This window comes from Oncorhynchus tshawytscha, unplaced genomic scaffold, assembly GCF_018296145.1.
Source record: "Oncorhynchus tshawytscha isolate Ot180627B unplaced genomic scaffold, Otsh_v2.0 Un_contig_37_pilon_pilon, whole genome shotgun sequence".
NCBI classification, from domain to species: Eukaryota; Metazoa; Chordata; class Actinopteri; order Salmoniformes; family Salmonidae; genus Oncorhynchus; species Oncorhynchus tshawytscha.
Genome location: NW_024609825.1, coordinates 321,600 through 430,322, shown reverse-complemented (window position 1 = coordinate 430,322; position 108,723 = coordinate 321,600). Strand labels below are relative to the sequence as shown.

At 44.7% G+C, this 108,723-nt stretch overlaps 2 protein-coding genes across 3 annotated transcripts; both read left to right on the top strand.

The window, feature by feature from the left end:
* The first annotated feature begins 15,088 nt into the window (after positions 1-15,088).
* On the top strand, positions 15,089-78,216 carry LOC112263850 (leucine-rich repeat-containing protein 49). 2 transcript variants are annotated; one of them, XM_042319091.1, is made up of 19 exons: positions 15,089-15,357; positions 15,644-15,709; positions 15,877-15,952; positions 16,023-16,253; positions 16,437-16,545; positions 17,295-17,498; positions 18,649-18,715; positions 25,938-26,081; positions 42,301-42,362; positions 47,434-47,581; positions 49,096-49,179; positions 59,639-59,716; positions 59,913-60,091; positions 60,208-60,303; positions 66,547-66,781; positions 66,981-67,166; positions 67,346-67,455; positions 76,198-76,360; positions 76,808-78,216. In XM_042319091.1, the coding sequence occupies exons 1-19, from the start codon at positions 15,292-15,294 to the stop codon at positions 77,027-77,029; spliced, it is 2,526 nt and encodes an 841-aa protein (XP_042175025.1). In that variant the 5' UTR covers positions 15,089-15,291; the 3' UTR covers positions 77,030-78,216. The 2 variants fall into 2 exon arrangements, with proteins under 2 accessions (XP_042175025.1, XP_024296256.2); XM_024440488.2 differs by lacking the exon at positions 15,644-15,709.
* Positions 78,217-95,518: 17,302 nt separating this feature from the next.
* Positions 95,519-104,034, top strand: LOC112264231 (thrombospondin type-1 domain-containing protein 4-like). The gene is made up of 9 exons (XM_042319081.1): positions 95,519-95,954; positions 97,014-97,070; positions 97,286-97,355; positions 99,554-99,915; positions 100,445-100,823; positions 101,523-101,672; positions 101,953-102,055; positions 103,074-103,210; positions 104,008-104,034. Exons 2-9 carry the CDS (start codon positions 97,042-97,044, stop codon positions 104,032-104,034), a joined length of 1,257 nt encoding a protein of 418 aa, XP_042175015.1. The 5' UTR covers positions 95,519-95,954; positions 97,014-97,041.
* The last annotated feature ends 4,689 nt before the right edge of the window (positions 104,035-108,723 follow it).

Genomic DNA, 108,723 nt, shown 5'->3' with positions numbered 1-108,723 from the left:
TTTACATTAATTCTTCAAAATGTAGAATTTCAATAGCTCCTTGATCATGTGACCTAGTGACTTCAAACAAGGTTCAGAATGTCCACTCAGTGGACCTACACATTGCACACCCTTTAGTTTGTCCATTTTCATCTCACATGGTTTTACATGAATTTTTCAACATTTAGAATTTCAATAGCTCCTTGGTCATGTGACCTAATGTCCGCTGACTACCCTTCTATATTGCACACTCTTGTTTGTGTACTGTAAAATCACTCGGCGTAACATACATTTTTCATAGTTTCACATTTGCAATAGCTCCTTGTTCATGTCAATTACACACCTAAGAAGCATACAGTGGATATACACCCATATTGCATAACCTCTAGTCATGTATCTTCTATATTGTTGTACATTATATTAGTTTGACAATTAGGGAGTTCAGTCCAGTGTTGTGTTCTAGTACCCATTTCTTTAATATTTATCTACAATAATTGGTAGTTCTAAGTACTTATTTCCCCTGTTTTTTTCTTCTTTCCCCACAGTATTTAACAGTGGTACACAATAGGAGAGAGACAGATAATATCTCCTTTCTTCGTTAATATCAACCATAAAGGAAAAGGGCAAAGTATGAGAGTCATGTTATTAATTGTCCAAAGCAGGGATGGAGAGTGAGCTAGTGAGGTAGGCTGCAGTGGGTTTGCTGGTCAATACATATACTGAACAGGGATGGAGAGTGAGCTAGTGAGGTAGGCTGCAGTGGGTTTGCTGGTCAATACATATACTGAACAGGGATGGAGAGTGAGCTAGTGAGGTAGGCTGCAGTGGGTTTGCTGGTCAATACATATACTGAACAGGGATGGAGAGTGAGCTAGTGAGGTAGGCTGCAGTGGGCCTGCTGGTCAATACATATACTGAACAGGGATGGAGAGTGAGCTAGTGAGGTAGGCTGCAGTGGGTTTGCTGGTCAATACATATACTGAACAGGGATGGAGAGTGAGCTAGTGAGGTAGGCTGCAGTGGGCCTGCTGGTCAATACATATACTGAACAGGGATGGAGAGTGAGCTAGTGAGGTAGGCTGCAGTGGGCCTGCTGGTCAATACATATACTGAACAGGGATGGAGAGTGAGCTAGTGAGGTAGGCTGCAGTGGGTTTGCTGGTCAATACATATACTGAACAGGGATGGAGAGTGAGCTAGTGAGGTAGGCTGCAGTGGGTTTGCTGGTCAATACATATACTGAACAGGGATGGAGAGTGAGCTAGTGAGGTAGGCTGCAGTGGGTTTGCTGGTCAATACATATACTGAACAGGGATGGAGAGTGAGCTAGTGAGGTAGGCTGCAGTGGGCCTGCTGGTCAATACATATACTGAACAGGGATGGAGAGTGAGCTAGTGAGGTAGGCTGCAGTGGGCTTGCTGGTCAATACATATACTGAACATGTAATCACAGTATTGTTGGCCAGTAAATCAATTAATACAAATATAATATTGACAAATTAAACAAATTGTAGACCTTTAATCTTTTCCAACATGCCAACAGACACTTAACTTCAATTAAGTATGAAACATTTCACCGTGTTAACTTTCTCTGTATCCCTGGTTGATGTACATGTCAGAGCCTCTTCAGTGTGGATGGGGTATAGCATACATTTTCAACAACAAAGACTGCACTTCCAGTTTGTGTTCTTTACTCTGTTGAACTCTTTTGTCTTCATTCCTAGTTTCAGCACATGGAACCTCAGTTGGCATGCAAAACATTCAATCAAAACAAAACAAAGTGTAACATGTTATAAATAATATCAATGCAGTATGACAAATTAGCCATCCATTGTGTTATATTATAAATTGTCTTACATGCCGTCACCCCTTGTCAAAATATTATAAACATGTTAAATAAAGTTACTAACCCAGTCAGTCTTTGGGCCACATCTAGGATCTTTATCAGTGGCACACATGAAGCAGTTATTGGCTTTGTTGAACTCTGAAATCATATGCATGAACTGAACATATGGCTGTCCCACACAACTACACAAAAATAAAGAATTTACATTTACTTTGAATTAAATGTCATTACCAGACATGTTTAGTATATCCTCAGTCATTTCTTTTCTCAGTTGCTCCATGTGTTTTTGAAGGTTCCATATAAATTTGGGAGGGGATGTTGTGGAAGTTGTTCTGTGCAACTTCCTTAGCCATCTACACCAAAAAAATAAAATAGAGTTTTTTTAACCTAATTGTCACATAACAGCTAACCATTCATTATTGAAAATAACTATCAAACCTGCTTTATAAAGACCCCACAGCTGAAGGTGTCCTGCTGCATGGTGTGAGTTATTTCCCCTCCTTTACACTTTATTTTACACCCAGTCGTATTTTCCATGGCAGGATCTTCTGATTTTGAAGTATTCTCTTTTTTAATGTAAAAATAATAGAATTATGATTAGTTAGAGGCAAATGAATTCACAAGCCAAATTTGTATGCTGTTTTCCTTATCACTATAATCTATTAGTAATTTATGAGTAGATGTAATTTCCTTGATGCCCCATCCTACACACAGCCTAAATTATAGGCACTGAACCATTTACAGGACAATAAAAGTAGCATATAGGATCCAACCCTATCACAGAGTGAATAAATGTACAGTTGTGGCCAAAAGTTTTGAGAATGACACAAATATTAATTTTCACAAAGTCTGCTGCCTCAGTTTGTATGATGGCAATTTGCATATACTCCAGAATGTTATGAAGAGTGATCAGATGAATTGCAATTAATTGCAAAGTCCCTCTTTGCCATGTAAATAAACGGAATCCCCCAAAAACATTTCCACTGCATTTCAGCCTTGCCACAAAAGGACCAGCTGACATCATGTCTGTGATTCTCTCGTTAACACAGGTGTGAGTGTTGACGAGGACAAGGCTGGAGATCACTCTGTCATGCTGATTGAGTTCGAATAACAGACTGGAAGCTTCAAAAGGAGGGTGGTGCTTGGAATCATTGTTCTTCCTCTGTCAATCATGGTTACCTGAACGGAAACACGTGCCATCATCATTGCTTTGCACAAAAAGGGCTTCACAGGCAAGGATATTGCTGCCAGTAAGATTGCACCTAAATCAACCATTTATCAGATCATCAAGAACTTCAAGGAGAGCGGTTCAATTGTTGTGAAGAAGACTTCAGGGCATCCAAGAAAGTCCAGCAGCGTCAGGACTGTCTCCGAAAGTTGATTCAGCTGTGGGATCGGGGCACCACCAGTACAGAGCTTGCTCGGGAATGGCAGCAGGCAGGTGTGAGTGCATCTGGATGCACAGTGAGGCAAAAACTTTTGGAGGATGGCCTGGTGTCAAGAAGGGCAGCATAGAAGCCACTTCTCTCCAGGAAAAACATTCTGCAAAAGGTACAGGGACTGGACTGCTGAGGACCGGGCTACTGTCATTTTCTCTAAATGAATCCCCTTTCCGATTGTTTGGGTCATCCGGAAAAAAGCTTGTCCAGAGAAGACAAGGTGAGTGCTACCATCAGTCCTGTGTCATGTCAACAGTAAAGCATCCTGAGACCATTCATGTGTAGAGTTGCTTCTCAGCCAAGGGAGTGGGCTCACTCACAATTTTGCCTAAGACACAGCCATGAATAAAGAATGTAACCTACACGTCCTCCAAGAGCAACTTCTCCCAACCATCCAGGAACAGTTTGGTGATGAACAATATGTTTACCAGCATAATGGAGCACCTTGCCATAAGGCAAAAGTGATAACTAAGTGGCTCGGGAAACCAAACATCGATATTTTGGGTCCATGACCAGGAAACTCCCCAGACCTTAATCCCATTGAGAATTTGTGGTCAATCCTCAAGAGGCTGGCGGACAAACAAAAACCCACAAATTCTGACAAACTCCAAGCATTGATTATGCAAGAATGGGCTGCCATCAGTCAGGACGTGGCCCAGAAGTTAATTGACAGCATGCCAGGGCGGATTGCAGAGTTCTTGAAAAAGAAGGGTCAACACTGCAAATATTGACTCTTTGCATCAACTTCATGTAAGTGTCAATAAAAGCCTTTGACAGTTATGAAATGCTTGTAATTATACTTCAGTATTCCATAGTAACATCTGACAAAAATATCTAAAGACACTGAAGCAGCAAACTTTGTGGAAATTAATATTTGTGTCAATCTCAAAATGTTTGGCCACAACTTTTTGGCCACAATTCTAGATTTAATTTTGGATTGGAGATGTTTAATATGAGTCTGGAAGGAGAGTTTAGAGTCTAATCAGACACCTAGGTATTTGAGGTTGCCCACATATTATAAGTCAGAACCGTCCAGAGTAGTGATGCTATGCGGGTGGGCAGATACGGGCAGCGATCGGTTGAAGAGCATGCATTTAGTTTTACTTGCATTTAAGAGCAGTTGGAGGCCACGGAAGGAGAGTTTTATGGAATTAAAGCTCATTTGGAGGTTAGTTAACACAGTGTCCAAAGAAGGGCCAGAAGTATACAGAATGGTGTCGTTTGCATAGAGGTGGATCAGAGAATCACCAGCCGCAAGAGCTACATCATTGATGTATACAGAGAAGAGAGTCAGCCCGAGAATTGAACCCTGTGGCATCCCCATAGAGACTGCCAGAGGTCCGGACAACAGGTCCTCCCATTTGACACACTAAATTCTATCTGAGAAGTAGTTGGTGAACTAGGCGAGACAGTCATTTGAGAAACCAAGGCTGTTCAGTCTGCCGATAAGAATGCTGTGATTGACAGAGTCGAAAGCCTTGGCCAGATCGATGGATACGGCTGCACAGTATTGTCTTTTGTCGATGGTGATTATGATATTGTGTAAGACCTTGAGCGTGGCTGAGGTGCACGCATGACCAGCTTGGAAACCAGATTGCATAGCGGAGAAGGTACTGTGGAATTTGAAATGGTGATCTGTTTGTTAACTTGGCTTTCGAAGACCTTAGAAAGGCAGGGTAGGATAGATATAGGTCTGTAACAGTTTGGGTCTAGAGTGTCTCCCCCTTTGAAGAGGGGGATAACCGCGGCAGCTTTCCAATCTTTGGGGATCTCAGACGATACGAAAGAGAGGTTGAACAGGCTAGTAATAGGGGTTGCAACAATTGCGGCAGGTAATTTTAGAAAGAGAGGGTTCAGATTGCCTAGCCCAGCTGATTTGTAGGGGTCCAGATTTTGTAGCTCTTTCAGAACATCAGCTATCTGGATTTGGGTGAAGGAGAAATGGGGGAGGTTTGGGCAAGTTGCTTTGGGGGGTGCAGAGCTGTTGACCGGGGTAGGTGTAGCCAGGTGGAAACCAAGCCCAGCCTTAGAAAAATGCTTATTGAAATTCTCGATAATCATAGATTTATCGAAGGTGACAGTGTTTTCCTAGCCACAGTGCAGTGGGCAGCTGGGAGGCGGTGCTCTTATTCTCCATGGACTTTTTTTTTTGAGTTTGTGCTACAGGATGCAAATTTCTGTTTGAAAAAGCTAGCCTTGCTTTCTTAACTGCATGTATATATTGGTTCCCAACTTCCCTGAAAAGTTGCATATCACGGGGGCTATTCGATGCTAATGCAGTACACCACAGGATGTTTTTGTGCTGGTCAAGGGCAGTCAGGTCTGGAGTGAACCAAGGGCTATATCTGTTCCTGGTTCTACATTTTTTGAATGGGGCATGCTTATTTAAGATGGTGAGGAAAGCACTTTTAAAGAATAACCGGGCATCCTCTACTGACGGAATTAGGTCAATATCTTTCCAGGATACCCGGGTCAGGTCGATTAGAAAGGCCTGCTCGCTGAAGTGTACTTGAGCTTATGGCTGAATACTGCCCCCTTTGGAGGAAGTGCGTGCCCATAGTAAACTGAAAATATTTTTTTCCAAAATTGCTAATATATGCATATAATAATAATAATTGAATAGAAAACACTCTAAAGTTTCTAAAACCGTTTAAATTATGTCTGTATGTAAAGCAGAACTCTCAGGGCAGCCTTTCTCCCAAACTCTCTCTTGTCAAGAGAAAAGTTGGGTCAACTTTGACGTCATCGCCCCCACCCTTCCCAGGCAGCTACCGATCTGGGAACAGTATGTATTTGTTCAGCGCGATGTCTGCTTTCAATTGGCACGTTCATTGTTTGAATTTCGCGCTCCCTCATCCTTTGGCGGGCGAAAATGCCCGGGTCACTCTCACATACATGCACTCTATTGCGCGCGGCCGATTTGGGGAACGTTCTTTTCCAATAGACACCAGTTGAAGCCGGTTCGTTTGTTTGCGATTATCATTGTTTTACATGATAAAAACATCATTTTGCTCGATTCTGCACTTAGTTTGACCAGTTTAGTCGACATATAATATGTAATTTTGAAGTTTGATGCGCAAGAGTGCGGGACCAGAAGGAGCAGAAGTTATTTTGGGTGCATTTCAGCTGAAGCTGTTAGCATATGCTAATACAAAGACGCACAACTTGAAACCAAACGATGTATTGGGTAAGTATGACTCCTTCTACGTCTTCTGATCGAAGAACATCAAAGGTAAGGGAATATTTATGTGGTTATTTTGGGTTTCTGTGGACTCCAAACGTAGAGGAGACACTGCTAATATCTGAGCGCCGACTCATAGCATAGACTAGTGAACGAATTCTGTAACGTTAAAAATAAATGTAACACAGCGGTTGTATTAAGAAGTGTATCTTTGTAACTATATGTAGAACATGTATATTTAGTCATGTTTATTGCTTGTTATCTGACGTTATCTGTCGGAGCTATCATAATTTCTCTGGACATTTTGAGTAGCAAAATGTCATCATTGTAAACAGAGATTTATGGATATTAATGGCATATTATTGAAAAAAAAAAAAAATGTACTGTGTAACATGTAATATTACTGTCATCTGATGAAGATTTTCAAAAGGTTAGTGAATTATTTATTTTTTAATCCTACTTTTAAATTTTATATTTTCTGGAACAAAATGGCCGCCGCTTGCCTTTTGTTTCGGTGGTGGTCTAATATAAATGTGTGCTATGTTTTCGCCGTAAAACATTTTAGAAATCTGACTTGCTGGGTAGATGAACAAGGTGTTTATCTTTCATTTGAGCTATTGGACTTGTGTAGGTGTGGAGGTTAAATATTTCTAAGAATATTTTTTCGCATTTTGCGTTATGCTAATGAGCTTGAGCCGTAGTCACGATCCCGGATCCGGGATGGGTAGCATCAAGAGGTTTTAAGGGAGCGTTTGACTGTGATGAGGGGTGGTCGTTTGACAGCGGACCCATTACTGACGCAGGCAATGAGGCAGTGATCGCTGAGATCCTGGAGGAAGACAGCAGAGGTGTATTTAGAGGACAGGTTGGTCAGGATGAAATCTATGAGGGTGCCCGAGTTTACGGATTTGGGGTTGTACCTGATAGGTTCCATGATAATTTGGGTGAGATTGAGGGCATCTAGCTTAGATTGTAGGACGGCAGAGGTGTTAAGTATGTCCCAGTTTAGGTCACCTAACATTACAAACTCTGAAGATAAATGGGGGGCAATTAATTCATATATGGTGTCCAGGGTGCAGCTGGGGGCTGTGGGGGGTCTGTAACAAGCGGCAACAATGAGAGACTTATTTCTGGAAAGGTGGATTTCTAAAAGTAGAAGCTCAAACTGTTTGGGCACAGACCTGGATAGCATGACAGAACTCTGCAGGCTGTCTCTGCAGTAGATTGGGCACAGACCTGGATAGCATGACAGAACTCTGCAGGCTGTCTCTGCAGTAGATTGGGCACAGACCTGGATAGCATGACAGAACTCTGCAGGCTGTCTCTGCAGTAGATTGAGCACAGACCTGGATAGCATGACAGAACTCTGCAGGCTGTCTCTGCAGTAGATTGGGCACAGACCTGGATAGCATGACAGAACTCTGCAGGCTGTCTCTGCAGTAGATTGGGCACAGACCTGGATAGCATGACAGAACTCTCCAGGCTGTCTCTGCAGTAGATTGGGCACAGACCTGGATAGCATGACAGAACTCTGCAGGCTGTCTCTGCAGTAGATTGGGCACAGACCTGGATAGCATGACAGAACTCTCCAGGCTGTCTCTGCAGTAGATTGGGCACAGACCTGGATAGCATGACAGAACTCTGCAGGCTGTCTCTGCAGTAGATTGGGCACAGACCTGGATAGCATGACAGAACTCTGCAGGCTGTCTCTGCAGTAGATTGGGCACAGACCTGGATAGCATGACAGAACTCTCCAGGCTGTCTCTGCAGTAGATTGGGCACAGACCTGGATAGCATGACAGAACTCTGCAGGCTGTCTCTACAGTAGATTGCAACTCCACCCTCTTTGGCAGTTCTGTCTTGGTGGAAAATGTATACACATACATAAAGGCATTTTCCAGCTATGATTTTACCACTCAGAATCCAGAATGGATATGATAATGGGGCCAGCACAGGATGTAATACACCCTTACAACAATCAACTTTTTGTTCTTCTTGACTTGTTATCTGGTAAACTGCTACTTTGTGTCAAGAAAAGAGCCCCAATTAGGGGTTAGTGTACTCCAGTAAAAAAGGTCTGGTTTAGATTAAAAACTATTGCCCTGTGTCCCCGTTCATATGGGCATGAGAGACTAGTCAGTGGTAGAATTGAGTTGGCACTTTATTGGCCCAAACACCAATAGACCCACAAGGTCAGTAATTAGTAATACATTTTTTTTTTTGCATTGATGAATTTTGTCTTCTAACTGTCCAAGAATAAGATCCAAAGTGTTAGGAAATATTTGTTCCCATAAATACAAAGGAGGATGTCTCTCCTCATACCTCTGGCACTTTAGTCAGACTGCCAGACTGTGCAGCACAGAGCCAATTGAGAGAATACATACAGGTCAAAGGTGCCAATTGAGAGCCAAAGGGTGTGTCTGTGCCTTTTGGATTACTCTCTCTTTACAGAGAACCCCTGTGGTTCAAGTCTGCTCTGCACATGTCTGAAAGTGACAGCCAACAGCCAAGAGAGTTTTTCACAGTATGGAATAAAAAAGTATTACACTTATGAATGTATGTAAAATGCTAATATGTATTAGATCCAGTACAATGGAATAACTAAGACCTGAATTTGAATGCAGCGTGTTCCGATTCCTCCTTCTCTTTCTGTCCAGCAGGGACAACCAAAAGCACTTGGCCTGATGGTTCATGCAGATACTGGGGAAGCAATATAGAAATGTATTGATCCCTTAAATGATTTTACTATTAAATGACCCATATTACAACCCTCATACCTCTTCACAAAAATGTACCTAAATCAATTTTGGAAAAAGGATTTTACTCACAAAAGATGTATGAATTTATTTTCCCAGTTAGAAACAGTAGGCCGTGCATCAAGTAACTTTTCATCAGAAAAACGCAATATTGCATTTTGTAAGTTGTCTGCAGGTGGCTTGCTGTGAATGCACTCAAATATCAAGTCATTATCAGGTTATGTAAACTGCATTCTAATACTCAACATAGAAGGATTTGTCTTAATGTACAGTATATGAAAGTGATGCTGTAAAAAGGAATCTTTAACGTTTTCACTGACAAATCACAGCCTATTACTGTGATTAAAAAGAGCATATGAAACATAGTTTTTCATGAGGCCTGCCTGTGCACGTTCCTTTAAGCACCTCTGTTCAAACACCTCTCCTGTCCTTGATCCATTCCACATACAGCCATTTGCGGATCTTTTCAGTGTCCATGGGAAAGAGTTATTGCGAGGATGGAACAAGTTTTTTTTAAACACCCATGTAAAATGAAGGCCTGCAAAGCTTACAGGTTTAAGTCTAATAGCATGAGATGAAAGTACAAACATAGTGTGCAATGTGTAGACCTACTGAGTGGACATTCTGAACCTTGTTTGAAATCACCAGGTCACATGACCAAGGAGCTATTGAAACTTTACATTTGGAAAAATGTATGTAAAATCTTGTGAGATGACAATTGACAAACTAAAGGGTGTGCAATATAGAAGGGTAGTCAGTGGACATTCTGAACCTTGTTTGAAGTAAGTGTGTCACATGACCAAGGAGCTATTGAAATTTGAATGTAAAAAAGGTTTGTACTTTGTTGACGCTCTAACTAATTCAACTAGGAATACAAGAGCTGCTCACATATCTACATGTTTATTAGCTTTGGAAAGCAAATTAGTGTCTAAATCATGAAAATAAGACCTGTGCAATGTTGTGCGCAATTTTTCCAACATCATGACACTTATTTGGAGTCTGTGGCTCAAGTGGTTTGAAAGCGTGAATATCCGTCGAATATCGAACTTGAAACTGTCTTTACCTCGGTCTGAAATCTGTTTTTGGATTACTTCCTTACTTGTATCGCTCATGCAAATGAATAATGGAGGCTGTTAGGTGCGTGATAGCCTAACCTTGCCTGAAACCGGAGACCTATGGTTTAGCTCAGCAGGCTAACACATTCTTGTCAAATTGGTGGCGTGACCCAGATTTTTAATTTTAATTTTATAAACAACAAATCAATACATAAAGCACACGAGGGAACACAAGCATACATAGATAACAAACAATGGACAATTGAGCTAGGGGGTACAATATCACATTACAATTACACAAGGACCTTAAGGGACATACATATACTTACAATTCTAACAGCTTTTTTGTTAGTAGAACATTTAACCGTCTTAAAATACAGTTCAATTTCTTTTTGTAGGGTACAAAAATGTGGTTTTCTGTTTGTAAATTTACATTTGTGTATATGAAATTTGGCCAAAAGAATAATGAAATTAATTACATAAAAATGTTTCAGCTTATTTCTATTGTATGTAAAGAATCCAAACAGTACATCTCTCCACAATAGTGTAAAATCTTCATAAATGTGTTCAATTATAAACCTACTGATGTCTTGCCACAGTTTTTTTACATGCATACAATGCCAAAAAAGATGCAACACTGTTTCTGGGTGGTCATTACAAAAGGAGCAATTTGAGTTGATGTTTTCCTTAAACTTCTTCATATAGTGGTTGGCAGGATAATATTTATGAATAATTTTAAAGGAAACTTCCTTAAATTTATTAACAAGTAGGTATGTGTGTGGAAACATCCAAACTTTTTTCCTACAGATATTATCAATAAATCCATTCCAATAAGGCATGACATAAGGTATAGATACAACATCCTGCTGAAACAAGGTTTGTATCGCTCTGTTGTTGAAGGGACCAAAAGAGAAACAAATCTTTCCTACTGATGAGTCAACAGGGTCAATAGAAGGTAGGCTCTGAGGGTCAGGTCTTGACACGTTCCTGAATAACATAGCAACACCTGAGGGAATGGCATCTAAAACAATAGCAAAATACTTATGTGTTACAGGGAACTTGTAAAGTGATAAGAATTCCTTATAACTGTGTAAAAGACCCTCTGCATTTACCAGTTGGCTCACCAATAGGATATTATTTCGGAACCAATATTCTAAAAACAAAGAAGTATTTTTAAACAATATATCCCGATTATTCCATATATAATATCTGTGTGGAGAAAATTTGTGTTTATAAATTAAGAACCGTGACAAGAAAACCTGCCGATGAAAAGCAGAAAGTTTCACTGGAACTTTGTCAATATTATAATTGCAAAACAACATGAAGTTAAGGCCACCAAAAGTAGAGAAGACATGATGAGGAATAAAATTCCAGATAGGTTTTCTTAGGAATTGTTTTATCCAATTGATCTTAAAAGTATTATTTAAAGTAATAAAGTCCAGAAAATTCAGTCCACCAAGTGTTCATTACAACAGTTTTCCTAATGTAATGGGTACGGTTTCTCTAAAGAAAGTTGAAAAGCATCTGGTCTATCTCCTTGCTTATTTTACTGTCAAGATATAAAGATAGAGCGGCATATGTTAGTCTAGAGATACCTTCAGCCTGGGTTATTAGAACTCTACCTTTTAAAGATAAGTCCCTCTGTAGCCATTGATTTAGCTTCTTCTGGGGGTTTTTAATAAGAGGGTTAAAATTTAGTAAGCCTCTATACTTCTGATCCTTTGTAATGGTTATGCCTAAATATGTAAGTTCTTCTTTTACTGGAATACCATAATATGAAGGTGTCACACAATCTTTGACAGCTATGAGTTCACATTTATTAATGTTAAGATATAGACCAGACGCTTTGGAAAAGGATTGTATCACATTGATCGATATGGGAATTTGGTTAGCGTCTTTCAGAAAAAGTGTAGTGTCATCAGCCAGCTGGCTTATAATAATTTATTTACCAGCTATGGAAATACCTTGTACAGCACTATTATTTAAAGAATTTGCAAGAAGTTGGGTGATTAATAAAAACAGGTACGGAGAGATAGGACAACCTTGCCTAATTCCTCTCTTTAACTCAAATCTAGGTGAGGTGCCATATTTCAATTTGATAGAGCTGTTACCATTTGCATAGAGAGTCTTAATAGCCTTACAGAAAAAATCCACAAAGCCAAGTCTCTCAAGGGAGTGGAAGAGAAACTGATGCTCTACTGTGTCAAATGCTTTATAAAAATCTAAAAATAATATGAAGATATTCTCAGTTATTAGGTCTGAGTAGTCAAGTATGTCTAATCCATCAACACCTGATGATTTATTGTTCTTTAGATGTTTGATAGACTCTATAATCTCTTCAACTTTGATGGGTTCATCACACTGTTTAGTTTCTATATCACTGATAGAGTGAACATTATTCAGTTAGTTAAAAAACATATCTGTGGATTCCTGACAGTACGTAGAGCTATACAATTTTCTGTAAAAATTGCTACAGTATTTAGCAAATCATTTTTGGTCATCTGTAATAACATCAATGTTTAACTTATGGATAGTGCTATTTTTAGAGTGAAATTTCTCAAGTCTAAAGAAATAGGATGAATTCTGTTCTCCCTCCTCAATCCATTTTTTCCTAGATCTAATAAAGGCTCCTTCTGCTTTTAATTTATATATATTATCCAGTTTATTTTGTAACTCAATTAGTTCCATCTTCTCCTCCCCCGAGAGGTCGGCTGGGGACCTCTGAGAAAGGGAAGTTAACTTAATGATCACCTTTTCCTTCTCAGCTCTTCTGGTCTTAGCAAGATTACTACCATATTTTCTAAGGTATTTGGACACCTCAAATTTAAAGAGCTCCCAGTTGTTGCAATAAGATTTTTCTTCACAAGCCCTTTCCCAAAAGTGTGAGAGCAGATCTTTAACCTCAAATTTAACTATATCATTATTTAATAATGAGCTATTTAGCTTCCAGTAGGATTCTCTACCAAGGTTAGTATCAGGGGTAAATATTTTGATATCAATGTAAATAGCCATATGGTCTGTGAGGAGAGTAGTACAAATATTTCTAGTAACACACTCACTATGAATACATTTGGATATAAGCCAAAAATCTATTCTGGATTGTCTGGAACCTGTTTTGTTACTCCAAGTGAATGATCTGTTGGCCGGAAACCTCTCTCTCCATATATCAGTAAGATCAAACTTTTCCATAAAAAGTATTAAACCCAAATTCTGATTGGTTGGCCTACCTGGGGGCCATCTATCAGATGAATTATCTATAGTAATGTTAAAGTCCCCTCCTATCAATAATAACGAATTGGGAAATTTAGATAGCCAATGAAGTATATGTTTCTCTATAGATTCAAGCAACTCATCCTTCTCATGTTTGGTATTGTACCCGTAGAGGTTTACAGTAATGAGTGTAATGTCATTGTAACTGATCACAAGACAAATAAAGTGACCAAAGGGGTCACATTCCGAGTGTAGAATATTACCACCAAAAGGTATTTTTCATTGTAGTGACACCAACCGAGCATTCAGATCCATGGGAAAGCCAAATATCGTTGCCCCACTGTGACCTCCAGAAGTTGGCATCAGCTGAAATTGAGTGAGACCCTTGAAAAAAGCAAAAATCTGTTCTAAATTGTTTAGCAAATAAAAATAAGGCCTTGCGCTTCACACTGTTTCGTAACCCCCTGGCATTAAGAGATAATATAGACAAAGACAAAACAACAAAGATTATATAAAAGTATAAACTGAAGTGGGATGAGTCAAAGACGTAGGAGCAGTGAATGTAAACGATAAGGAACCGAGATCTGCACCATTTAAGTCAATTTAAAGTCAAAATAGCTTATTCCATAACCTTTGAGCTAGACGTTATCCGGCTTAACCAAGGGTTCTTGGAGTAAGAGAGACTAAAAACCCTCTTTAGTGTAATCAGGAACTATTCTGAGAAATAAAATAACAAATAATAATTTAAATAAAAGGGTACCTACTATTTAAGTGCATATGAAAACTGATCCTAAAATAATTTAATAAAAAATGTTTTACATATAAACGTTCTGTCACATTCTGACCTTAGTTATATTGTTTTGTCTTTGTTTTAGTATGGTCAGGGCGTGAGTTGGGTGGGTTGTCTATGTTCCTTTTTCTATGTGGTGTTTTTGTGTTTGGCCTGGTATGGTTCTCAATCAGAGGCAGGTGTCGTTAGTTGTCTCTGATTGAGAATCATACTTAGGTAGACTTTTCCCCATATGTGTGGTGTGGATGATTGTTGAGTGTCTGTACCATACGGGACTGTTTCGACATTCGTTTGTTCATTCACGTTGTTATTTTGTAGTGTTCAGTTTTATATATTAAAATGGACACTTACCACGCTGCACATTGGTCCTCCGATCCTTCCTACTACGACAATCGTTACACGTTCCTAAGACCTTTTTTTGTAAATAAGTATTAATAACTAAATAGAACAATAACCGTGTAAAGTCAGAGCAGACCTGTATACCCTTTAAAACAGTATTTTAGTTACTGTGACCCAGATTTGGTCAGTGATTCCTATAAACTGGGGTCATTGCGGAAAAGGTGATAACCTTGCCTAAGACTTGATAACAGGTAGTGTTAACCTAAGACCTAGGCTTTAGCTCCGGGGATAACAGTATAGTGGAATGCAGAGTAGAAGACATCTAAAAAGTCGATTAGGCAGAAGTTGGATTTTCAGTACTAAGCAAATTAACAATAATGATCTATTCCATTCTATTTCATTTCATATTATACCGGTTATTCTACAAGAGGAACCTTTAATTTATAGGGTTGTTGGCTGAATGTTTTATATTGAGACAGGATGTGGCGTAACCAAGTGGTGTCGTTTCCATAGAAACGATGGCCGTTGCCAGAGAAGTGAGTGCTGTGTCAGTGTCATGATGAGCCATTTTTACATTGTAGCATCAGCACAATACATTTTAAAAGATTAAACATTGACGTTAAACAACCAACAAAACTGTTTAGTTAGCCACATTATAGCAAGCTGACTGGCTAGCAACGTGGTAACACTAGCAAAAATGCGGCCACAAAGACAACAGATCAACAACAATACAGCCATTATAGGAAGGTGTCTTTCTCCCACGGTAAGAACGACGTGTCCACAATAAATAATCTTTACTTCCCCTCTGTCTTTATTAGGCAAGAGTTAGCAAGCTAGCTAGCTTATCCAGAAAGCTAATGCAACTCTGTAACAGTCACATAAATGAGCAAGATTGCTATCTATCTAGCTAACGTTACAGGGGCTGGGTTGCATGTTGTTGCTCCACAAATGAATGAATATTATCAAGTGGTCTTGGCTTTGTTCTTGTCACCCTATTGTTACAATTGCCAGTCTTAAGTTGCCTCATCCTTATCTGTCATTCCCCACAGGTCAACAGCTATAAACTGCACTTTACAGCAGTGAACTCTCAAATAGAGAGAAATGTTCAGAGACCAGTGAGTTTGCGTTTGTAGGGAGATGTATTTATACTCATGTCCCTATTCCCCAAATTATATTTTTAATGAGACAATGCATGACAATGGAAAGCATGACATTGTGTCTTGAGTGCCCTTTAATTATCAAAGTAATATATTGCTAATTCATTAAATGTTTTATTTGACAGCTGGACGTCCGATGGTCTAAAGACTTTACAAACGGGATAAACATGGACACCATGAAAATGAATCCACCAAGACAAGGTAGTACCACCTGACTAAGTTACAAGACACTGTGACCTGTCTCTGTCCTACCATTTACTTTTCTCTCCAGACAGCAGGCCTAATGCACACAGTGGCTGTGGCAGGCCCTGTTCCCCTGTGCCAGCATTTGTCAGTGAGTTTATGGGCCCTGAGCATCCCCTCCTACCCCCAGCTGCTGCTCTACCCAGTGGGCTGACTGGGGACCCGGGGCCACAGCCACACAGAGTGAGGCCTAGGAGAGCAACCCACAGTGCAGGGGCCATCTACTCCCACAGTACCTCACCCCTCACCCTGCCAACTGGTGAGTGGCCGCCCTCAGGATCCTCCCCCTCTCTTCAGCAGTGCCAGCCCCCCTGCTTTTTTTCATGGATCAAAGGCAGTCTAATGGAACATTCTGCTCTGTGCTCAAGTTAAACATTTCTGGACATGTAAATCCTGATTATTATGAAAAATGCTTTTCTGAACAAATGTGTCTTTGTAACAGGACCAGGTGATGCCATAACATTGAGTGAGAATTCTCCCTCTGGTTTTCCAATTGCCTTTCGTTCCTGTGATGATTGTGCTTTGAGTCCTGAGCGAATAGATTTGGACAGGTAGACTAAAACACTCATGGCTTTGTTTGTTCAGTGGTCTATGTTGAGTTTCTCAGTACACTGTCATGCAATAGAATGCTACATTTGCAATTGCTTGGATTAACCAGTAGGGTGCAGCAAAGTCCCTCATAAAGATTATCCTGCCCTCTGACAGGTGCATGTCAACATTGCAGGCATAAAAGAAACACCTGAAACTAGATCCTCTACATACTGGTCTTGATGAGAAGAAGAAAAACTGTCGGGGGGAAGTTCTCTTCTACACTATTCAAGCAATCCAGTAAATTTGGAGGAGTTAAGATGGAGTGTGGCTGGGCACGTTCAGCACGATTGAACGTTTTAGAACATTCAGATAGAAATAGGCTATGTAGATCAAACTTGCATCTCTGATATGTAGAATAAGGAATCACATCAGCTCTATTCACGGCATTTCTATCTGCAACGTTCGAGAAAGTTTGGCAACTGAACAAGTCCTGTCACAGGCTCTCTTTCCAATTCCCCTGAAAACCGGATCATCCGTTTGTTGGGGACTCGGCAGAGACTAGTCAACAATAAACCATATCCATAGCCTCATCCACTTAGAATAATGAGATCTCCTGAACCCTGCGCGCCAGTGGCAGACAGTGTGGTATCAAGTGGCATGTACCTTCTTTACTGTGAGCCCTCTCTCCTCTGCATCATAACAAGATAATACAGGGTCATCCTCTCACAGAGTGGTGTTGTTGACAATGCTTTTGTGTTTTGAGTGTCAGGCGTTGTCTGGAGGAGTGTCACCTGCTGGAGGGCATGGGTAGGCTGCGGCTGCTTAACTTTCAGCACAACCTCATCACGCACATCCACAATCTGTCTCATCTGCGGCACCTGGCCTTCCTAGACCTGTATGACAACCACATCTCCCAGATGTCTGGCATCTCAGCCCTGGCCTCTCTCAGAGTGCTTATGCTGGGCAAGAACAGGTTTGTGTTACGTCTCTCCAGCATACAAACAGAACAATAGGATAGGAGCTCCCACTCATTTCAGTGCTTTTACAGTGCATGGTTTGAAGGACAGATGAGAACTTTTTTTAAATTACTTTTACCCCTTTTTCTCCCCAAATTCTTGATATCCAATTGGTATTTACAGTCTTGTCCCATTGCTGCAACTCCCATACAGCGAAGGTCGAGAGCCATGCGTCCTCCGAAACACAACCCAACCAAGCTGCACTGCTTCTTGACACAATGCCTGCTTAACCCGGAAGCCAGCCACACCAATGTGTCGGAGGAAACACCTTACACCTGGTGACCGTGTCAGTGTGCATGCATGCGCCCGGCCCGCCACAGGAATCGCTAGAGCGAGGTGGGACAAGGACATCCCTGCCAGCCAAACCCTCTCCCTAACCCGGACGATGCTGGGCCAATTGTGCGCCGCCCCATGGGTCTCCCAGTCTCGGCCAGCTCAGATGAAAAACTTTTTATGCTGTCTTTTTTTGGTGGGATTTTTTGTTACATTTATAAAGGTGTTACCGTAGGGATATGCACATCCTGCTTTTTGGATTAAGTGATACTGTATGACCGCCACAGCACAGCTAACCTATATATCAACCTCCATTGAAAGGTACTTTCCTGCAGGTGCCCAATTTCAGTACAAAACCCTACCACTGCTCTCTTTGTGAATCTTACATCTAACATCACCTTACTTTAAAACTAAATGCCACCGGGATCCCATCGCTGAGGTCTGGTTTTGTTCCAGAATCTGTAAAACCTGACATTTGTCTTTTTAGAACCCACTTTCAGAACAGTCCGCGGTACCTTTCAAGCAAAGCATACCACAGATTTAGGTTACAGTCCCCTGGAAATTCTATCAGAAACCTAACTTCCCTAAGTTACGGTTTGGTCTGTATAGAAAATTCTGGACGACAGGACAGTGGAAAACAGTCAACTTCCCATCAGTAGGAAATCAATTCCTACCGCTCTTTGACAATCCCATTTCCTTGTGCCTGGTAACCATTCAGTTAGCAGATGGGATACCAGCTCTTTGTCATAGTAGCATTGTGTTATAGGAGAGCTATCTTGTATAGAATACCAGAGAGGGTGATGTTAATATTATTGTCTGTTTAATGTTTTGCAGAATCCAGAGGACATGCAGTCTGGATAACCTGACTAAACTAGATATTCTGGACTTGCATGGCAATCAGGTACCATGTTTCAAACGTTAGAAAATTATAACGTCACTTACATTCCTTTTTGTTCTCTAAATATACACCCACATGCATTTATTGTCTGTAATGTTGTTTGCAATACTGTGACCAGTGGGGGACTGATATCTAGCTGTGAGGTTTAGCAAGAGCAGAGAGGCACTACCACCTCCCCCATACTGCCGGTTGGTTACTACTTCACTGACTCTGGGCCCCTACAGTTAAGCTCAAGCAGGCTTGGCTGCAGGAAAGCAAAAGGCATTAGTTCCTGTTGTGAGGCTTTTGAGTACATTCTATATTCAGTTGTGTGAAGGCAGTGAGTTATATTTGTACTTTTAGTTGAAACTCAGTGCTCTCTCAGCCATTGTTACTTGAGTACTTTACCAAATTAAAACATATTTAGGAGCTTACTCCCACACATCCCAGTCTTGCTCTGGGTTACCTTACAGTTGTTCTTCAATTACTGTAATTTCTCTAACAGGCAAGGCTAATTCTGTTCCTTTTACAATGAAGGGAAACTTGATAAAGCTGTTCTACAACTCATGAATGGTAAGTTGAGCGAAGGCAGATTTGATGAGCTTTTCTCCTTAGATAGGCCTACAGTATGATCTGGCTGCTGTCACAACGTATTAAAAGCCTGTGAAGAGAGGGGATCACAGTAATGCTGGTGTCAAATCAGGATTTTGCCAGCACCTGTAAAAAGAGGATAGGATTGAAAAGTAATCTGTCCGCAGTGCTGGTTGTTTGAAAGGTGCTGCCAGTATATCGCCCACATTGTTCCAGTGAAAGTCAACCCAAAGTCCCTGTGAGACTCCTCTCTCTGACTCCGGCTGCTCTTTTTCATGTGTCTCATACTCTCATTCCCAATTAAACATTGGTTTCTGTTAATCTACCCAGCAGCCGTTGTTTTCCAGTGACTTCTGACCACGAAACATACTGTGTCTTCCTCTTTCCCTTACCACATTTGTACTTCCCAAAGCACAGCAGTGTTTAAGTCACCTATGTATGACCACAAATAAGGGATCATTTCTGCCCTTATTTCAAATTACCCCTGCCTGGCCTCTCGTTTTACCCAGAAGGGAGATGTGCTCTGGGGATAGGAAGTTGTCGTATTTCCAGTTTGTTGGAAATGTTCAAGAGGAATATCCTCTTTGGGAAGGAAGGACATTCAAGCCCATTGACCTGGTCCTGGAGTTAGAGGATGACATCGTATTGTTAAATAACCTGTCCTTCCATTGGTTGAGTGATGGATTGTGCTCACAATATGATCCTCTGTATCTAGTTGACACTAGCGATAACGGCTGCTATTCAAGGACAAGGCTACAACATTTTTTATCCCTTGAGAGTTTTTGAATGGCACTACATTTATTGTATCAGGAATACAAGGAGTACCAGTATATGATGTCTACAATTAATTACATTAGAAATTCAAAATCATTAATCAAACAGACAATATTTAACTTGATTATGAAACTATTTGAAACTTACAATGCACTTTGCCATTTTTATTTTAAGACGTATAAAGGACAGATGTGACCCTGCCTGCAGAGCAAATGTCCCTATAGGACATTAAGACTTCAACAGTGCCCTGACCTCTCATGTTCCTCCTCTGTAAAATGAGCGGGGAACCACTGTAACATATTTTGGATGCGTGATCCACCCCAACAGAAAGCAGTTCCACAGTTATCTGTAACACAACCCAGTTAAATATTTTCAGATGAGATGATCTAATCTGCCCTGACGAGAGATGTAAAATTACTGTTCAGTGAAAGATACAGCCAGTGTGGAGTGGACCCTCTGGCTTTTTTTTTTAGCTTTGCAGAGGATGATGTCCCAGTCCCAGCCAGGGCTGAGATGAGTTTAGCCATGTGCTGACTTGTGTTAAAGTGGACTTGAGACAGCGAGAATGCTTTTCATTGGAGCCATGGTGGAACTGTGAATCAAAGAGAACACCACTGGGAAGCCTCAGTTGGAGTGGAACATTACCTCACTCTGTTGTATTTGTCAGCAGTCATAACAAAAGTTGTTTCAATCTCAACGTCTCTTGCCTTTCTCTCTGGTCTCTGTCCAATAACAACAGTATTATGAGAGGTATTTGGGGGACTTAATACACCTGGGCCTATTGTCAGAACTCCATAACTGAGATACCACCTCTACTATTCACTACTGGCAGCTGGACAACATACTGTACAAATAGACAGCTATAATAAAATGTATTTATAATCAATCAAACGTATTTATAAATCCCTTCTTACATCAGCTGATGTCACAAAGTGCTGTACAGAAACCCAGCCTAAAACCCCAAACAGCAAGCAATGCAGGTGTAGAAGCACGGTGGCTAGGAAAAACTCCCTAGAAAGGCCAGAACATAGGAAGAAACCTAGAGAGGAACCAGGCTATGAGGGGTGGCCAGTCCTCTTCTGGCTGTGCCTTCCAAATAATATAAAAAATGGAAAATTAACAAATGTACAGAAAGATCGGTGCGAAAGCCAAATTACAGAGGAAGAACTTTTTGAGGCTATTAAATCCTTTCAGTCTGGAAAAACCCCAGGGCTTGATGGCATACTGGTAGAGGTATATCATGCATTTTTTGATATACTAAAAGCTCCATTGTTAGATTGTTTTAACTACTCCTGTAGAAATGGTAGTCTATCAGGTACTCAGCAGGAAGGTCTGATTTCTCTATTATTAAAAACAAGACCCAGATGGCAAATATAAAGATCCAGTCTATCTAAAAAAAAACTGGAGGCCCCTTACACTTCAATGTTGTGATCCAAAAATACTAGCAAAATGCATAGCACTCAGAATTAAATGGGTTTTACCAGGTATCGTTCATCCTGATCAGACAGGTGTTTTACATGGACGACACATTGGAGATAATATACGACAACTAATAGAAGTAATAGAATATCATGAAACATATAAGAAGCCAGGAATGGTATTTATAGCGGATTTTGAAAAGGCATTTGATAAAGTAAGACTGGATTTTATTTATAAAAATCTATTTCGGTAATTCTCTTATAAAATGGGTAAAAATAATGTATAGCAACCCCAGGTGTAAAATAGCAAATAACGGCTACTTCTCATAGAGTTTTGAAATGTCAAGAGGAGTTAAACAAGGGTGTCCACTGTCACCATATCTATTCGTTATGGCCATTGAAATGCTAGCTATTAAAATCAGATCCAAAAACAACATTAGAGGATTAGAAATCCAAGGCTTAAAAACAAAGGTGTCCATGTGTGCCGATGACTCAAGTTTTATATTAAGTCCGCAAGCTAGATCCCTGCAATGTCTCATTGAAGATCTAGATAACTTTTGTGTACTCTCTGGACTAAAACCTAATTATGATTAGTGTACAATATTACGTATTGGTTCTTTAAAAAATAGTTTACCTATAAAATGGGCTGATGGTGAAGTAGACATACTCGGTATTCATATCACAACAGCTATAAATAAGCTCTCCACAATGAATTTCAATAGAAAACTTGTAAAAATAGACAAGATCCTGCAACCATGGAGAGGAAAATACCTGTCTATTTATGGAAAAATTGCCTTGATTAACTCCTTAGTCATATCTCAGTTTACTCACTTACTTATGGCGCTGCCTACTCCTGATGATTCGTTTTTCAAATCATATGAGCAAAAAATATTTTGCTTTATCTGGGACGCTAAACCAGACAAAATAAAACGTGCCTATCTATATAATGAATATGAATTGGGTGGGTTGAGATTATTAAATATAAAAACACTAAACCTCTCTCTAAAAGCTTCACTAATTCAAAAGTTTTATTTGAACCCTAAATGGTTCTCAAGTAGATTACTAAGAAAAGCTCATCCATTGTTTAAAAATGGCCTTTTTGCCTTTGTGCAGATTGTCATGTCTCATTTTCGATTAATTGAAATTATACTTTTTTCAAAGTATCTCTCCTTTTCAATCAAGCATTGCAGAGCTGGCTATAATTTTAATTTAATCCCCTGGAAAAGACATGACAAATATTACAACAAATATTATGGCTGAACTCTAATGTGCTGGTTGATAAAATACCTGTATTTATGGGAAAGATGTTTGAAAAGGGTATTTTGTTCTTAAATGATATTGTAATGGTAGAGTTATGTCCTTCATGGAGTTGTATGGAAAGGTCTGCTCAATCCAAGAGTACAACCAATTGATTACAGCATTGCCCCAAAAATGGAGGAGGCGGGTGGCAGCAGGAGGAGGTAGGGAACTTGTCTGTCTGCCTAATATAAAGGATCAAACCTAGCGAAGGAATAAAAATAGCATAAATAGGAAAGTATACCAGTTTCATTTGAGGACCAGGATGTTGACAACTGTGCCAAACGGATTGCAAAATAGTTGGGAAGAGATTTTTGACGTACTGATTCCATGGTATGAGTTGATATATAAAACAATGCAAGATTCTAGACTTCGTGCTTTTCAGCTAAAATGATTATATAGAATTCTTGCCACCAACAAAATGTTGAATATTTGGGGCATAAAATCATCGAAGCTCTGCAGATTTTGTTGTGAGGATACAGAATCAATAGACCATTTATTTTGGTATTGCTCTCAGGTAGCCTGTTTCTGGTCTCAGGTTCAGGAATGGCTGAAAATGCATTGCATTGATCTAAAATGGACCCTAGAAATAGTACTAATAGTTAGGAGATCTGGAGAGACCGGGTCAGTCAATTACTAATATACTAATACTCTTAGTAAATGTATGTATCTTCAACTCGCAGGCTGTGGATTCTATTTGATTAGATAGATTGAAATGGTATGTTAAACATCACAGCATAGTTGAAAGATATGTGTTGCTTAGAAACCCATAGTGGGTGGCCAGCAGAGATAGATGGGATGGGCTGAGGGAAGCTGAGGGTTGGAATGTGGAATTGGAGACAACTGGGAGTGGAGTTGCTGTGTGAGAGATAGAATGATGGTCAAAGATAAAAGTTAAGTGGCGGTGTTTTTACAACTAATGCCGGTTTGCCTGAGGCTGATGCCGTGCAGGTGTTTGTACACATGCATATACACACACTCTCATTCAAATAAACACATAGAAGAACACACGCATACATGTAATAGTGCCAGACATGCACACAAACATACAGTTGGCATTGCTGTTATGATTGTAGTTGTCCTTGATGTCCTTTGTTTTAAATACTTTATTTTTTTTGCATTGTTTTTTGCTGTTTTCTTCTGTCTTCTCCATTTTTCTCTTTAGTTCATTCTCTTGGTTGTTGGTTCATTGGGGGGTTCTTGGGGGTGGGGATTGGAATTCATTTTATTTTTTATTTTTCTTCCTGGGGGGGACTGTGGGAGGGGTCTCGAATGGTTGAGGGACAGCTATTGGGGATCTTGGAGGGGTCGGATTCACGTTTTTTGGCCTGGTGGTAGATTGGTCAACATGCCCTTGAGCAGGGCATTGACCCTGGATGCTTCTGTGTGTCGCTCTGAATGGGAATTTGTTGGATGACTGGTATGATGGAGTTGTTGAGTGGCTTCACTGCAAGTATATTGTATATTTTGAATATTCAATAAATAAAATGTTTAAAAAAATGTTTTTAAATGGAGCACAATAGGAGAAAGCCCTGCCTCCAGCTGTTTGCTTAGAAATTCTAGGGACAGTAAGGAGGCCTGCGTCTTGTGACCGTAGCGTATGTGTAGGTATGTACGGCAGGACCAAATCAGAAAGATAGTTAGGAGCAAACCCATGTAATGCTTTGTTGGTTAGCAGTAAAACCTTGAAATCAGCCCTAGCCTTAACAGGAAGCCAGTATAGAAAGGCTAGCACTGGAGTAATATTATCAAATTTTGGGGTTCTAGTCAAGATTCTAGCAGCCATGTTTAGCACTAACTGAAGTTTATTTAGTGCTTTATCCAGGCTTTATCCGGGTAGCCAGAAAGGAGAGCATTGCAGTAGTCTAACCTGGAAGTGACAAAAGCATGGATGAATTCTTCTGCATCATTTTTGGATAGAAAGTTTAAGATTTTTACGTAGATGGAAAAACATAGCATAGCACTGTTACACTGGCCTTAGAGTGCTTTGGCTATGAAAGCACTGTCTGGTCAAGCTATGAATGAGGAGAGTCAGAGAGAAGAGTGTGCCTCAGTATCACTCATGAAAGGGCTTTAGATGTGGAGAGCAGGCTGTCACCCCCCTCCCTCCCCTAAATGGAAGGGAAAAGTAGAGGCCCTTTTAGCCAGAGCTCTATACAGCTTCTGTCCTTTAAATTATGTTCACTGTTCATTTAAAGATTCTCCCCTAAGCTAACAACCATACTCAGTCTGTCTTGATTCATGTCTACTTGCATCAAGCTCACTGCAGGAGCCTTTCAACCTTTGACCCTGGAGTAACATGCAGTGTATCATCATCAAGGGAAAGGGAACCCCCACAGCCGGCCCCTCAGTAGTAGTTAGTTCTGGCTTGTATCCCAAATGGCATCCTATTCCCTATGTAGTGCACTACTTTTGACAAGTGCCATATGAGACCTTGTCAAAGGTAGTGCATTACATAGGGAATAGGGTGCCATTTGGGAAGCATCCCTGACCTCTTCCTGAAATGGAGAGGACACAGGTCTGAGTGGCACACACCTCACAGCCCCACACTCAGACTGACAGACAGGCAGCAACCGGGGAATCCCCTGGGCCCTGAAGTAGTTTGTTTCATTTTGACAAGAGGCCCTACAGGTCCCCCTCAACCAGAATGAGGCCAGGGCCACATTTCACTACTACTGACCCTTTTGGATTTTGGATGCCTTTTGGACTCATGGTTCAAAGAGAATACCGACTTTGTTTTCACATCGAAATTGAGGGTTGAGGGTTGAATTGGATCGTAACATTGTATGTTAAAAATTCAAAGATCTCCAACTCATTTGAAGGTATACTTTATTTTGGGCTGTTTTTAGCAGAGAATATGGAATGGCCTTAGGCTAGTAAATCAGGGTACACAGGTGTCTGCTCTACTCCGCTGTACTCAAGTTTTATTTTGCACAACAAACAGAACTGGCATGTCTCATCATTTGATTTAGACAACACAGAGCATATTCTCAACACTGAAAATCACCCTTATGGCCCCTATCACCTTCCCAATATATTTACAACAGCACAGCCTCAAGACAAGCCCCTGAAGGTGTGAGTCTAGTCTTTCATTCATCATGACTTAAGAGAACATTTTACCAGTTTATCACAGTGATGTTTCTGTCTGTGTTTCCCTGTGCCTTCAGATCTCCCAGATAGGGAACCTCTCCCACCTGTCTGAGCTGCGTGTGTTGAACTTGGCAGGGAACTGCATCTCCAGGGTGGACAACCTGCAGGGCCTGGACTCACTGACCGAGCTCAACCTGAGACGCAACTGCATCTCCACTGTGGTGAGGGAGAGGAGAGGAGGGGATATTTTTTTATAAGGATCCCCATTAGCCGAGGCCAATGGTGACAGCTAGTCTTACTTGGAAAAATAAATGACAGACAAAATACTTTACAATTTACACTACTGTTCAAAAGTTTGGGGTCACTTAGAAATGTCCTTGTTTTCCATGAAAGCATGCATGAAATGAGTTGCAAAATTAATAGGAAATATAGTCAAGACATTGACAAGGTTATAAATAATGATTTTTAACTGAAATAATAATTGTGTCCTTCAAACTTTGCTTTCGTCAAAGAATCCTCCATTTGCAGCAATTACAGCCTTGCAGACCTTTGGCATTCTAGTTATCAATTTGTTGAGGTAATCTGAAGAGATTTCACCCCATGCTTGCGTGTACTATTTAATGAAGCTGCCAGTTGAGGACTTGTGAGGCATCTGTTTCTCAAACTAGACACTCTAAACTACTTGTCCTCTTGCTCAGTTGTGCACCGGGGCCTCCCACTTCTTTCTATTCTGGTTAGCGCCAGTTTGCGCTGTTCTGTGAAGGGAGTAGTACACAGCGTTGTACGAGATCTTCAGTTGCTTTGCAGATTCTCGCATGGAATAGCCTTCATTTCTCAGAACAAGACTGACGTGTTTCAGAAGAAAGTGCTTTGTTTCTGGCAATTTTGAGCCTGTAATCGGTCACACAAATGCTGATGCTCCAGTAGTCTAAGCTAGTCTTAAAGAAGGACCGTTTTATTGCTTCTTTAACCAGGACAACAGTTTTCAGCTGCACTAACATAATTGCAAAAGGGTTTTCTAATGATCAATTAGCCTTTTAAAATTATAAACTTGAATTAGCTAACACAACTTGCCATTGGAACTGTAACGACTGTAACGAAGTCGGTTCCTCTCCTTGTTCAGGCGGCGTTTGGCAGTCGACGTCACCGGTCTTCTAGCCATCGCCGATCCACCTTTCATTTTCCATTTGTTTTGTTTTGTTTTCCCGCATACTTGGTTTACATTCCCTCATTACTTGACGTGCATATAACCCTCTGTTCCCACCATGTCTGTGTGTGGAATTGTTTCTTGTAAAGTGTATGTGCACTTCAGACTGGTTTGCTACGGGATATTTCAACCCGTATTTTGTTGTTCTGAGTGCAGTTTGTTTTGCTCATTAAACTGCTCCGGTTGTTACCCAGTTCTGCTCTCCTGCGCCTGACTTCCCTGCTGCCAGTTACGCACCTCTTACAGAATTCCACACCCAAATATGGAGTCAGCAGGAGCAGATGCCCCTGGTATAGGGGTCGAGGAGCGCGTCTGGGGGAACACGGCAATGCTCCACCGTCTCGGCGCCGCCATGGACCGCGTCGTCCAAACCATGGACCGCTGGGAGAGACAGGGAGTTCCTCCACCCCACCAGCTCAACCGGGGTCTCCACTACTCGCCCCCCCCCCTGCACCCGGTCCCAGTGGGATTCGTCTCACCCTTCCTCGGGAGTACGATGGGATGGCTGCACTATACCTGGGACGGCTGCTGGATCTATACCTGGCAACCGTCCACCCGGCTCCTTCGGGCCATGAGAGCCGTGAGAGGGTGTCTGCCCTCGTCTCATGCCTCTCGGGGAAAGCCCTGGAGTGGGCCAACGCCGTGTGGGGAGGAGATGCGGCGCTGGATCATTTAGAGGATTTCACCCGCCGCTTCCGGGCAGTCTTCATTCAGTCTTCGGTGATCGTCTCTTCCATCTGAGGCAGGGGACGAGGAGTGCTCAGGAGTTCGCGATGGACTTTCGGAGCCTGGCTGCCGGCGCGGGATGGAACGACAGGGCCCTGTTCGACCACTATTTCTGCAGTTTTCATGAGGACGTCCGTCGGGAGTTGCCTGCAGGGACACCCCCCTCACCTTTGACCAGCTGGTGGACCTGTCCATTCGGCTGAATAACTTGCTGGCTACCCGCGGACATCCAGAGCAGGGTCTCTCGGTTCCATCCCCCAGCACCACCGCTCCGATGCCCATGGAGCTGGGAGGTGCTGCGCTCAGGGATACCGGAGGAGGTTCCGTCACGTGCACCATCTGTGGCCGCAGAGGTCACACTGCCGGTCGGTGCCGGGTTGGTTCCTCTGGGGGTCGAGGCAGCAGGCAGGGCACTCTGGCGTCACCCCAGGTGAGCCGGCACCATTCTCACCCAGAGCCCTCTGTTGCACACCTGTTTTTGTATGTTACTTTTCCTGAGTTTTCCCCGCATTCCCAGCATAAGGTGCTCGTCGATTCAGGTGCGGCTTGGAATTTCATAGACAGATCATTCGCCCATAGTTTAGGGATCCCCATTGTTCCAGTGGCTATGCCCTTCCCAGTTCACGCCTTAGACAGTCGACCATTAGGGTCAGAGTTGATTAGGGAAGCCACCGCTCCCCTGGGCATGGTGACGCAAGGGGATCACAAGGAGAGAATCAGTCTCTTCCTCATTGACTCTCCTGTGTTTCCTGTGGTGCTAGGTCCACACTGGTTAGCCTGTCATTACCCCCACTGTTTCATGGCAACGGAGGGCTCTCATGGGGTGGTCGCGAGAGTGCTCGGGAGGTGTTTAGGGGTTTCCATTGGTGCTACTACGGTGGAAAGTCCAGACCAGGTCTCCACCGTGCGCATTCCCCCCGAATATGCAGATTTGGCTCTCGCCTTCTCCAAAAGGAGACTCAATTACCAATCCAACGTCGGGGGTATTGTGCGATTAATCTCCTGGTAGATGCCGCACTTCCTAGGAGTCACGTGTATCCCCTGTCACAGGCGGAGACTCCGGCTATGGAAACATATGTCTCCGAATCCCTGCGTCAGGGTACATTCGGTCCTCTACTTCACCCGCTTCCTCAAGTTTCTTTTTTGTGAAGAAGAAGGACGGGGGTCTGCACCCATGTATTGACTATCGAGCTCTTAACCAGATCACTGTGAAGTATAGTTACCCGCTGCCTCTCATAGCTACAGCGATTGAGTCAATGCACGGGGCATGCTTCTTCACGAAACTAGATCTCAGGAGCGCTTACAACCTGGTGCGTATCCAGGAGGGAGACGAGTGGAAGACAGAGTTCAGTACCACTTCAGGGCATTATGAGTACCTCGTCATGCCATACGGGTTGATGAATGCTCCGTCAGTCTTCCAAGCCTTTGTGGACGAGATTTTCAGGGACCTGCACGGGCAGGCTGTAGTGGTGTATATCGATGACATTCTGATATACTCCGCTGCACACGCCGAGCATGTGTCCTTGGTGCGCAGGTTGCTTAGTCGACTGTTGGAGCATGACCTGTATGTCAAGGCTGAGAAATGCCTGTTCTTCCAGCAGTCTGTCTCCTTCCTAGGATTCAGCATTTCCACCTCAGGGGTGGAGATGGAGAGTGACCGCATTTCAGCAGTGCGCAATTGGCCAACTCCCACCACGGTAAGGGAGGTGCAGCGTTTTCTAGTTACCCGCCTATCCACCTTTCATTTTCCATTTGTTTTGTCTTGTTTTCCCGCACACCTGGTTTACATTCCCTCATTACTTGACATGCATATAACCCTCTGTTCCCCCCTATGTCTGTGTGTGGAATTGTTTGTTGTAAAGTATATGTGCACTTCAGACTGGTTTGCTACGGCTTATTTCAACCTGTATTTTGTTGTTCTGGGTGCAGTTTGTTTTGCTCATTAAACTGCTCCGGTTGTTACCCAGTTCTGCTCTCCTGCACCTGACTACCCTGCAGCCAGTTACGCACCTCTTACAGGGTGGGCCTCTGTACGCCTATGTAATGGGCCTCTTAATGGGCCTCTGTACGCCTATGTAGATGTTCCATTAAAAATCAGCCATTTCCAGCTACAATAGTCATTTACAACATTAACCATGTCTACACTGTATTTTTGATCAATTTAATGTTATTTTAATGGACAAAAAATTTGCTTTTCTTTCAAAAACATGTACCTTTCTAAGTGACTCAACTTTTGAACGGTAGTGTACATATATTTAAAAACATTAACGTGTGTGTGTGTGTGTGTACATCTATCAGTTACACATATATGTCAGTATATACACACAACATAGCATACATACTGAGAGCTGCTGGGTTTTGAGATCTGAGGGGCCACAGGCTGGGGTTGGTGGATGGACTGCAGGCATGACATACTGAAGGGGCTACTGACTGGCTGATGGTAGAGCAGAGCCCTGGCTGTTCTGAACTGAAGCAGCTGGATCGTGTCTTATCCTTTGGGCTCACACTAATGCACTGTGCAGATGTAATGGCTCAGGCCTATAGTGATTCAGATCAGTGCTAAGATCGCAAACAGCTTGGCCCTTCTATCATCACAGTAATGGTTGAAGATGGTTCCCCCCAGTCTGCAATATACTGTGCAAGAACAGTATGCTGCTGTGTTGCTAATGCTGCCAATTATAACAGATGCACACATCCAACTGTCGTGGTTTGATATATACACACTCATTGGCATACAGCTGATGGCTTAAGCTAGTCCTCAAGGTGTTGCCAGTGTCTGCCCCCCTACCTACTCATGCATTGAGATGTGTAGACAGATTCTAATTTTCTTCTTAGATGATAATGTTAGCTGCAGATTATTTTTTTATCTTGTTATCATCCTCCGCTGCTGGCACAAGCCTTTGCATGTTTTCCTTATTTTGATGTTTGTCTTGGTATCACATTTAGAAGAATTTCTGTTTCATGTCTCACCAAGAAAAAACACAAAGTGAAGTAGCATACTTTTCCTCCTGTCATTCATTTACGGTGGTTACCAAGGGGAAATAGCTAGCTCATTAACCCCTCCTCATGCTGACTCCAGTGGAAGTGAAATAGGATATTTTTGAAACAGAAATTCCCTCCCCCTAAGTTTCTATAGTATAGTATTTCTGATCAACAGAGGAGCACAAACAGGCTTAAACAGGTCCTTCATTTGTATACAAGTCTGACATCTCCAAACCCTTCCCTCACTTGGTATGTTGGAAAATTCAACAAGCTCTCAGTCTCACGTCAGAATTAGACGTTCATTCATGTTTCTCAAACATCAAATTTCAAAGTGTTTAAGGTTAAGTTTAGGCATTAACTCTGAATTTTTAAGGTTAGGGTTAAGTTTAGGCATTAACTCTGAAATCTTATGGTTAGGCATTAACTCTGAATGGTTAAGGCAGTGGCTCCCAAATTGTGAGGCACGGCCCCCGAGCACGGGGATCAGAAATATACATATGCACTACCGGTCCAACGTTTTAGAACACCTACTCATTAAAGAATTTTTATTTGTTTTTTCTATTTTCTACATTGTAGAATAATAGTGAAGACATCAAAACTAGGAAATAACAGATATGGAATCATGTAGGGGGGGCTGTTCCCCAATACTGGAGGGGGCCCCAAGTGAATTTTGGGGGGGGATTAAGGTTTATATCATTGGATTTAAACATTCAACCTACTTTTGTACCTGGGGCAGATGTTTACTCCCATCTCCCATCCCTGTCCATAACGCCTTAGCAAAACCGAAACCTTCTTGAAGGTAACAGCGCTCATGGTTGCCTCTAGTGGCCAGTTTCTATGTCATCTCCCGACATCATCAGACATGGATGGACATCTAATCCTGACTTGTATCACGTGACCAGGCTGGATTTTTTTTTTTTTTAAACAGAAATGTCACAACTTATCAACTACAGCTTCTGTTTACTCACTTAGAAGTTTTGCTGAAAGTACTTTTAATAATCGGATATAATGTTTTATTGGCCTCACTGGAAAAAATTCTGCCCTCCAGCATTTATCTCAAGGCTCTTTCATTATCCGGATTGCAGGTGCAAACTAAACACAGATACTTTCAGGTGTCTTAAAAGGTTTTCCTTTTCATTCTAGAGAGGAATAGAGTGGATATTTGGAAAGAACTTGAAGGGAAAGACAAATACATTGAAGTGCACTTTTCCAAACAGGTTTAAACCTACACTTAAACATTGGGCTCAGTTACATGGAAGGCCAGTATTTTAGACATTCTGTATGTATAACCCTTTGGGTACTGTGCTACACATGGTACATGTCTGAAAGGTTTGTTTACCCTAGAAAACCATCCTGAATGACACCTAAAATGGAACAGTTTGGAGATGATGGTAACAGAGTAACACTCTGTTTGTGATGAATGTGTGAGATACTGTTCTGTATGGTTTTAGTCTGTATATTGTATGCATTCTCTAAAAGACAAGTTAAGCAACCTCAGCCATTGAATGACCAGGTCACCAGTAGCACTTACTAAGGATCTCTCTCTCTCTCTCACACACACACGTTTGTTGGCGCTTCTCTTTGTAGTGTTGTTGCGTGCAGCAGAGACAGCGGTTATGAGAGGCTGTGTTGGCACAGTAATGGTTGTAGGGGAGCTCCTCAGTGTGTGAGAAAATCAAACACACGTCAGCTGTCAGCATAGCTTGAGTGGAGCTGAGCTGTAGAGGTGAAGCCCAGGACACGCAGGAGAGAGACGGACACCAGGTTCAGACACACCACCTCGTCTCTGGTCCCCTGCTGTTAGAAGATGAGATAGACCGTGGTGGACAGACAGTGGGCTTTTTTTATGCACCACATCAGCCCAGTGATGACATCACTCTGTCTGAGACTGTCTAAATATAGACTCAGCCACGGTCGGGGCTGGAAGTGCTGTTGCACTGACGGAGAAGCAGAGGTGAATATTCAGTCTGGGAAGCAGGTGTATGTGTGGTAGACTATGTGCTCATACTGTGGTATGAATTGCATTTTCAGCATGCAGAAATGTATGTTTTAAGGATTCAATGCAGCGTTCTCCTCAAAGCCTACTATGTGACACTGTGAGTGGGAGCGCACAGTCATCTAATGTCTTTATTTCAGGAGCAGAGCATTCCTATCACTATGGGGATGCAGCAGCAGACTACTGTTAATGTGTGTTCTCAAGTAGCAGTAGAGAAATGTTCCTATAAAAGCAGTGTTGCAAATGGCAGAGATTACAGCCTCCCTCGCACCTGTCTCTCTCATAATTTATGCAGTGATTGATTTTACAGCACCCCTGCAGAGGCAGCATCCCTGTAATACTGTTAGTGTTAGAGACAGTAAGCTATAAAAACAAAGAGAGTCACACACACCATATGTATAAACTCTTAGTCATTTATTGTGTAAAACACCAACGTTTCGGCGTCACTGTGCCTTCTTCAGGGTAATGTCATGAATGCTTGAACCAGGTTATGTAGACATACAGTGCAATTAGTGAAACAAATGACAATAGTGAGGGGTGTCATAATTATTAGGTTGATTATAAGGAATTGAGTGAAACTGCTAAAAGACAATAGTTTACAGCGTATTGAATATATTAGGGTATTGTTAGCATTATCATCATTATCATCATCAGCATTAACATATATTATTGTTTAATTTAATTTCACATATATATTTAATTGTTTCCAATTTCATAAAATGTTTTTACATGTAATCTTTTGGGTCAACCAAAATGCATAATAAGCATAATCAACAGGGAGAACATTTTGGGTGTACTCTGATAAACTGTAGAAGACAGCACATTAAAAGTGTTGTGTAATGGTGCCTGAACGGCATGAAGTGAATGCACTCCTCTTCTCCTTAGTTGTTTATACAGTAATTGTGTTAGAGCAGCCCACCATTAATGTCCCCCTAACTAAGTCACTGAGTGGTGTGGTGGGTTGACCATAATGTATGCATACAGTAGCCTTCTTTTGTTTATGCCTAAAGTAGGCTATGGCTTTATTTTGTAACCCATTGCACACTGCCACTGACATGCACATACAGTGCATTCGGAAAGTATTCAGACCCATTGACTTTTCCCCCAATTTGTTACGTTACAGGGATTAAATAAATATAAATCCTCATAATTTGTAGACAGTACTGTTAATGTGTGTTCTCAAGTAGCAGTAGAGAAATGTTCCTATAAAAGCAGTGTTGCAAATGGCAGAGAGTACAGCCTCCCTTGCACCTGTCTCTGCAGTCGTCTTCATCGACCTGGCAAAGGCTTTCGACTCTGTCAATCACCGTATTCTTATCGGCAGACTCAACAGCCTTGGTTTCTCAAATGACTGCCTTGCCTGGTTCACCAACTACATCTCAGACAGAGTTCAGTGTGTCAAATCGGAGGGCCTGTTGTCCGGACATCTGTCAGTCTCTATAGGGGTGCCACAGGGTTCAATTCTCAGGCTGACTCTTTTCTCTGTATATATCAATGATGTCGCTCTTGCTGCGGGTGATTCTTTAATCCACCTCTACGCAGACGACACCATTCTGTATACATCTGGTCCTTCTTTGGACACTATGTTAACAAACCTCCAAACGAGCTTCAATGCCATACAACACTCCTTCTGTGGCCTCCAACTGCTCTTAAACGCTAGTAAAACTAAATACATGATCTTCAACCGATTGCTGCCCGCACCCTCCTGCCCGCCTAGCATCACTACTCTGGACGGTTCTGACTTAGAGTATGTGGACAACTATAAATACCTAGGTGTTTGGCTAGACTGTAAACTCTCATTCCAGACTCCTATTAAGCATCTCCAATCCAAAATTAAATCTAGAATCAGCTTCCTATTTCCTTCACTCATGCTGTCAAACATACCCTCGTAAAACTGACTACCCTGCCGATCATTGACTTCGGCGATGTCATTTACAAAATAGCCTCCAACACTCCACTCAGCAAATTGGATGCAGTCTATCACAGGGCCATCTGTTTTGTCACCAAAGCCCCATATACTACCCACCATTGTGACCTGTATGCTCTCGTTGGCTGGTCCTCGCTACATATTCGTCGCAAAACCCACTGGCTCCAGGTCATCTATAAGTGTTTTGCTAGGTAAAGTTCTGCCTTATCTCAGCTCGCTGGTAACCATAGCAACACCCACCCGTAGCACGCGCTCCAGCAGGTATATTTCACTGGTCATCCCCAAAGCCAACACCTCTTTGGCCGCCTTTCCTTCCAGTTCTCTGCTGCCAATGACTGGAACGAATTGCAAAAATCACTGAAGTTGGAGACTTATATCTCCCTCACTAACTTCAAGCATCAGCTGTCAGAGCAGCTTACCGATCGCTGCAGCTGTACACAGCCAACCTATGAATAGCCCATCCAACCAACTACCTACCTCATCCCCTTATTGAAAAAAATCTATTTCTGCTCTTTTGCACACCAGTATTTCTACTTGCACATCCTCATCTGCACATCTATCACTCCAGTGTTAATTGCTAAATTGTAATTACTTTGCCACTATGGCCTATTTATTGCCTTACCTCCTTACTTAATTTGCACACACCGTATACAGACTTTCTATTGTGTTATTGACTGTATGTTTGTTTATCCCATGTGTAACTCTGTGTTGCTGTTTTTGTCGCACTGCTTTGCTTTATCTTGGCCAGGTCGCAGTTGTAAATGAGAACTTGTTCTCAACTGGCCTACCTGGTTAAATAAAAGTGAAATAAAATAAATACATACCAAATAATTCTACACACAATACCCCATAATGACAATGCCAAAACAGGTTTTTAGAAATGTTTGCAAATTTAGTAAAAATAAAAACAGAAATAGCTTATTTACATAAGTATTCAGACCCTTTGCTATGAGACTCGAAATTCAGCTCAGGTGCATCCTGTTTCCATTGATCATCCTTGAGATGTTTCTACAACTTCATTGGAGTCCACCCGTGGTAAATTCAATTGATTGGACATGATTTGGAAAGGCTCACACCTGTCTATATAAGGTCCCACAGTTGACAGTGCATGTCAGAGCAAAAACCAAGCCACAAGGTCGAGGGAATTGTCCGTAGAGCTCCGAGAAAACATTTTGTCGAGGCACAGATCTGGGGAAGGGTAACAAAAGATGTCTGCAGCATTGAAGATCCCCAAGAACACAGTGGCCTCCATCATTCTTTTTTTTTTAACCTTTAACTAGGCAAGTCAGTTAAGAACAAATTCTTATTTTCAATGACGGCCTAGGAACAGTGGGTTAACTGCCTGTTCAGGGGCAAAACGACAGATTTGTACCATGTCAGCTCAGGGATTTGAACTTGCAACCGTTACAAGTCCAACACTCTAACCACTAGGCTACCCCGCCGCCCCAAATGGAAAAAGTTTGGAACCACCAAGACTTCCTAGAGCTGGCCGCCCGGCCAAACTGAGCAATCGGGGGAGAAGGACCTTGGTCAAGGAGGTGACCAAGAACCAGATGGTAACTCTGACAGAGCTCCAGAGTTCCTCTGTGGAGATGCGAGAACCTTCCAGAAGGACAACCATCTCTGCAGCACTCCACCAATCAGGCATTTATGGAATAGTGACCAGACGGAAGCCACTCAGTAAAAGGCACATGACAGCTCTCTTGGAGTTTGCCAAAAGGCACCTAAAGGACTCAGACCATGAGAAACAAGATTGAACTCTTTGGCCTGAATGCCAAGCGTCACGTCTGGAAGAAACCTGGCACCATCCCTACGGTGAAGCATGCAGCAGGGACTGGGAGACTAGTCAGGTTCGAGGGAAAGATGAACGGAGCAAAGTACAGAGAGATCCAAGACAACGCAGGAGTGGCTTTGGGACAAGTCTCTGAATGTCCTTTGAGTGGCCCAGCCGGAGCCCAGACTTAAACCTGATTGAACATCTCTGGAGAGACCTGAAAATAGATGTGCAGCGACACTCCCCATCCAACCTGACAAAGCTTGAGGGGATCTGCAGAGAAGAATGGGAGAAACTCCCCAAATACAGGTGTGCCAAGCTTGTAGCATCATACCCCAAAATACTTGAGGCTTTAATCGCTGCCAAAGGTGATTCAACAAGGTACTGAGTAAATGGTCTGAATACTTATGTAAATGTGATGTTTAACATTTTTAATACATTTGCAAAATTGTCTAAAAGACAAGTTTTTGCTTTGTCCATTATGTGTTATTGTGTGTAGATTGATGAGGGGAAAATAACACTAATACATTTTAGAATAAAGCTGTAACATAACAAAATGTGGAAAAAGTCAGCACCGTAGCTGAGCAGGATGGTGCAGCAACAGGCCATACGGGGGACGAGGAGAGTTTGGTTCTATTCTGTGCCTGGCCCTGTTTAGTTTGTTTCATCCTCATTAGCTGCAGCTTTAGAAGCCTTCTCCTGCATTTGCCGTTAATCTTTTTCCAAGGGAAACATGCATTTTGATAATGATTGAGTGTTAGAGCCCAGGGGGTATGAACATAACGTAAACAAAAGGAATATGAGTATCACACTTTTGAATTATATTAATGTTTAAATCAATCGGACCACATACAAGCTTTGCCCTTCATGTGGTAGCAGAGTGGAATGAGAGATTAAGGCATGTTGATGTCTGTCCTTTATTATTTTGACGTTAATGTTTCCCTTGGATGTTAACGCAGTGTCTATCTCATGGGCTTCTAATGTACTTTACTATCTGGGTCATATGCTTACAGCATGAGCTATTCATAAGTAATATTGATCTATGAGAACTCAGCTGCCTTAACATACTGGACAAATTATTTAGACTAATTCAGTACTGTATATTATTTACAGTGTATTATACATTTTGTAGTGAATCCATATATTTTATTGGTGTGGTCAGTACTAGTTTTGTCTGTTTATTGCACCAGGCACACATTTGAATCTAACATGCACTATTAATGTTTTTTTTTTCGAAGCTGTGCCCTTGGATTTGGTCCAGTGTTCTGGTTGCAGGCAGCTAGCCTGACAGTTAGCTGTTGGGCTGCTACTAGTGATGGTGAAGGAAATCATTGTGTTATGGGATTTCAATACTGATGTCTGCAAAAGGATAGACCAACCCACAATGTAGTTATGCACTTCTGTAGATCACTTGCTCTGACCCAAATAATAAAAGATCCCACCAGGGTATGTGAAACAGTGCAAAGTACGATTGACTTAAATATTAGTGTCTGATAAGTTCTAAATATTGCAGAGTGGAGTAATAGTCTATGGAATCAGTGAATTTTATTACATTTTGCACAAGTACGATTTTTAAAAAGATATATTTAAGTGTCACAACTGTTAGAATCAGAGTACTCAAAAAATACTGTGTGGAACTGTTTAGGGAGCAAGTGGGTAAAATTGACTGGTCACCTGTGCTCGATAGTGTAGGGGTAGACAGTGCCTGGGAAGCCTTTAAATGTAGATTCCTTGATGTGGTGAATGTGATGGCTCGCATTAGACATCTCAGAGTAAAGCAGAGAATAAGGCCTTTAAGAAATGTAAGAACTCTCAAGAGCAACCTGATTTTGTCCTATATAAACACCACAGAAATGAAGCACAGAGCTGGATGGATGAAGCTAAGAGGGGTTAATTTGCTGATAAAAATCATTGAGAGCAAATAACCCTAAAAATCTTTGGAAATCATTTAAGGAATTAGGCTGTAGTACTACTAAAAACAAGCTAAACAGTATTGGACTGAACATCAGGGGGGAGATGGTATATGCAGAGGTTGCCAATTAATTTGTCACGCTGGTGTAAAGGATTTGTAGACAGGCGCAGGAATAAATCATTCGGTTTTTTAATACACCCAAAACAAACACATATACAAAACACTGGGATGTACCCAAACAAAAGAGTGAGGGTAAAGCTCATAGAACGACACGAGACCGGTAATACACAATGCACAAAACACCAAGCACAGGCTAAGACACCGCATAGGTACTCACACAACCAACGGATATAGGAACAATAATCGACAGCCCAATGGGGAAACAAAGGGCACATTTATACAAACACAATCAGTGAGGAATTGGAACCAGGTGTGCGTAATGACACAGTTCAGTACAGCCTAGAAGGCCATTGACGTCGACCTCCGGAACTGGTGAACAGAATGAGCAGCAGTACCGGGGGGATCCGTGACATGATTCAACTTTTTAATTTATTTTTTACTTCTGTTGCCAGCAAGCTAGTTAGCAAGCTGCCCACCAGTTTGAATGGAAACGACCAAGTCAAGAAGTATTATTCCGAGTTAGGGGTTCAGCCAAACTCTTCTTATTTTGCAAATGTAGCAACATACAAAATAGCCAGTATACTAGCAGAGCTTAAATGCACCAAAGCCACAGGCCTGGATAATATTCCTGCAAGGTTTCTTAGAGATTCTGCTGAGCAAATTGCCCCTTATATTACGCATATTGTTAATCTCTCTTGAACAAGGCATCTTTCACAGGGACATGAAACAAGCTAAAGTTATACCTCTGTATAAGAAGGGGATAAAGTCTGACCCTGAGAATTATAGGCCCATATCTATCCTTAGTATAACACCAAATATCCTTGAGAGAGTTGTACTGTACATGAGCAAATTTATGAATATGTCAAGAAACAGTCTAATGTATGATTTTCAGTCGGGTTTTATAAGAACATACTCCACTGATTCATGTCTACTTTACTTGACTGACTTCATCAGGAAATAGATTGAGGAGGGAAATCTGTGTGGAATGGTACTGCTGGACCTACAGAAGGCCTTTGATACAGTTAACCACTGTCTCCTAATCTCCAAACTGGAGGCCTATTTGTCAAGTAGGGAGAAGGTAGTAGAGGTTAATGGTTCGCTGTCTCAGGCAAAACGAATGAGTTGTGGCGTTCCGCAGGGGAGCGTGCTTGGGCTCTACTGTTTTTACTGTATATAAACGATATGAAAGATGCTTGTTCTTGCCGTCTTTTCCTTTATGCGAATGACTCTACACCTCTGTTGTCTCACAAAAGTAAAACAATGTTGGAGAGCATACTTAGCACAGCGCTTACTAGCATTAGCAAATAGCTTGGAGATAATAAGCTATCTCTGCACTTAGGTAAAACTGAGGCAATTATTTTGGGGTCCAGACCGAAATTGTGTAGGTCCTCTGAAATCAGAGGTCCTGACTACTAAAACCTCTGTAAGCTACCTGGGATGGAAGCTTGGGAGGTGTGAACATGGCCACTAAAGTGCTAGGGAAGGTTAATGCCAAGACTAAGTTTTTGGCTAGAAAGTCTAAGCTGCTTGATAAGGACTCCATGAGAGTGCTAGACACTGCCCTCATTCAATGCAGTTTTGACTATGCGAGTACTTCCTAGTTTTGGGGCTTATCTAAGCTTATGAAGGGGAAGCTCCAGATAGCCCACAATACGCTGATCAGGATAGTATTGAAGGTGAGTCCACATATTCACATAGGCAGGAGCTGCATTCAGGAACTCAACTGTCTGCCTGTTGAGGCTAAGGTGTCCCAGATCAGACTAGGTTTGGTTTACAGGAGTATTTATGGTTCTGCACCCAGATATCTAAATGATTACTTTTCCCATGTTAGGGATGCACACAATCACAGCACCAGATCAGGTGTTGCTAATGTGTGCTTATACAGGTTCAGGAGTAATGCTGGGAAAGGTACTTCCTTGTATACTGGAGCCTGAGAGTGGACTGAGTTGTCTCTGCCCATAAAACAAGGTCCTCTCTGGGCAGCTCTGAAAAATAAAGTAAAAAACTGTTTGATGTCTTCTGTACCCAGTTACGTTGTAACTGCAATGATGAGATGGATGTTATTCTTCTTTGTTTTTATGTTTTATTATCTTGTTGTCATACTTTGTTCAACCGTGTTCGATCTTTCCTAGCCATCTTGTTTCAAGAGGACCACAATGAAAATAAGTCCCAGACTTTATTGTGTGTTATCCTCCATGATTTTACTCATGTGCATGTGTGGGTTTTTCAAGTTGTGTGTACTTGTTTTTTAAATGGTCGAATTAATAAACTAAACTAAATGACCAAGCCCCACAGATCTGATTCATGTAACAGAGAGCATGGATATGGCTTTAGAGGTCAGCATGGCCATTACACAATGCTGTGCTCTAGTCCAGTGGCTGACCAGTTGGCCCCCGGCATAGTGAGAGCTGTAGTAGACGACCAGGTGTAGTAGACTGATCAGAGGGAATCCACCATAACTGGGCATCACATCTTTCACCCACACAGATGAAAGGAGTGCCTCCATTAGGCTAATCTGGCAGGTGGGCGTTTGGGTTGTTAGAATGGGGGGGTGGGGGTGTGCGTGCAAGTGAGCGTGTGTGGATGAGTATTGTGGTAGTGTAGTGGGAGTTTATGTGGATGACTATTGTAGTAGTGTAGAGGGAGTTGATGTGGATGAGTATTGTAGTCGTGTAGAGGGAGTTTATGTGGATGAGTATTGTGGTAGTGTAGTGGGAGTTTATGTGGATGACTATTATAGTAGTGTAGAGGGAGTATGTGGATGAGTATTGTAGTAGTGTAGAGGGAGTTTATGTGGATGAGTATTGTAGTAGTGTAGATGGAGTTTATGTGGATGAGTATTGTGGTAGTGTAGAGGGAGTTTATGTGGATGGCTGCTAGGTTAAGGTCTTGTTGTCTGAGGAATGGCAGAGATACAGGCATTGCTGTTGGAGGTTGTACAGTAGCTGTATGTGAGGTATAGTGTGTCTGCAGTATGGGCTGACAGCGCCTCCTGGCAGTGTCCACACACACGCACACACACACGCATCCCAGTGCAGATCATTCATCCTCAGAGACACACTACAGCAGTGCAGGAGAAGGCTTCGAAAGTTGCAGCTAATGAGGTTGCCCTGCCCTACTGCGAGGCTGAACACGTCATCCCCACTGCCATCCCCCTGTCCTACCCTCTGTAGCTGGCTGTGACATTGCCTGTGCCTCTGTTTTCTCATCAGCCAGCCAGCCTGCTGGTCCTCCTCACATCCTCCCATCCTCCCCCAGACTCCCTCCTCCATTGATCCTGAAACAGCCTGATGGTGAAACAGATTCCATGACAACGGCACCACTGGAGACTTTAATCTATTCCTGTTGAATTCATAATTTGCCCATATCGCTGTCGCCTTCCCTTTGTTCTTCTGCTGCTGCTGGGCTGTGTCTCTGTGTGTCTCTGTGTGTTTCTGTGTGCCAGTAGCCCCCTCTTTCTCTCTCTTTCTCTCTCTCTTCTATAAACAGAGTGAGTGAGCGAGTTCCTGCAGCAGGGGATCACTGCATTAGCGCACTCTCCTGTTCTCTCCCTCCCCTTCTCCTTGCTCTCCCCCTCCCCTCCCTGTGCAGCCGCGGCAGTGTGCCTGCGCGCGCAGGGCGGATGGGGCTGTATGCCGGAGCTGGGAGCTGCAAGGTGACTGAGAGAATGGAGAGGGATGGGAAGATCTGAGCCACGCTGTGACTGTGCAGTGCCCCACCGCTACCACAACGCAAGCCCCTCTAGAGCACCCTCTCCTCTCTTCATCCCCCTCTTTCTCTCCCTCTCTTTGTCTAGACAGAGGTAGACCAGCTGCCCTGCCTCCAGCGCCTCTTTCTCAGCTGCAACAGCATCACCAGGTAAGATCTGCTGCTACTGCTGCTACTGCTTAACCCCCTCCTCTCCACAGAGCACAATGCTGGCAGGTTCCCCTCCCAGCCAGCTCCCTATAGCTCAGGGCTAGGTCTGGCCTCTGCTGCAGAGGAGGACCCATACTGCCTGGTCACTCTCTCTGAGCACACACTGAATGACTCTCCCTTCCCAAGTTGCTAATAACCTACTGTACTGCTGGGGTGGGCAGTCTCTCCCTACCCCAGTGACTAACAAACTACTATACTGCTGGGTTGCTAAGAGATGGTGTGTCGGCATGTCTCATGAATGGAAAGTCTGTTTTGTTACTGTAGAGAGAGTTTTCAAACCCCTGTTATTTTTTCCATGTGTGGTTTGTGGCTTTGCCTTTTTACCTCCCTTAGCCTTATATAAATAGTGGAGTTGTCATTGAGTTCAGTCAGGAGGACAGGGGCTGAATGCTGAAGTAGCACTGTCTCTGCCTGTGAAAACAGTCCTGTGAAGTCCTGATTTAATAAGACAGTGTTGCCAGTCCAGAGGGCCACAGTTGACTCCTGATGTGATTCATTTCTCATGGCAGCTCTTGCTAGCCCACTCTGTTTTAGGCAGGAAATAAATAATTTAAAGCCTGCCTTGCCCAGCTTATATAAATCAATAATGATGGCAAAATACAACATCTAGTCTAATCTGGCTTGCATTTGATCCTCTGTCAGAGCCTTTTGATTTAAATCGTCTGAGAAATGTAGGCTACTATAATCATCGCACAGTGAAGTCCTGGTGGATAACACGTGCCTATTTGACGTCTGCATAGCTGTAGCTGAGGGAGAAGCCATCCCAGGCTCAGCAAAGCCTTTGGTTGAAGCGATCATTATCACAATTAGGCCAATCAGAAGTTCTCTGTGCAAACAGTGCCGAGAACACTATTTATATTCACATGGTGAACCAACTGTACTGTTTACATTACATTTCCATATTTGTCATTGAGCAGACGTTCTTATTCAGAGTGATTTACAGGAGCAATTAGGATTAGGTGTCTTGCTCAAAGGGACAGCGACCGATCATTTTCACCTAGTCAGCTCAGGGATTTGAATCAGCGACCATTCGTTCAGTGGCCCAACGCTCCTAACCGCTAGGTCACCTGCCACCCGAGTTAGCTTGGCTACCTACCACCCTGTTTAGCCTAGTTATTCTCTTCCCATCTAAAACTCTGTTCACCCAGCCCAAGGCCATGTCTGATGCTTTCAATGCCCTCTTCCACTGCCAGCCCCAGGCCCAATTAGCATGTTTCCATGTTTTATTTTTGTTGAGTTCTGGGCCCTGGGTATTCAAAAAGGGTCTTAGGGTAGGAGAGCTAATATTGGATCAATTTTGCCATAATAAGATTATATGGACTAGGGGGACCTGATCCTAGATCAGCATTCCTAATCTGAGACGCTTTGTGAATACGGGCCCTGTTCCCTGGTGGTATTGTCGACCTATGGATTATAAGGTTAATTCAACAAAAATAGAGGTTGGGGGAGCTTTTCTAAGTGAATTACTCATCATATTAACATATAGTTGCATCAGTGCCTGGTATGGCAACAGCTCGGTATCCGACCGTAAGGCTTACAGCCCAGTACATCACTGGGGCCAAGCTTCCTGCCATCCAGGACACATACATACATACATATATATACAACTATATATATAGTTGAAGTCGGAAGTTTACATACACCTTAGCCATATACATTTTCACAATTCCTGACATTTAATCCTAGTAAAAATTCCCTTTCTTAGGTCAGTTAGGATTACCACTTTATTCACCACTCTAATACCTTGACTTTGTTGTCCTTAAGCCATTTTGCCACAACTTTGGAAGTATGCTTGGGGTCATTGTCCATTTGGAAGACCCATTAGGAAGACCCATTTGCGACCAAGCTTTAACTTCTTGACTGATGTCTTGAGATGTTGCTTCAATATATCCACATAATTTTCCTTCCTCATGAAGCCATCTATTTTGTGAAGTGCACCAGTCCCTCCTGCAGCAACACACCCCCACAACATGATGCTGCCACCCCCGTGCTTCACAGTTGGGATGGTGTTCATCGGCTTGCAAGCATCCCCCTTTTTCCTTCAAGCATAACGATAGTCATTATGGCCAAACAGTTCTATTTTTGTTTCATCAGACCAGAGGACATTTCTCCAAAAAGTACGATCTTTGTCCCCATGTGCAGTTGCAAACCATAGTCTGGCTTTTTTATGGCGGTTTTGGAGCAATGGCTTCTTCCTTGCTGAGTGGATGTCGATATAGGACTTATTTTATTATGGATATAGATACTTTTGTGCCTGTTTCCTCCAGCATCTTCACAAGGTCCTTTGCTGTTGTTCTGGGATTGATTTGCACTTTTCGCACCAATGTACATTCATCTCTAGGAGACAGAACGCGTCTCCTTCCTGAGTGGTATGATGGCTGCGTAGTCCCATGGTGTTTATACTTGCGTACTATTGTTTGTGCAGATGCACTTGGTACCTTCAGGCGTTTGGAAATTGCTCCCAAGGATGAAACAGACTTGTGGAGGTCTACCATTTTTTCTGAGGTCTTGGCTGATTTATTTTTATTTGCCATGATGTCAAGCAAAGAGGCACTGAGTTTGAAGGTAGGCATTGAAATACATCCACATGTACACCTCCAATTGACTCAAATTATGTCAATTAGCCTATCAGAAGCTTCTAAAGCCATGACATAATTTTCTGGAATTGTCCAAGCTGTTTAAAGACACAGTCAACTTTAAACTTCTGACCCACTGGAATTGTGATACAGTGAATTATAAGTGAAATCATCTTTCTGTAAACAATTTTTTGAAAAAATGACTTGTGTCATGCACAAAGTAGATGTCCTAACCAACTTGCCAAAACTATAGTTTGTTAAAAAGACATTTGTGGAGTGCTTGAAAAATGAGTTTTAGTGACTCCAACCTAAATGTATGTAAACTTCTGACTTCAACTGTATATAACCTACTGTTCAAAAGTTTGTGGTCACTTAGAAATGTCCTTGTTTTTGAAAGAGAAGCACATTTTTGATCCATTAACATAACATCAAATTGATCAGAAATACAGTGCAGACATTGTTAACGTTGTAAACGACTATTGTAGCTGGAAACGGTCTGATTTTCTTATGGCATATCTACATAGGCGTACAGAGGACAATTGTCAGCAAACATCACTCCTGTGTTCCAATGGCACGTTATGTTAGCTAATCCAAGTTTATAATTTCAAAAAGGCTAATTGATCATTAGAAAACCCTTTTGCAATTATGTTAGCACAGCTAAAAATTGCTGTGCTAATTAATGAAGCAATTAAACTGGCCTTTAGACTAGTTGAGTATCTGGAGCATCAGCATTTGTGGGTTCGATTACAGGCTCAAAATAGCCAGAAACAAATAACTTTCTTCTGAAACTCGTCAGTCTATTCTTGTTCTAAGAAATGAAGGCTATTCCATCTTCAAGAAACTGAAGATCTCGTACAACACGGTGTACTACTCCCTTCACAATTACAGCGCAAACTGTCTCTAACCAGAATAGAAATAGGAGTGGGAGGCCCCAGTGCACAACTGAGCAAGAGTACAAGTACATTAGAGTGTCTAGTTTGGTACCCGCAAACAAAAACAGACGCCTCACAAGTCGTCAACTGGCAGCTTCATTAAATATTACCCATAAAACACCAGTCTCAACTTCAACAGTGAAGAGTCACTCCGGGATTCTGGCCTTCTAGGCAGAGTTCGTCTGTCCAGTGTCTGTGTTCTTTTGCCCATCTTAATCTTTTATTTTTCTTGGCCAGTCTGAGATATGGCTTTTTCTTTGCAACTCTGCCTAGAAAAGCCAGCATCCCGGAGGTACCTCTTCACTGTTGACGTTGCGGGTACCATTTAATGAAGCTCCCTGTTGAGGACTTGTGAGGCATCTGTTTCTCAAACTAGACACTCTAATGTACTTGTCCTCTTGCTCAGTTGTGCACCAGGGTTAACTAACACAACGTGCCGTTGGAACACAGGAGTGATGGTCGCTGATAATGGGCCTCTGTACGCCTGTGTAGATATTCCATAAAAAATCTGCCGTTTCCAGCAAAAATTGTAATTTACAACATTAACAATGTCTACACTATTTCTGATCAATTTAATGTTTTTTTAATGGACAAAAAATTTGCTTTTCTTTCAAAAACAAGGACATTTCTTAGTGACCGCAAACTTTTGAACGGTAGTGTATATAATTTTTTTTACTTAACCTTTATTTAATTAGGCAAGTTAGTTAAGAACAAATTATTATTTATAATGACGGCCTACACCGGCCAAACCCGGGCGATGCTGGGCCAATTGTGCGCCGCCCTATGGGACTCCCAATCACGGCCGGTTGCGATCCAGCCTGAATTTGAACCAGGGTGTCTGTAGTGACGCCTCAAGCACTGAGATGTAGTGCCTTAGACCGCTGTGCCACTCGGGAACCCAAAAAATATACTAGGTGGTGTCAGAGGAATGCCTAAAAAATTGTCAAAGACTCCAGTCACCCAAGTCATAGACTGTTCTTTCTGCTACCACACGGCAAGAGGTACTGGAGTGCCAAGTCTAGGTCCAAAAGGCTCCTTAACAGCTTCTACCCCCAAGCCACAAGACTGCTGAACAATTAATTAAATGGCCACCCGGACTATTTTCTTGACACACCCCCTTTGTTTTTACACTGCTGCTACTCGCTGTTTATTATCAATGCATAGTCACTTTACCCCTACGTACACATACAAATTAACTTGACTAACATGTGCCCCCGCACATTGACTCGGTACTGGTACCCTGTGTAAAAATAGCCTCATTGTTGTTATTTTATTGTTACTTTAAAAAATGTTTACTTTAGTTTATTTAGTAAATATTTTCTTAACTCTATTTTCTTAAAACTGCATTGTTTGTTAAGTGCTTGTGAGTAAGCATTTCACGGTAAAGTCTACACCTGTTGTATTCGGCGCATGTGACAAATAAAATTTGATTTGATATTGTATTTATCCCATTGATAGTTGTTAATGACCTTTGTGGTGAGTGTTTTCTCTCTCTGTCTGTAGTTTTGATGAGCTAGCCTGCCTGGGAGAGTCGTGCTCCCTTTATGAGCTCACCCTGGATGGGAACCCAGTAGCCCTGGAGACATGGTACAAGCAGGCCGCCCTGCGCTGTGTGCTTCAACTCAGACAGCTGGACATGAAACGTGTCACGGTAAGACATACGCTCGGTGCAACACTTTACAGAATCCTTGAAACTACCACATGCTTGATATCCATAGGGATAAAAGCTGAATTGCCCGTCAAACATGATGTCATTGTATTCACACTACATACGAGGCACTTGAGTTCAGAGGTTCATGCATTTGAAAGCTGTTAAGCAGGCAGGCAACACGCAGGTCTGAGCTTGTAGGCTACATGAACCCTGAGGTACCACACACACACCTTACCCTTAGAATATGGAGGTATTGGCCTGCAGCCAATAGGATGGGCAAGTCCTCCTGAGATCAGAATCTGATTTGCACAACTTTCCACAGATGAGCACTCGCTCTATGTGACTGGTAGTAACATAGTTTGAGGTATAACATACTTGCTGTCAGTGCCAAGGCAGGCAGATATAATGTATGAGTAAAATAAGGGTTAAAGCTGGCTGCAGATGTGGAGGAGCTGAACTTTGAGACAGAAAATAATCAATAGATGCCAGGAAACTGTTACCTTTGCTCCTTGTGGGATATCTGTGTCAACACAACAGACTGGGTTTGTTCAGGGGGAAATGAACAGTGTTAATGACAAATATTCAGCGCTATTTCACCTAATAATCTAGTCTACTAATTAGTGGGAAAGGATGACAATGCATTATTGATACTATTACATATAGCCTAGTTGTGACAGCACTTAAGGTCCTCTGCTCAAACTGATTTGAGCCCTTATTGCATGGAACTTCCATCTCATAATGCTCAAATAAACAGCAAACCTGGTTTAAAAAAACAGATAAAGCAACACCTCGCGGCACAACGCCTCTCCTCTATTTGACCTAGATATTTTGTGTGTATTCATTGATATGTAGGTTACGTGTGCCTTTACATTTTTTTAATGTAGTTCTGTCCTTAAGCTGTTCTTGTCTATTGATGTTCTGTATTATGTTTCATGTTTTGTGTGGATCCCAGGAAGAGTAGCTGCTGCTTTTGCAACAGCTAATGCGGATTCTAATAAAATACAAAAATACAACATTTCACATACTGATTTAACTTTTTTGTTACAAAGTATTTTTGATAAAAGGCCTTCCCTTATAGAAAAAAACATTAAGCAAAGGGTATGAAAGATAGCACTTTGATTCTGGAGCCATGGCAGCATTTTCAGTGAACCAAATCAAGGAATCCTTTCTCAGCCGAATCGTCACAGAGTAGCCAGCGCTAAACATCCCCTAGAGCTCAGCTGGCAGTCTCATATTGTCTCTGCTGGTGCATTGCATGCTGGGAGCTCTGCCTGGCACACCCAAACAGCTGGGCTCAGTTCAGATGAGGCTGCAGCTGAATATTAGAGAGACAGATAATCCTGTGATGCAGCAGGAGATGTTGTCTCTCCAACTGGTCCTTCCTGCAGACTGAAAACCTGCAGCCAACATATCAGACATTATTCTGACTGTGCCTCCATCTCATGTTGAATAATTCAGACTCGTCCATGAATGGAGCGACACCCTGATTGTGTTATTGACCCTCTTTTCTGCAGGAGGAGGAGAGACGTATGGCCTGCGTCATGGCCCGGAAGGAGGATGAGAAGAAGAGGGAGAGTCACAAGCAGGCCATGCACAAGGTACCTGACTTACCTTATGTTGACTCTGTACATATTTGTGTTTAACATACTGCACTATACTGTTACTATCACAGATATCTCGCCATGTTGACTGAACAATATGTTCTTCTGTTCTGACATATATACAACTGATGTTAGCTGGCTGATTGTCACATAAGAGGAAAAATTCCACAACGATAAAGTGGAATTCAAATAATGTCACAGGTCATTGATACGTACTGAGCAGACTAGCTGGTGAGAGTTTAAGTCATTAACCAAATATTTCAAATATTTTGTGGCATTTAACGTGTTATATAAGCTTTTCTGCCGGATGCATGTCAAAAACATAATTAAGCCATACAGATTTCATTTGTGGAAAGTGCTTATTTGGACAATAACCAAACTCCTTGGCCCTCAATGCTGTTTGTTAAAACGTTTTTACATCCAAAACATTTCCTGTTTATTCATATGAATAGCCAAAACTAGTCACAATATGAACATGCTTATCGTCTGCTAGCCATTAGGGTTTATTATGAGTACAATAGGATGTTAGGTGTGCTTTTGTTTAAACACATTGCACATGTAACATACACTGCATAACCCCTTGTAGACAGTGGATGAGGATGACTAATGTTGTGGGAGTTACACTATAAGTGCATTATTTAAGGAGAGTGCAAGAGGGCCGTTTTTGATGTTGAACAATGTATTAAATAATTTATATCAACTTGTATGATATGCTGTCATATGTCTGTAAGCAATTTCTGTTGATGCTGAGGTATCGGTAAGCAGTTATCTCAGATGATACCTAAAGCGCTCTGAGGGTTGCTCCTCAATGGTCACTAATTCTTAACTACTTGAAATACACTGTGGTGTTCGCTTGTCATGTAAAGAGGAGTCATCTGCTTTGCATTAACCGCCCAACCATGAGTTGATAAATGGGAGCATTATAGTAGGGAGATGAAGGCTCAACCCACTAGACCCCAGTAACCCTGCATTTATGTAGCTTGGCGTGGTGTCTTCTGTTTCAAAAAAAAGTTATTTTTCCAAGGGGGCTCAAATAACAGTGACTGTAGCTACAAGTTTTTCAATCCACTTCAATAGTCATTTGTCTTTTTCCTCCATTATCTTTTCCATAAGTGTTCCTCACAATAACTGTTCTAACTACAGGGTTTCTAAGTGCTCAGTTCCTTTTGAAGATTATCAGATCCCACCAACCTTTGTTTGAGACTGGTTATGGTTTCAGTTCAAATGACCAAAACATGCTTGCTCAATCATTGTCTATCTGTACTGTACCTCTATGTGTTAGAGAATGCATACTGTACTGTATCTATACTGAACAAAAATATAAACGCAACGTGCAACAATTTCTACAATTTTACTGAGTTACAGTTCATATAAGGAAATCAGTCAATTGAAATAAATTCATTAGACTCTAATCTATGGATTTCACATGACTGGGCAGGGGCGCAGCCATGGGTGGGCCTGGGAGGGCATAGGCCCACCCACAGGGGAGCCAGTCCCAGCCAATCAGAATGAGTTTTTCCCTTAATAATAATGACGTTATTACAGACAGAAATACTAATCAGTTTCATTATCTGTCCGGCCGGCTGGTCTCAGCCGAATGTGGAGGTCTTGGGCTGGCGTGGTTACACGTGGTCTGCAGTTTTGAGGCCGGTTGGACGTAATGCCACATTCTCTAAAATGATGTTGGAGACAGCTTATGGTAGAGAAATTAACATTTAATTATCTGGCAACAGCTCTGGTGGACATTCCTGCAGTCAGCATGTCAATTGCATGTTCCCTCAAAACTTAAGACATCTGTGGTATTGTGTTGTGTGACAAAACTGCACATTTTACAGTGACCTTTTATTGTCCGCTAGCATAAGGTGCACCTGTGTAATGATCATGTTGTTGTAATGCCCGGGGTGTAGTGGAGGAAGAAGTCAGACACAGGAAACAGAGAGTTCAGAGTAGCGCTTCTTCTTTATTCACCACACAGGTGAAAACGACGCCACTCAAACAAATGCCCCAAAACACAGGGGAACTAAACAGTCCCGAATAACACACATACACGAACAACCGTGACTTACAGGCGTGTATACGAGTACACATAAAACAATCCCGGCACACCCAGCAGGCGGGCCGGCTGGATAATAAAGCCCAACTAATTAACCTAACTAAACACAGGTGTAAGTAATAAACAGACAAGGAGGGGGAGAAAAAGATCAGTGGCAGCTAGTAGGCTGGTGATGATGATCGCAGAGCGCCACCCGAACAGGAAGGGGAGCCACCTTCGGTAGCAGTCGTGACAGTACCCCCCCCTGACGCGCGGCTCCCGCTGCGCGCCGACACCGGCCTCGAGGGCGACCCGGAGGGCGAGTCGTAGGGCGATCCGGATGGAGGCGATGGAAATCACTCAACATTGACGGATCCAAAATGTCCCCCACCGGTACCCAGCACCTCTCCTCCGGACCGTACCCCTCCCAGTCCACGAGGTACTGCATGCCCCTCACCCGGCGTCTCGAGTCCAGAATGGCCCGTATCGTGTACGCCGGGGACCCCTCGATGTCCAGAGGGGGAGGAGGGATCTCCGGCACCTCACCGTCCTGCAGGGGACCAGCTACCACCGGCCTGAGGAGAGACACATGAAACGAGGTGTTAATACGATAATAGGAAGGGAGTTGTAATCGATAACACACCTCATTTATTCTCCTCAGGACTTTGAAGGGCCCTACACACTGCGGCCCAAGTTTCCGGCAGGGCAAGCGGAGGGGTAGGTTTCGGGTCGAGACCCAGACCCTGTCCATCGGTACAAATACGGGGGCCTCACTGCGGTGGCGGTCAGCACTCCTCTTCTGCCATCCACTGGCTTGTTTGAGGGATTCCTGGACGGCCCTCCAGGTCTCCTTGGAGCGCTGCACCCACTCCTCCACCGCAGGAGCCTCGGTCTGACTCGGATGCCAAGGTGCCAGGACCGGCTGGTAGCCCAACACACACTGGAACTGAGATAGGTTTGTCGAGGAGTGACGGAGTGGGTTTTGGGCCAACTCCGCCCATGGGACGTACCTAGACCACTCGCTGGGCCGGTCCTGGCAATATGACCGCAGAAACCTATACCCACCTCCTGGTTCACTCTCTCCACCTGCCCATTACTCTCGGGGTGATAACCGGAGGTCAGGCTGACCGAGACCCCAGAAGCTCCATGAACGCCCTCCATACCCGGGAGATGAACTGGGGACCCCGATCAGAGACGATGTCCTCCGGCACCCCGTAGTGCCGGAAGACGTGGGTGAATAACACCTCCGCAGTCTGTAGGGTTATAGGGAGACCGGGCAACGGGAGGAGACAGCAGGACTTAGAGAACCGATCCACAATCACCAAAACCATTGTGTTCCCCTGAGACGGGGGGAGATCGGTCAGAAAATCAACTGATAGGTGAGACCATGGCCGTTGTGGAACGGGGAGGGGGTTATAAATTCCCTCTAGGAAGGTGCCTAGGAGCCTTACTATGGGCGCACACCGAACAGGAAGAGACATAAACCCTAAAGACCCGAGCCAAGGTGGGCCACCAATACTTCTCCCAGAGGCCCCGCACTGTCCTCGCCACCCCAGGGTCACCCGAGGAGGGTAGGGTGTGAGCCCACCGAATCAGTTGGTCCCGAACACCAAGCGGCACGTACTTACGCCCAGCCGGACACTGAGGAGGCGCAGGCTCCGCCCGTAACGCCCGCTCGATGTCCGAGTCCACCTCCCATACCACTGGTGCCATCAGTCTCGAGGCGGAAAGGATGGGAGTAGGCTCGGTAGACCGATCCTCCGTATCATAAAGGCGGGACAGTGCGTCAGCCTTTACGTTCTGGGAGCCTGGTCTATACGACAGAGTAAACCGGAATCGGGTGAAGAACATGGCCCACCTTGCCTGACGTGGATTCAGTCTCTTAGCTGCCTGAATATACTCCAGATTCTGGTGGTCGGTCCAGATGAGAAAGTGGTGCTTAGCCCCCTCAAGCCAGTGTCTCCACACCCTCAGGGCCTAGACCACCGCTAACAACTCCCGGTCCCCCACATCATAGTTACGCTCCGCTGGACTGAGCTTCCTCGAAAAGAAAGGGCAGGGGCAGAGTTTTGGTGGTGTACCCGAGCGCTGTGATAGCACAGCACCCACCCCAGCCTCGGACGCGTCCACCTCCACTATGAATGCTAGAGAGGGGTCCAGGTGCGCCAACACGGGTGCATCCGAGTCAACCTATTGAAGGCTCTGTCCGCCTCTGCTGACCACCGCAAACGCACCGGGGCCCCCCTTCAGCAGTGAGGTAATGGGGGCCGCTACCTGGCCAAAACCCCGGATAAACCTCCGGTAGCAATTGGCAAACCCCAAAAAATCAAATCAAATCAAATCAAATTTTATTTGTCACATACACATGGTTAGCAGATGTTAATGCGAGTGTAGCGAAATGCTTGTGCTTCTAGTTCCGACAATGCAGTAATAACGAGCAAGTAATCTAACTAACAATTCCAAAAAAAACTACTGTCATACACAGTGTAAGGGGATAAAGAATATGTACATAAGGATATATGAATGAGTGATGGTACAGAGCAGCATAGGCAAGATACAGTAGATGATATCGAGTACAGTATATACATATGAGATAAGTATGTAAACCAAGTGGCATAGTTAAAGTGGCTAGTGATACATGTATTACATAAGGATGCAGTCGATGATATAGAGTACAGTATCAACGTATGCATATGAGATGAACAATGTAGGGTAAGTAACATTATATAAGGTAGCATTGTTTAAAGTGGCTAGTGATATATTACATCATTTCCCATCGATTCCCATGATTAAAGTGGCTGGAGTAGAGTCAGTGTCATTGACAGTGTGTTGGCAGTAGCCACTCAATGTTAGTGGTGGCTGTTTAACAGTCTGATGGCCTTGAGATAGAAGCTGTTTTTCAGTCTCTCGGTCCCAGCTTTGATGCACCTGTACTGACCTCGCCTTCTGGATGGCAGCGGGGTGAACAGGCAGTGGCTCGGGTGGTTGATGTCCTTGATGATCTTTATGGCCTTCCTGTAGCATCGGGTGGTGTAGGTGTCCTGGAGGGCAGGTAGTTTGCCCCCGGTGATGCGTTGTGCAGACCTCACTACCCTCTGGAGAGCCTTACGGTTGAGGGCGGTGCAGTTGCCATACCAGGCGGTGATACAGCCCGCCAGGATGCTCTCGATTGTGCATCTGTAGAAGTTTGTGAGTGCTTTTGGTGACAAGCCGAATTTCTTCAGCCTCCTGAGGTTGAAGAGGCGCTGCTGCGCCTTCCTCACGATGCTGTCTGTGTGAGTGGACCAATTCAGTTTGTCTGTGATGTGTATGCCGAGGAACTTAAAACTTGCTACCCTCTCCACTACTGTTCCATCGATGTGGATGGGGGTGTTCCCTCTGCTGTTTCCTGAAGTCCACAATCATCTCCTTAGTTTTGTTGACGTTGAGTGTGAGGTTATTTTCCTGACACCACACTCCGAGGGCCCTCACCTCCTCCCTGTAGGCCGTCTCGTCGTTGTTGGTAATCAAGCCTACCACTGTTGTGTCGTCCGCAAACTTGATGATTGAGTTGGAGGCGTGCATGGCCACGCAGTCGTGGGTGAACAGGGAGTACAGGAGAGGGCTCAGAACGCACCCTTGTGGGGCCCCAGTGTTGAGGATCAGCGGGGAGGAGATGTTGTTGCCTACCCTCACCACCTGGGGGCGGCCCGTCAGGAAGTCCAGTACCCAGTTGCACAGGGCGGGGTCGAGACCCAGGGTCTCGAGCTTGATGACGAGCTTGGAGGGTACTATGGTGTTGAATGCCGAGCTGTAGTCGATGAACAGCATTCTCACATAGGTATTCCTCTTGTCCAGATGGGTTAGGGCAGTGTGCAGTGTGGTTGAGATTGCATCGTCTGTGGACCTATTTGGGCGGTAAGCAAATTGGAGTGGGTCAAGGGTGTCAGGTAGGGTGGAGGTGATATGGTCCTTGACTAGTCTCTCAAAGCACTTCATGATGACGGATGTGAGTGCTACGGGGCGGTAGTCGTTTAGCTCAGTTACCTTAGCTTTCTTGGGAACAGGAACAATGGTGGCCCTCTTGAAGCATGTGGGAACAGCAGACTGGTATAGGGATTGATTGAATATGTCCGTAAACACACCGGCCAGCTGGTCTGCGCATGCTCTGAGGGCGCGGCTGGGGATGCCGTCTGGGCCTGCAGCCTTGCGAGGGTTAACACGTTTAAATGTCTTACTCACTTCGGCTGCAGTGAAGGAGAGACCGCATGTTTCCGTTGCAGGCCGTGTCAGTGGCACTGTATTGTCCTCAAAGCGGGCAAAAAGTTATTTAGTCTGCCTGGGAGCAAGACATCCTGGTCCGTGACTGGGCTGGGTTTCTTCCTGTAGTCCGTGATTGACTGTAGACCCTGCCACATACCTCTTGTGTCTGAGCCGTTGAATTGAGATTCTACTTTGTCTCTGTACTGGCGCTTAGCTTGTTTGATAGCCTTGCGGAGGGAATAGCTGCACTGTTTGTATTCAGCCATGTTACCAGACACCTTGCCCTGATTAAAAGCAGTGGTTCGTGCCTTCAGTTTCACACGAATGCTGCCATCAATCCACGGTTTCTGGTTAGGGAATGTTTTAATCGTTGCTATGGGAACGACATCTTCAACGCACGTTCTAATGAACTCGCACACCGTATCAGCGTATTCGTCAATGTTGTTGTCTGACGCAATACGAAACATCTCCCAGTCCACGTGATGGAAGCAGTCTTGGAGTGTGGAGTCAGCTTGGTCGGACCAGCGTTGGACAGACCTCAGCGTGGGAGCTTCTTGTTTTAGTTTCTGTCTGTAGGCAGGGATCAACAAAATGGAGTCGTGGTCAGCTTTTCCGAAAGGGGGCGGGGCAGGGCCTTATATGCGTCGCGGAAGTTAGAGTAACAATGATCCAGGGTCTTTCCACCCCTGGTTGCGCAATCGATATGCTGATAAAATTTAGGGAGTCTTGTTTTCAGATTAGCCTTGTTAAAATCCCCAGCTACAATGAATGCAGCCTCCGGATAAATCGTTTCCAGTTTGCAGAGAGTTAAATAAAGTTCGTTCAGAGCCATCGATGTGTCTGCTTGGGGGATATATACGGCTGTGATTATAATCGAAGAGAATTCTCTTGGTAGATAATGCGGTCTACATTTGATTGTGAGGAATTCTAAATCAGGTGAACAGAAGGATTTGAGTTCCTGTATGTTTCTTTCATCACACCATGTCACGTTGGCCATAAGACATACGCCCCCGCCCCTCTTCTTACCAGAAAGATGTTTGTTTCTGTCGGCGCGATGCGTGGAGAAACCCGCTGGCTGCACCGCTTCGGATTGCGTCTCTCCAGTTAGCCATGTTTCCGTGAAGCAGAGAACGTTACAGTCTCTGATGTCCCTCTGGAATGCTACCCTTGCTCGGATTTCATCAACCTTGTTGTCAAGAGACTGGACATTGGCAAGAAGAATGCTAGGGAGTGGTGCACGATGTGCCCGTCTCCGGAGTCTGACCAGAAGACCGCTTCGTTTCCCTCTTTTTCTGAGTCGTTTTTTTTTTGGTCGCTGCATGTGATCCACTCGGTTACACTGGTTGTAAGGCAGAACACAGGATCCGCGTCGCGAAAAACATATTCTTGGTCGTACTGATGGTGAGTTGACGCTGATCTTATATTCAGTAGTTCTTGTCGGCTGTATGTAAAGAAACCTAAGATGACCTGGGGTACTAGTGTAAGAAATAACACGTAAAAAAACAAAAAACTGCATAGTTTCCTAGGAACGCGAAGCGAGGCGGCCATCTCTGTCGGCGCCGGAAGTCAAAATGAAAACCGCTGCACCTCCCTTTTCTTCACAAAAAAGAAACTCAAGGAGACTGGTGAGATGGAGGGCTGAATGTACCCCTGTCCCAGAGACTCCGTGACATATGTCTTCATAGCCAACGTCTCCTCCTGGGACAATGGGTACACGTGACTCTTGGGAAGCTCAACGTTTACATGGAGATCTATCGCACAATCCCCTCCCGGTCGATGAGGTGGTCATTTAGTCGCTCTCTTTTTACTGAAAGGGGGGGTGCGCACCGTGGAACCCTGGTCTGGACTCTCCACGGACGTGGCACCGATGGAAACTCCCAGACACCTTCCAGAACACTCCTCTGACCACCCCTGGAGAACCCTCTGTCTCCACGAAATTTTGGGATTGTGACTAGCCAGCCAGGGAATCCCCAGCACCACTGGAAACGCAGGCGAATCGATAATGAAGAGACTTATACGCTCCCTATGATTCCCCTGCGTCACCATGTCCAGTGGAACCGTGGCCTCCCGGACCCTGACCCTAATGGCCTGCTATCAAGGGAGTGCACAGGGAAGGGAGAATCTATCGGCATGAGTGGAACACCCAGCTTGATGGCGAGTCCGCGATCCATAAAGTTCCCAGCTGGACCTGAATCGACTAGCGCCTTATGCTGGGAAGAGGGGAAAAATCAAGGAAAGAAATAAAGACAAACAAGTGACCAACAGGGGGTTCTGGGTGAGTTTGGTGCTGACTCACCTGGGGTGACCGAGAAGCGTTCCGCCTGCCATCTCGACTCCCAGACGGGCCCCCCCCAGCACCGATCGGCCGTGTGTTCTCTCCGACCACAGCTGGTGCAGGGGGAGCCTCCTCCTCCGGGAACCCCTCGGCATGGCCCCTCCCAACTCCATAGGAATGGGAGCGGGGGCGCTGGTTGGTGGAACGCACAGGACCCTCTCTGAACGCCCGCGGGCAGCCAGCAGATTGTCCAGCCGGATAGACATGTCAATAAGTTCATCTAGGGAGAGAGCGGTGTCCCGACACACTAGCTCCCTGCGTCCTCCCGGAGACTACACCGGTAGTGGTCTATAAGGGCCCTGTCGTTCCACCCAGGCCCAGCGGCCAAGGTCCGGAACTCCAAGGCGTAATCCGGGGCGCTCCTCTTCTCCTGCCTAAGGTGGAACAGTCGCCCTCCCGCCGCTCAAACACCTGACACCCCGCCGCCGCTCCATCAAAATCCCTTAGGAGCGCAAGACGGAGAGCGCTGGAGCCGGGGGATGGGGAGAGAGGAGAAGGGGAATCCTGGGCTGGGGAAACCGAAGGTGGAGAGAGGAGACCACTCCTCTCCCATCGGTCCATTCTCTCCATCATCTGGTCCATCGCGGATCCGATCTGATGGATGACGGTGGTGTGGTGGAGGACACGTTCCTCCATCGATGGGAGGGGGTTGGCAGCTGCTCCTGCTGACTCCATTCAATCGGTGTGGGATTCTGTAATGCCCGGGGTGTAGTGGAGGAAGAAGTCAGACGCAGGAAACAGAGAGTTCAGAGTAGCACTACTTCTATATTCACCACACAGGTGAAAACGACACCACTCAAACAAATGCCCCAAAACACAGAGGAACTAAACAGTCCCGAATAACACACGTACACGACCAACCGTGACTTACAGGCGTGTACATGAGTACACATAAAACAATCCCGCACACCCAGCAGGCGGGCCGGCTGGATAATAAAGCCCAACTAATTAACCTAACTAAACACAGGTGTAACTAATAAACAGACAAGGAGGGGGAGAAAAAGATCAGTGGCACCCGAACAGGAAGGGGAGCCACCTTCGGCAGGAGTCGTGACAGTTGTTTAATCAGCTTCTTGATATGCCACACCTGTCATGTGGATGGATTATCTAGTAAAGGAGAAATGCTCACTAACAGGGTAATGGAACATTTCTGGGATCTTTTATTTCAGATCATGAAACACTTCACGTTGCGTTTATATTTTTGCTCATTATATACTGTATATTGATGTGTGTGTTCCTGCCTTCCTGCTGCATTGACTGATCCATACTGAGAGATCAGCAAGAGGTCTAGAGGAAGTTTAATTGCCTGTGTGTAATCCAAGCCAGCTAATTGAGCTAGTTGAGGAAATAATGATAAATGGAATGCTCCGTGAGGGTTCATGTAGTCTCAGAATGATCCACTATCAATCCTCTTTGCCAGCCGTCCTCTGTGTGTGGGAGTGGAGCATTCCATTCCATACCTGTGCGTATCAAAACTGAACTGAATAAAGGCAACAAAAAAAAAATGAAATCTAAGAGAAAGCAAGAGAGAGAGCTGCATTCTTCCTTGTTGCAGGGTGGGGGTGGCACAGAAGTACTGCTGCTGCCTCTGCTACAGTCAACACGGATTCTGCTGCTGCAGTAATGCTGAGACAGTTGTTGAGAGATATGGGGCATATACAGTACAGCACACACAAATTGTACCTTGTTATTACAGACAGAGCCTTTGTAACTGTAACTGAGACTAGGTATTGGTAAGATAGGCATGTTTGTAAGTAATGTAAGCTAAGTGACAGTCTATCAGTTAGAATAACATTTGAAGTTTTATTTTTTGAAGATCAACAGTACATGTGTATTTGTGTTCATAGAGTCCTGCTCATGTTGTGCCTCAGCAGTTCTACACTCAACTTGGACTCAAGTCTCAGGACTCCTCAGTGACAAGCAAGGTAGGTGGAATGTCTTTGTCTGTAGCAGGAGAGAGATCTCAGTTTCATAATATCATCCTGTCCTCTGTGTGCCCTGCTGAGGACCAATGCCAACTAAACCCTGCTCTGTTCCTTGTGTGTGCGCGCATGTTTGTGCATGCATGTGTGCTTGTGCATGTGTGTGTGCCTGTCTGCGTGTGTTTATGTGTATGTGCAGGAGAAGCGGCGTCTGGCCATCCGTAATGCAGCACTGCAGTGGGAGGGGGTCAGGGCCTGCCTGGAGCACCCGGCTCAGAACGGAGCCAAGGAGGAAGTCAGCCCTGAAGCAAGCCCTGCCCACAGTCCCGCCCAGACCAATGGCCTTGCACTGGAACCTTCTCCGGATGAGCAGCTCAGGTAACGTTAGGGGGGAGGGGCCGTGCATAGGGGTGGCACTTTGGGCTCTGGAAGACAGTAGTTATAGTTGCTGGACTGTTATAGAGGTATGCATAATATGTTTTCTGTTCTGCCAGACGGGTGAGTCCGGTGTCGGCTCCGGACAGGCCAACAGGGGGCAGTGAGACCCGGATACGCTCCACCAGTCGCCCCAACAGTCCTCGAGACCCCAAGTTAGTACTACACCACACCCAGGAATACATACACATCACAGGAGGTTGGTGGCAACTTAATTGGGGAGGACGGGCTTGTGGTAATGGCGTGAGCGGCATAGGTGGAATGGTATCAAATACATCAATCACATGGTTTCCAGGTGTTTGATGCCATTCCATTTGCTGCGTTCCAGCCATTATTATGAGCCGTCCTCCCCTCAGCAGCCTCTACTGATACGCGTACTCACAGGGGATAGGATATTGGAATGTAAACATGCTTCCAATGCAATAAAACATGGTCCCGTTATAATTGTTCACACATTATAATTATTTCAAGTTTAGCCAATAAAACTGTATGGTTGGAGCACATTTGAGGATTTTGTTTCATTCTCCTGGGTTCCATATGTGTCAGATGACTGGTCTACCACAGGTGGCTTGTGGCACCTTAACTGGGGAGGACGGTTCATTGTAATGGCTGGAACGAAATTAATGGAATAATATCAAACACATGGTTTCTATATGTTTTAATACCTTTCCATCCCAGCCATTATTATGAGCCGTCCTCCCTTCACCAGCCTCCGGTTGACTGTCTACACTATACACTAGCATACAAAAGGATATCCCTCATGTATAATGGTTCCCTCCATAGAGACATGGTTCCCTCTGCTTTACACACTCAACATTTCACCCTCTAACACTCGTTAGTCGTTACACTGATGATTTTCCCAAAACTGCACAGGGCCCCATTACTTAGTTAGCTAACTTTATTGTGAGGTTTAGAGGGTGAGACCTTGTTCTCCATATGGCCATTCCCCCAGCCTGGCCTGACCAGGCTTAGCCCCCGTGCTGCAGGCCCTAAGTCCTCCTGGAGGGACTGTATACCAGGCCTGTGAGTTATAAGGGTTCAGGCTGAGATGGACACTGTGGCAGTGTCAACCACTATTATTACATGTTGCTTTCTTCCTCCAGGATATGAAAATGTCCCGGAAGCGCAATCCTTCATGGCCCTAATTCACTTATATGCTCACTTATAGCAGTTTGTGTCGCGAAAGGGGCCAAGGCTAGGGCTCAAGTGATTCACCATACGGTGTGATGTGGTCTGCTTATCTGTAACGTTAACCGTTTTTTTTATTGTTGTGCGCAATTGTCCAAGGATAAAAGAGAATAACCATTTTATGATGTTTTACATCTATAACCTCATACTGTCCTTTGTCTAAGTGCAGTTTTTCAGCTCTCTGTCTATTTCATGTAGTTGATGTATGTTTGTGATGTTTGGTATTCACTCCTTTGGGTGTCTTACAGTAAATATGCCCATGGGAATATTCCTATTCCTGAAAGTATAAAAGAGGAGATGATAGATGGACTGAGCAGTGATTTATAGATGTGATGTTCTACAGGTATGACCCTCTGTCATCCCATGGTAAGAATGATTTGCTTTATCTCCGGATTGATAGTCTGTCCTGGTCCGGTATATTCCTCCTTAATCCTCAAAAGACAGACAGGGTTCTTCATTCCCACAAGCTGGGCAGAGCTGCAGAGCTGGGCCTGTCTCATCTCTGTCCTCCACATCTGGTTCTGCTCTGGGACCGGGGAGGGGGGCAGGGGGAGCAGGGGGGCCCCCTGGTGTGGAAGGTTTTCCTCTCTGAGAGATGGAGGGCCTGGAGGCTGCCCTCTGCTCTGTCCCCACATTGCTTCTGAGAAAGAATAACCGCTGGCGTCCGCATGATTAGATCCATTAGCTCTGGATATGCTATTTGTTGTTCCCTGGGTGTGACCGGCAATGTTCACATTCATCACAGAAAAATCAGCGTGGGACAGTTCACACGTTACTGCTGCTGCCATATGAAGACACATGGATCATCGTCTTTATAAGAGCATGTGAGAGAGGGCCAGCTAAAGTCCTGCTGAATAATTAACAACCACATAAAGATAAATAGATGTGATGCAGGTTAGTTGAATCGTTTGATTTTACTTCCCTTGAGAAACTAGCTTAAAGGAATGTGCCCAGTGAAAGTCATGCACCTCATAACTTCAGAACACTTGTCACTGCAAAATGGTGATGTTTGGCACACACAGAGGCATGAACCTTGGCTAACCTTGTGCAATTATACCTAGTTGGCTAGAATTGGTGTATTAATGCTGTAAGTGTTTATCAGTATAGTCAATGGCCTTTTCAAGCTCCCCTTTCCACACCAAGCTGGAGTGGTAAATGATATGGGTTGACTGAAATGGGCCCCTGCCCCTCAGCAGGTAAAAGGAAACATATGTTGTCATCTCTGTTTGGCATTAGCAGCCCGACCTGAGCTGGAGAAGAATTAAGACAGGAGCAAATGTTGACAGTGCGTTTAGAATGGAGGAAGGAGGGAACCCCTTTTAGTGTGTTAGGATGAGAGAGGGAGTAGGAGAATGGTTGTCTCTGTGAGTGCTTAGCAAATTTTGTGTGTGTGTGAATGTCGGTTCGTGAGTGTGTGTGTGTTAGCGTGTGTGCGTGCAGAAACAAGTTTGTGTGTGTGTGTGTGTGTGTGTACGCGCGGGTGTGCCCGTCCGACTGCTGGATAGTAGCCTCTGTTTTATATTCCTTTGTGAGCAGACTGGAGGAACATTTATTCATTCACGGTTCCCTTGAGATATGACAGGAGGGAAGAGTTATTACCCAGAAATCCAATATTGGGGCTGGCCAGAGAGTTAGAGAGGAGACATCAGTGCCCACATGCTATGTATATATTCATTAATAAAGCGGCATGCTGGGTCTCCAAGCAGGTGGAGGGGCAAGCACATCAATCTTCAAGTTCTACTTATGATGGGAGAAGGAAGTCTGGGAATGAGCGAGAGAATCTGATGTCACCACCACTCAGAAACACAACCATAACACTTCATTCAATAAATGTTACATCTACATCATGCCGAAGATATACAGAAATAGCCTAGTTCCAGATCTTACTCTACATCATGCCAGGAGAGACATACAGAAATAGCCTGGTTCCAGATCTTACTCTACATCATGCCAGGAGAGACATACAGAAATAGCCTAGTTCCAGATCTTACTCTACATCATGCCAGGAGAGACATACAGAAATAGCCTGGTTCCAGATCTTACTCTACATCATGCCAGGAGAGACATACAGAAATAGCCTGGTTCCAGATCTTACTCTACATCATGCCAGGAGAGACATACAGAAATAGCCTGGTTCCAGATCTTACTCTACATCATGCCAGGAGATACATACAGAAATAGCCTGGTTCCAGATCTTACTCTACATCATGCCAGGAGAGACATACAGAAATAGCCTGGTTCCAGATCTTACTCTACATCATGCCAGGAGATACATACAGAAATAGCCTGGTTCCAGATCTTACTCTACATCATGCCAGGAGAGACATACAGAAATAGCCTGGTTCCAGATCTTACTCTACATCATGCCAGGAGAGACATACAGAAATAGCCTGGTTCCAGATCTGTGTCAGCTCTAGCCAACTCCTCTGACTATCATTTTCATGCTTTAATGCAGACACTGTACAAATCTGCTACCATGCTAATAGAGAAATTGCTTGAACAATTACATTTTTCTTTCAGTTTAGAACATTTTGAAAGGTTCTTCTCACACCAGGACAAGCTAAATAACCATGTTCCTTATGTGGTGCTATCATACACATGTAGGCTCATGACAGACATCGTTTTGAAGCTACAGCTGGATTAGGTCCAGATAATTGAGCTGCTGAACACATCAGGAAATGTTTTCCACAGTTAGACTTTCCTCAGTTTGATCATCTTTGTGTCTCCTCTTCCTCTAAGTGTTTCAGGAGGGGATTTGGAGGCACCTGGCAGTCTATCAAGAGTGATTACCAGGAACAATACATGACACAGTGCAGAGTGGGCCGATGGCATGCTTCCAGACTTCCCCAGAAAGGGATGAAAAGTTACCATCACTGTTCTTTACTCTATCTACATATTACCCAGAGTCTCCTTTCTCTCGCTCTCTCTCTCTCTGTCTGTCTTTCTATCTTTTTCTCTCGCTCTCATCTCTGTCTCTCTCTATCTCACTATCCCTCTCTGTCTGTCTCTGTCTGTCTGTCCAACTGCTTTTGATTTAGTACCTTTGGCAAAGCCACCTCTGAGAGGTGTGGCGTGTCCTGAAGATTAGCACCGTCTTTCACTTGTCTTGTCTATCGCTGGCCCAGACTTCCGCTCTGCTCCGTGGGGCCTGGGTCTCCCAGTGTGTGTGTGTGCGCGTGTGTGTGTGCATGAGGAGACCTCCAGCTAGTAGCTCCCTGGACGAGATGCTTTCCTCCGTGTGGCCAGTAGTACCCACTTGCTTTTACATCACCAGTCATCACCCCTCACGTTCCTCGCCTGCCCCTCGGTGTCAGACGCGGCGCTTCCTTGAAACGCGACACTGTTTGATTAAGATTGGGTTTTACACCCACCGCATGGTGGGTCGTCTTAGATTAGCAACACGGCCTGCTAGCAACACGGCCTGCTAGAAAAATTGTTATCCATGATTGAGTCAGACGCTAGTCTGTCAGTCACTGCTGGATTCTTGGAATCGGCTCGTACTGAATGTTAGGATTATCTGGAGGTTGTGTCTATTAGCTAATGTAATTCCTGGGTTGTTTTGTTAAGGTTGGGTTTTCTCCCAGGTTATTAAAACTCTGAGGGGAAATGGAGTATTACAGCAGGTGTTAATGGCTGAACTCTGAGGCAGCCATGGGCAGTTTACTGACTCTCATTCACTCACACACACACACGCACGCTTGCATGCATACACAAGCATACACACGCATACACATACACACACACACACACACACACACACACACACACACACACACACACACACACACACACACACACACACACACACACAGGTGGTCCTATAGAGACACAGTAGTCATGGTGGCCAATACATGGCTTGACACTGTAGCTATGTGACCTTTAACCCTGGTGTCCTGAATCTCTCTGGCTCACATTCACCTTTCTCCTAGGGCTGGAGTCAACTCTAGACCTGTAACCCTGCAGCTTGTTAACAAACTGCTCTCTTGTGTCCCTCTGCAGCCACAGCCTTGATAGTGGTCTTTAGAATGTCCTGTCATGGTTATTACATGATAATCACAAGTCAATCAACATTTTAATCTCTCCTCTGTTCCAATACACCTTAATTTGTACCAGAATCTTCCCTGTTTCCCACTTCAGCACTCTCTTTCTGGGTCAGCACACCTGTCTGACCATATTTGTATCATCTCTTCTTCCTGTTCTTGCTCACAGTACAAAGCCTCTCTTACAGGTTCTCAGACCACTCTCCTTGATTCCACTCTGTTCTTTGTCTCTGCTTACCTGGACTGTATCTTGCCAGGTCTGAGATGCACTAAAAGGTGCAGCAGACAGAGATATGAGAGGAGGGTAGGAGTCGGTCCTCAGTCCTCTAGAGAGAGAGAGAGAGAAGTGACCTCCAGGGGATCAGGTTTGGTGTGTGACAACAACGATGGCTTTTTAAAGAAGCCTCGTTTCACTCCCCTGACTCTGTAACAATCAGCCCAACAAGACTTGGCCTATAGGATTACAGCTCCAATAGTGTCAGGATTAGTCCTCCCTTGTGTTTTCTTTTCCCATGATCAGCGGTGTTACATTCTAAGGGTGTGAAATATGAATAGACTGATTAGGTTGTTGGTGGGTGAACTCTAATATCTGGTGTGGACTGCTGGTCCGTGGAGCTATATGATCCTCTGGTATGCAGCAGGTCCCCTGAGTGTCAGCAGACTGGGAGGCAGGGAGAGAAGGCAGAGAGACCCAGGGCAGCTAGTGAGGCTCCAACAGGGACAGAGAGATCATGTCTCCCTGAGACTCATCCTGATTCTCTACTCTCACGACTCCTTATCAGGGAAGGGCACTTCAACTGTTGTCACAGAGAATGGAGAGCAATTAGTCAGCATTGAAGACAAATGTTACATTCACTTAACTCTGATAACCCATCTCACTGCTGTTTCTCTCCCCTCCACTGATTGGCCCACTTCTTCAGACACATGTAAACTAAGATATCTTTTTCTTAATGATAGTCCAGAGGATCCTGGAAACTTGTGACTGTGCCAGGTGGGTAGAGAGTTGGCCAGGTGGGTATTACTTAATGTACCTAGGGAGCCACCATCATGTTTCAAATTACTGGGGGGACTGGGTACCCTCCTGGTGGGGACTGGGTACCCTCCTTAACAAATTAGGTGCCCATCCTCACAGGTGTGTGTGCTGACTGTCTGTTTCTCTGTGTGCTCCAGGCTCCTTGAGGCAGGGGGTGCCAGCCTGCAGAGCCTCTCCCTGTCAGACAGCCACCTGGCAGAGCTGGATGGGGAAACCCTGCGCCTGTTCGGCCTCGGGGCCCTGGAGGCCCTGGAGAGAGGCTGGGGGGTCCAGACTGCAGGGGCCGTCACTGTCATAGCCTTCCGCTACATCCACTTTGATGCAATCGTGCCAACACTGCCACGCATAAGGGTCAAGTTCCCCAACCTATCTGTGAGAACACATTTACTACAAATTACATACTGTTCAATAAAGAGTCTTCTCATTGGCTACTATGATAGGAGTCATATTCTCACCATGGTAACACATGGTCTCTGTTGGAGTTCTAAACTGAGGGTTCTCATTAGCCAATAGGATACTCATGGCCACTCATTGACTGGTTTCCTGACTTATTATGGTATCCTCCATACAGCACCTGATTTTCCTGGAGACCAACGTCAGCCGTCTTCCCCAGCTGGCTGCTCTGGCCCAGGTGAGACGTCTGGACCAGCTGACCATCCACCCAGAGGGGAACCCTGTAGTCAGTCTTTCCCTGTGGAGATCCTTCCTCATCTACCGCCTGCACCACTTCAACCTGCACAAGATCAACAACCTGGAGGTCAGGTCCACCTACACACTCAGAAAAAATCTAACATGTTTTGTCTTTCAGCGTCTTTGTGCTATAATGTTCTGAACAACGTGTTAGCTGATGCCCTTTTTATTTCCCCTTGTGTGTGTGTGTGTGTGCGCATGTGTGTGTATGTCTGTGTATTTATATTGGGTGTGTGTGTGCATCAGGTGACCATGAATGACGTGATCTCTGCAGAGCGTCTGTTTGGGACGCTGGGTCATATCGCTGCCACCGAGACACCACGCTGCCGCCTGCTAGTACTACTGGAGGAGTCCAGGTGAGCTCCCTACCCACAGTACATGGTAACTGGCACTGACTGACACACACAGGCCGTGTCTGAATTTTATATATATATATATTTTCTTTTTCACCTTTATTTAACCAGGTAGGCCAGTTGAGAACAAGTTCTCATTTACAACTGTGACCTGGCCAAGATAAAGCAAAGCAGTGAGACGCAAACAACAACACAGAGTTACACATAGACAAACGTACAGTCAATAACACAATAGAAAATAAAAATAGAAAAATCTATGTACAGTGTGTGCAAATGTAGAAGAATAGGGAGGTAGGCAATATATAGGCCATAGAGGCAAAATAAGGACAATTTAGCATTAATACTGGAGTGATAGATGTGCAGATGATGATGTGCAAGTAGAGATACTGGGGTGCAAAAGGGTAAGTAATAATATGGGGATGAGGTAGTCGGGTGTGCTATTTACAGATTGGCTGTGTACAGGTACAGTGATCGGTAAGCTGCTCTGACAGCTGATGCTTAACTTAGATCGGGAGATATAAGACTCCAGCTTCAGAGATTTTTCTAATTTGTTCCAGTCAGCAGAGTTGGCAGCAGAGTACTGGAAGGAAAGGCGGCCAAAGGAAGTGTTGGCTTTGGGGATGACAAGTGCAATATACCTGCTGGAGCGCATGCTACGGGTGGGTGTTGCTATGGTGACCAGTGAGCTGAGATAAGGCGGGGCTTTACCTAGCAAAGACTTATAGATGACCTGGAGCCAGTGGGTTTGTCGACGGATATGTAGTGAGGGCCAGCCAACGAGATCGTACAGGTCGCAATGGTGGGTAGTATATGGGGCTTTGGTGACTAAACAGCCCTGTGATAGACTACATCCAGTTTGCTGAGTAGAGTGTTAGGGGCTATTTTGTAAATGACATCGCCGAAGTCAAGGATCGGTAGGATAGTCAGTTTTACGAAGGTATGTTTGGCAGCATGAGTGAAGGAGGCTTTTTTGCGAAATAGGAAGCTGATTCTAGATTTAATTTTGGATTGCAGATGCTTAATGTGAGTCTGGAAGGAGAGTTTACAGTCTAACCAGACACCTAGGTATTTGTAGATGTCAGAACCGTCCAGTGTAGTGATGCTAGTCGTGCGGGAGGGTGCGGGCAGCAATCGGTTGAAGATCATGCACTTAGTTTTACTTGCATTTAAAAGCAGTTGGAGGCCACAGAAGGAGTGTTGTATGGTGTTGAAGCTCGTTTGGAGGTTTGTTAACACAGTGTCCAAAGAAGGGCCAGATGTATACAGAATGGTGTCATCAGAGGCAGATCAGAGAATCACCTGCAGCAAGAGCGACATCATTGATATATACAGAGAAAAGAATCAGCCCGAGAATTGAGCCCTGTGGCACACCCATAGAGACTGCCAGATGTCCGGACAACAGGCCCTCCGATTTGACACACTGAGCTCTATTTGAGAAGTAGTTGGTGAACCAGGCGAGGCAGTCATTTGAGAAGCCAAGGCTATTGAGTCTGCTGATAAGAATGTGGTGATTGACAGAGTCGAAAGCCTTGGCCAGGTAGATGAAGACGTCTGCACAATACTGTCTTTTATCGATGGCGGTTATGATATCGTTTAGGACCTTGAGCGTGGCTAAGGTGCACCCTTGACCAGCTCGGAAACCAGATTGCATAGTGGAGAAGGTACTGTGGGATTCGAAATGGTCGGTGGTCTGTTTATTAACTTGGCTTTCGAAGATTTTAGAAAGGCGGGGCAGGATGGGTCTATAACAGTATATGACTTTCGTGAAGCGGATCCTGTGTTCTGCCTTTCACCCAGGACAACGGAATGGATCCCAGCCGGCGACCCAAAAAAACGACTTCGTAAAAGGGGGAAACAAAGCGGTCTTCTGGTCAGACTCCGGAGACGGGCACATCGTGCACCACTCCCTAGCATTCTTCTCGCCAATGTCCAGTCTCTTGACAACAAGGTTGATGAAATCCGAGCAAGGGTAGCATTCCAGAGGGACATCAGAGACTATTAACGTTCTTTGCGTCATGGAAACATGGCTCACTGGAGAGACGCTATCGGAGTCGGTGCAGCCAGCTGGTTTCTCCACGCATCGCGCCAACAGAAACAAACATCTTTCTGGTAAGAAGAGGGGCGGGGGCGTATGCTTCATGGTTAACGAGACGTGGTGTGGCCACAACAACATACAGGAACTCAAGCTCCTCATCTGATTTAGAATTCCTCACAATCAAATGTCGACCGCATTATCTACCAAGGGAATTCTCTTCGATTATAATCACAGCCGTATATATTCCCCCCCAAGCAGACACATCGATGGCTCTGAACAAACTTTATTTGACTCTTTGCAAACTGGAATCCATATATCCTGATGCTGCATTCATTGTAGCTGGGGATTTTAACAACGCTAATCTGAAAACAAGACTCCCTAAATTGTATCAGCATATCGATTGCGCAACCAGGGCTGGAAAAACCTTTGATCATTGCTATTCTAACTTCCGCGACGCATATAAGGCCCTGCCCCGCTCTCCTTTCGGAAAAGCTGACCACGACTCCATTTTGTTGATCCCTGCCTACAGACAGAAACTAAAACAAGAAGCTCCCGCGCTGAGGTCTGTTCAACGCTGGTCCGACCAATCTGATTCCACACTCCAAGACTGCTTCCATCACGTGGACTGGGATATGTTTTGTATTGCATCAAACAACAACATTGACGAATACGCTGATTCGGTGAGCGAGTTCATTAGAACGTGCGTTGAAGATGTCGTTCCCATAGCAACGATTAAAACCAGACCAGAAACCGTGGATTGATGGCAGCATTCGCGTGAAACTGAAAGCGCGAACCACTGCTTTTAATCAGGGCAAGGTGACCGGAAACATGACCGAATACAAACAGTGCAGCTATTCCCTCCGCAAGGCAATCAAACAAGCTAAGCGTCAGTATAGAGACAAAGTAGAATCTCAATTCAACGGCTCAGACACAAGAGGTATGTGGCAGGGTCTACAGTCAATCACAGATTACAAAAAGAAAACCAGCCCCGTCACGGACCAGGATGTCTTGCTCCCAGGCAGACTAAATAACTTTTTTGCCCGCTTTGAGGACAATACAGTGCCACTGACACGGCCCGCAACCAAAACATGCGGACTCTCCTTCACTGCAGCCGACGTGAGGAAAACATTTAAACGTGTCAACCCTCGCAAGGCTGCAGGCCCAGACGGCATCCCCAGCCGCGCCCTCAGAGCATGCGCAGACCAGCTGGCTGGTGTGTTTACGGACATATTCAATCAATCCCTATCCCAGTCTGTTGTTCCCACATGCTTCAAGAGGGCCACCATTGTTCCTGTTCCCATTGAAAGCTAAGGTAACTGAGCTAAATGACTACCGCCCCGTAACACTCACTTCCGTCATCATGAAGTGCTTTGAGAGACTAGTCAAGGACCATATCACCTCCACCCTACCTGACACCCTAGACCCACTCCAATTTGCTTACCGCCCAAATAGGTCCACAGACGATGCAATCTCAACCACACTGCACACTGCCCTAACCCATCTGGACAAGAGGAATACCTATGTGAGAATGCTGTTCATCGACTACAGCTCGGCATTTAACACCATAGTGCCCTCCAATCTCGTCATCAAGCTCAGGACCCTGGGTCTCGACCCCGCCCTGTGCAACTGGGTACTGGACTTCCTGACGGGCCGCCCCCAGGTGGTGAGGGTAGGCAACAACATCTCCACCCCACTGATCCTCAACACTGGGGCCCCACAAGGGTGCGTTCTGAGCCCTCTCCTGTACTCCCTGTTCACCCACGACTGCGTGGCCATGCACGCCTCCAACTCAATCATCAAGTTTGCGGACGACACAACAGTGGTAGGCTTGATTACCAACAACAACGAGACGGCCTACAGGGGGGAGGTGAGGGCCCTCGGAGTGTGGTGTCAGGAAAATAACCTCACACTCAACGTCAACAAAACTAAGGAGATGATTGTGGACTTCAGGAAACAGCAGAGGGAACACCCCCCTATCCACATCGATGGAACAGTAGTGGAGAGGGTAGTAAGTTTTCAGTTCCTCGGCGTATACATCACAGACAAACTGAATTGGTCCACCCACACAGACAGCATCGTGAAGAAGGCGCAGCAGCGCCTCTTCAACCTCAGGAGGCTGAAGAAATTCGGCTTGTCACCAAAAGCACTCATAAACTTCTACAGATGCACAATGGAGAGCATCCTGTCGGGCTGTTTCACCGCCTGGTACGGCAACTGCTCCGCCCACAACCGTAAGGCTCTCCAGAGGGTAGTGAGGTCTGCACAACGCATCACCGGGGGCAAACTACCTGCCCTCCAGGACACCTACACCACCCGATGTCACAGGAAGGCCATAAAGATCATCAAGGACAACAACCACCCGAGCCACTGCCTGTTCACCCCGCTATCATCCAGAAGGCGAGGTCAGTACAGGTGAATCAAAGCTGGGACCGAGAGACTGAAAAACAGCTTCTATCTCAAGGCCATCAGACTGTTAAACAGCCACCACTAACATTGCTGCCAACACACTGACTCAACTCCAGCCACTTTAATAATGGGAATTGATGGGAAATGATGTAAAATATATCACTAGCCACTTTAAACAATGCTACCTAATATAATGTTTACATACCCTACATTATTCATCTCATATGTATACGTATATACTGTACTCTATCATCTACTGCATCTTTATGTAATACATGTATCACTAGCCACTTTAACTATGCCACTTTGTTTACATACTCATCTCATATGTATATACTGTACTCAATACCATCTACTGTATCTTGCCTATGCCGCTCTGTACCATCACTCATTCATATATCTTTATGTACATATTCTTTATCCCCTTACACTTGTGTCTATAAGGTAGTAGTTTTGGAATTGTTAGCTAGATTACTTGTTGGTTATTACTGCATTGTCGGAACTAGAAGCACAAGCATTTCGCTACACTCGCACCTGGTACCTGGCACTGACTAACACACAGCGCTCACTCAGGTTACCAAACAAAAACATTAGCTACACTTTAATTACGTGTGTTCACTGTACCCTAGAGAACCTGTCTGAGTGTGTTTATGAGTTTGTGTACTGTGTGGGTGTGTGCTTGTGTGTGTGTCTGTGTATACGTATGTTAATGAGTCTGTGTGTGAAGGATAGACAAAGCCTGACATCAAGGAGCCATAGGGAGTTGGTTGGAAGCAGGGTCCCAGGGGTAGGGTGGGTACCTGGCATCTTCCTCACGTTCCCATTCCTCTCCCCAGCCAACAGCTCTTCAACTATATCACTTGGTCACTGAAACACAGCCAAGCAAAGCAAAACATGCCATTGAACTGAAGGGGTCACGCCTCCTCAGCCCTGCTGTAGTGGCGTCTCTCTCAGTGCCCCGAGCAGAGCCCTGTCTGTCAGGAGAATACCATTAAAAGTTAATTGGCAAACAAAAGGCCAACTGCCATTCTGCTGGCTTCCAGTTCCTCTATAATAACTCACACTCACTGTCGCCCGAAATAGAAAACACAATAATATATGCCATTTAGCCAACGCTTTAATCCAAAACAATTTACAGTCATACGTGCATATAGCTTTACGTATGGGTGTACCCGAGAATCAAACCCACTACTCAAGTAGTGTTACAAGCACCATGCTCTACAAAGTGAGCTACAAAGGACCACGCTCTACCAATAGCCGGGAGCTGATCATTATTTTCAGATCAACAGTGAAATGGTATTCGCTGTGACCTGCTGACATTGTGTGATACTGCATAGATTTGTCAAATACATATTTTATATGTATAGGATGTTTGATAACATGAACTTTGACCTTTCCAAAAATACTAGTTGAAATTAACTTGATCTTATAGAGAGTTTTTATAGACTGGTTCAGGGCAGATGAAGAAACAATTGATGTGATGGCCACTCCATGGAGATCAAACATGTAGCCTAAGGTTATTCATATCATAAATCTCCCTACTTCCCTGTTGGCTTGAATTAATTCCACTCTATGAATCACAATACACTTGGTACACTGCAAAATATGTTCTGAGAAGTTGAATGAGTGCCAAAGCGTTTTGTGTGTAATGTGTATCTGACTAATATATTAGTCTTTGAATGTGTATTTATGTATGCATGTGTGTGTGCCGCAGGTATGTGTAATGTACTGTAAATGTACTGTATATCTCTGTCTGTGTGAAGCCTTGAGATGACAGGCCAGTGCTTGTCTGTCCCCAGCAGCTGCTGTTTTTATCGTTCGCTGTGAGAAATGGACGAGCATGGCAGTTAGTTCACTTCCCTAATCTGTCCCTTCAGGTTCACTCTGTATGATTACCCACAACACCCCTGGGCCTTCTAGAGCGGAGCATGGAAGAAATGTCTGAGTATCAAACAATACTTTACCTTGAGCTGCCTTATGGAATTCATCCTTTTTCCCCCAACTGAGCCCACTGACCTACTCTGCAACAGCCCTAACCTTTTAAGTCCAGTACTATGTCTGTATTTGATTAAGGTTTAACCTTCCATATAAAATAATGTCTAAACTTTCCCCTCTCAGCCTCTGCACAGTGCACAGTGCTCTCACACTACTTCCTGTAGTTTGGTCCTTCCAGTGTATTCCTGTAATAATTAAGATGGGAGTTCACTACAGTCATCAGTGAATGGTTTCAGATCCAGTACAGACATGTATAACCCTGAGATATGCATTATACAGTCATAGTTAGGTTTGGACAATCCATGAGGGAACACATATGGTCATGGGTAGGGCAGATATTGCTGTGAAGGTAGCCAGAGCAAAGGCTATGACTGCTATAATGCTTTTGGTTTATTGCAGTTGAGGACCAAGTCATAATCAAAAGTCGTTGAACATGGGTGAAGGCCAAAAGGCCTGAAGATAGGCCATTCTGGGGTGGGGGACAGCTTGTCCCGTTGTGTGAACCATGATGTGATAGTTTTGACATTCATGTCTGTGATACAATACTAATTACTGGAGGCCAGAAAGGAGTCCTGAACCCAATGTAGGAGTGGTTCATCCTTCTTCTCAGTGAATTAAGTTGATGGTGTGGGCTGTTATACTGGGGTGTTTGCGTTCAACCTCCACTCTACTGTACAGTATCATTATACAGTAGAGTACATGCTCAGCTATGCTGAATGGGGGCTGTTTGATAGATACACACCACTCAGTTGATCCTCTGCCCACCTATACATACAGTGTTCAGGCTCTCTGTCTCCGACACAAGCACTCACACTTATCCCAGTAGGTATTTTAGCCTGCAGCCTCCGTCTCAATGACTATTCCAGAGTTCTGGCACCAGCGTTTGGAACATGTTGGTGCAGTGCTGAATTTCATGAGATGAATAATGATGGACAGGGACGTTTGATGTAGCTAACATCCTTTATTAATGTTCTCATCCTGGTTACATCTGTACCAATCCTGCTGCTGAAAACTATACGACTGACAAAGAACTGATTTAAAAATGTATGTAGAAGTACTTTATCATTCCCAATTCATTGTTCGTAAAGTAATTGTTTGGCTTGGCTTCCATGGAATTCATGTCGGCACGACTGTAATAGTATCTGATACCAGTCTTGACAGATGTGTTAATGCGGAGCACTGAGTGAATGTCATTACTATTTGTCGAAACGTGTATTGTGATACTTTGTTATTCCCTTCTTTGACGATGGCACTGCCCCTGGCAGTGGATGCCCCTATTGGATGCCCTGATGCCCCAGACATGTCTAACTCACCTGTCCCCTTTGCATAGCCGCTGGAAGTAGGGGTGCTGCAGCACCCCCTAAAAAATCATGTAAAAAAAAAACATTAATTAAGAAAAACATTATTTGAACAAACTTTTTTTTTACAAAAGTAGTGCACTGGGCCTTTACTAGTATTAGCGGACCAATATAGACATCTGTAGTGTGGGCAAAACCATTTTTTCAGCATTTCCGCTTTGGCAAATAAGGTAGTTGTATGATTAAGAACAGTACCTTGCAGGATTCAATAGTTGGAATTGCAAGACTTGTTGCCCTTTCCCTTTCTCTGTGATTGTCATTCTAATAGAATCCAGAATGAACAAAACACTGTCCTCAACATTTACATCAAATGGTGAAAGGTTATTGGTAAGGACACAAAACATCCACATCAAATTAAAGATTTTGTACATTACTGTATAGTACATAGGTTGGTCATCTAGGTTTGTACCTGTAGACTTTCCATCACCATGAAGAAGAACAATGCACAATACAGTAATTGAGTACATTGACACATCAAGTGGTTTGTGATGATATGATGTGATTGATGTGGCTCAGTTGGTAGCGCATGGTGCTTCCAATGCTAGGATTGTGGGTTTGATTCCCACGGGACTAGTATGAAAAAATATGTACATGTATATATTTGCAAAGTATTTCAAGAAACTGGAAAACATATATCAAGCATGTATTTTTATATTCCACAAGCATTTTCAGATGAACTGTTTTGTTACAGATAATCATCAGACTCAAGTTACAAATGCTGGTAAACACTCAAATACATTTAGGGTAAAAAATGTCACAAAAGGAGTGTGCTGGGCCTTTGCTAGTCTTGTATTAGCGGACTGATATGGACGTAAAAGACAACACAGCACCCCCACCCCCAAAACTATTTCTGCCTTGTCTCAATCTCTCTCTCTCTCTCTCTTGCTCTCCCTCTCCCCTCCTCTCTCTCTCTTTCGCTCCCTCCTTCCCTGCCTCTCTCTCTCTCTCTAGGAAGCGTCAGCTGCAGTTTCTGTTGGAGGGGCGTGGGCGCCGCGCAGGCTTGAGCCCAGAGGAGCTGCGTGACAACGGCAAGCTGCTAGGAGAGGGCCTGAGCAGAGCCCTGTTCAACTACCCCAGTAGAGACTGCTGCAGTGTGGGAGCGGAGAGCCCAGAGGTCAGCACTCTCAGACTATCACTCTGTCTGTAGCCTGGTCCCAGTGGTGATGACTGCAGTAGCAGAGTGGAAGCAGCCAGTCTAGCCTGGTGGTCCCAGATCTCTTCCATCACAAAGAGATCTGGGACCAGGATAGACTGGCTGCGCTCACTCTGCTACTGTAGACATCACCACTACCTGTCACTGTATACTTGATGCTTCATACTGTAGCAGCTTTATTGAGGGCATGTTTCATACATTTACAGCTGTGATCCTCAATCCTGCTCCTTGAGCCATGAAACGCCTGATTTAGCCAATAAAAGTAATGAAGACAGTGGCTCTCCTGGAGAAGGATTGAGGATCACTGATTTACAATGTAACATGATTACTATCCAATAGGATGATCAATGGAGACTTCCTCTCATCAGTGTCAAAGCTAACAGTCCTCTGTTCCCTGGATCTCCTCAGGAGGGTGCTATGGAGTCGTCATCGGAGCGCCGCGCTGTGATGGAACAGTATATACAGGCTCAGGTCCAGAGGGCATCTGACACCAACCTGAAGGGGGAGTCCCTCCACAAACTGTGGCCCTCCATGTTCATGGAGATGGTGAGAGACTATGTGCTGGAGATGAGGGACCGACCAACCTTCCGTCAGGCCTGCCTCAACAGGCTCTCCACACAGGGAAAGTGAGAGAGTGAGGGGTATAGACCTGGTAAAACTCCATAAGACCCACAGTACAGCAAACCGGACACATACTGGAAACAGGTACAGCATACTGGACAAATACTAGAAACAGGTACAGCATACTGGACACATACTAGAAACAGTTACAGCATACTGGAAACAGCTACAGCATACTGGACACATACTAGAAACAGCTACAGCATACTGGACACATTCTAGAAACAGGTACAGCATACTGGACACATACTAGAAACAGCTACAGCATACTGGACACATACTAGAAACAGCTACAGCATACTGGACACATACTAGAAACAGCTACAGCATACTGGACACATACTAGAAACAGCTACAGCATACTGGACACATACTAGAAACAGCTACAGCATACTGGACACATACTAGAAACAGCTACAGCATACTGGACACATACTAGAAACAGCTACAGCATACTGGACACATACTAGAAACAGCTACAGCATACTGGACACATACTAGAAACAGCTACAGCATACTGGACACATACTAGAAACAGCTACAGCATACTGGACACATACTAGAAACAGCTACAGCATACTGGACACATACTAGAAACAGCTACAGCATACTGGACACATACTAGAAACAGGTACAGCATACTGGACACATACTAGAAACAGGTACAGCATACTGGACACATACTGGAAACAGGTACAGCATACTGGACACATACTAGAAACAGGTACAGCATACTGGAAGATGGATGTGGATTTTTCTTTTAAAGGCAACTTTGGGGGGGGGTTCTCACCAGCTGGGCCTCATAACCTTGAATGCACATGATCATGGAAAAGACAATATTGATGTTTGTTCTATACTCTGTTCTTCCTATTCAACTTGATTCCAGTATGCACGGAGCTATAGAGCTATAAACTTGAGAAAGTCATTGTGAGTGTGCATTGTCATCTCTAAAGAGGAACACTCTTTGCACTTTAAAGCCTTCATAAAGATCCTGTTCTGGAGCCTTCATCTCCAGCTGAAGATTACAATGAGTGTGTCTCATTGAGCCTAGAATGATTGTGTCATGATAAGCCTCTTCTTAATGTTACTCTCTCTCTCTGCCTGGCGTGATGACAAGGGCAGAAAATACACGTTTTCTTTTCGGACCACTCATTTTCTGTATTGTACTTAGAAATAAAATATTCCCTAACACTTAACTGTTCCATGTTTATTGCTCCTGTAGTGTCTCTGTTGATCAAGAAACCATGCTGCAGGAAATTTATTCTCCATCCATCAATCATCAAATTACTCAGAGCTAATATTTTGACTGAATCAGACAGACGATTTTGCACAAAAACATATAATCAAAAGTTTTTTTTTGTCGTTGTTTTTTGTTATATTTATCTCTTTTGAGCATTAAACCCTAAGTATGTTATACTATATTATACCATCTCTGGCTCCTCTGATCTCTGACTATTAACTGAATTGTTTTGAAGAACAGCACTATATCCAGCCACCTCCTAATACATAAGACAGAGCCGTGTGCTAATGTTGTTCCACAGTACCTCAGTGTCCCTCCCTGTGCATGCTCTACCCTGCACTGGGACATCCAGGGGGAATGGAGAGGGTCCTCTCTCTCCTGTTGAACTCAGAAAGGAATGTTCTTGCAGGCTTCGATAGTGCAGACTGGTTTACTACCAGCTGTTCCTGGTCCCCTCACTCACTACAACTACTCTGTAGAGAGGCTGGGCTCTCCACGATGCCTGTGCTGTCAATGGTTTACAGTCAAGGCTTTCCAAAGTCAACTCCAGACACCTGTGGCACTACACAGGATTGGTGAAAAGGGAAACTGGAGCTTTGCCGGAGTGGGAGAGTTCAGAATTGAAGCTATCAGAAATGGTTTTCTGAATTGAATGTTCGATGTGCAACTGAATAAACAGAAGCATCTTGGGGAGAGGCAACTGTGGTTCAAGTGTAAGTACTACTGCTCTCAGACAGTGTAATGTCCTACTGCTCTCAGACAGCATAGTCAAACATAGTAGTCAAACATTGTTTGCAAAAATAAGACCATTTCTCGCGCACATTTATGGGAAAACGATATCATACACTACTGTTCAAAAGTTTGGTGTTTTGCGGGTACTATTTAATGAACCTGCCGGTTGAAGACTTGTGAGGCGTCTGTCTCTCAAACTAGACACTCTAATGTACTTGTCCTCTTGCTCAGTTGTGCACCGGGGCCTCCCAATCCTCTTTCTATTCTGGTTAGGGACAGTTTGCCCTGTCCTGTGAAGGGAGTAGTACACAGCGTTGTACGAGATCTTCAGTTTCTTGGAAAGTCCTGCACCCTCTGTAGTGCCTTGCGGTCGAAGGCCATGCAGTTGCCATACCAGGCAGTAATACAACCAGTCAGGATGCTCTCGATGGTGCAGCTGTAGAACCTTTTGAGGATCTGAGGACCCATGCCAAATCTTTTCAGTCTCCTGAGGGGGAATAGGTTTTGTCTTGCCCTCTTCACGACTGTCTTGGTGTGCTTGGACCATGTTAGTTTGTTGGTGATGTGGACGCCAAGGAACTTGAAGCTCTCAACTGCTCCACTACAGCTCCGTCATTGAGAATGGGGGTGTGCTCGGCCCTCCTTTTCCTGTAGTCCACAATCACGTTGAGGAAGAGGCTGTTGTCCTTGCACCACATGGTCAGGTCTCTGAGGATCAGCACGGCGGATTTGTTGTTACCTACCCTTACCACCTGGGGGACGGCCCGTCAGGAAGTCCAGGATCCAGTTGCAGAGGGAGGTGTTTAGTCTCAGGGTCCTTAGCTTAGTGATGAGCTTTGAGGGCACTATGGTGTTAAACACTGAGCTGTAGTCAGTGAATAGCATTCTCACATAGGTGTTCCTTTTGTCCAGGTGTGTAAGGGATTTGTGGAGGGCAATAGAGATTGCATCATCTGTGGATCTGTTGGGGTGGTATGCAAATTGGAATGGGTCTAGGGCTTCTGGGATAATGGTGTTGATGTGAGCCATCACCAGCCTTTCAAAATCAAATCAAATGTATTTATATAGCCCTTCGTATATCAGCTGACATCTCAAAGTGCTGTACAGAAACCCAGTCTAAAACCCCAAACAGCAAGCAATGCAGGTGTAGAAGCACAGTGGCTAGGAAAAACTCCCTAGAAAGGCCAAAACCTAGGAAGAAACCTAGAGAAGAACCAGGCTATGAGGGGTGGCCAGTCCTCTTCTGGCTGTGCCGGGAAGATTATAACAGAACATGGCCAAGATGTTCAAATGTTCATAAATGACCAGCATGGTCAAATAATAATAATCACAGGCAGAACAGTTGAAACTGGAGCAGCAGCACGGCCAGGTGGACTGGGGACAGCAAGGAGTCATCATGCCAGGTAGTCCTGAGGCATGGTCCTAGGGCTCAGGTCCTCAGAGAGAGAGAAAGAGAGTATTAGAGAGAGCATACTTCAATTCACACAGGACACCGGATAAGACAGGAGAAGTACTCCAGAAATAACAAACTGACCCTAGCCCCCCGACACATAAACTACTGCAGCATAAATACTGGAGGCTGAGACAGGAGGGGTCAGGAGACACTGTGTCCCCATCCGATGATACCCCCGGACAGGGCCAAACAGGAAGGATATAACCCCACCCACTTTACCAAAGCACAGCCCCACACCACTAGAGGGATATCTTCAACCTCCAACTTACCATCCTGAGACAAGGCCGAGTATAGCCCACAAAGATCTCCGCCACGGCACAACCCAAGGGGGGGGGGGCGCCAACCCAGACAGGAAGATCACATCAGTGACTCAACCCACTCAAGTAACGCACCCCTCCTAGGGACGGCATGAAAGAGCACCAGTAAGCCAGTGACTCAGCCCCTGTAATAGGGTTAGAGGCAGAGAATCCCAGTGGAAAGAGGGGAACTGGCCAGGCAGAGACAGCAAGGGCGGTTCGTTGCTCCAGAGCCGTTCCGTTCACCTTCACACTCCTGGGCCAAACTACACTCAATCATATGACCCACTGAAGAGATGAGTCTTCAGTAAAGACTTAAAGGTTGAGACTGAGTTTGCGTTTCTCACATGGGTAGGCAGACCATTCCATAAAAATGGAGCTCTGTTTGCTTAGAAATTCTAGGGACAATTAGGAGGCCTGCGTCTTGTGACCGTAGCGTACGTGTAGGTATGTACGGCAGGATCAAATCAGATAGATAGGTAGGAGTAAACCCATGTAATGCTTTGTAGGTTAGCAATAAAACCTTGAAATCAGCCCTTGCCTTGACAGGAAGCCAGTGTCGGGAGGCTAGCACTGGAGTAATATGATAAAATTTTTTGGTTCTAGTCAGGATTCTAGCAGCCGTATTTAGCACTAACTGACGTTTATTTAGTGCTTTATCCTGGTAGCCAGAAAGTAGAGCATTGCAGTAGTCTAACCTAGAAGTAACAAAAGCATGGATGAATTTTTCTGCATCATTTTTTGACAGAAAAGCACTTCATGGCTACAGACGTGAGGGCTACGGGTCGGTAGTCATTTAGGCAGGTTACCTTAGTGTTCTTGGGCACTGGGACTATGGTGTTCTGCTTGACACATGTTGGTATTACAGACTCAGACAGTTGAAAATGTCAGTCAAGACACTTGCCAGTTGGTCAGCGCATGCTCGGAGTACATGTCCTGGTAATCTGTCTACCCTGCGGCCTTGTGAATATTGACCTGTTTAAAGGTCTTATTCGCATTGGCTGCGGAGAACAGCTGATGCTCTCATGCATGTTTCAGTGTTACTTGCCTCGAAGCGAGCATAGAAGTAATTTAGTTTGTCTGGTAGGCTTGTGTCACTGGGCAGCTCTCGGCTGTGCTTCCCTTTGTAGTCTGTAATAGTTTGCAAGCTTTGCCACGTCCGACGAGCGTCGGAGCCGGTGTAGTACGATTCAATCTTAGTCCTGTATTGACGCTTTGCCTGATTGATGATTTATTGGAGGGCATAAGGGGATTTCTTATAAGCTTCCGGGTTAGAGTCCTGCTCCTTGAAAGCGGCAGCTCTACCCTTTAGCTCAGTGAGGATGTTGCCTGTAATCCATGGTTTCTGGTTGGGGTATGTACGTACGTCACTGTGGAGATGACATCATCGATGCACTTATTTATATCCTGCAGGAATCATTCCTTCATGACAGTGGCCTGTTGGGGAATAGAGGCTGTTACAATCTTTGAAATACAATTATTTTAATAACTAGAGCTGTCAGACACCATCTAGTCTTCTCTCATTAGTGTTTTTCTGACACTTTACAACATTGACCTGTGGAATGAGTGCCAATATGGACTTCGGTGATGTCATCTACAAAATTGCTTCCAACACTCTACTCAGCAAACTGGATGCAGTTTATCACAGTGCCATCCGTTTTGTCACTAAAGCACCTTATACCACCCACCACTGCGACTTGTATGCTCTAGTCGGCTGGCCCTCGCTACATATTCGTCGCCAGACCCACTGGCTCCAGGTCATCTACAAGTCCATGCTAGGTAAAGCTCCGCCTTATCTCAGTTCACTGGTCACGATGGCAACACCCATCCGTAGCACGCGCTCCAGCAGGTGTATCTCACTGATCATCCCTAAAGCCAACACCTCATTTGGTCGCCTTTCGTTCCAGTTCTCTGCTGCCTGTGACTGGAACAAATTGCAAAAATCGCTGAAGTTGGAGACTTTTATCTCCCTCACCAACTTCAAACATCTGCTATCTGAGCAGTTAACCGATCGCTGCAGCTGTACATAGTCTATCGGTAAATAGCCCACCCATTTTTACCTACCTCATCCCCATACTGTTTTTATTTATTTACTTTTCTGCTCTTTTGCACACCAATATCTCTACCTGTACATGACCATCTGATCATGTATCACTCCAGTGTTATTAATCTGCAAAATTTTAATTATTCGCCTACCTCCTCATGCCTTTTGCACACTATGTTTATAGACTCCCCTTTTTTTTCTACTGTGTTATTGACTTGTTAATTGTCTACTCCATGTGTAACTCTGTGTTGTCTGTTCACACTGCTATGCTTTATCTTGGCCAGGTCGCAGTTGCAAATGAGAACTTGTTCTCAACTAGCCTACCTGGTTAAATAAAGGTGAAATAAAAAAAATAAAAAAACAAAAATATCTGCCTCACTTAGAGCAAACATCAGTGCTGTGATTCTTTTGTTGACAGATAAACAGTGCATTCATTTCTTCATAATACTTAATGTGATTTGGAGTGATAATGACAGTAATCAAAATACAACAAGTTTTTACACATTTCAGGAAGTTTTACTTTGACAGAACATGCAACTACATCGTATTGAAACTGAGTCAGATTCACACAAACAGACTTTAGGGAGAACCTCAGAGAACCTGATGACAAGTGACAGCACACTGTGCTTGGTGGGGAGGTACAGTAGATAAGAGGAGAGGGAGAGTAATAAGTCATCCTTTGTTGGAAAGCAAATGAGAACTGCTGGCATGGCAGCACTTCCCAAACCCAGGGCTCTGAGAGGTTAACTCAACATCAACTCCAACATGGCGGTCATTCCCCAAGAGAGGATGACTTTCACTTTAGCAGTGATAAATTCATGAACTTCTTTGAGGAAAAGATTATGATTATTAGAAAGCAAATTACGGACTCCTCTTTAAATCTGCGTATTCCTTCAAAGCTCAGTTGTCCTGAGTCTGCACAACTCTCCCAGGACCTAGGATCAAGAGAGACGCTCAAGTGTTTTAGTACTATATCTCTTGACACAATGATGAAAATAATCATGGCCTCTAAACCTTCAAGCTGCATACTGGACCCTATTCTAACTAAACTACTGAAAGAGCTGCTTCCTGTGCTTGGCCCTCCTATGTTGAACATAATAAACGGCTCTCTATCCACCGGATGTGTACCAAACTCACTAAAAGTGGCAGTAATAAAGCCTCTCTTGAAAAAGCCTAACCTTGACCCAGAAAATATAAAAAACTATAGGCCTATATCGAATCTTCCATTCCTCTCAAAAATTTTAGAAAAGGCTGTTGCGCAGCAACTTACTGCCTTCCTGAAGACAAACAATGTATACGAAATGCTTCAGTCTGGTTTTAGACCCCATCATAGCACTGAGACGGCACTTGTGAAGGTGGTAAATGACATTTTAATGGTATCGGACCGAGGCTCTGCATCTGTCCTCGTGCTCCTAGACCTTAGTGCTGCTTTTGATACCATCGATCACCACATTCTTTTGGAGAGATTGGAAACCCAAATTGGTCTACACGGACAAGTTCTGGTCTGGCAAACTTTCTACTTTTAAACTCGGACAAAACAGAGATGCTTCTTCTAGTTCCCAAGAAACAAAGAGATCTTCTGTTGAATCTGACAATTAATCTTAATGGTTGTACAGTCGTCTCAAATAAAACTGTGAAGGACCTCGGCGTTACTCTGGACCCTGATCTCTCTTTTGAAGAACATATCAAGACCATTTCAAGGACAGCTTTTTTCCATCTACGTAACATTGCAAAAATCAGAAACTTTCTGTCCAAAAATGATGCAGAAAAATTAATCCATGCTTTTGTCACTTCTAGGTTAGACTACTGCAATGCTCTACTTTCCGGCTACCCGGATAAAGCACTAAATAAACTTCAGTTAGTACTAAATACGGCTGCTCGAATTCTGACTAGAACCAAAAAATGTGATCATATTACTCCAGTGCTAGCCTCTCTACACTGGCTTCCTGTCAAAGCAAGGGCTGATTTCAAGGTTTTACTGCTAACCTACAAAGCATTACATGGGCTTGCTCCTACCTATCTCTCTGATTTGGTCCTGCCGTACATACCTACACGTACGCTACGGTCACAAGACGCAGGCCTCCTAATTGTCCCTAGAATTTCTAAGCAAACAGCTGGAGGCAGGACTTTCTCCTTTAGAGCTCCATTTTTATGGAACGGTCTGCCTACCCATGTCAGAGACGCAAACTCGGTCTCAACCTTTAAGTCCTTACTGAAGACTTATCTCTTCAGTGGGTCATATGATTGAGTGTAGTCTGGCCCAGGAGTGGGAAGGTGAACGGAAAGGCTCTGGAGCAACGAACCGCCCTTGCTGTCTCTGCCTGGCCGGTTCCCCTCTTCCCACTGGGATTCTCTGCCTCTAACCCTATTACAGGGGCTGAGTCACTGGCTTACTGGGGTTCTCTCTTGCCGTCCCTGGAAGGGGTGCGTCACCTGAGTGGGTTGATTCACTGATGTGGTCATCCTGTCTGGGATGGCGCCCCCCCTTGGGTTGTGCCATGGCGGAGTTCATTGTGGGCTATACTCAGCCTTGTCTCAGGATGGTAAGTTGGTGGTTGAAGATATCCCTCTAGTGGTGTGGGGGCTGTGCTTTGGCAAAGTGGGTGGGGTTATATCCTTCCTGTTTGGCCCTGTCTGGGGGTGTCCTCGGATGGGGCCACAGTGTCTCCTGACCCCTCCTGTCTCAGCCTCCAGTATTTATGCTGCAGTAGTTAATGTGTCGGGGGGCTAGGGTCAGTTTGTTATATCTGGAGTACCTCTCCTGTCCTATTCGGTGTCCTGTGTGAATCTAAGTGTGCGTTCTCTAATTCTCTCTTTCTCTCTCTCTCTCTCTCTCTCTCTCTCGGAGGACCTGAGCCCTAGGACCATGCCCCAGGACTACCTGACATGATGACTCCTTGCTGTCCCCAGTCCACCTGGCCGTGCTGCTGCTCCAGTTTCAACTGTTCTGCCTTATTATTATACGACCATGCTGGTCATTTATGAACATTTGAACATCTTGGCCATGTTCTGTTATAATCTCTACCCGGCACAGCCAGAAGAGGACTGGCCATCCCACATAGCCTGGTTCCTCTCTAGGTTTCTTCCTAGGTTTTGGCCTTTCTAGGGAGTTTTTCCTAGCCACCGTGCTTCTACACCTGCATTGCTTGCTGTTTGGGGTTTTAGGCTGGGTTTCTGTACAGCACTTTGAGATATCAGCTGATGTACGAAGGGCTATATAAATAAATTTGATTTGATTTACATACCACTCCGTGAGTAATAGCCAGCCTTATTGGTCTATACTCTTTATTTAGAAGCTTATTTTTACACTGACTGAAAGATGTGGTACTGGAATCCATCATTGGAAAACGTCCTTCTGATATCTGTTGGACTGGTGCATGAGAACCAACAATCCTTGATGTGAGCAAAACAAGGTCATAAAAGGGAACTTCTGCAGACTCCGTTCTTGAGAACATTTTTGAGAGATGCTGGTATCAAATCAAACCATATGTAGCGCTTCCTTCCAAAGCAATATATTCCCAGCTGAATTTTCCCCCACACTCTTATATCATGCCCAGCCTAAGGTTCCTCCTTCGACACTGTAATGGAGGCAGGCCAAGGAGAGCTCTGCTGTTGACAAGCAAAACACAGCCAGGGTGTTTGTAGTATCAAAGAGCTGCATAGGATCTGTATTATTAATTAATACTGTATATTGCCATGTAGGTGTTGCTGTCAATGAGGAATCTTCACCTTAATCCACCCAAATCCTTTCACACGAGCAAAGGAAAAAGCCCTCAGGTAAGAGAGAAAAATGTTTTAGTGAATAAATATTGGACTCCTCGAGAATGATTGTCACATGCATATAGAACCCAGGTTGTCTGTGGGAATCTAGACTGCATAAGCCCACTGAGCATGAGCTCTGAGTGATATGATGAGTCTCAAGGTCTTCGTCAAGGTTACTCTTCATGCGTAATTTGTGAACTTATTCAGACATTAGGGAAATGTATTAACAGAATGCATTATGGTGGCATGCACAACCAATGAAAGTGACATTCATACAGTGTGTGGGGTGTTATCAAAACAATAGACTATCATGACAGACGATTAACTTTTTATTCATTCAATTCATCCTCAAATCAGAGTGTATTACCTGTCTCCACTGTAATAGCTTGTTTATAAGCCTAGATACTTCTCCATATAGAGTATGTGACGACAGAAACTGGCAGTAACCTTGTGTTGTATATTTACTTGTCATGCAGGATGTATTTCACAGGATTAAATACTGGTTATACTGTAAACAAACCAGCTCTGTTGGCTCTGATAGTAGCCTCTGCTATCAGTTCACTCATGTATATCAAAATAGGTATCTGTACTGTGGTGTACAGGTATCATACAGCAAATAGAGACATTTGATACCAGTTAAGATAGCAATGTGTTTGTGTATGGGTGAATGGACCAGAAGTATCCCATAGAAAACTGTTTTACTTCTCAAGCAAAGGACGGATTGAGAGTCTGAGGTGCTGCTGATGAGGAGTTAGCTTTTAAGTGTGTTCTATTGTTTCTGCTCGGAAAGCCATCCCACTGAGACACCACCTCCTCATAATGTATGATCTGGACACATTAGTTAGTACTCTTAGTTCCACTTCATAGGACAGAGTATTACTTTTCCCTGGTCCTGGAATGAGCTTAGCACATTGTTTATTGTTAGTTACTGTGCTGTACGTCTGATGGCAGGGGATTCACATTTTTGTCGATGACAGGGTAGAACAGCTCTCCTTTCGAAAGTGTTTCCTTGTATAGTTTGAATGGGTCAATCGGAACAGTAGTTCATTAAGTTGCTATAATTGGGTGCGGTCACCCGTGACCATGGTTTGGAAACATAGAGGTTAAAGGCAAATTCACAGCCAGCATCAACATGGTCCCACCATTGAATAAAGCCATTATGATATCCGGCACCTTTGGAAACAAAGGCCATGATGAGACACATATATAACACAGTATATACAGTGGGGCAAAAAAGTATTTAGTCAGCCACCAATTGTGCAAGTTCTCCCACTTAAAAAGATGAGAGAGGCCTGTCATTTTCATCATAGGTACACTTCAACTATGACAGACAAAATGAGAAAAAAAATCCAGAAAATCACATTGTAGGATTTTTAATGAATTTATTTGCAAATTATGGTGGAAAATAAGTATTTGGTCACCTACAAACAAACAAGATTTCTGGCTCACACAGACCTGTAACTTCTTCTTTAAGAGGCTCCTCTGTCCTCCACTCGTTACCTGTATTAATGGCACCTGTTTGAACTTGTTATCGGTATAAAAGACACCTGTTCACAACCTCAAACAGTCACACTCCAAACTCCACTATGGCCAAGACCAGAGAGCTGTCAAAGGACACCAGAAACAAAATTGTAGATCTGCACCAGGCTGGGAAGACTGAATCTGCAATAGGTAAGCAGCTTGGTTTGAAGAAATCAACTGTGGGAGCGATTATTAGGAAATGGAAGACATACAAGACCACTGATAATCTCCCCCGATCTGGGGCTCCACGCAAGATCTCACACCGTGGGGTCAAAAAGATCACAAGAACGGTGAGCAAAAATCCCAGAACCATACGGGGGGACCTAGTGAATGACCTGCAGAGAGCTGGGACCAAAGTAACAAAGCCTACCATCAGTAACACACTACGCCGCCAGGGACTCAAATCCTGCAGCGCCAGACGTGTCCCCCTGCTTAAGCCAGTACATGTCCAGGCCCATCTAAAGTTTGCTAGAGAGCATTTGGATGATCCAGAAGAAGATTGGGAGAATGTCATATGGTCAGATGAAACCAAAATATAACTTTTTGGTAAAAACTCAACTCGTCGTGTTTGGAGGACAAAGAATGCTGAGTTGCATCCAAAGAACACCATACCTACTGTTAAGCATGGGGGTGGAAACATCATGCTTTGGGGCTGTTTTTCTGCAAAGGGACCAGGACGACTGATCTGTGTATAGGAAAGAATGAATGGGGCCATGTATCGTGAGATTTTGAGTGAAAACCTCCTTCTATCAGCAAGGGCATTGAAGATGAAACGTGGCTGGGTCTTTCAGCATGACAATGATCCCAAACACCGAACGAAGGAGTGGCTCCGTAAGAAGCATTTCAAGGTCCTGGAGTGACCTTGCCAGTCTCCAGATCTCAACCCCATAGAAAATCTTTGGAGGGAGTTGAAAGTCCATCTTGCCCAGCAACAGCCCCAAAACATCACTGCTCTAGAGGAGATCTGCATGGACGAATGGGCCAATATACCAGCAACCGTGTGTGAAAACCTTGTGAAGACTTACAGAAAACGTTTGACCTCTGTCATTGCCAACAATGGGTATATAACAAAGTATTGAGATAAACTTTTGTTCTTGACCAAATACTTATTTTCCACCATATTTTGCAAATAAATTCATTAAAAATCCTACAATGTGATTTTCTGGATTTTTTTCTTCTCATTTTGTCTGTCATAGTTGAAGTGTACCTATGATGAAAATTACAGGCCTCTCTCATCTTTTTAAGTGGGAGAACTTGCACAATTGGTGGCTGACTAAATACTTTTTTGCCCCACTGTATATATATATACTGAGATCATGTGACACTTAGAATGCACACAGGTGGACTTTATTTTGACTAATTATGTGACTTTGAAGGTAATTGGTTGCACCAGATCTTATTTAGGGGCTTCATAGCAAAGGGGGTGAATACATATGCATGCACCACCTTTCTGTTTTCTATATTTTTGAATTTTTTTAAACAAGTTATTTTTTTCATTTCACTTCACCAATTTGGACTATTTTGTGTATGTCCATTACATGAAATCCAAATTAAATTAAATTTAGATTACAGGTTGTAATGTTACAAAATAGGAAAAACGCCAAGGGGGATGTCACGCCCTGACCGTAGATTGCTTTGTATGTTTCTATTTTTAGTTTGGTCAGGGTGTGATGTGGGCGGGTATTCTATGTTGTATGTCTAGGTTTTCTTTTTCTATGTGTTTGGCCTGGTATGGTTTTCAATCAGAGGCAGCTGTCTATCGTTGTCTCTGATTGAGAGCCATACTTAGGTAGCCTGTTTTCCCATTTTGAGTTGTGGGTGATTATTTTCCGTTCCAGTGTTTTCACCATATAGGATTGTTTCGGTTTTCATTTATTTCTCTTGTTCTTTTGTCATTCAGTGTTCAGTTGTTCTTCATTAAAATGGACACTTACCACGCTCCACCTTCGTCCTGTCCTTCTTCCACCAACGACAACCGTTACAGGGGATGAATACTTTTGCAAGGCACTGTATTATTACTCTGAATTTTTTACTCTGAATTTTTTAACATACTTTCCCTGGTCTTTTCACCTGACCCTTTACATTGTTTTTGATCTTTCAGCAAATGACTGAGTGGGAGAGTGTAAAGGGTGCGTGCTGGTGGCAGGGAAGTCAGGCGCAGGAGAACGAACTTGGTATAAACGGATTCGTTTAATAAGTGCTCACAAACTCTGAAAACCAACATATACAAAAATAATGAAAGTGGGTACAAAACCTGTCGCACACCAGAATAATAATAGCATCAATACATACAACAACCAATCACCGACAAGGACATGAGGGGAAACAGAGGGTTAAATACACAACATGTAATTGATGGGATTGGAACCAGGTGTGATGGAAGACAAGACAAAACCAATGGAAAATGAAAAATGGATCAGTGATGGCTAGAAGGTCGGTGACTTCGACCGCCGAACACCACCCAAACAAGGAGAAGGATCGACTTCGGCGGAAGTCATGACAGTACCACCCCCCTGACGTCGACACCGACCTCGGGGACAACCCGGAGGGCGAGGCGCAGGGCGATCCGGATTGAGACGGTGGAACTCTCGCAGCATTGAAGGATCAAACACGTCCTCCACCGGAACCCAGCATCTCTCCTCCGGACCATACCCCTCCCAGTCCACGAGGTACTGAAGGCCCCTCGCCCCTCGCCCGACGTCTCGAATCCAGTATGGAACGAACTATCCATAACGACCAGGATCGTGGTGTTACCCTGTGAAGGAGGAAGATCAGTCAGGAAATCCACCGACAGGTGCAACCACGGCCGTTGTGGAACGGTTAAGGGTTATAAATTTATCTCTGCGCAGGTGTCTAGGAGCCTTGCACTGGGCACACACCGAACAGGAGGAAACAAACCCTCATGTCCTTAGCTAAAGTGGGCCACCAGTACTTTCCACTAAGACAGCGCACCGTCCGACCAATACCAGGATGACCAGAGGAGGGTGACGTATGGGTCCAATAGATCAGCCGGTCGCGGACAGCAGACGGAACGTACAGACGCCCAGCAGGACACTGAATGGGAGCGGGCTCTGTACGCAATGCCTGCTCAATGTCGGTGCCACCAGGCAAGAGGCCGGGAGTATGGGAGTGGGATCCATGGGTCGCTCCTCTGTGTCATACATCTGGGACAGTTAATCTGCCTTCGCGTTCTGGGAACCTGGTCTGTAGGACAGGGTGAAAACAAAACGGGTAAAAAACATGGCCCACCTTGCCTGGCGAGGATTCAGTCTCCTCACCGCCGGATGTACTCCAGATTGCGGTGGTCAGTCCAGAAGAGAAAAGGGTGTTTAGCCCACTCAATCCAATGTCTCCACGCCTTCAAAGCCTTGACGACAGCCAACAACACCCGGTCCCCCACATCATAGTTTCGCTCCCCCGGGCTGAGCTTCTTCGAAAAGAAGGCACAGGGGCGGAGCTTTGGTGGCGTACCCGAGCGCTGAGAGAGCACGGCTCCTATCCCAGCCTTGGACACGTCCACCTCCACTATGAACGACAAAGAGGGATCCGGATGAGCCAGCACGGGAGCCGAGGTAAACAGAGCCCTCAGCTGACCAAAAGCCCTGTCCGCCTCAGCCGACCACTGCAAACGTACCGGTCCCCCCTTCAGCAGTGAGGTAATGGGAGCTGCTACCTGACCAAAGCCCCGGATAAACCTCCGGTAGTAGTTGGAAAACCCTAGAAACCGCTGCACTTCCTTTACCGTGGCGGGAGTTGGTCAATTACGCACGGCTGAAATGCGGTCACTCTCCATCTCCACCCCTGACGTGGAAATGCGGTACCCTAGGAAGGAGACGGACTGTTGGAAAGACAGACATTTCTCAGGCTTGATGTACAGGTCATTCTCCAACAGTCGACCAAGCACCTGCGCAACAGGGACACATGCTCGGCTCGTGCAGTGGAGTATATCAGAATACACCCTGCCCGTGCAGGTCCCGGAAAATCTCATCTACATAGGCCTGGAAGACTGATGGAGCATTCATCAACCCGTACGGCATGACGAGGTACTCATAGTGCCCTGAGATGGTACTAAATTCCGTCTTCCACTCGTCCCCCTCTGTGATACGCACCAGGTTGTAAGCGCTCCTGAGATCCAATTTTGTGAAGAAGCGCGCCCCGTGAATTGACTCTATCGCACTGGCTATGAGATGCAGCAGATAGCTGTACCTCACAGTGATTTGGTTGATACCTCGATAGTCAATGCACGGGTGCAGACCTCCATCCTTCTTCTTCACAAAAAATAAACTTGAGGCAGGTGAAGTGGAGGGCCGAATGTACCCCTGCTCCAGAGATTTGGAGACGTATGTAGTTGTAGTTTATTCATGTATAGTTTTCTTATTAAAAACAAGCATGAATTTCAACCACGCTGCATTTTGGTCCTCCTCTCCTTCCCAGGAAGAACCGCATATCAGAATCACCCACCACAACAGGACCAAGCGGCGTGGTGACAGGCAGCGGCAGCAGGAGCAGCGAAATCCAGATTTCTGGACATGGGAGGAAATATTGGACGGTAAAGGACCCTGGGCACAGCCAGGAGAATATCGCCGCCCCAAAGAAGAGCTGGAGGCGGCGAAGGTGGAGAGGCGCTGGTATGAGGAGGCAGCTCGGCGACGCGGATGGAAGCCCGAGAGTCAGCCCCAAACATTTCTTGGGGGAGGAACACAGGGAGTGTAGCAAAGCCAGGTAGGAGACCTTTGCCAACTTCCTGTGCTTACCGGGGGGCTAGAGAGACCGGGCAGGCACCGTGTTATGCTGTGGAGCGCACGGTGTCTCCAGTGCGGGTGCATAGCCCGGTGTGGTACATACCAGCTCCTCGTATCGAGGAGAGTGGGCATCGAGCCAAGTGTCATGAAGCCGGCTCTACGCATCTGGTCTCCAGTGCGTCTCCTTGGACCGGCTTACATGGCACCAGCCTTGCGCACGGTGTCCCCGGTTCGCCTGCATTGCCCGTGCGGGCTATTCCACCTCGCTGCACTGGCAGGGCGACCGGGAGCATTCAACCAGGTAAGGTTGGGCAGGCTCGGTGCTCAAGAGCTCCAGTGCGCCAGCACGGTCCGGTCTATCCAGTACCACCTCCACGCACCAGCCCTCCGGTGGCAGCTCCCCGCACCAGGCTTCCTGTGCGTGTCCTCGGCCCAGTACCACCAGTGCCAGCACCACGCACCAGGCCTACAGTGCGCTTCGCCTGTCCAGCGCTACCAGAGCCTTCCTCCTCTCCAGCGCTGCCGGAGTCTCCCGCCTGTCCAGCGCTGCCAGTCTGCAAGGAGCCGTCAGAGCTTCCTGTCTGCATAGAGCCGCCAGAGCTGCCAGTCTGCAAGGATCCGCCAGAGCTGCCAGTCTGCATGGAGCAATCAAAGCCGCCAGTCTGCAAGGAGCCACCAGTGCCGCCAGTCTGCAAGGAGCCGCCAGTGCCGCCAGTCTTCAAGGAGCCGCCAGTGCCGCCAGTCTGCATGGAGCAGCCAGAGCCGCCAGTCTGCATGGAGCAGCCAGAGCCGCCAGTCAGCATGGAGCAGCCGGAGCCGCCAGTCAGCATTGAGCAGCCGGAACCGCCAGTCAGCATGGAGCAGCCTGAGCCTCCAGTCAGCATGGAGCAGCCGGAGCCGCCAGTCAGCATGGAGCAGCCAGTCAGCATGGAGCAGCCAGAGCCGCCAGTCAGCATGGAGCAGCCAGAGCCGCCAGTCAGCATGGAGCAGCCAGAGCCGCCAGTCAGCCAGGATCCGCCAGTCTGCCAGGATCCGCCAGCCTGCCAGGGTCCGCCAGTCTGCCAGGATCCGCCAGAGCCGCCAGTCAGCCAGGATCTTCCAGATCCGCCATTCAGCCAGGATCCGCCATTCAGCCAGGATCTGCCATTCAGCCAGGTTCCGCCAGAGCCATCAACCTGCCTGAGCTTCCTCTCAGTCCTGAGCTTCCTCTCAGTCCCCTTCCTCTACTGTCACGCCCTGGCCTTAGTATTTTGTGTTTTCTTTATTATTTTGGTCAGGCCAGGGTGTGACATGGGTGAATTATGTGTTGGTTTTGTCTAGGTTTTTTTTGTAGGTTATGGGATTTTGGTTAGTGGAGTTGTCTAGAAAAGTCTATGGTTGCCTGGAGTGGTTCTCAATCAGAGGCAGGTGTTTATCGTTGTCTCTGATTGGGAACCATATTTAGGCAGCCATATTCTTTGAGTGTTCCATGGGTGATTGTTCCTGTCTCCTGTGTCAGTGTTTGTTCCACACGGGACTGTTTCGGGTTTACACGTTTGTTGTTTTTGTAGTTTATTCATGTATAGTTTTCTTATTAAAAACAAACAGGAATTTCAACCACGCTGCATTTTGGTCCTCCTCTCCTTCCCAGGAAGAACCGCTTAACAGTGGTAATTGAGTCTCCTTCTTTTTGGAGAAGGCGAGAGCCAAATCGGCATATTCAGGGGGAATGCGCACGGTGGAGACCTGGTCTGGACTCTCCACCGTAGCAACACCTACCTGAGCACTCTCGCGAACACCCCGTGAGAGCCCTCTGTGGCCAAGAAACAGTGGGGTTATGACAAGCTAACCAGGGTAGGCCCAGCACCACGGGAAATGCACGAGAGTCAATTAGGAAGAGACTAATTATCTCTGTATTACCCCCCTGAACACCGCCCGAACAAGGAGAGGGACCGACTTCGGTGGAAGTCGTGACAGACAGTTGGATAACTTTGACCTTTGTGTTGGCTTAAAGGGTGACAAGTTATTATCCTGTGTCCCAATTAATTGATTGAGGTTTGCAAGCCTATGGCACTTGCAGTAATGACAGTGATAGCCCTTACCTCGTCTGGTCTCTACACTCTGGGCTCTGTAGTCATAAAGAATTGTCATAGTCCATATTTCAGCAGTGAGAGGATGGTAGTGGCCATCCAGGAGAGAAAGACTCTCAGAGACTCTACCGGAGGAGGAGAACATATCTTATAGATGATTATGAAAGTCTGACAAACATTAGAAACTAGGACAGATTTCTGAGTTAATAAAACATTTAGAAAAATATATACACTTAGTGTACAAAACATTAAGGACACCTGCTATTTCCATGACATAGACTGACCAGGTGAATCCAGGTGGTCACTTTAATCCACTTTAATCAGTGTAGATGAAGGGGAAGAGACAGGTTAAAAAAATATTTTTAAGCCTTGAGACAATTGAGACATGGGTTATGTATGTGTGCCATTCAGAGGGTGAATGGGCAAGACAAAATATTTAAGTGCCTTTGTATGGAGTATGCTAGTAGGTGTCAGGCGCAATGCTTTGTGTCAAGAACTGCAATGCTGCTGGGTTTTTCATGCTCAACAGTTTCCTGTGTGTATCAAGAATGGTCCACCACCCAAAGAACATCCAGCCAACTTGACACAACTGTGGGAAGCATTGGAGTCAACATGGGCCAGCATCCCTGAGGAAAGCCTTCAACACCTTGTAGAGTCCATGCCCACACCATGCGAGGTGTTTTATACAGGAGAGAGAGTAAGAGAGGCAGCAGGGGGCGCAACAACTTGTTTTCTTCTCTGTAGTTCCCATGACTTTCATTCTCTCTGAGTAGAATTGTGTTTCAGGACGCCAGGGATACAGAGAGCGTGCGTGAGCGAGAGAGAGAGAGAGTGAAAATGAACGGAATAATGTCACGTTGACCAGTGACCAGCACGTTTACAGAACGTTTGGATATTTGGAGCGGTTTTAAAATGGATTAACTGATTCGGTTGTTGTATTTTTTTTACACCTGGATTGAACTCTGTCGATAACTTGGATTATGAGGATAACTGGCGCCACAATTTACCATTGAGAAGCAGCAATACTGCACTGGAGAAAGCAACAAGGTAGCAAACACAAACACAGTCATCCAAGGTAGGAACAGACCATTTACGTTTTATGAAAGTGTAATAATATAGGCCTAATAATAATCATAATAGCCTAATCGTAATCATATAATACATAAGGAAACATTATAATGCAATTGATTAAATTATTTACATTTTAGTAATTTATCCATAATTATGCTTATAGAGTTTTTGTTTGTCGACTAATTTATTTCAAAGAAAATTCAAATGGTAGCCTACATGCTATGTTTCTATTAAATCGCTTAGGATTTCAGATTTTGAAAGTGTAATTTAATGACTCGCTACTGCGCGCTCACACTTGAAATCCAAACCCCTCAGCCTGGAGGAGAGCCTCCTGTCCCGTCCCTGTCGGGTTTGACAGAATGTCGATCTTTTTGCGCAGGGTGCAGCCAGCTTTCTATTTGTTGATAACACAGATATATACATGCCTGCCATTGTGATGGTGTTTACCATAGCTAAATCATATTTGTAATAGCCCAGCTTCATAATACGTTTTAAAGACGTTTGAAGTAATAGGCATAGCCTACATGTTTTTGGATAAATTAAATTCTAGGCTTTTGTGAAAATAAAGTAAATAGATATTGTGAATAGTATTTATTTAATGACAATGGAACTTTCCAAACCTCACATGGAGTGGAATTGCACCAGTGTGAGACAGACAAAACAGATAGGTCTATGTTTAAGTTGGGATCTTTAAACCCCTACATTCATCATACCAAGTGTGGTTTATTTTGAGAGATACATCACAGATGAGTTTTTACTACAAGCACAGTGATAAAAGTGTCACTGCAGTCCAGCCATCTGAAAATGGAGTCCTGTTTCAGTGGGTGGCCACTCATTAGGATCAGGGTAAGGGTCAAGGGTCAACACACATGGTCAAGTGGGCAGAAGCCATGTTCCCCTGAGTCTATGGTCAGGACCTTCAGACAAACTGAGACACTAAAGAGCAGACCAGACACTGCATGTGGTCTTGAGGAGAAAGTGTTGTATTAAATACGATATTACTGCTTTATTGCTGTGTTATTAATGTCATTATGTCTGCAAATACAACATATCCATTTTTTAGGTACTGTAGCCCTCAAAATCTAGGAGATATGAGAGGACTTTGTATCTGGATTCTGAGGTGAGATATCACTTGTCACTTACAATCACTTTGGTGTATACTGAACAGACTCATCATAAACATGTTGTATCACACTGCAGCTGCTGATCACGCACTATGCATGACTCAATTTAATCGTTTTGTTTTAATTGTCTCCATTTTAGATTATAATACTTTTTCTCTGAAAAAAAGCTGTTAAATGTATTATAGCTCAGTATGCTATCTGTCACACACAGAGTTTCCATGCTTCTGCTGCTGCTCAGGCCATATCCCCTGGATTGCCAACTCACTATAGACCACAGGAAGGTCAGTAGAGTGGCTGGGGGTCAGCAGACGGGAGAAGGGGAGCAGGGAGGGGGTTGTGCTGGGTGGAGTTTTAACATGTGTGTGGTCTGTTTGACATCGACAAGCGCAGGACGATAGACCTCCCTCATGTGTTTGCAGCCTGAGAATCCATTTTTCACTCACCTTTATCATCATCTCACGCCAGTTGGCACAGGCTCACGGAATCTGAACTGCCAAAGAAGGCATGATCTTGTCTTCCGATTGTAGCCGTAGCCAATTAACACCCTCCAGTTCACAGAGGATGCATATCCTTTCAACTGTACAGGGGAAGTTTATAGTGTCTGCTGCCGTGATGATATTGTTCAACCACAAAGCCATTAAATACAACACTAGTCTATCTCGGGCCATTTAAACATGCAATCAGTCATTGAGGAAGGATGCCCCCCAGGGGAATCCGATCCGGGTGTAAATCTGTTCACTCACAGGAGAGCAGCGGTGAAAATACGTTGTCCAACACTGGGGAACATGTAGAGGATCATACCAGCAGTCAGCAATACATCGCCTTCAACCTCAGTGCTATGAGAGAGAGAGGGGGAGAGAGGGGGGAGAGAGAGAGAGAGAGAGAGAGAGGGGGAGAGAGAGAGAGAGAGAGGGAGAGAGAGAGAGAGAGAGAGAGAGAGCAATACATCCCCTTCAACCTCAGTGCTATGAGAGAGAGAGAGAGAGGGAGAGAGCAATACATCCCTTTCAACCTCAGTGCTGAGAGAGAGAGAGAGAGAGAGAGAGCAATACATCCCATTCAACCTCAGTGCTATGAGAGAGAGAGAGAGAGAGAGAGAGAGAGCAATACATCCCCTTCAACCTCAGTGCTATGAGAGAGAGAGGGGGAGAGAGAGAGAGAGAGCGAGAGAGAGAGCAATACATCCCCTTCAACCTCAGTGCTATGAGAGAGAGAGAGAGAGAGAGAGAGGGGGGAGAGAGAGAGCGAGAGAGAGAGCAATACATCCCCTTCAACCTCAGTGCTATGAGAGAGAGAGAGAGAGAGAGAGAGAGAGAGAGAGAGAGAGAGAGATAGAGAGAGAGCAATACATCCCATTCAACCTCAGTGCTATGAGAGAGAGGGGGAGAGAGAGAGAGAGAGAGAGAGAGCAATACATCCCCTTCAACCTCAGTGCTATGAGAAATGAAGAGAGAGAGAGAGAGAGAGAGAGAGCAATACATCCCCTTCAACCTCAGTGCTATGAGAAATGGAGAGAGAGAGAGAGAGAGAGAGAGAGAGAGAGAGAGAGAGAGAGAGAGAGAGAGAGAGAGAGAGAGAGAGCAATACATCCCCTTCAACCTCAGTGCTATGAGAAATGAAGAGAGAGAGAGAGAGAGCGAGAGCAAATGAATGATGGACCAATATTTATAACTGTACTTTGTGGAGAGTGTTGATGGACAGGCTAACTGTCGGATGGGGCATTCCTCTCTGGGAGAGAGCTTGTCTCTGTTGGCCCTCTGCGTTTCCAGGAGTCCAGCTGTTTGACCCATGGCTGACCCTGGAGATGACAGTGGAGTAGAGTTACAAAGGCTGCAGCGAGGAGGAGGCCATGGTCTGAGTGATCTCTGAATAGCCCCATGTCGGTGACTGACAGAAGGATAGCTATCTGCCAACTCTCCCTACTATCCCTACCGTTTGGGTATTCTCTTACAGTCTTCTCAACGCCAAAGGGAGGCTGAGCCTTTACCATGTGCATGTGTAAGCTCACAGAAGACAGGATGAATGTAGACAAAGTGGCTCTTAAAGAGCTGGATTTCCTTCTTTGCGGCTCCTCAGGCAAAGCTGGCTGGCGTAGGGCAGGGTTGGCTGGCGCAGGGTCCTGAGACAGAGAGTGCAGTGATCGCCACTAAGGCGCTAATACGTCTCTGGCAGCTTTACACAAAGGGCTAGAGTCAACAGAGGGATATGCAGGTAGTCAGTAGGGGATGGGAGAGTAACAGACAACCTCTAATCAGACAAATCTGGGTTTTATCCGACATGAACAGAAGCTCATCACATACACAGCGAGGGAGAGAGAAAACCGTTGTTGATGACATGAGGTCATTGTCTCATTAGCTTCAAGTCTTTCATGAATAATGATGTTATTCTTTTTCTTCTCTACTCTGCTCTTAAGTGGTGTCTGTTTCATGTTATCCATGCTGTGGGTGGTGTAGGGCTTTAACTCAGGATGTTCCTGCAGGTTCCTCAAAGGGCAGAGCAGCAGGAGGCTGGAGGAGTGCAGGGTGGGGCCCCAGGCTCCTGGGGCTCCTGGGGGCCTTGGTCCTCCTGCTCCCGCTCCTGTGGGGGAGGGGTTCAGGAACAGAACCGACCCTGCCTACCCTCCCACACCCCCTCCATGGGTGCTGTTGCTTACCCCTCCAGGCCGGATGGCCACCACCCCAACCAGAACCCAGACCATGTAGTGTCTGCCCTAAGACCCACTGTCCCACTGCACCGCACCAACCCTGGGAGACCCCCACCGTCCATCAGCAACACCAGCTTGGCCAGCCGAGGAGAGCTGAGGGACCAGCAGAGAGACAGAGAGGCCAATGCTGGACGCAGGTACAGTATCTATCACACCATACAGACAGGGGCCTGTCTCTGTCTTTCAGTCTGATCTGTGTTTAATGCCCTGCATGTTGAGCAGCCCAGTCTAAAAGTGTCCCTGTGGAGCTCCAGCTCACCCCATGGTCCATTGGACTCCCCTCCAGTGTAAAGCTATTCTTTTATGGATGGAGTCAATGGCTCGGCTTGTGCTTGGCGGGTTTGTGGCCTCCTTCCTGTGAGCTCGAGTTAAAAAGCTTTTAAATAAATAGAGCTGACAGTTGAGTAATGGGGGGTTGTTGACGTAGGAATCCAAGTCTCCAGACAAAGCGCTCTCTGCTCGGCGCTTGTTTGCTAATGGTAATATCCATCCTCTTCTCAGAAGTAATTTGCACCTGTGATGTGTATCTTTGACATTTTGTTTGACAGTCTTTGATAGTCCAGTCAACACATTTTGAATGTAAACAAGTGCCGTAAGTGGAGGTTATTTAGCACAGACAATTGTCTTAACCCGTGTGTGTGTGTGCGTGTGTGTGTGTGTTTTCAGGAGGGGCAGTGACAGTCCCATCATTCCAGGGAAGTATGGCTATGGGAGGATGGCTTACGTTGTGTCTCTCCAGACAGACACAGGCCAGAGGTCTGGGATAGAGACAGGGACTGGTCTCTCCCACAGACAGAGACGCTCCCCACTCTCTGACCCCAGCCCGTCAGCCACCAGGCACGGAGGCCACAGGCCTAACCCCTACCGTCCGCCCTACAACAACCCCCATCTCCACAGCTACAGCCCAGTCCATCACCAGCCCCCAGCCCCCCAACCCAGGTCTAACAATAACCCAGCCTCCCTTCCCAGGTCTAACCCTAACCCAGCCTCCCTTCCCAGGTCTAACCCTAACCCAGCCTCCCTTCCCAGAGCTAACCCTAACCCAGCCTCCCCTCCCAGGGCTAACCATAACTCTAACTCTAACCCTAACCCAGCCTCCCTTCCCAGGTCTAACCCTAACCCATCCCTCCCAGGTCCCCTCCCAGCCTTCCCAGGTCCCTAACCCAGCCTCCCAGCCCAGCCCCTTCCTTCCCAGGCCCAGGGCTAACCCTAACCCAGCCATCCCTCCCAGGGGCTCCCTAACCCTAACCCAGCCTCCCTTTCCAGGTCTAACCCTAACCCAGCCCCCAACCCAGGTCTAAGGGCAATAACTCTAACTCTAACCCTAACCCAGCCTCCCAGCCCAAGTCTAACCCTAACCCAGCCTCCCCTCCCAGGGCTAACCCTAATCCAGCCTCCCAGCCCAGGGCTAACCCCCCTCCCAGGGCTAACCCAGCCCCCCTTTCCAGCATAGGTCTAACCTCTAACTCTAACCCTAACCCTCCCAGCCCAGGGCTAACCCTAACCCAGCCCCCCCCCAGCATAGGTCCCAGCCCAGGGCTAACCCTAATCCAGCCCCTCCCTCCCAGCCCAGGGCTAACCCTAACCCTAACCCAGCCCCCATAGGTCTAACCCTAGCCTCCCAGCCCAGGGGCATAGGTCTAACCCTAATCCAGCCTCCCAGCCCAGGGCTAACCCTAACTCTAACCCCAACCCAGCCCCCCAGCCCAATTCTAACCCACCCTGGTCCTCCTCACTCTACCAGCCCAGCCAGAGGCACCAACCTAGGCAGGAGCAGCAGCACTCATCCAGACAGGCCTCAGCGGCTCAGCAACCCTTTGGACGGCCCTACAACCCACTGCCCACCTCCTCCTGTGTGGGAGAGCACAACCAGTACAAGATTTGCAACAACAATGTAAGAACGGTTCAGCCATGACTTATGATCATTTATGAATGAATCCCTCACTGTAACCCACAGCTAAACAGCTAAATCAATCATGAAGGGTAAAACATGGAGGTTATTAAGGAAGATGAGGTCTGATAAGACAGATATAGTGGAGATGTTGCGATGGTTGACAATGCTAGGCTGCGATTGTAAAGACTGGAATTTACCTTGGGGGAGAATGTGGCCATTTCTGGACTTAGTAGGCCGGGGGACGCATATTCACTCTCTATCTGTCTATATGTCTGTCCAGGCCTGTCCTCCAGCCAGCAGACACATCAGAGCGGTGCAGTGTTCTTCCTACAACAGCTATCCCTTCATGGGTCGACTGTACGAGTGGGAGCCTTTCAATGAAGGTATGGGAGGGTCTTGTCATGTTTTTCATATTGCCTTGGTGTTGGACAATATTATCCAAGGTGTGAGGTGATGTAAGTGCCACAGTATGTCACCTGTCTTGGCCATTTTAATGAATGTCCTGAGCTGCCAGATGTTGTTTAGAGATCTAGGTGTCTTAAGTATCCAAGCAATAGTTAAAACACCTCAAGGATAGACAATTACTTTTAGGATACTGATTAACATTTGATGTTTTTCTTCTCTCTGTTGGAGTGAATGGTATTTACTGCAGACGTATGACTAGAATAAAGCTCAAATAACTTGACTTTAGTTGATGAGGACAGGTCAAGTTTGCTTGATACCTATCTCAAACACATGAACATGCAATTACAACACTTTTAGCATAGCTGTCCTTGTAAACCTCATGAGCTAATGGACAAAACATCTGAGTGAAGTCCAAGTGCAGGTGGATTACAAACCTGACGTTACATACACCCCACTGCCTGCCAAATCCCAGTGGTTTCCAGGCCTGGAGGGCATCTGCCTCCCTCCCACACAAGAGACACCACCCAGAGGTCTGTGGTTCTAATTACCACTAATGGATCACCAGAGAGGAGCAAACAACCCGTTAACTTCCCTTGATCCCTTGGATTTATTAAGAATTTGGTTAGCTTTCCTTGAATCCCTCGTTGTTGCTTGGCATTACCTTTCACAACACAGCATTACTGTAGAAGGCAGACTGCAGACATTGATTTACTCATCACTTGTAATCACAGGATAATTGTGAGGGTGTGCCAGTATTTAGTCCACTCCTCGCATCAGTTGCTAGATGGCAGCATGGCTCAATGGAAGAAAACAACAACTCTGCATCTCTTCACCAGATCACAATTCTAATGCAGCAGTCTACCCAGCTTGTCCACCTACATTGAACATTGAACAATGTACATTTACAGCCCTGCCAGGCACCCTACCAGAGAGAGATAATGTTTTGTACTCATAAATCATATCAAATCATTAATTTCTGTGTCTCCTCTGTCACAGTTTCAGGGGACCAGCGTTGTGAGCTCAACTGTCGTGCGATCGGTTTCCGCTTCTACGTGCGTCAGTCGGATAGGGTCATCGATGGGACGCCGTGCAGCCAGAACGAGACTTCCATCTGTGTGGCGGGGAGGTGTCAGGTAGGACACTTAACTCATTTACCAGTGGCCTGGCCAGACCTGTGGACTCCTGCCAAACCACTCAGAATAGAACAGAACAGTGACAGGATGGATGGAATCAGAGGAAAGAAAAGCTTAATTCATTGAGATGAAATGTTGACATCATTCCACACAAACCTTCATACACGAGAAAACACGGCCCCAAAAGAGTTCTCAAGATCAATTGCATCCAAATGCAAGATGACAGCACATTTTATTGAAGACATTTAATCAATTATATATAACCAGCAGAGGGCAGCAGAGTATAACACTGTTATCTGTCCATAAGGAGTGAAACAGAGGTCAGTTTGGGGTGATTGGGTTCTGAGTCCAGGATCTGGGATCTCAATGAAGGATTATGATGGACATATTTGTTCCTTTGACTTGATTTTTTATATACATCTCTAAAACACACCTGTGGCCAGAACTTGGAAAGACAACAGTCCCTGTGTAAACCTGTGCTATTGACTGGCTGTGTCCAGTGTGCAGCTGGATACGTTTTACTTCTTATTTCATCAGGATTGAACTCTTAGAGATGTTTTTCCAATATGATTTTAAGCCACAATTCTGAGTGAACCCTTTCCAAGTTGCGCTCTAGGAACTCGTGCTTGCCTCTGAGTCTCCCTTCAACCCAATTTGCTGCGCTCTCAACCACATTTTTTCCCCCATGGAGATCTTTACTATATTAAGATTTAATCAAGATAAAGAGTCCCTCTGATCTCATATTAGCTTTAAGTAATTTCCACTTTTAATACCAGTGAAATTGTGATTTATCACAGGGGCCAGTGTTCTCACCAGACCTCTAGCCCTCCAGCCAATAGATCTCTGGGCAGTGTGGTGACTAGCTGACCCCATGGAGGGAGTGGTCTGCTTTTATGTGGCCGGGGTGGGATCTCACTCAGTATTCATGCAGCTGGTCTGTGGGTGTGGTATGGACTGCAGTGTGCACTGTACTGTACTGCACTGGACTGAACCGGACTGTACTGAAACTTACACTGTTGTGGTATGGACAGTAGTCTGGACTAGACTTTCTGGACTGGACTGGACTGCTCTACTGTACTCTACTGTATTGGACTGTACTCTACTGTAGCTTATACTGCTGTGGTCTGTGGGTGTGGTATGAACTGCAGTGTGTACTGTACTCTACTGTATTGGACTGTACTCTAGCTTATACTGCTGTGGTCTGTGGGTGTGGTATGAACTGCAGTGTGTACTGTACTCTATGTGTCTGGGTCCTTTTTGGCACTCTGTCTCTGATACCCTGCAGTGAGTTTCCCAGTAGGTTTACTTGTGTATAACACGGTCCATCTCTGTCCAAGGCGGACCCTGGATTTGAACCGACGCCAACATCAACACCACTTACCCAGAAAGCCTAGGCATTTCCTACAGTGCTTTAGTATTTCCGACAGTAACTTCACCATCTGCTACACATTGTGAGCTAAACCAACCAGGGACCATTCTGTACTCTCTCTCTCTCCCTACTAGGGAACGTATTGAGGCCTGATTTCGGTGTATACTCACCTAGGGAATATATTCAGCAGGTCAGAGCACATCCCATAGTAGCAGTGAGATGCTGTCATAAATTATATTGAGGAGACCAAAGTAGACTGATGACATAGACACTGAAACATCTGCTTTTCCTGCCTTGGCCCTTTTTGCTTGAGTACAATAAAATCACATCTCTTACTGTAGCTGTAACCAAAGGCTCTGTTTATTCTGCCCTCTGTGTGGAGCTGGAGTCAGTTTGCAGCAGGCATCTCTTTACTTTGTATGGTTAAACTTTGACTCTGTTATTTCGCAAGGTGTCTGCAGAGGCTTATGGCTGCATTCTCTTTGAGCTCAATCAGATTTATCCTATGGACATGTTGCATAGAGTAGAGCCCAGGTCTGTTTCTGCCTTGTCTGTTTCCTGTGGTCCTGCTCTACAGAAAGCAGACCCTTCCTGCACTGTGTGCTGAATTCTATGTTGCTGTGTTTTATAAGCTCAGGGTGTGTGTGAGTGTGTATGTGTGTGTGTGTGTGTGTGTGCGGATGGGGGTGATTTTCAAATGTGATGAGAGGTGGTGCTGGGGCGTATAATGCAGGAGTATGCAGGAGTATTTACGTGTACCACACACCAATAGATAAGTAGAGTTTCCCACTGCAGATCCTGGAGAGCTTGGCATCCTGCCCACTCATACCCCTATAGCTCTACAATCCTAAATACACACTGCAGACACAGACAGGTTTGACCTAAATTAGGCTCAGTGACAATCCCTGTATTATTGCAGTAGATAATTAGTTCTCAATGATTTACCTGGCTAAATACAGGTTGAATAAATAAATATTGATCCTCTACTCTTTCTATTAGTCGGGCTAAACACATGCCTTTTGTGTGGTCCATCCCGGATCAATATGATAAACAACCTAGCTCTCAATCTGACCTCTGACCTAAGGTGTCCCTGCATGCTTCTGGTTCATGTTCCTGACCCACTTTGATGATATATCAGTCTGACTTTATAGCTCAGTAAACATGGTGACATTTCCTTTAGGTCCATGTCTCAGAGCTCATACTGTTAGTCAGGCAGTGAGTTGAGTATCAGAATATTAGAGAATGTCAGAAAAACTGAACATCTTCTTTCTTCAAAATGGCCCTAGATAGTATAAAAAAGGATTTGGCAGATATCCAGTAGTCATCGGTTAAAAATGTCAGTAAAGCCTGCTTGTATTGGTTCCTATTAAGTCCCTGTGTTTACTGTGAGACAGGCAGGCTGCATGCTGAATGTAAGAGAGCTTAGCTGGCTAAACACTTGGTCTGTTCTGTAGTCTCTTTGTGCTCAGAGTTGCTTTGTATTAAGATTGGTCTTCCTACAGCTGTGATGCCTTGGCTCCAATGAGCCGCCTCAGGGCTGTGGAACTGGGTTATATGCAATGCACTCTTAGTTAAAAAGCTCAACATAACTGTGGAATTGCACTACACACTTGATTAGGTAGCTCAACATAAACGGAGAAATGAATGACATTGAATGACTCTTGGCGTGTGGCCCACTGTGATCTCCTAAGGCTCGTAAGAAATTGAACAGAATGGTGCCAGGTTTCATAGCAGCACTAGAACCATCCGGCATGGAGGTATTCTCAGAGCTAGAGAGGTGTCTATCTCTGTCAGTGAGAGAGTAGTAAACCATATTCTACTACCACAGTCCTGTTACAGTCCTGTTAGCTCAGTTGGTAGAGCATGGCGCCAGGATGGTGGGTTTGATTCCCGGGGCCACCCATACATAACATTGTATGTCGCTTTGGATAAAAGGCTTTGCTAAATGCAATAGATGTATTACATACAGTGGGCTCCAAAATTACTGGCACTGCACAAACAATACTTTAAAAATATATATAAACAATATCATTATAGCGATAACTCAAAATACAAATGAGATATACTGTACTTTATTCATGTTTCAATGGAACCCACCAAAATCATTTATTGATTTAATAAAAAATCAATGTCCTCCAAATCAAGGTTTCACAAAATAAATCACATCTACCAAAATGTAACCAGGAATTAAATTCCTCTTATTTAAGTCTTAAGGAACTATATTGAGCCATTACTTCACTTCCTGTTTCACTAGGGTAGATGAGTAGAGATGAGTAATGTAGGGTATGTAAACATTATATTAAACAATGCTACTTAATATAATGTTTACATACCCTACATTACTCATCTCATATGTATATACTGTACTCGATACCATCTACTGCATCTTGCCTATGCCGTTCTGTACCATCACTCATTCATATATCTTAATGTACATGTTCTTTATCCCTTTACACTTGTGTCTATAAGGTAGTAGTTTTGGAATTGTTAGGTTAGATTACTCGTTGGTTATTACTGCATTGTCGGAACTAGAAGCACAAGCATTTCGCTACACTTGCATTAACATCTGCTAACCATATGTATGTGATAAATACATTTGATTTGATTTGTTGATTAGGTAACACGCATGCAATATCCCTTTGTCATCCAACACCAGAAGGAAACAAAATAACTGGCAGTTCAAAAGAGACAGATGGTTGTTATCCCGAACGTCGTCAGGGAAATGACCAGACCAAGGTGCAGCATGGTGAGCGTACATTTCTTTTTAATGTTATAAATGTCGCCAACAAAAACAAGTAATACCAAAACCGACACTTACTAGGGCAAAGTCAACTACCCACAACTAAGGTGGAAAAACAGGCTGCCTAAATTTGATTCCCAATCAGAGACAACGATAGACAGCTGTCCCTGATTGAGAACCACACCTGGCCATAACATAGAAACAGAAAACATAGAAATAAAGAAACTAGAATGCCCACCCTAGTCACACCCTGGCCTAACCAAAATAGAGAATAAAAGCCTCTCTATGGCCAGGGCGTGACAGTTGTAGACCTTCATAAATCTGTTAATGGCTACAAGAACATCCACAAACGATTGAATATACAATTGAGCACTGTCAGGGCAATTATTAGAACATTCAAAAGATATGGAGCAGTTGAAAACCTCACGGGTAGAGGACGCAAATGCATTTTGCCCCCCAGGATAGGGAGGAGGATGGTGAGAGAAGCAAAAAAATCCCCAAGAATCACTGTGAAAGAATTGCAGGCCACCAGGTTTCAAAAAGCACCATCAGACGTCACCTCCACAACCACAGGCTCTTTGGAAGGGTTGACAGAAGAAAGCCCTTTCTAACCCCAAGAGACAGACGCAAGCGCTTGGAGTTTGCCAAACATCATTTAAATTATGACTGGAAGAAGGTGCTCTTGTCAGATGAGACCAAAATGTAACATTTTGGTCAGATACAGCATCGGCATGTTTGGCGTCGAAACAGGGATGCATACAAGGAGAGGCACCTCATACCCACGGTGAAATATGGAGGAGGGTCAGTGATGTTTTGGGGCTGTTTAATTCCAGAGGTCCAGGGGCACTGGTTAAGATTGATGGCATAATGAATTCCACCAAGTATCAGGCAATTTTGGCTGACAATCTGGTTGTCTCTGCCAGAAGGCTGGGACTTGGCCGTAGGTGGACTTTCCAACAAGACAATGACCCAAAACATACCTCAAGATCCACACAGAAATGGTTCTGTGACAACAACATCAATGTTCTGCCATGGCCATCTCAGTGGCCGGACCTCAATCCAATGGAAAACCTGTGGGCTGAGTTGAAGAGAGCAGTTGATAAGTGCAAAGCCGAGAATGTGAAGGATCTTGAAAGGATCTGCACAGAGGAATGGTCCAAAATCCCTCCAAATATGTTCCTTAACCTTGTCAAACATTACAGGAAAAGACTCCATGCTGTTATCCTTGCCAGAGTACTAAATGAGGAGTGCCAATAATTTTGAAAGTTTGATTATGGTTAAATGTATTTTGTATTAAATAGTTGTATGATTTTGTTTGGTTCCATTGAAACATTAATAAAGTACAGTATTTCTCACATGTTGGTATTTTGAGTTTATCTCTATAATTATAATGTTTATATTTTT

Excerpts from the sequence above, each read along its gene's own strand:
- LOC112263850 (XM_042319091.1), top strand. The coding sequence starts at position 15,292 with ATGCGGCCACAAAGACAACAGATCAACAACAATACAGCCATTATAGGA. Across the intron at positions 47,582-49,095 it reads TGGACATGAAACGTGTCACG|GAGGAGGAGAGACGTATGGC; the intron begins GTAAGACATACG and ends TCTTTTCTGCAG. Across the intron at positions 76,361-76,807 it reads TGGGAGCGGAGAGCCCAGAG|GAGGGTGCTATGGAGTCGTC; the intron begins GTCAGCACTCTC and ends GGATCTCCTCAG.
- LOC112264231 (XM_042319081.1), top strand. The coding sequence starts at position 97,042 with ATGAGAGGACTTTGTATCTGGATTCTGAG. Across the intron at positions 100,824-101,522 it reads CCAGAGCTAACCCTAACCCA|CCCAGCCAGAGGCACCAACC; the intron begins GCCTCCCCTCCC and ends TCACTCTACCAG. Across the intron at positions 101,673-101,952 it reads ACAAGATTTGCAACAACAAT|GCCTGTCCTCCAGCCAGCAG; the intron begins GTAAGAACGGTT and ends ATGTCTGTCCAG.